This window comes from Drosophila obscura, unplaced genomic scaffold (genome assembly GCF_018151105.1).
Source record: "Drosophila obscura isolate BZ-5 IFL unplaced genomic scaffold, ASM1815110v1 contig_9, whole genome shotgun sequence".
Classification (NCBI taxonomy): Eukaryota; Metazoa; Arthropoda; class Insecta; order Diptera; family Drosophilidae; genus Drosophila; species Drosophila obscura.
Genome location: NW_024542883.1, coordinates 1,097,777 through 1,241,955, shown reverse-complemented (window position 1 = coordinate 1,241,955; position 144,179 = coordinate 1,097,777). Strand labels below are relative to the sequence as shown.

The following is a 144,179-nucleotide window of genomic DNA, read 5'->3' as shown; positions in this document are numbered from 1 at the left end:
CCAATAGATTGCTCGCTGTGCCGAACAATTTTTGTACAGTTACGCAATCGATAGATGAATTGATTGAATGTGTTTTTCCGAACATGACACTGAACATTAATATGCGTATTCACCTACAAAATAATTCAGCTGCCCATGAGTTTTTAAAACAGTAGTTAGAAATTGGTGATGGAAAAATACAAATCGACTGTACCAATAGATTGATCGCTGTGCCGAACAATTTTTGTACAGTTACGCAATCGATAGATGAATTGATTGAATGTGTTTTTCCGAATATTCTTCAGAATTACAGAAATAATGATTGGTTAAGAAAACGCGCAATTTTAGCACCGAAGAACATTCATATCAATGCCATTAATTTTAAAATTCAAGCGAAACTGTCAGGTGTTGTCACGACATATAAATCAATTGACAGTGTGATTGCATTGAACCCGGCTGGTATGCCACCGCATTGCTTGAATCTGAAAATTTGTTTTTTGATTATATTATTGCAAAATATTAATCCACCAAAACTGTGTAATGGCACCAGATTGGTGGTGAACAAATTATTTCCAAATTTTATTGAAGCTACGATCTTGACTGGTAAATCAAAAGGAGAAGTTTGTTTGATACCGCGTATCCCTATGATTTCAACTGATTTGCCATTTGATTTCAATCGATTACAATATCCCGTGCGTTTATCATTTTCGATGTCCATCAACAAGGCCCAAGGGCAAACACTTCACGTTTGTGGTGTGAATTTGGAGGAATAATGTTTTTCACTTTATGTTGCCTGTTCCAGAGTCGGTAACACCAGCCGTTTGATTATTTATGCTCAAAATGGAAAAACAAAAACTATTTGATTAAGCGTAGGGCGTCTCAGGGGGTTCCACTGGTCAGGTCCCAAGATAAAACAATGGAAATTTTTTTTTTTTTAATTCCATTTATTTAGCTTAACTATCTATATACAATGACTTTGTTTGATATGACTATGCGAGCCCAAGAGGTGTGGTACGGCCGCGAAGCAATGCTTCACACAAGTGGTGGCGTCGCTTAGCCTATCTGCTCCCTTCTATGCCGCTCAACAGCTCGCAGTTCTGCCATGATGGTAGCCACGAAATTTCTGGTCGCCTCCCAGTTACCCGGGGACCTGAGCATGTACGGCACCAGGCTATGTTTGGATAACGCCCCGCCCAGGGCGACTTCCAGCTGATGCCGTTGCGCTGTGAACCTGCCGCACGCAAATATAATATGCTCGGCGTCCTCCTCCACGTTGTGTCTGGACCATGAGTACTCTGCTGAGTCCTCGTGCCCGAAGCGGTGCAGATTGCTCCGAAAGCAGCCGTGGCCGCTGAGAAGCTGAGTCAAATATAAGTTGACCTGGCCATGCTTCCCTTCAACCCACGCTTCGACGGATGGGATGAGTTGGTGAGTCCACCGACCCTTAGGGGATGTATCCCATCGGTGTTGCCACTTCCTGAGGCTCTGCTGCTTGCACGCCATGCGCACCTGCCGTTTGTCCGCCGCTTCCATGCCTCTGCCATGCGTATCCCGGTGGTAGGGTGACCGCTCCTTCGATAGGTGCTCGAACGGTGCTATAACCGCTATCACGTGGGCAGCCTCGTTCGAGACTGTTCGGAAGGCACAGGCTATTCGCAGTGAAGAGAGTCGGTGAGTGGCTGCCAGACCTCTGGTGTAGCTCGCTGTCTGGAGGGCCTTTGTCCAGATTGGCGCCGCGTAAAGCATCATTGATCTCGTCACACTCGTTAGTAGCTGGCCCCGCGGTTGCTTGTGTCCTCGGGTATTCAACATAATCCTTGATAGGGCTCTGTTGCTGGCTGCCGCCTTCGAGTTCATGTAGGCCAGATGCTCTCGAAAACAGAGCCGTGTGTCTATCACGACGCCTAGGTACTTTATAGCCCGCTTTGATGACACGAGGGTGCCTGCCACCGTGATGTTGGCCGTCTCAACTTTCTTCCGGGTGGACACCAGAACTGCCTCGGTCTTGTGAGGTGCAAGTTCAAGCCCGACCAGCTCAAGCCACTGTTGAATTAGCGCAATCGTCTGGTTGCAGGTCGTCTCTACTGCTGTCAAGTCTTTGGCCACTACCAGGACAGCCACGTCGTCCGCAAAGCCCACCACATGCACTCCGTGGGGGAGTCTGAGAGATACAAGATACAGCTCCATCTCACCGTGTTGAACGCGTTCCTGATGTCCAGCGTGACCATTAGGCAGTACTCCTTGCAGCCGCCTTTCCACCGGTTGCCGGCGATTGCCCTAGATGCAATGTCTACCACCCTACCAACGGCGTCAGTCGTGGATCTGGCCTTGCGAAAACCGTATTGGTGCGGTGATAGATCGCCAGCATCCGCGATGGCTCGTTCAAGTCGTGAGCATACCACTTTCTCCAGCACTTTGCCAGCTGTGTCGATCAGGCAGATTGGCCTATACGACGACGCTAACCCTGGCGGCTTGCCTGGCTTGGGAATGAGCACCAGCTTCTGCGACTTCCACCTCTTCGGGAAAACTCCTTCGCGAAGGCACTGGTTTAGCAGCTTCACGAAGATTTCCGGGCGCAGGGAAAGGGCGAGTATTAGGGCTCGATTCGGGATAGAATCCGGCCCAGGTGCTTGTTAGGGCTAATGCTCCTGGTTGCGGTTGCTATTTCTTCGAGAGTCACCTCCTCGATCTGGGCCTGATTTGGTGATGGGATTAGGCAGGGGGCTTCCACAAAGTGATCTGCCATGCGCGGAAAAAGCTCCTCCACGATGGATCTGGCTATGTCGGGGTCCGATGGGGGTGCTTGTTTTTTGGAGCACAGCTTTTTCGTCACCAGTTTGTATGCCCTACCCCACGGATCTTGCTCAGCAGAGTCGCGTAGCGTCAGAAAGCACTGGCATTTGCTTTCCTTTATTGCGGCCTTGAGGGCCCTTCTGCATTCTCTAAAGGTAGCCTGCCATTGCGGAAAGGCCGTGCCCCGCGAGCGCTGGTAGCGGCGTCGTGCGTGATTGCTTTCCAGGCGTAACTCGGCAATGCTCTCGTTCCACCAGAACACTGGTTTGATTTGACGCTCGTAATGCCTTCTCTGAGCCATGGTGGCGGTGCATGCTGCAACGATGTTCTCCATGACTTGGTTGGTCATGCACTCCGCATTTCCATCCGTCACAAGGTTGGTCATCATTTCCGAAAACAGCGCCGTGTTGAACCTATCCGCGCGGTAGCATTTCCATCTAGGCGCCTCTGCAACGACGATAGTTGCCTGCTCGCCAATTTTGCAAATAATTGCCATGTGGTCACTTGCTGTGTAGGCGTTGCAGATACTCCAACCCGAAGTGTTGAAGAGTGAGCTGCTGACCAGGGTGAGGTCGACGATCGATCCGGTTTCTGCCCTGGAGAAGGTTGTTGCACGCCCTGATTGAGGAGTGCTATATCCAGGGGTGCGATGATCTCCAGCAAGACCCTACCTCTCGCATTCGTTGAGACGCTTCCCCATTCCTCTGCCCACGCGTTGAAGTCGCCTCCGATAGCCACCGAGTGGTGATCTCTAACATCAGCCGCTAGGTTTTCTAGGATCCCTGTGCATTCGGCTAGTGACAGGCTTGGAGCGAGATAGACACTGTATGTCTAGTATGTCTGTATGTGTCCAACTTTTGCGCGTACGAATCCCACCTCAGAGCTTATGTTGGTGGCCTGCATGGGCGTGGCGCCGCAAAGTCATAGCGCGGCCTTCTTGGTGGAATCCAGTATGAGTCCAGTAGACTCCTTGGGTCGGTATGGCTCTCTGATGATGGCTAGGTCAACCGCCGTTTCCCTCACTGTTTGGCACAGCAGGTCTTGAGGCGCCGCACAGTGATGGAGGTTGAGCTGTAACAACTTCATTATTGGGGCGGCAAGCTGGGCCCACCTTTGGAAGCTGGGCATCGCTTGCTACCCGCGTAGTGATTCTTTTCGTTGCTCTTGTTAGCAGTGCAGTGAAGCAACGAAGATCGCTCTGGCAGGTTGCGGCTTTTTGACCGTTTGCGCCGCACCTGAGGCAGCATCCGGTGCGATCCACCGCGCTCTTGCACCTGATTGCTACGTGTCCGAACTCCAGGCATCTATAGCAGCGTCTTTGGGCTGTCCGTTCCCGGATTCTACAAATCGTCCAGCCGACTTTGAGCTTCCCTGCTTTCAGCAAGACTCTTGCATGCGCCGGGGGCAGGCACACAACTGCCAGGTGTGTATCCTTTTTTTCCTTGCCTTGGGGCCCACCTGATGAGTTGCTTTTTGGCGGCTGGGGTGGCACCAAGGTCCACAGTTCCAGAAGGGGTTTTCTCGCCCTGGTACAGCGTCGGCGGTTCAAGTTGGGTTGGTGCATGCTTCAGTTTTGTGCTCCTGTGTCTCTTTGTAGGCTCAGCAGCCAATTGCGGTGACTCGCGCAGCCTCTTTGTGCCTATGAGAGACGTCTTCGCAGCTGTTTGGGTGCCAATAGTGGCGGCCCCGATTGACCTGTTGTGCAGTTTGTCAAAGCTGTTTAGGACAAGCGCCTGCAGGGCGTTGTAGCCCTTAGCTCAGGGCTAAGTCCTTCATCGGGATGTCCACGTGCCGGTGATCATTGATCCTTTGTACCAGCTCATTAGCCCGAGTACCCAGGGTTTTCAACAGCTCTCGTGGGTTGGAGTGCGGTTGCTCCTTCTCCATGCAGTCAGGTGCAGACTGGAACATGCTCGAGCCATGAGCTTTCGCAAGTGCCGACGGTGGTGGGGATCTAGAAAGGGTGTGCCGCTTTCCAAAAACTGCCAGGGTTTCAAAGAGATGGGGGCGGTGGGGACATTAACCTACGAGCCACCGTAGCGGTGGGGTTGGCAGGAAGTCAGTTCCGCGACCCGTTGTGTACCAGCTGGCCCCAGGGTGCCCCGATGTGGCTTATACGCTGCGTCCATTGTACCTCGTAGTAAAGCCCCTAGATGCATATCTAGAAGCTCAAGGGGACCGTGGCATACTTCTAGGATGGAAGACTTAGCGCCATCTGCCAGGCTGGTGAAGGTGAAGGCTGAATCCTATGGTGCTGCGCCCTCTGTCGGTGGTTGGTGTCCCTGTCGTAACTACATGGCAGCGCCATCTGGCGACGGATAGCTTCTACGCTGTATAATCTGGGCTTAGTATCGCCAATTGTGCAGGAGCCCTGGTTAGCAGCTGATGCTCCGCACTAACTAATAAAAGGTTATAGGAACGCAAAGACGTGCTGCCGTGCTCACCTTAGTTTATTAGCCAGTAGGCCAATTAGATTTTAAAATTCCGATTTGCGCATACGCACCGTGCTGACAAATCCGCTGCCAAGCTCGGCAACTCCGTCGCCAACCATCTTGAGTCGGAGAGAGGATAGAAGAACTCTCCCCGGGAGCTACGTGGGTGCGGCCAGATGTGTGCGTTTGAGTGGGACTCCACACTCCGGTATCCTTGGATTGCAACCTGGATTCCACGGGCCAAGCCGACAGGCAGACGGTCCAGAGCGCTGGGGAGCGCGATCGCTGGGTGAGTGAATTTTCCTTCCACACTTAAGTGAACAGTGAGCAGCCTGAGCTGCTCCGCGACCGACCAGTCCACAATGCACCCCCGGCAGCTTCCGATGAGCCCCGGGACTCGACGCGGAAGCGAAGCGACGGCGGCACGCGTCCGTCTGAAGCTGCAGATCACTCACTCCTCGATGTGTATGTATATTTCAGTATATATGTATAATCGCGTGCAAAGATGCCAGCTGTTTTGCTTATGAGTGTAAAGCGAAGTCAACTCCATGTAAAGTCAGCTGCCGGCGGCTGTCGGCAGCGAAACCGTGAGCGTTAGCGTGGTGAGCATGAGCGCGCGAGAGCCTGTCACCGGGGTGAAAAATGCCCATAAGTGTGAGAGCTAGAGCGAGGGCAACAGCTTGCGTAGCTAGAATGCTAACAGTTGTGTGGCTGGAAGGCCCACAGAGCTGTTGCCCCGCCAGCGCTGTCCCCACTCTGAACATTCTCTCCCCCTTGCAGGATTGCAAAGACCCTCACAGGGCGGCTCACAGGAAGACGAGGGCGCCGATCGGCGCTGAATGCCAAAGATGAAGACGGCGGTGTCGAAGAGGAGCCAGATGGGCGCCGAGACCCGGGAAGGTGGAGTAACGTGTGGTGGTTCCAGTTACACACCTTACACCGATCACCTCTTCGGCAATCCTGGCTGGAGTGTTGGTGAGCCAGGCAATCATCCCCGTTCGTTCTCTTTCGTAGTGACCAGACGTGTTTTTGCTTTGCGCTCCGCATTTTCGTTTTGTTTAACTTTAACAGCCGGTGTTTTTTATCTATAATTTAATTCTCTAACTAACTTACATTAAAATCATACTTTTACCGCGGGTGCATGCCTGATAATTGTGTAAAAACATAACTTATTTAATAAATTTTGTGCGTCGGTTAATCGTGTGTTTGTGTTGTTGCTTTTCGTAAGTACGCTCTCTCATTACATATGGCCGCTCTTTGTCGTAGTTATTGCCGTCTATCACTCTCTCTATCACCTAACTCTCAATAACTGTTCTTTCTCTCTCGCTCTTGTAACTTTTTGTGCAGTAACGCTCTCACTTATAAGCTGTTGCTACAACCACTCTCCTCTCTCATCTTTTACCGAATTCGCTTTAAGCATTGCTCTAAGCATTTGCTCTGCACAATGGTCTGATTGCTATTTGTTTTGAAATTTTTTTTCCGAAGTAAAAAAAAATAAAAGACAAAAAACCTGCAAGATGCAGATCACCCATGACCAGCCCAATATCCCCTGCTGGCTTTGCGAAAGCGTAGTGCACGCAAAATGTGTAGGGATCTCGGGCCGTGTAGGAGACGCCATTTCCAAAAACAACGGCCTACATTATAGTTGTGAGGAATGCCGTGCTGTAGAGAACGACATGCGTTCGTTCATAAGGCAGACGCGGAGTGGCTTCAAAGAGCTGATCGTAGGCTTTAAACAGCAATATGATCGGCTCTTGGCCATGGACACTCAGTTCAGCAGTTTACAGCTGCTGGCTGAGTCTCCGAGGCGCAAGAAGTCTACTCCGAGGGACTTGCAAGTGCCGACTGCCTCATGTCCGCCGGCATCTGAAAAACTTGCTCCGACCACTCCCTTAGTGCAGCAGTTGATTACGTTTGCTACTCCAAGGGCAACGATCGCTGCTGGTGATGCTGATTCGGGAGCCGAATGCGTCACTTCGGAGAGTATGCAGTTAGAAATGTCTGTAGAGTCCGTGTCCATCGAGTCCGCACCCAACCCCTTAACTATCCCCTCAGTTTCGCTCCCACCAGCTAATAGATGTCCAGGACCACTGGATACTGCCATCACAGGTACTAGGCCTGTGGTGCCAAAACCACTGGTGAGAGTCCCACCAAAGCGAAAAATTTTTGTCTCGCGGCTAGCCCCTGACCTCACATCCAATGATGTAACCGCTTTTATACAAAGCAAAATAAAAGCCGTCGGCCCCCATAACTCTTTCTAGTAGTCAGACCAGTGATCCATCTTTACCCTCATCTTCAACCTCAACTTCTACCCATCCAAAAAACTAACTTCCTCTCTTTTAGTTACCTACCAGAATGCTAGAGGCTTGCGTAGTAAGCATAGCCCTCTTTTTCTTCAGAGCCTCGCATTCTCGTCCCATGTTATTGTGTTAACCGAGACCTGGTTGAAAGCCGGACATCCTTAGTTCCGAAGTTTTGGCAGGTCGGTACACAATTTTTAGAAATGACTTTTCGTCTCGACGTGGAGGTGGGGTCCTCATTGCAGTGGACTCAAACTTCACGTCGGAACATTTCATGGTCCAGGTTAAACAAGACCTGGAATTCCTGTGCATAAAACTGATTCTCCCAGGCTTTTCCATTTTCATTACTTGCTCCTATATTCCACCTTCCTCGGCTATCTTACTATACAAGCATCACCTGTCCGCTTTAAAAACTGTTTCTTCCTCGCTATCAGATAAAGACCATATGATAATTCTTGGTGATTTCAATTTACAAGGTACTGTTTGGTCTTCGGTAAACGAGTCTAATAATCTTTGTCACTACATGACTTAATCGACGGCTTGCTAGACCTATCCTTGTCTCAAGGCAACCATGTGAAAAATTCCTTGGGTCGATTGCTCCATCTGTGCTTTGTCTCGGATCCGACCATAGCGTTGCTAGCCCGAGCCCTTCCGCTCACTATACCTGAAGACTTCTACCATCCTACATTCGAAGTGTTGGTCGATATTGGGCCTACTGTATTGGATCGAATGGGTAGGCTATCTGAACGTGTCCGCTGCTTTCGTAAAGCCGAGTTTACGAAACTCACCTCATTAGTGATTTTGATTGGTCCGCTCTGTACAATGAACTTGAGACATTTTTTGATTCTTGTGTCCCACTTTCTTGTCTGGTTAGATGTGGAAAGCCTCCTTGGTTTACCAAAGAGTTATCCAGTCTAAAAAATTTTAAATCAAGACTTTATAAAAAAATTCGAGAAGTTGGTTCTCCCTCTTCTCTTTCTCACTATGTAATAGCTCGGTCAAATTTCTCCGTTCTTAACGCTCAATGCTATAAAAACTACCTATCTCGATGCAGGATACGATTTTCACAGGACCCTAAACAGTTTTACAGCTTCGTAGATAGTAAGCGTAGAACGTCCGCACATCCATCCTCAGCAAACAATGATCAGGCAATTGCCGATCTTTTTGCCAAATTTTTCCAAACAACCTATTCTCATGAAAGCTACTCTGGTCAGCCGTATCCATACAGTTTACCAAGGTCGAATGTCATCTTCAGCCCTTTGTTAAATGAAAGCTCACTGATTCATGATCTTCGACTAGTTAAGCCGGTGTTTTCACCAGGTCCCGACGGAGTTCCCGGCTGTGTACTTAGGTACTGTGCCGACGCTCTGTGTGGACCCTTGCTTAAACTATTCACCCTATCCATTAACTCTTCATGCTTCCCCCCCATCTGGAAGGAATCTTTTATTATTCCGCTTATAGAGGTATATCTAAGTTATCCGCTATTCCTAAAATGTTTGAACAAATTTTAACTCCGCATTTGCAACATCTCTGCAAATCACTTATATCTCCGTCCCAGCACGGATTTATAAGGCGACGATCAACAACCACAAATTGATTAGAGTTTACCTCTTTTATCATTAAATGCTTTCAAGGTAACTTGCAGACGAATATCATTTACACTGATTTCAGTAAAGCATTCGATTCTGTAAACCATTCCCTTTTAGCACAAAAACTTGACCTTTTAGGGTTTCCGCCTAATCTTTTGAGATGGATTTCTAGCTACCTTCGTTCTAGGTCTCAAAGAGTCCTCTTCAAAAACTCCTTCTCTTCACCTGTTAAGGTTACTTCTGGAGTACCACAGGGCAGCCATCTAGGCCCCCTACTATTCACACTCTTTATTAATGATCTGCCTTCAGTATTAACAAACTCTCGAGTACGCATGTATGCGGATGATGTTAAGCTTTGTGTCCAGTTTAAGGACATTTCATTTCACTCTGGCTTGCAATCCCATCTCAATAACTTTCAGTCATGGTGTTGTGCAAATATGTTACACCTAAATGCCTCGAAATGCAAAGTAATGACATTTCATCGCTCCAGCCCCCTTTTGGCTCCTTATAGCCTCTGCGGTGGTTCTCTTAAGAGAATTACCTTGGTTGATGATCTTGGTGTTAAATTAGACCCAAAGTTAAAGTTTTCTGAACACATTTCTACCATGGTAAATAAGGCCATGGGTGTGCTTGGGTTTATAAAGAGGTGGTCAAAGGCATTTGACGACCCCTATGTAACGAAGACTCTCTACATCTCGCTTGTTTGTCCGATTTTAGAGTACAGCTCTTGTGTATGGTTCCCCCAGTACAAAGTACACCAGGACCGTATAGAATCAGTACAGAAAAACTTTTTATGGGGTGCAGGTGTGAGACTGCCATCTTACCCTCCTAGATTGCTTTTAATAAACCTTCCAACCTTAGTTAGTCGTAGAAAAAAGCTTGGTGTGATTTTTATGCACAACCTGATCAAGGGTGACGTAGATAGCCCTGACTTGTTGAGCCGCATAAACTTTACGATTCCTATTAGATCTACTAGAAACTTCATTCATTTGTTCCTTCCGCTTTGTAGATCGAATTATTCCTTGCACGAACCATTTAGGGTCCTTTGCTCGGACTTTAATTCCCTCTACCACATAATATCCACTACTAATTCCCTTCCTCTTCTTAAATCACTACTACTAACATAACTTTCCCGTAATTAGTTCTATTTCTTAGCTATCTTTGTATGTTTAGCTCTTTGACTTGTGTTTAGCTCTAATTTTCCTCGAATTTTAGTCTAACACCTATCTTTCCTGCATGCTCGCTATCGGTTCAGTAACACGCGTCGCGCGTCATGCGGCAGCGCCCCTCGGTCGGTTGGGCGGGAGGAGGGCTGCGTTTCTGCCTGTAACAGGCGTAACAGGCTTCGACTTGGTGTCGCATGGGCCACTTGATGGTGCAGTCATTGCATATCAACGTCCAGACAAAATTTGTGCAGTAGCTGAATTGGAGGACAGCTTGAAACCTCCTTTCGGCATCCAGGCGGAGAAAGTGGCGGCATTTCCGTAAAGAATTTCAGAGCAGACTCGGAACGTCTGCTCTCCACGGTGCGGTCGCAACGGGATCGAGTAGCCATGTCTGTATGTGGAAGGCTAGGGTGAAATGAAAAAGTCGAAGAAGCATTAGAAGTGAGCTTGGAACTGATGACGGGCAAATTTGGGACATTGGAAGCTACTCTGGAAATTTGACAAGAAAAGGATGCAACTTGATGGCTCGCCGTATTGGACACGGGACCAGTGAGCACCCAACCAAAAATGGTTTCTTGGCCGAGAAGACAGCCACATATGTTGGTTTGTAAGCCGCCTGACAATACGGATGGAAGAATACCGGCTCCAATCAGGACATCGATTGGTGAGTTCTCGAAAAACGTCGGATCCGCCAAGAGAAGGCTTGGCAAGTCTTTCAAGAAACTTTGCGAGATCGGATGCAACGGAAGATTCTTTGCCAGTTCCGGAATAACGTAGGCTGCGGCGTTTAATTGTAAACCCGGCTTAGTCGGAGAGCGAATGGAAAACTGACAGAGCTTCTTGGATTGAGCGGATACTGTCTGATTGAGGCTTGAGACCTGTGTCTGGAACATTGGAATGGCAATTGAATCGTGTTGAAAAGACGTTCCGTAATAAACGTTGCTTCGGAGCCCGAGTCGATCAGGGCGCGGGCGCGGAAATTTGTTCCAAGGTGGCAAATACTAATGATTGCTGTGCCTAAAAGGTCAGAACTTGTGCCGGAGGCGAAATACCTCTGAACGTTAGGATGAGTTTCGGAAGCACTTGAATTTTCTGCGGAAGGTACTGATCGATTGACGTCTGGCCAAGCTGAGGAATTGGGTACGGATGTGGAATGTGACTCGCTGGAAGCTGGATTGCCACGATCAGAGGCGTGTGGTGTCGTCCTCCACAAGTGTTGCAATTGTAGGAGCTTTGACATTCTCGAAGCAAATGGCCTTTTGCGACGCAATTTAAGCAGAACTACTTTTGCTTTGTAGGAAATGAGGACATAGTCGGATTGGGTGATTCTCCTTGGAACAGAGATCACACGTGCTCTTGCTCGGATTCACGTTGCTTTGGAACGATGTCCTTGGAACAGGACTGCCTTGGGAACGGAACGGATTGGACTGGCTTCGGGAGGACGGCGGATTCGCCTTTGGCGGGATTCGGAGCGCCTTGGGAAGTGGAAGGATCTCTCTTGATAGCCTCTAGTGTTCGGTATCGCTGAGTGAGGAAGGAGTCGATCTCCTTCCAGGGCGGCACCTCTTTTTTGTCCGTTACGGACACTTCCAACAACGCCCGGCTCAACTTTGACAATTTGGAAGCACAGATGGTCACAAAGAGACTATCCCCATTGTCAGTACAGACAATCCAGACAGCTAGTGCAGGGGGCACATGGATTCTATTGTGGAATTGTGGAATTGTGTCTTGTGTGCTGGCAAAAAGCGCTTAAGGTGCGTCCAGGGTTAATTGAAATGCCCAGAGCAGGCAGGCTCCCAGGATATGTGAGGATATACTCGTATGTATGTGGGGCATTCAAATGGTGGGATTAGTGACCGGGTTAGGGCGTGGCTTGGGATTGGGCCTGGGCCTGTGACCCCTGACCATTGTCACGGGGGTCAAGTTACGCGGGGCAAAAAGAGGAGGATGTTAATCTGGTTGGTAACCAGAAGCCAATTATTCTCAAATCGGCTACGGAGGGCTAACCGTGCGGACTCGAAACCGTCATTGGTGAGGTGGGATTTCTCTACGATGGCCTTTGGATCGCCCCGGGTCTTCTCTGTGAGGTAGTACAATTTCTCGACCGGAGATAATTTAGAATTATTTATCACCGCAGTGAATAAATCCCGGAATGTGGGCCAGCGGACGTAGTCCTCTGAGTAAACCTCAATATTGACGGAAGGCAGTCGACAGCCGCCGGACTGTGGTTGTGGCCAGCTGAGCATTGAGGTCACTGAGGCACTGCTCAAATGTCCAATGGCATTCTTCGTATTCTTCCTGGATGTCAGCCTGGATGGCTAGATCCTCGTCAGCTGACGGGGCTAATGTCGTACGAGCCCTTCGGATCTTTTTGTGTCAGAGCTGGAACCTTGAGGGTCACGGGAGAAGGAAACAGAACCGATTTGGTCCTTGCAGCAGGGCTACTACTTGCTGATCTCGGAGTGAGGGGTGACTTGATTTTTTGTATCGGCGTAGTTCCGGAGGCGGAAGAGGTGCGTAAATGGCTTGAAGAGGTCACAGGCAAAAGCTTGTTGCTGTCCTTGTGACCTGTTGGCATATTACGAACTCACACACGCACAGAAAATCGGTTTTGGAAGTCTTGGAGGGACAAAAGACTGCCCTGAGTAGAATTCAATTTATTGCGGATGGACGGTGGATGGAATGGCATTTATATCCTCGATAGCTGATTGGAATGGGCGATAGTTTGCTCTTTATGTCGGTTTGGATCGACAAAGTGCAGATAAACCTGGTCGCCGTAAGCGTTACCGAAAGCTACAGTCAAGAATATGACTGCGAAGTGGGCGCTGGAAAACTATCGGGAGAAATACCGAAGGAAAACAGAAAAAATCCAAAAAAAAGATGACGAAAATGGTTAAATTAGAAATCGTGGATTGTTCAATTTATTTCTTTTAGTGTCCTTGTGTTTGTTTGGAAATTGTAAACCGATGCGCCGTGCCTTGGTCACTAGTAATTTATTTGGAAACTGGAGAAGGGCTAAGACGATGTGGCAATTGAGAAATGTGGTTCGGTTGCAAGAATGACTCGGAAACACGGAATTTATATTAAATACTAGCGGACCCGGCGAACGTTGTATCGCCCCATTTTAACGCCTTCAGATAAACTCCACGTTGATTAATCTAACAGACTATCAAAGATTGGCTTTGCAATTTATTATATGAATGCAGCTCTCCAGCGATTTGATCTTGAATAATAGAATTCAAGCTATCGACATCCTTTGTCTCGACCCGTCTGCCGATTTTCCGACAGTAAATTAATTTTTCAGCTGCGCCTTTTTATCCGTTTTTATCCAATTGATTTCGAATTGGTATAAATAACTAAAAAATATTTCAGAAAGAAAGTGTTTATTATTGTAATGCTTTATGATAAACAACATTCTTTGTTTTTTCTCTGGCTCATATGAATAGTTTGTTTGGTACTCCGACTCGGGAACAGGCAACATATAACTGGACATGCGAAAAACATTGATTTTCAAGATTAATGCCACAAACAATTAGCGACTGCCCTTGAGATTTATTTATCCACATTGCAAATACTAGCCTCACTGGAAACTGTAACCGTTTAAAGTCGAATGGCATTTCGTTCGAATTCAAAGGAATCCGTGGAATCAAAACGTCTTCTTCTTTATATTTCCCTTTCAAAATTGAGGCTTCGATGACGTTGTTCATTAATTTCTTCACCGCAAGTTACAAAGCAGTGGCTTAGGTGGTAGTCCGGCCAATTCCATCGAATTTAAGCACTCCGCTGGATAGTTGACAACATCATCTTTGTTAGTAACGCAATCAATCGATTTGTATGTTATTAATTCGCCAGCTATATTATTTTGAATTTGGAAATTCATTTCGTTGACATTAACGTTTTTTGCAGCCAATATAACTGTTAGCCAAGATCCTAGCTAATAGAATTTGTTTCCTTCTTTCGGAAACAACAACAACGACACGATGTGGATTAGTTTTAGTATATTTTTCGACTGACTTCATTTATTTTAGCCGCTCCATGTAGTTCTAAGCATATGATCTTTTTCCCATGCAAGCAGTAGTGAGTTTAACAAAGAGAGGGAGAGAAAAAGAGAGAGTGATCTTAGCAGCTCTTCATTTAGCTCTCATTTCTCATTATGTACATTTCTTATTGTAGGTAGTTTAATTTCATGATAATTGACATATATAACACAATGTACGGCCACATTGAAGATATCCAGGCTTCAACTCAGCTTATAGGGAGCGGAGCTAATCGACGAATTGCTCGTTTACAAAATCCATTTTTAGTTGTGATCTCTGCTACTCGCACTTTTCCATCCGATCCTTGAAAAATCTTAGTGACGACGCCTAGGAGCCACGCTTCAGACGGAATGTTGTCCTCGTGAATTATAACGACGGTGCCTTTCTCGAGGTTGTGTTGGTCTTTGGTCCATTTCTGCTTCTGCTGCAGGCTGAGAAGGTATTCTCTTTACCAGCTGGTCCAGAAGCGCTCCTTGATGGCGGACACGAGTCGCCATCTGCTCAAGTAAGAGAGCTTGTCGTCGCTGATGGGTTGCACGGACACGGGTGGCAGCGCACCTAGCATTCGACCAGCTAGTAGATGTGCTGAGGTTACGGCTTGAATGTCGTTCATGTTGGTGGTACCGACCACTATGGGCCTGGTGTTCAGTATGGCTTCCACTTCCACGACGATAGTGTCGAGCTAATCCTTGCTCAACTTGGCGCTGCCGATGGCCCTAATCAAAAGGTGCTTCGCTGAGTTGACTGCGGCCTCCCACAAGCCCCCGAAATGGGGCGCTCGAGGAGGAATAAAAATGAACTATGTCCCGTGCGTTGCCGCATGCTCGGCCAGTGCACCGCTGTGAGCAGCAAACTCCTTGGCGAGGTCTTGAAGTTCTCGCTCTGCACCGACAAAGTTCGTGGCATTGTCGCTGTATAGTCGAGCAACAGGCCCTCGTGGTCCTAGGAACCTGGAGAGACACAGAATAAAAGATTTAGAAGTCAAATCTGCGACAACATCCCAATGGACAGCTTTTGTGACAAAACACACAACGTTCATCGTTCATCGTGCTGTTCCAGCCAATGAAGTACTACTTCAGAGTCAGACCAAAAGAAGATACGCTCCACGGTGAATTCCAAATCGACTCGAACGGTTTGCCACAGCTTTGCCAGTAAATGTGCGGCTCAGAGCTCCCATCTCGGAATGCTTTTGGTTTTCAACGGCGCAACTCTAGACTTGGCAGTGATTAGAGGAACTGACACTCCGTCAGCTGTAAAAACTCTAGCATACAAACAGCGGCCATAAGCCCTTGAAAATGCATCTGCATATCCATGTATCTGTGTAGAAGCCTTTTGAGTAGTCCCAATATGTTTGGGAATCGAAACTTTAACCAGTTCAAGGTAACATGCAGCAGTTTTCCACCTTCGGCGAAGCTCCTCTGGCAGCGGATCATCCCACCCGAGCTTACACAACCACAGTTCTTGGGTGAGTATTTTCGCTCTCGTTGTCACAGGGCTGAGCAATCCAAGAGGGTCTTTCTGAGAAGGACAGAATAGACCTTTTCGTGGGAACTTCAGTTGAATTTATATTTAATAATGTGTATTTCAAGACATCTGTTTTGGGGCTCCATAATAAACCTAATGTTTTAGTGTCGTTTTGGTCTCCCAGCACGACAGCCGTATCTGACGAACTGTCATTTTCCAGAGCAGCATTGGACGACCACTTTGCTAATGACAGGCCTTCTGAGTTCAAAATGTCCACTAGTTAGGTTTTCCCTCCAAACAATCAACTGGAATTGACGCTGATCCTCAATGATCTCAAACTATATATCTATATCTATATCTGCTCACATTGCAGAGGCATGAAAACGAAAGCGGAGAAGTATTGAAAATAGACAGGGTTGAATTGTTGGCCCGACCATAAGCAAGTCGTTTAACGACAGGTGTGTTGACGATTTACTCGACGCGTCAAAGACAACAAGTAATTTTGTTGAGGTACTTTGCGGTCTCAGCACACACTTATATGGTATACAAAAGTGTGGCTCTCTCGGAATTTGATTTTCGGCTATTGTCATATGCCCTAATGCAAGATACTCCTTCATAAAGTCAATGTATAACGAACGAACCACAGGTTGCCTTTAAAGCCTTCGCTCTAACGATAAGTATCTTCGTTTGGCAGTTTCGAATGAGATGCCTAAGCTCGCTGGACTTGATTTGACGGGTAAAGAAACTCTTAGCCGAGCCGAGGGTGGTTGTGTAATGGTTTGATTAAAAAATTTCTCGCAAAGTTGTTGTTCTGGGGTGTATCTTTCGGTGACCGAAACATTATGAATTTCCCCAAACTCCCAGAACTTCTGAACAATAGTATTGAGGGATGGCTCTTCTATAACACTTACAAGACAGCTTGAGTTTTTAGATCGATTATTCAGTGATTTATATCGACTTGACACAACCCAACCAAACGACGTGTTTTGCACGGACAATTGATCCGTGGCGCTTTTAATGTGACCTGCATTCAACAAGTCAAAGAATGCCTCCGCGCCTAAAAGTAAGTCAAGTCTCTGGGGCTTGTAAAACATCGGATCTGCTAAGGCAATGTTATGTGGAATGCCTAAATCTACACCTTGAGTCGAATTTTCCGGTTGATGGAACGAAATGTATGGCAGAATGCTAAACTCTGCCGACATCTGAAAATTACTCGTTCGCGAAGCTATTGTGGCTTGTACACTGTAGTCAGTTGCCGAGTTGGACTTTCCTATTCCTAGCAAGCGGATCGGCTTTCTCACCCGTTGCAGTTTCAAGTTGCTGGCCAAACTGTTGGTTATAAAATTGATTTGGGAGCCTGAATCCAATAATACCCTTGCTGCTTGGTAATCTCCAAGGCGTCCATTTATTCTTACGAGGGCTGTAGCTAAAACCACTTGACCTGTATTTACCGACCGGGCATGGTTAACAAAAAACTCAGAAGGTTGATTTGGGACGTCCGACGTATACGGAATTGGTTGTGGTGTCAAATCCTGCGACGACGTGGAACCATACCGGTGCAGCACACTATTGTGCGGCTTCAAACAAACTTTGCAATGAGCTGACTTACAAGCAGTGACATTGTGTCCCTAGTTTAGGCAATTGATACACAGTCTATAACCCTTCGCGAATTTAACATACACTTGAAAACCTGCGGCTGATCGATTTGAGTTACTGCTAATGGTGTAGTGGTCCCTTTTTTGTGCCTATTATCCCGTGAAACTTTGTTAGATTTTCCCGTGCTTGACGTCGAGTCTTCTACTGACAAATGCTGGTACCGCTTATTAAGCTCCTTTTCGCAGTCTTTCCATGTGGGAATGGTTGTGTATTCAAGTCCTTCTTCCCATCTTGACCGCGTTCCTTCATCTACCTTTAACATTACTATATGAATCAACATCACATTTACAATCTTACTATCGTCACCGACATTGTAGATTAAAGTTCGCAACGCAGAAGCCGACGGACTTGGAATGCTGGGTAAATCAAATAACTTTGAAACACCTTCGAGAAATGTTAGGCACTCATTATCGTACACACTCTTTAATGCATCTAGGGCTTTGCTATAATTACTCTCCGTAACTTGGAAAGCTTTTACTGTGCCTAACGCCTCATTCTCAAGACAGGAAAGCAGATGGTTAAACTTCTCTACATTTGACAATTGGTCATCATCGTGCACTAACATATTGAAAAGTCTCCACTAAACATTGGCAAAGATTTTTTGGCAAAAACACTCGTCTTGGCTGGGATGCACTGTGTAAAGACGTCCTAGTGCATCTGTGGAAAAACTTGTTGGTAATTTGGAACTGGCTGTCCTTGTTTTCGTCGTTGACATTTTTTTAATGATTGATTCCAGGTATAATATCGTGGCATTTCGGAATTGTAAGTGTTCTTGTAAAGTCATTCTGGCACATTTCAAAAAAGCTGGTCAATGTTGTCGATGGTGGCCTCTCAATTCGTTGTAATACGTTTATCGTTGTAAGGTATACCCTTTGACCTTTTTCCAGATGTACGGCCAAATGAACAACAGTGGGGTATCTTTCGTGTATTGGAAATGAAAAAATACGCCACATCGCCTCATTACTACTGACATAGCGTCCCATTTGAAAATTAGTTATCTCATTGTTTGAATTTTCGGCAGCAACTCCGAACACAGCCATGTCACTACCTTTGTTCACGTACTTGCAGATATATTTGATTGATTTTACGGAATGGCAATATTCTACATTTATGTTTGCTTTAAATGTTTTGGAGAGTAACGGCGAAAATGGAACAACCCAACGATTATCAACTTCAATGTCATGCTGATTCACTTTGACTGTTGTTGTCCTTCCATTGTCGTTAGTGGATCGCCTGCGATAAAGTGGGTAACGATCATTTCAACTAATAGTTTCTGCTAATAATTGTCTTGGAAAGCGTTTTGAACATTTTCCACTCACCATACACGGAGAATTTTGATTTAATGTTCCACAGGGTCCATGAATCATATTTTTTGTAACAATCTCATATAACAATGGATCTTCATCATTATTAGGAATTTTCGCAGATATCACATCGTCGATTTTATCCGGTCTTATCCACTCTACCAACCAAATGAGGATGAGTGCATGTGGTAATCCGCGTTTTTGCCATTCGACTGAATACATCCAACATCGCGTTTCGCCGAATCGTGTATTCTTAACATGCTTAACAATGTAATCCATGAGTGATTTCAACTTTCTTTTGAACACCCTTGCGGTAATGTCGTGGCGATCAATGGGTGATTGGCCATGAAATAATTCTTGTCTAATTTCTGTCCACTTTGGATTGCATGTGAACGTTATAAAAAAAATCTGGTGTGCCATAATTACGTACATACGACATAGCATCCTGAGCGTATTCATGCATATGTCGCGGACTTTCGACGTATGTTGCTGGGAGAATAGTTGTTCTACCTACATTCTGTGCATTTCCGTCAGCATTGATAGCATCCCGAAGATGAATGTATTCTTCAGAACGCAGTTTTGCCTGGTTCAACCTGATAAATGTCAACCGCTCCGTTTCAACTTTCACGTACATATCCACAGCATATTGGGGGAATAGACGTAAAGTTTCTAGACCTGTGACTGGATTTATCATCTTCATTGAAAAAAACGAGAAGGAACGTGTGAGTCGCTTCTGGGGACGCGACTCTACTTATACCCGTACTCAGTCAGTATATACCTTTTTGAGCATACGATTTTTTAGAATTTTAGAATTTAAAAAAAAATTTACATCTGACATTTTTTTGCTACATCTGTTATCTACATCTACATATATAATGTAGATTATACATCTAACATGTAGATTATACATGAACTTTTAGATTCTACATCTTCTCCACTAGGGGTTGCTCGCGTACTGAACGCGGCAGAGTGTGCGAGCGAGAAGGAAAATGAGTTGCGTTGTCGTTTGCTGGAGGGGGCAGGGGAAGCAACTGAAAATTAATTTCTTCATTCTGGCTATAATTATGATCCGATCTGATTCAGATTCGGCAGTCTGGTAGATATGGGCATTTTATGGTATCTTTAAAAATGTGCCTGCCACAGATTTTCGTGATATCACATGAGCCTGGAAACCAAAACTTGGTTGCCCTAGCTTTTATAGTCTCTGAGATCTAGGCGCTCAACAAGACAGACAGACAGACATACAGACGGACAGACAGACATGGCTATATCGACTCGGCTATTGATGCTGATCAATAATATATATACTTTATGGGGTCGGAAAAGTTTCCTTCTCTGCGTTACACACATCCACTTTTACCACAAATCTAATATACCCCTTAACTCTTTTTTGAGTACGGGTATAAAAATGGCTAAATTGCTTGAAAATATAAAATACTAGCGGCCGGTACGTGCTTCACTACGTATAAAGTGAAATAATAATGTATTAATTGCTAGCTTTTTTAAAACTTAATCCAAAACATTTGGATAAACAATAGTGTTCAGAGTGGGGACGGCGCTGGCGGGGCAACAGCTCTGTGGGCATTTCAGCCACACCATTTCAGTCACTGACTTTACATGGCGTTGACTTCGCTTTACACCCATAAGCAAAATGGCCAGCTTCTTTGCACGCGATTATACATACATATATACTGAAATAGGCATACATTGAAGAACTTGGATTTGCATTGTTTTATCTTGGGACCTGACCTGTGGAACCCCCTGAGACGCCCTACGCTTAATCATTGGTCCTTCGAGACGGATACTTCGCCTTCCCCATAAGGAATCCAGCCTTCAAGCATCGGCGCATTGACTTCACCACCAGAAGATCATAAGATAAGTACGACTTTCGTGTGCCACAAATCGTTTCCATTCGCGATTTGTGTTTATAATTTCCGCAAAGTCCGAGTTCCGCGATATAGGTACATAAATATATTCATATATATGTACTTATTTCTTCCTTCTCTGCCATCCGTTTTCCATGTCGCTTCTTTCATTTCGACACCGCCATATTATCGGCGATTCCGGCCGTTCTCCGTTCCTTCAACTCTAACTACGGTAGCTCTTCAATTCCGTCTTCCGTCTTTTTTTCTGTACATGAATTGTGAAAGTAATTAAGTGTAAAAAAAAAAGAAAATATATTCAGCAAGTGCATTCCAGCTCACTAGAGCAACTCCGCAGCTGATCTACAGCTGTGCCTGCCACAGATTTTCGTTCTTTGTGGGGACGGAAAGGGGTGGGCAAAATTTTGAAATACACTTGTAGCAGTGTGATATCACATGAGTCTGGAAACCAAATTTGGTTGCCCTAGCTTTTGTAGTCTCTGAGATCCAGGCGTCAAACAAGACGGACAGACGGTCAGACGGACAGACAGACATGGCTCTATCGACTCGGCTATTGATGCTGATCAAGAATATATATATATACTTTATGGGATCGGAAACGTTTCCTTCTCTGCGTTACACACATCCACTTTTACCCCTTAACTTTTTTTTGAGTACGGGAATAATAATACCCAAGTGTTTCGGATACACGCTACAGTTGATTGCTACGCCGCCGAGTTAAAACAATATCTCGGTTTTCTAAAATTTCACCCACGACGACAATAGCGACTTCGTCAATTGTTGGCGCATTAAAACGTCTCGCGTGTTCTCCTACAGGCGTCTTATCAGCTTTGACGACAATTCTGTGGTTATCAGACGGCATGCGGTCCAATGCGGTCGTGAATAATGCAACCAATTCGTTATATTGATGGAAAAACGTTTGGAGTTGTTCCACAATTGGTCTTTTCACTAAATTGTTGTGTGCATAACGCTGATCTAGCCGAATCGCCCATAAAATAAATTTGCAAAAATTTTGGGTCACTATCCGGAGTTGGCAATAATGAACCTGTTATATTTGATATATTTGACCCTGAATCTTGAAAGTTGTCATAAAATTGTTGTGAATAACTTTTGTTGCGCCAAATGATGTCATCTGAAAGCAATTATTATATTGCTGGATATTATTCAAAAAGTGATAAGAATATGGCCCATTTCCTGACCCCAATGAATGTAGTGGCTCTGGTTGCGGTACCAATGGTATCAATTTAACTTGACCGCTCGCGCAACACAGTAGCTTCGTTTTTTAACTTAAATGCCTTGCAGTTTTGGCACACAACGTTCATTTGTCCAATAGCAACGATTTGCTGTAAACTGCAATCTATTACCGCGATATAATTGAATGCAGCTCGATAGGGGTCTAAAGCAACATTTGTTGTTTTTGATGATTTCGATTCCATCGATTCCGTTCAACTTGATTCCTCGCTTCGCGTTGCTTGTCGATTTGACCTGTACGTGTAATTGCTGGCATTTTTAAAAACAAAAATTCCTTTGTAAATTAAAGAAAACTATTGTAACGCATGACCGAAGTGTTTCGTATACAAAGCCATCTTTTCTACTGATAGGTGTCTTTGGCAAAGCTATAAGCATTTGTTCACGTTTTTTGCAGCCAATATATCGGGGATCCTAGACCCTGAAACCATCTCCTGACAATAACCAACACAAAAAAAAAAAATTGCGAAATCGTTCCAGCCGTTCATGTGAGATGCCGGGACCAAGGGAAATAGGGATTCATTTTGATTTACATAGATATGTCACTATGCGCGGAGTATGTTTGCTAGTATGGTGTGTGGTATTTTTTTGCGGGATGTAGTATTTTTTTTGTATGTGCGTTATGTTTATATGTATATAGTTGGCCGCCAACTATGGAAATAAATTTATATGTATATGGATGGAAATAAAACACTTAATTTGGATTCACTTTGCACTCGGAGTGTGCCAAAGTGTATGTTTATTGGGGTGGGTTGTGTATGAAATGCACTTGTGGAATGTGCGTAGGTATGTGCGGAGTTTCTCTAGTGAGCTGGAATGCATTTGCTGAATATATTTTCTTTTTTTTTTACACTTAATTACTTTCACAATTCATGTACAGAAAAAAAGACGGAAGACGGAATTGAAGAGCTACCGTAGTTGGAGTTGAAGGAACGGAGAACGGCCGGAATCGCCGATAATATGGCGGTGTCGAAATGAAAGAAGCGACATGGAAAACGGATGGCAGAGAAGGAAGAAATAAGTACATATATATGAATATATTTATGTACCTATATCGCGGAACTCGGACTTTGCGGAAATTATAAACACAAATCGCGAATGGAAACGATTTGTGGCACACGAAAGTCGTACTTATCTTAGGATCTTCTGGTGGTGAAGTCAATGCGCCGATGCTTGAAGGCTGGATTCCTTATGGGGAAGGCGAAGTATCCGTCTCGAAGGACCAATGATTAAGCGTAGGGCGTCTCAGGGGGTTCCACAGGTCAGGTCCCAAGATAAAACAATGCAAATCCAAGTTCTTCAATGTATGCCTATTTCAGTATATATGTATGTATAATCGCGTGCAAAGAAGCTGGCCATTTTGCTTATGGGTGTAAAGCGAAGTCAACGCCATGTAAAGTCAGTGACTGAAATGGTGTGGCTGAAATGCCCACAGAGCTGTTGCCCCGCCAGCGCCGTCCCCACTCTGAACACTATTGTTTATCCAAATGTTTTGGATTAAGTTTTAAAAAAGCTAGCAATTAATACATTATTATTTCACTTTATACGTAGTGAAGCACGTACCGGCCGCTAGTATTTTATATTTTCAAGCAATTTAGCCATTTTTATACCCGTACTCAAAAAAGAGTTAAGGGGTATATTAGATTTGTGGTAAAAGTGGATGTGTGTAACGCAGAGAAGGAAACTTTTCCGACCCCATAAAGTATATATATTATTGATCAGCATCAATAGCCGAGTCGATATAGCCATGTCTGTCTGTCCGTCTGTATGTCTGTCTGTCTGTCTTGTTGAGCGCCTAGATCTCAGAGACTATAAAAGCTAGGGCAACCAAGTTTTGGTTTCCAGGCTCATGTGATATCACGAAAATCTGTGGCAGGCACATTTTTAAAGATACCATAAAATGCCCATATCTACCAGACTGCCGAATCTGAATCAGATCGGATCATAATTATAGCCAGAATGAAGAAATTAATTTTCAGTTGCTTCCCCTGCCCCCTCCAGCAAACGACAACGCAACTCATTTTCCTTCTCGCTCGCACACTCTGCCGCGTTCAGTACGCGAGCAACCCCTAGTGGAGAAGATGTAGAATCTAAAAGTTCATGTATAATCTACATGTTAGATGTATAATCTACATTATATATGTAGATGTAGATAACAGATGTAACAAAAATATTTCAAATGTAAAATTTTTTTTTAATTCTAAAATTCTAATAATAAAAAATCATATGCTCAAAAATGTAAATACTGACTGAGTACGGGTATAAGTAGAGTCGCGTCTTTAGAAGCGACTCACACGTTCCCTCTCGTTTTATATGTTTCCTTAATATTAACAGCATGGGCGATGGAAATAGATGGCTTTTGGTATCCATTGTACAACAAAACAGCCTTTAAACTTTCCTTACTGCTGTCAACCCCCAACAAATCGTTCAATTGTTCCTGTGGTAGAGGCTTGCAATATTTTTATTCTTAAGGGGCTTAGAGGACTAAAGGAGGAACAGGAAGCGTAAAGACTTGACCAGGTTGTTTCGAGTAACCCGAATGGATCTCCCGCTTCCAGTTATTTTGAGTGAACACAAGAAACATTCAGAGCCGTGAATCTCTGGTTTTCTCCACATCATTGGAGTTAAAGTAACTGTCCACACCTGGACTCGGTAAAATCAAAATTAAGGTCCTTTTTGTTTCCTTCAATCCGATTTTGGCAGTTCGACCAGCAACGTACCGTACGGTGTTTTTCAAGTAAAATGAGTTTTGAGTCGTTTTGAGTCGGCTGCATCTTGGCCGTTTATCCATCGGTTCTTCCAAACGATACCTTAAACGATGCCTATTTAATTAATTAAGTTAAAATTTTGTCGAGTAGTGTAATCATAATCATATGGCTCCTTAGTTTGGTCAGGTATAATGTCACCGACTGGGATACGCCAAGGTCTTTGGCGATGTCTCTATTACGGATATACCATTCAGCACCACAGATCTTTCGGAGGGTCTTGTTCTGAAACACCCTGATCCTGTCAAGGTTCGTTTTCGGTGCGATACCATAGACCTGGATGCCATACCTCCATGCAGGCACAAGAATTACCTTAAGCTTGTTGTTAGGCTTAAGCCAGTAGAGTTTTCTAGCCTTGCTTTCCAAGGCGCTTCTGACCATCCTTGTGTGGCTGGCAAAGCTCAGGTAGGTGTCCAGCGTGATTCCCAGGTACTTATGTTCCTTCCGCTGCTCCAACAGCTCGCCATGAAGAAATACCCCAGGGCACGTTCCTTTCCTAAGGGTGTGTCTCACTACCACACACTTCTCAAGGTTCACACTGATATTCCACCTACATGCCCAGTTCTCAAACCTTTTAAGGTACCGCTGGAGGTTGTCCGTGGCGTCGTAAACGCAGTGGGCCTTGAAGGACTGCCGTGTCTTTGGCAAATGGGGCAAGTTTCACACCGATTGGCTGGGACGTATTGTCAACGCTAGCTTTAGGCATATCGTGCGTGAAAAGGCTGTACAGCGTTGGCCCTAGCACGCTGCCTGCGGGACTCTGGCTTCAATCACCTTCGACTTGGAACGTTCTGTCCTTTTGGAAGCTTCCAATAATCTGGACCAGCTGGGGGTTTATCAGGGGTTTTATCTTTGCAAGTAATCCGTCGAATGGTTGCTGGATGTCCAGGTACGCTGCTACGACGTACTGCTTCTTGTGGAAGCCATCCAGGATATGCTCCACCACCCTATGCAGCTGCTCCGGAGTGCCATGCCTCAGCCTGAACTCAAATTGGTGATTAAGAACAGCTTGATTTACGGATGGGCTGTCCAATAATCCGCCAAAAATGCAGCGCTCCAGGAGCTTCCCAAAAGTGGGGAGCATGCTGATTGGCTTGTAATTGGGATTTGTCGGGTTTATGCAGCATGACAACCTGCGCGGCTTTTTATGCTTTGGGGAAGTGCCCCAACCTCAGCGTTGCATTCAGTATTTGTAACAGGTACAAAAGCGCTCTGAGTGACAGCACTTTTGCCACTCTGTTATTTATATTGTACTTTCCTGGGGCCTTTTTAGCTTTGAACAAACGGATATCCGTCTTTGGTTCCTAGATCGTGATTGGGGCCACCAGAATCTAAATTTGGTGGACTTCATCCAGGTTATCAGCAACTAGGCTTGTTCTCCTCTTTGGAGCCGTCCTGAATGGTCTGAATCTGCACTCCTGCTGAACCCGAACATGAGCCGTCTGCTTTCCTTACTGTGAAGTTAGGGGTAGATTTCCGTTTGTACCGGCTCATGAGCTTCTATCTCGTGTGGTTCGAGTGCACGTCTGCAGTCGTCTCAGATAGAAGTTTGTCGGTGGCTTCGGACTTTAACTTGGCCAGCTTCTTCCTCAGCCTGTTGGCTACTAAAGAGTTTATCCAGCCAGGGGTCATTGGTGCGAGGGAATTCTTTCCTAAGCCTTTTTTTTGTTACAAGCAGTAGTCCTTCTACTTCACTCGAAGTAACGCTTTTGTGTCGATGGAGTGTCTTGGTCACCTTGTGGGCCAGCAGCTGCAGAAGCCTTGCAGACCTTGGCCACAAATGAGTCAATGGCCCCTTCCACTTCCTCGGTGGTCCTCAGCACCGAGTTTAGGTCCAGGGTGCCTTCCAGAATTTCTCTGAACAGGGCAGTGTTTGTTCCAGTCTTAAGTATCCTCATCTTTACAGGATTCATCTGGAGTGTAGCCGTTAGTTTCGCGATTAGTGATAAGTTGTCGGAGCTTAGCTCGTGCTCCTCACGGACTGAGAGCAGTTTGCTGGGGATCGACTTTTAGACGAAAAAGTCCAGGCATGAGGGCGTGGAACGGCGAAAACTTGTGTAAAAGGTGGGGCTACCCGCAGCTAGAACTTGGTCCGCGAAGTTTGTGAGGGCATCGTGCAGTGCCGCTCCTCTGCAGTCTCCTATGTAGCTGCCCGAGATTCTGTGATTAGCATTGAAGTCGCCTTCAATAATGAACCTGCTTCAGCCAAACTGGCTAAGCAAGCTGTCGAACTCCGCACTGGTCCTCTTTATGAGGACGACAGACAGCTCCTCCTCTGGCCGTGTTGCTCGGGTGATCCGCTTTGTATACATCGTAGCCATCCATCGTGTAATGCCTTCCCTCTATCAGCTGAGTCTCTGTGACTTGCATCACGTCGACATTGTGAGCACGCAAGAATAGCGCCAGTTCATTGCAGTTGTGAGCAATGCCGCGAGCGTTCCAGAGTCCGATCCGTAGTTCCGACATCATTGTGAATCTCTGGATGTGTGTAAGGGAAGAGGTGCTTCTGTGCTTCGCAGCTGGTCCAAGCTTTGCAGTATCCCTGCAACTGCTGCTGTGAGATCTGCCACGGATTTTTTAGTACCTGCAGGATAACAGTAATGGTCCCTGCATCTAGGTCGCGACCTGAGGGAGGGCATTGGCCTTTAGAGTGGAAGGACTGTGGGGACTGCCTGCGGTTGCGGTTTCGCTCCTTGGCACCTTTTGCCAATCCACGAAAGCAGGCTGGAAAGTTGGGGGTTTTACAGTCGCCCCGTTCCATGGGGGCAAGGATTGGTTTTGGCTGTGGGAGGCTCCTACTGCTGCATTTTCGTTAGTTGCCGGAGTTTGGTTGACAGTCGTGGCCAAGTGCAATGGGGCTGTGCTCGCAAAAGGTGTATGGGCCAACCCTGTTGTGAATTGCGGAAAGCTGTGTGAAGTTTTCGTTGTCAGAGCTGCAAACGCCCTTGTTGATCGGTTCTTCTATTGACTCCATAGTTCTTGACGATTGCGTCGACAGATGCCATTCTGAGGTCACTCGAGTACTTGTCCAGGTATGGGGAGTGCCATCCGATCGCGTTGGCGGCCTTGGTATTTGTCTGCATCGGAAACGGAATCCAATTCAGAAAATTCATCCATACGCAAAGTTTGAAATATACGAAATTGTTAAAAAATTATTAATTTTTATTTGTTTTTTTTAGAGAAAATTTACATGTCTGCTTCCAATGGCAGTCAGGTAAAAGTGAAGAATTTGGTAAATTATCAACTTTGGACCTAAAAATTGTCTATTAGATTCGTTTGTTCTAACTATCCAAAGCGCTCATACAATTTTTACAATTTTGAATTCTGCCAGCTGATTTAGGCAAAGGCCCCACTGGGATTAGAGTATTTAAATACTTTTATAGGTCTATAAAAATTTTAAATTTAATTAAATCGGATTTATAGAATGTTATTGTAGAGATAATTTTTATTATATAACAAAATTTTGCTTTTTAACATTTCTTTACCTTCACTTTGAATAAAAAAAACCGCAGAAAAATGATAAATTATTTATTTAAAGCTTACTAAGACGGCAAGCCAAAGCTTAAACTAAAAAGCAAAAGAGGAAATTTAATTCCAGATTAAAAAAGTTTGATTTTGTTGCATAGTGCTATTAAGAATTCCATAAGGCTCTTATATTGTATGTGCTAGAGCTTTAAATATCCTGGAGTACTTGAAACTCGTATAAGCGGATTATCACAGATGACATCATTTTGTGTGTACGATCGCGACATTCTGCCAGTCTAGGCGATAAAGAAGTGTATAGTTTGAGTACATGAGATTAATTATAGTAAGGGCATTTTACCTTGGGTGCAATTTTAATGTCCCCAAACAGAAGATCTTGCTTCCTAGCAGTTCGGCCGCGTATTTTGGAAGTCTTATCCGGTAAGCTATCAATAAAAAAAAAAAACAAAAGTGTCATATTTAATATCGCTTTGCATTAGTCTTTAAATACATAAGTCAATTTTGTTACTTTAAAGAAAACCCGGTACTCATAAGTACATATAATTCAAGTAAATGTATTTAACACCTAGAAGGAAACATCGTGCTTTAAGTACTTCTCACACCCCCGTTAATCGCCATATTTATTGACTTTCCCAATATGGAATATGATCCAAAAAGTAAACATGATTGTTTACTTTTTTGACATTTTATTACAAAGCATTCATGATTATCAGACAGGTCTTTCACATTCACTTTGCGGTTTACTTTTCAGCAAAAAGTCATACTTTTCATTTCAAGGCGCTCTGGAATCCACAGTATTACTCCCTGTATCTCTGCTGTTACACCCACGCGATAGTGCCAGCTCATAGAAAAGGCTAAAAGTGGCCGTATGTTTAACAGAGATTTACCGATAGCCAAATCGGGCTGCCACAGCTGTTTGGAGGAATTAACTATTTGTTGTTGCCCAGACCAAATTTTTCAGATCAAATTTTAAGGTTGGTTTATTCAAAAATTATTTATAACGAGAAGGAACTCACACCGCTTCTGGGGACGCGAATCTACTTATAAATAGTGGGTCCCTGGCTGAAGTAGGCGGGGGAACCAACAGAAAATTAATTTCTTCATTCTGGCTATAACTATGATACGATCTGATTCAGATTCGGCATTCTCTACGATACTGCGTTTTTAGTTTTATCGTATCTCTAAAATTGTGCCTGCCACAGATTTTCGTCCTTTGTGGGGGCCGAAGGGGCCGGGGCGAAATTTTGAAATACATTTGTAGCAGTGTGATATCACATGAGTCTGGAAAAGAAATTTGGTGGCCCTAGCTCTTATAGTCTCTGAGATCCAGGCGCTCAAGAAGACGGACAGACAGCCGGACATGGCTATATCGACTCGACTATTGATGCTGATCAAGAATATATATACTTTATGGGGTCGGAAACGTTTCCTTCTCTGCGTTGCACACATCCACTTTTACCACAATTCTAATGTACCCCTTAACTCTTTTTTGAGTACGAGTATTTTTTAGGTTCATTATGTAGTTTTATTGTAAACAATTATCACAGACAATAAAGTACAATCACTAAACGTACTGTTACTGTTAATTAGCAACTTTTGTTAAGGGTCAAGGACAATTTCTATTTACTATCTGCGTATCTTGTTGGTCAGGCTGAGCTTGTTGTTAGGCTTAAGCCAGTAGAGTTTTCTAGCCTTGCTTTCCAAGGCGCTTCTGACCATCCTTGTGTGGCTGGCAAAGCTCAGGTAGGTGTCCAGCGTGATTCCCAGGTACTTATGTTCCTTCCGCTGCTCCAACAGCTCGCCATGAAGAAATACTCCAGGGCACGTTCCTTTCCTAAGGGTATGTGTCACTACCACACACTTCTCAGGGCTCACACTGATATTCCACCTTCATGCCCAGTTCTCAAACCTTTTAAGGTACCGCTGGAGGTTGTCCGTGGCGTCGTAAACGCAGTTGGCCCTTGCAGGACTGCCGAGTCGTCGGCATATGTGGCACGTTTCACATCGATTGGCTGGGACGTATTGTCAACGCTAGCTTTAGGGATCACCTGACTTTTCGTTTTTGTGAGAGTGAAAACGGGAGCCCGACATTTTAATGAGCAATACCTTAAACGACGCCGACTTAGTGCACCTATACACAACAAAATAAAGGACAGGATATATTTTTTCTCGACTTTTATTGAGTTTTCAAAGTCAACATTTTGGAAAAAGACTGAACAAAAACCATAATTTTTGCATTTGAAAGCTAATATTTCTCAGATGGTTAGCTTAAACCACAATATTCTTGAGTACATTTTCTAGCTGCATTAATTAGCTTTTCGGAATGGCAAAATTCTTTGCAACAAGATACTTGAGTTATGTGAATAAAGAAGCGCTACCTCTGAAAAAAGTTTTAAAAAATACCAGTTTTCAAAAATTTTCCAATAAAAGTTCTACCATAAAAAATAAAATCCATAAAGCTTAAAAAAAGGATTGAAAGCTCCCAATCTATAAAAAAATTCGGTTTGGTTCCTTGAGAAAAAAAGTTCGATTTTGTCGAGAGTGTATTACAAGGACACTCAAGAAGTTAAAGGAGTAATACAAATACGATAATTCAGCACGCTAACACTATTAACTTAAGACCCTGTTAGTGCGGTATAATAAATATTATTAAAAATTATATTCTTACGTGTCAATTCCAGAAGGTGATGGGGTTCTATTACTTATTGCTGTTTTTTCTTTATATGTAGAATCTACAAATATATCCTCTTTAGGTATGTCATATGTTCCAGTACTTAATAACGATTTTTGGGAACTGTGACATAGTTTATTTGTATTGCTTTTGAGATTTAAAGAATCAAATACATCAGATATATGCACATTACTGTTTAGCGACAGAAAATGTTGTAGTATCTGATGTTGAATGCTGTTTTCTTGTTGAGAATCTTGTAGGAGTGATTCATTTTCCTGCAAATGGGTCTCCGCTATGGCCAAATTACATGTCAGTATAATGGCACTGTCGGAAAGCTTTTGAAGAATATATTTTGCTTCTTCAACGGTTTTCATATTATCCAAAAAATTCTGTATCTTATATATCCCACTCTGAGCAGAGTCTTTACTGTCTTCGAATTCCATAATTGCTTGTTGTACATGTTCTATAGTTTCTTGTATATACCTAATGTTGGTCTTTAAGCTGTCTAGTTCATTGGAGTCTTCAGATGTCTTATCCAAGTTTTGGCAATTTTGCATTATGTTTAGCTCACGACAAAAATCTTCCCGTTCCAATATTAAGCGATGCAATTCATTTTCTAATTGTGTGATCAGTTGCCTTGTTCTTGCTGCGTGTAATATAAAGCCATACAACTTTTCCCATTGCTGATGGGTGGATCGAGAATTTAGGCTCTCGACTTTCGATATTAAATTGCAAGCCCCTTTTTGGATTAATCGGCCTCTTTGACTTTTGCGGAGGGCAATTACCTCTTCAGTTTTTCGCTTTAAAATTTGATCTTTGGCATTCATTTTTTCTTTTAAAGATAATTGTTACGGCATGAACCTAAATGGCAGCGCGAAAAACCTTTGCGCCTAACAGCACCGAAACCAACATAAGCCGAACAAAGTGTTAAGCCGGGCGAATAGCGACAAAGGGGTTAAGATCGAAAGGTTAAGCAGGGCGAATGGCAGAAAACGAGCAGAGAAGAAAAGGAGAAAAAGGCGTGAAAAAAGCAGCTAAGGTTAAATGAAAAAGCGGTACAAGTTTTTTAGCTCCTCTGTATAGAAAATTCATTATCATTTATAAACTTAAATATTCATAATTATCCACCCGAAACACCTGTGAATAAAGAACATTAAACATTGAACTGAACGATCGACTACAAGAGACTTATTAAACGTACGGCCCAGATTTGGAGACATTGCCCGGCGAGGCAATATTCTAAAAAACTTAACCTGCTTTAGCGGAGTGCAAGTCGAATCATTGCGACCGATTAAAGAAGATCGGCGCGCGACGCAGTCAGCTGCGTCACGAGAAGATTCGACATTGCAGGTGAGATATCCTCATAGAGTTGAACAGAATGGCTAATCTCTTACATTCGAGCGACACGAGGTTCGTGTATAACCAAACTTAAGACCACGCGGCAAAACACATCGAGTACAAATGGATGGAGTTAATGGTCAGCAGTCGAAATCTGGAGGCAGTAACCCGTGTGGACTAAGAGATTTATACGCACCTGAAAAGACGCCTGGTACGGGTCCTGAGACCGAGGGAGGCGAAGGGGAAATGTCTCACTTTAGGGATACGAATATAGACGTGATCTCGGCGGCGGCAAAGGCCGCACCTAACGTGCCCATCGCAGTTCCAGAACGTCATCAAGTACCAGAGCATACCAACGGAGGGGGATGGACTGATCAAGTCTCTTCACCAAGAACGAGTTCCATGTATAACTTAGAAGCATTCGCTCAGCGGAGAGCGGATACTATGGGAAGGCCGACCTATGCCAGTGCTTTCGAAGGAATGCGTCCCATAACGACGTATTCAGGACCGCCCCAAACAGGAGGTCTTATGAGCTCTACGGTCCTCAGCGGAGGTTGGGAAAAAGCAGTTCCCAGCTGTACCGGAGGCGACAATTCAGGAATGACTGCGGTGAATCGGATTGGAATGCCTATGGGGCTGAATCCGAACTAGACAATGCCGAGCGGCGCTATGCCTTATTCAATGGGTGCACCGGCATCGAGCACTTATTTATGTGGGCAAAACCCCTTCATACGCGTGTCGACTGCACAGAATTATCCAAGTACGAAACGAAATATGTCGGACCCGTACGCGTACGTGAATAACCAAGCAGTCGCGGCAGCGGGGATGGAGAGATGCTTGACCCGCGAGCAGATAGCGACTAGACAAGTCATCAATAAGGATTTGCCATGCTTTTCCGGCAACCCCGAGGAATGGCCCATGTTCATTGTAAACATTGAACAATCTACCGAACGTTGCGGGCTTAGCGATCAAGAAAATCTCATGAGGTTGCAAAAGTGCCTGAAAGGTGCCGCTTTGGAAGCAGTACGAGGAAAATTAATGATGCCAGCAACAGTTCGACTAGCCATCGAGACTCTTCGAATGTTATATGGCCGACCAGAGGCTATCTATCACACGCTTCAAACGAAGCTACGAATGGAACCGTCCGTGAAATCGAGCAGCATTGAAAGCCTAGTTCGTCTTGCACTGTCGGTGCAAAACTATCGTGCGACCGTCGATCAAGAGTATGTTCCGTCGATGGATGCTCGAGAAAGCATCATTTTCTCCTTCACAACAGTAACCAGCACAGTACGAAGGTAGGAAACAAGACAAAAGAAGAAGCTAGGGTTCTACACACAATGCAGAACGAAGCTGCGTTGTTTAGATATGTCCCCTTAACATTGCACGGGCCCAGCGGCCAAATGCAAGTGTTCGCATTGATAGATGAAGGATCCGCCTGTACCCTGATCGAGACGGAGATAACGGAAAAGCTGGGTATTGATGGCCCCTCGGACGAGTTATGCTTACGCTGGACGGGAGACATCACACAAAGAGAAGCAGAATCCAAGTGGGTAACCTTAACGATCTCGGCAAAGGACAACGCGGCGCGTAAATTAACGCTCCAAAACGTGAGGACAGTCAAAAACTTGGATCTACCGAAGCAGACGCTTGACAATTCAATCCTAAAATCTTATTCGCACTTGGAAAAGCTACCGATACTCGGCTACAAGGATGTAAGAGCGTCATTGATCATCGGACTGGACAACGTGAAACTTGGAGTTCCACTGAACGTGAAAGAGCGCGAAGATTCAGAGTTCATCGCCGCCAAGTCCAGGTTAGGTTGGTCTGTTTTATGGCCGCAGAAAGAGTGACGGGCCGGCAAGCCCGCGAGTAATGCATGTATGCGAATGTAATAACCACCCACCGCTAGACGATCTCATAAAAGAGAGCTTCTCATTGGACGCGGTAGGCGTAAGTACATCGAAGAACACACTCAGGTCCAAGGAAGATGAAAAAGCCAATTCCATACTGGACAACACCACGAGGTTCCGCAGCGATATGAAGAGATGGGAAACAGGACTTCTCTGGCGGTACGACAACGTGGAACTTCCATCTTCCAGAAATATGGCCATGCGACGACTTCGGTGCCTAGAATCCCGTATGACACGCGACAATGAGCTACGAGAGTTTGTAAACAAACAAATTCAGAGGTACGAAGACATCGGCTACGTCCGGAAACTTGAAACAGATGAAATGGTTGAGGGAAAGCGCTCCTGGTATTTGCCCGTATTTGTAACCAAAAACCCAAACAAAGGCAAATTAAGACTCGTGTGGGACGCAGCAGCCAAAGTGGAAGGCACTGCTCTTAACTCAATGCTACTTAAAGGCCCTGATCAACTGCCGTCGCTCGTAGAAGTAATAACGCGTTTTCGAGAGAAGTCTATCGGCATCAGCGGAGATATCCGCGAAATGTTTCACCAGGTTATGATACGTTCGGAGGACCAAAGCTCACAGCAATTTCTTTGGAGATACGGCGACAACAGTCGAGAACCGGATAGGTACGTAATGAACGTAATGACCTTTGGTGCTTCTTGTTTCCCAGCAGCAGCGACCTACGTGAGAGACAGAAACGCAAAATGATTCATGAAGCAGCAACCAGAGGCAGTAGAGGCCATATTACGCAACACCTTCGTAGACGATTGGCTCCAAAGTTGCGACTCCGAAGACGAAATGGTCCGCTTAGCGCTGGAGGTGCGAAAAATACACAAGGAAGGAGGCTTCGAGATGAGAGGTTGGATATCTAACTCAAATACCGTAATGAGAGCGCTCTCGGGAGAGGGAGACCATCAAGAACGCGCCATAGAGATGACGGATTCGACAAGACGGGAACGCGTGCTTGGGATGTGGTGGGATCCAAGAACTGACTACTTCACCTTCATCAATAAGTTCCAGGATGACATATACGACGAAAAGAAAACGGTGACGAAGCGGCTAATTTTACGCATAGTCATGACCATTTTCGATCCTCTAGGACTACTAGGTTTCTATTAAATACAGGCAAAGATTATACTGCAGGATGTGTGGAGGTCTGCCGTAGGCTGGGACGAAACAGTCGGAGAGAACGAACGCCAACGCTGGTCGTTATGGGCACGGCAACTTCAAAACATCGAAGAATTAAAGGTTCCACGCTATCTTGGTTTTACGAGAGAGACATCTAACATTCAATTACACATCTTTACAGACGCAATCATAAACGCCTTTGCAGCCGTCGCTTACCTGAGGATCGAACAACAAGGAGACGTCCGGTGCAAACTACTCGCTTCCAAAACAAGAGTGGCACCATTCCCAGGATGGAACTTATGGCAGCGATCATAGGCCTACGACTGGCAAAGCTCATTGCTCAGGAGCTTTCCATTGACGTCGAGCGACGTGTTTTCTGGACCGATTCGAAAAACGTGCTGTATTGGATATGTTCAGATGCCCGAAAGTACCATCAGTTCGTGGCGCTACGAATAGGGGAGATTCTGGAAAACTCAAATATATCGGATTGGAGATGGGTACCCTCCGCTCTAAACGTAGCAGACGAAGGAACGAAGTGGACAAAGGAATCGAGCTTTGACCCAGACGCAAGATGGTTTTCCGGTCCACCGTTTCTATTCAAAGAAGAAGAACACTGGCCGATTACTCAGCTAAGCCCTAGTAATCTGGAACGGATACACGTACACAAATTGAAGGAGACACTAACGTCGACGCCGCTATCAAGGCTAAGCAGCATAGTCCCAAATATAAACCGCTTCAGTAAGTGGGAAAAGTTAAGAGGAACCCTAAGATGTGTGATGCGATTTCTGACCAAAATATGCAAAAAGGATCTAGCATCGGAGGAAGCAACACTAGCCACTCACTTTCGCGACATAGAAGACGTCAATAACGTAATCTACCGGATGATCCAAGAAGAGGCTTACTCTGAGGAAACGACCCTCCTACGGCAAGGAAGCATCGTGAGTAAGAAAAGTTCGATCTCTAAATTATCACCATATCTTGATGACGCAGGCGTACTGAGAATACGCGGCCGCATAGATAGATCGATCGGCATATCAAGGAATCTGAAACGGCCAGTAATCCTACCCAGCGGACGTTACATCACTCATCTTCTTATAGATTATTTTCATCGGAAGTTTCAGCATCAACTTACGGAGATCGTGGTCAACGAGATGCGACAGTTATATCACATATCAGGACTGAGGGCAAGAGCTCGCGCCATAGCGAAAACTTGCCAAAAATGTCGCAACAAAAGGACGCTTCCAGAGGCGCCGTAGATGGGAAGCTTACCACCGGAGAGGCTAGCAATCAACGAACTACCGTTCACGAACACAGGCATCGACTACTTTGGCCCACTAGAAGTAAATGTAGGAAGACGGCGAGAGAAACGATGGGGTGTTTTATTCACTTGCCTCACCGTGCGAGCAGTACACATCGAGCTGGCGAATTCCCTGTCTACGGACGCATTCATGCTAATGCTGTCGTGTCGTGTCGGACATCGGGACAAACTTTAGAGGAGCGAGCCGACTACTACAAGAAGAAATCGAAAGAATCTCATCAGACGAGCTGGAAACCAAATACCCGGAAATCGAATGGTCCTTCATACCCCCAGGAGCACCTCATATGGGCGGTGCGTGGGAGAGGATGATCAGATCTGTAAAATCCATATTATCCGAGATATTGGAAGAGAAACATATACAAGAACTAGTGCTGAGAGCGGCACTGGCAAAAATAGAAAATATGCTGAATTCCAGACCCCTGACTTACGTGCCATTGGAGAGTCCGGAAGCTGACGTACTTACACCAAATCACTTCCTGAGAGCAGAGACCAGTTCGATGGCAGCGAATGACGACAGCAGCACGATCGGAGTTTCACTTGGTAAGAGTTTTCGCATTGCAGGTCAGATGGCGGACAGCTTCAGAATACGATGGCTGAAGGAATATCTACCAAGTCTTACTTCAGGAACCAAATGGCATGGCCCTCCAACCAACCCCATCCAAATAGGAGACGTCGTGGTTCTAGCTGACGAAACAAGCACCAAGGCGCAGTGGAGGAAAGGCGTCATCATGGACCTTCGAGTAGCCAAGGACGGGATTGCCCGCAGCGCGGTGATTCGCACTGCATCAGGATTGCTAACTCGGCCAATTGTTAAGCTGGCCAAGTTAGACTTGAAGACGACAAATCAACATGCCGACCAAGACGTAACCAGAAATTTGGCAAACATCACGAAAAACGACGAAGTTTGCGAAGGGGGGAATGTTACGGCATGAACCTAAATGGCAGCGCGAAAAACCTTTGCGCCTAACAGCACCAAAACCAACATAAGCCGAACAAAGTGTTAAGCCGGGCGAATAGCGAAAAAGGGGTTAAGATCGAAAGGTTAAGCAGGGCGAATGGCAGAAAACGAGCAGAGAAGAAAAGGAGAAAAAGGCGTGAAAAAAGCAGCTAAGGTTAAATGAAAAAGCGGTACAAGTTTTTTAGCTCCTCTGTATAGAAAATTCATTATCATTTATAAACTTAAATATTCATAATTATCCACCCGAAACACCTGTGAATAAAGAACATTAAACATTGAACTGAACGATCGACTACAAGAGAATTATTAAACGTACGGCCCAGATTTGGAGACATTGCCCGGCGAGGCAATAATAATAATGCATTTTTTTGGCGACGTTGATCCTCTTGTAATTTTGATATTTTTCTTGATTTCTTAGTGTCCTCTTCTTTATGTCGATTAGATTGTTCTGAAATTGATTTCATCAATTTAACCTGGAAATATGAAGAAGTCACTTATTTTCAATAAACATAATTTTAATCAGGACAATGCAATTGTCTTACTTTAGTGAACTTCAATTTTTCAAGTTCGCTTCGCAAGGTATTTATTCTAGCTCCTTGTGATTTAAGTTCTCTGTGTTGTCGAATATGCTCCGTCAGTGCGTTCTGTAACCTTTTGAGTTCACATTGCATATTTGTTATCTTGCGTTCATATTCTGTTTTCATTTTTTTTAAATTATCTTTTGATTTTACTGATGTGGATGAAACTAAAACATAGACAGTGTTCATTCATTTATAGTTGAAATCTTTTAACGCATTTATACCTACCCTTTTTCGATTGCGCACACCGAGTGACAAGATCACGTCAAGATGCAGCTTTTCGTACGTGGATTTGAAACCATTGAGGCTTTGGAGGTGTCCCAGGATGCCACCATCGCTGGAGTCAAGAACCAGCTCGCCCAGCTGCATGGCTTCAACGCCGAGGAGGTGAGCCTTAACTGCGAGGGCACCACTCTGGCCAACGAGACGCCCGTGACCGCGCTCAGCTCCTTTGAGCTGGACATCAACATTCCGATGCTTGGTGGTAAGGTGCACGGCTCTCTGGCTCGTGCCGGTAAGGTCAAGGGACAGACCCCCAAGGTGAAGAAGCAGGAGAAGAAGAAGACCGGCCGCGCCAAGCGCAGGATCCAGTACAATCGCCGCTTCGTGAACTTTGTCCAGGGCTTCGGCCGTCGTCGTGGCCCCAACGCCAACTCCACGTAAAGTGTGAATCCCGTGTCTCTGGGATGATGAACAAGTCGCTATCGTTTAATGCATAATGATGTTCATAAAGTAATTTTCGAGAATTACCCATATTTTTCAAAAACTCATCTCGTTCCTTTTGAGTATTCAGAATCGCACAATTTTGCACAGTAAGTTTGTCTTCATAGTGTCGACGCATAAGTTCCATTCTTTCCTGTGACAACTCAAGTTGCTCAATTAACTTACTTTTAATTTCGATGTCTGAGTTAATGTCATGCAAGTCTGCTACCACTCCTTCTGCTATGATGAAAATATTAATTTTTATTAATATAAAGAATTTCAAAGATATTTTATATATGACATTACCTTCCGAATCTTTACTGGAAATTTCAGATTCATCAAATCTGTCAGTTTGGTTTTGTGTCCCTGATAAGGAACGTGACATTAATAATTCTTTGTCCCTCTCTAAACCGTTTTTTGCTAAGTTTATAATATTTCCTTGCTCTTCTAGGATACAAAATGTAGAAAGAGTTACAAACGCCATTATTAGAATGAAAACAAAAAGGAGTAGATTCGGGAGTCGAAACTTTTGGGTAAAAGTTACTTTTGCTTACCATTATAGACACTTTTAAGGGGTTGTTGCCATTTTCCAATATAATTTTTCAGTTGGTTTTGCATTTCTTTAGATTCTATTAATTTAGCTTTAAGTTTTTCGATTTCTTTAATATAAAATTCAACAATATTATTTTTATCTAAATCTAAATTTGGGTCGTTTGACCATTTATTTAAATCTTTTTCTAGTTTCAGATGAACATTTCGTTCAGTTAACGTTTTAATTGTTTCTTGCATTGAATTGAGACGTTGCTTTAACCGTTTATTTTCTGATAAGAGCAGGATATTTTCATTAAATGTGTCCGAACGTGTTGCATTTCCGTCGAAGTCCACTACTATTTTACCCTAAAAATAATAGAAAAATTCGCTTTGTGTATTTAGTTAAACCATTTATGTATGTACGGACTATCATTTTCCCTTGCGACTTGTACTTGAACAGTAAACGACTTTTTATACAACACGAATCTTAATTGCAAAAGGAAAAAAAAACCAGAAGGAACGTGAGAGTCGCTTCTGGGGACGCAACTCTACTTTTATACCCGTACTCAGTCAGTATATATATTTGTGAGCTTATGATTTATGTAGAATTTTATAATATTTTAAATTTTAAATTTTTTTTCTACTTCTGTTATCTAAGTACATCTACAATGTCGATTACACATCTAAAATGTAGATTCTACATCTTCTTCGTCGCGCATTTTACAGGACAGGGTGTGTGCGAGCGAGAAAGAGAATGAGTAGCGTCACCAGCGCTGGAGGAGGTGGGGGAAGCAACTCCCTCACCCTCCCTCTTCTATGGATTTAGTCGCTAGTGACTGTTTATTGTTTAAAAACCTGAAAAAATGGCTCGGCGCAAAGAGAAATGAGATCTTCTTTCGAAAAAGACTTGTTCGGAGCAGCAGCCGATAATAGTTCTTCTTAATATCATATAGTCATACATCATCTCTTATACTGCTTATACTTATCGCTCTCTCAGTACGCTCCCGTACACACGCACATATGCCAGTACTGCTTATAGTGCATTGCTTCGCCCTGTTCTCGGTGCAGTCCAAAGATTCGTCGAACGCATCGAGTCGTAGTTCACGGCCACGGCCTCAAACCATTTGTAACCCGTCGTGAAAATAAAAACCATTTGTAAACTTAACCAACGGAGTAAATTATTGTAAATGTGGAGTCAGAGTTGCCGAAAAAGCTCGGCAGCTTCCAACATTTTGGTGACCCCGACGTGATTGCCGTGGACTTACAGTGCGTTAAAAGTGTTTAAACCATTCAATCAATCCAAATTTGAAGGTTTAACGTGACATTTGTGAAAAAGTAGCGAACCAAAAGTCGTTGTGACCGACCTTAGCAGTTCTAGCGGCCCGCTATTCGTTTTCGTATTCTCTTTCACCGTCTGCTTCAGCCTGCGCAACGCACTGTCGAGACTGGCTGCATAGAGTTCTAAGCGTGGTCCGTTAGTTTTCTTCGCCTCCTCTTTGGTCGTTTGCTTCAGCCAGCTCTTGTGAGAGGCTGCAGTAATAACTCTCTGAAATTCGAACTCGAAAGCAGAGTACATCTCTCTTTGCATAATTGTTGGTTTTCCGTCGTCGCTTCGTTGCTTTTACCGGTGCATACCTATCGCATATATAAGTGCCAAAAAAGTGAACGCAAAGGTGTTTGAACTCGTTTTGAACTCGTTTGAACTCGCGCGTTGCGTAATAATATTTAATTGTGATCGACTAGCACCCTCCGCGTCAACCGTTTTCTATAACCAAAACCATGGGCAAGAAAAAGAATAGCAGAAAGAGTGGATCGTTTGCTATGGACAATGAAAGTGATTCTGTGACATTTGGCGCTGCTCCATCGGGCGAAATTTTTATTCGAATGCAGCCAGCACCCAAGTCCCTGTTCCGGTATCTCGTATTTCCTTCATGAGACTGAAGGCTAGAGCTATTTTCGATCGGCTAGAGTCCATACGCACAGAGATGGATAGTGAAAAGTTGCGTCAAATGGATGAATACGACTTGCGAGGGCTGTTGGAATCATTGACGGAGCTTAAGTCAAATTTTGTTGTGGCACACACCAGTTTGGAGGATTTGGATTTCGAGTCAATGTCCAGTGAAATTCCTGCCAAATTCGACTCGTCGATATTGTCGTTGAGGACCATTCTTCAGCGCGAGCTTGGAAGTCGCTCGAGCAATAAGCATTGTTCCACATTCAACGCCAACTCTAGTGAATCGCAGTCAATCGTCATAATGTCTAATCGATCTCGGTTACCTCATCTGGAGCTGCCCAAATTCAGTGGAATTTATACGGAGTGGGCCAATTTCTTCTCAATGTTCACCGCGATTATTGACAAGGAGTCTGAGCTGAGCCCTATCGAAAAGCTGCAGCATCTACGTTCCTGCTTGAGTGGCGCAGCCCTGAATACCATCAGCTCGTTGGAAATAAATGAAGCTAATTATATCATAGCATTAGACATTCTGAAGCGACGCTTTGATAATAAACGTTTTATTTTGCAGGCACACATCAGGGGGATATTTGGGTTGGAGAAGGCTGACGCATCGGTGGGCAGATTGAGGGAATTGACCGACAGACTCGCTTGCAAGCAAGGAAGAAGTGGCGGATTGCATTATCGTGCAGACTGTTCTTCAGAAGCTGGACAAAGCCTCTCAAAATAGATGGGAGGAGTCTTCGTCGAATCAAGAGCTGCCATCTTGGGAGAAACTGTCTGGATTCTTGGAAAAAAGATGTCGCACGCTTGAAAATGTGGATCAAGGACAAGGACAAGATGGTCAGGTTGGCAAGTCCGGAAAAACCGTGAGTACGCATCAAAGAAAGACATTTGTAGCATCGAACGCTCCAGTTTCTTGTGAACTGTGCGAGAGTACTCATCACATGATTGCCAATTGTCAACGGTTTGCAATTCTATCGCCGAATGATCGTCGCCTGGAAGCCAAGAGGCTCTTGCTATGCCTAAATTGCCTACGAAAAGGCCATCAATTGAGAGATTGTAGATCAGGTCCCTGCCGCACTTGCCGATCGAAGCACCACACGCTTTTGCATTTCATTCGTCCAACAGAGGCTGCCCAATCTGTTCCTCCAATTGAAGCCTCACCAGCACAACCAAGTCGTAACGCCATGGTTGCAGTATCGCCCTCCTTGCCTCAAGCCTTTATGTCCCACAGTCCATCTGATGCTGTGCTTTTAGCCACTGCCGTCGTTCTTGTAAAAAACAGCGTTGGAACTTTCGTACCCTGTCGCGCATTTTTGGATTCGGGATCGCAATTGCATTTCATAACTAGTCGTCTAGCTAATCAGCTAAAACTTCGAACAACCAAATCGAATGCTAGCTTCCCAACAGAAGGTATCTCGGTGGATCTCGTTCTGAAATCGCGGATTTCAGAGTTCACCACTAGCATCACTGCCGTAGTTGCCCAGAAGATCACGGACCATCAACCTAGCATCACAGTTAGCACTGCTAGTTGGCCTATACCGTCGAATATCCAGCTTGCTGACCCTTCGTTCCATAAGCCACAGCGGATTGACCTGCTCATCGGAGCCGGACTTTTCTTCGAGTTGCTGTGTGTGGGGCAAATTCAGCTGGCGCCTGGACTACCGTTGCTGCAGAAGACACATCTAGGATGGATTCTTTCTGGTGGCGGGCACTCGGCCCTCAATAACTCGTCGTTCATCGCAACCCAATCTTCGGATGACATCAATCACAGCACTCGGCTCGATGAGTTGGTTCGTCAATTTTGGGAAGTGGAGCACATCTTTGAGCCAATCGTTAGGGCAACAAAGGAGGAGCTGCACTGCGAGGACCACTTTGTCAAACATCACACTCGATTACCCTCAGGAGAATATTCTGTTAGCTTGCCCATGAAGCGAAGTCTGGAGTCCTTGGGCGATTCCTACTTGCAAGCAAAGCGGCGGTTGGAAAATTTGGAGCGCAAGTTCGTGCGTAATCCAGTTTTATATTCGAAATATTCGGCATTTATGAAGGAGTACCTGTCCCTTGATCATATGTCTCTGGTTCCAAATGAAGATATACACAAGTGCAGATATTTCTTGCCGCATCATTGCGTCATTAAAGAGGATAGCTCCACGACAAAGCTGAGAGTCGTATTCGACGGCTCTGCAGTTACCACATCTGGTCTCTCGTTGAATGATCTGCTTATGTCAGGTCCCACCATTCAATCCAAGCTGTTTCACACTCTCCTTCGAGTTCGTACATTTTCCATTGCTCTTACAGGCGATATCGGTAAGATGTATAGGTGCGTGCGTGTCTCAATGCCCGACACCATGCTCCAATGCATCTTGTGGAGGGACTCTGTTGACGACGATATAAAGATCTTCAAGCTAAACACCGTCACCTATGGGACTAAGTCTGCATCGTTCTTAGCTATTCGAGCTATGCATCAGCTGGTCATGGATGAGTCGTCTTCGTATCCATTGGGTTCGGAAACCATTCTACAGGACTTCTACGTAGACGATATGATTTCTGGAGGAAATTCAGTCGAGGAAGTGCTGGATATTATGCGTCAAACCACGGAGCTTCTTGCTTGTGGCAATTTTCAGTTAAGGAAATGGTGTTCAAACTCTCCTGATGTTCTTCGTGAAGTCCCTGAGGCAGAAAGGGAAAGTTTTCTGAAGCTCGATGATGGCAGCGATGTGACCAAGGCGCTTGAACTCATCTGGGAACCCCAGAGGGACAAGTGCCTGTTTACTTTTGCACCTCAAATCGGTGTTGGCAAGCACACTAAGCGTTCGGTGTTGTCAACCATTGCACGGTGCTATGATCCTATGGGATTGATTGGACCCACATTGACCAGAGCGAAAATCATCATGCAGCGCATGTGGAGAGACAAGCTGCATTGGGATGAAAGTCTTCCTCAGCCACTGGAATCGGCTTGGACTGAGTTTTGCAAGGACTTCGCTACTGTGGGTAACGCTACATTTCCGCGTTATATACTTCAACCTAAGGCAAGGTTTGAGTTGCATGCCTTTTGTGATGCCAGCCTCCAGGCCTATGGGGCTATTTGCTTTGCTCGAAGGCTAGAGTTGCACCATTGAAAACCCTCACGGTGCCTAAGCTTGAGCTATGTGCAGCGTTCCTGTTAGCCAATTTACTTCGCGAAATTAGGAAAATCGATACCTTCGACTGCCCGATCCATTGCTGGTCGGATTCAACTGTGGTACTGTCTTGGTTGCGAAAGGAACCATCCAAATTCAACGTGTTTGTGTCTAACAAGATTTCCGCAATACAGCAACTTACGAGGGGCATGGATTGGCGCTATGTACCAACTGAAATGAACCCGGCTGACATTCTTTCAAAGGGAGCAGCGCCTCAGGAGCTTTTGCAGTCTAGGTTGTGGATGAATGGACCTTCTTTCTTGCAAGGCGAAAGAAGTAGCTGGCCTGAACGTTGTTCGCCCGAACTCAGTCTTCCGGAAATTAGGCATCGAGTATTGCTGTCGTCTGAGCGTGTCGACATCTCGCTTTCGTTTAAGCACATTAACTCATTCGGAGTCATGATGCGCATTTTCGGATATGTTCATAAGTTCGTCAGCAAGAAAAGATCACCTGATCTCTCGTCTGAAGACCTTCGCAAAGGATCGCACTTGTTGTGTCGCATCGTTCAACGCGCCCACCTTCATCCCGAGTACCGTGCTCTGCGGAAGGGGAACTGTGTGGAGTCCTCCAGCAGCATTATATCTCTCTCGCCTTTCATAGATGACGTTGGTTTGATTCGTGTTGGTGGTCGCTTGCGGCACTCAACTCTTGGCTTCGATGCACGCCACCCAATAATTTTGCCCAGGGATCATCCATTGACGTTCGCCATCATCATGCACTTTCATCGGAAGCATCACCATGCTGGGCCGCAGTCTCTACTGGGATTGCGGAAATGCATCATCTGCTGCAGGTCCAGACCTCGTCTTGTGGAACACATAATGGCTGACCTACCGAAGGATCGAGTGCAGGATTCGCCTGCATTCAGCGTCACTGCAATCGATTACTGTGGTCCCTTCTATTACAAGCCAGATGGCCGCACTCGAACGCCTACAAAATGCTACATCAGCGTCTTCATCTGTTTTGCAACAAAGGCCGTTTGGTTGGAATTAGTGAAGGACCTCACAACTGCTGGATTTTTGAATGCCCTCAAACGCTTCGTTGCCACGCGCGGCATACCCCGATGCATTTGGTCGGACAATGCCACCAATTTTGTGGGCGCAAGGAACGAGTTGGAGGACCTTCGGCGGCTGTTTATGAGCGAGAAGCATCGTGATGCAGTTCATAATCATTGCATCAACAATGGCTTCAATTGGAAGTTTATCCCGCCTCGCTCACCCCACTTCGGGGGCTTGTGGGAGGCAGCAGTGAAGATGGCCAAGCAGCATTTATATCGCTCCCTGGAATCGTCACTCTTTGGCTTTGACGAGCTGCGGACATTGGTCTGCCAAATCCAGGCTGTAATAAATTCTCGTCCTCTTCTCGCAATTTCAGAAAACCCTGAAGATCTTGGCGTCCTTACACCAGGACATTTTCTAATTGGTCGTCCGCTGATGGAGTTTCCCGAGCCAGATGTTACAAATCTGAACTTTAACAGACTAGATTGCTGGCAAAGAGTCGCCTGTGCTCAGCAGATCTTTTGGAAGCGTTGGAGTGAGGAGTATTTGACTCTGCTACAACAACGTGCCAAATGGCGCACACCGCAGCCATCGATCCAAGTCAACGACATCGTCTGTATAAAGGACGAAAACTTGCCGCCGTTGAAGTGGCCATTAGCACGGGTGATCGACATCATCGCCGGAGCTGATGGCACTGTGCGAGTTGCCGTCCTGAGAACACCGTCTGGAACCACTCGTCGAGCTGTCAACAAGCTGTGCGTCCTACCCGTTGAGGATCCTGTTAAAAGCCCTAGTCTTTCAACGGGGGGGAGTATGTTCGGAGCAGCAGCCGATAATAGTTCTTCTTAATATCATATAGTCATACATCATCTCTTATACTGCTTATACTTATCGCTCTCTCAGTACGCTCCCGTACACACGCACATATGCCAGTACTGCTTATAGTGCATTGCTTCGCCCTGTTCTCGGTGCAGTCCAAAGATTCGTCGAACGCATCGAGTCGTAGTTCACGGCCACGGCCTCAAACCATTTGTAACCCGTCGTGAAAATAAAAACCATTTGTAAACTTAACCAACGGAGTAAATTATTGTAAATGTGGAGTCAGAGTTGCCGAAAAAGCTCGGCAGCTTCCAACAAGACTATTTTGAGGACTTCGTTAAATACTTTTTTTTCGAATGGATAGAAAAAATGGAGAAATACTGACATACCCTGGCACAATTAAGGCACTATCCAAACATGACTTTTTAACTTATTTCTAATTTCTTTACAGAGAGATCTCCAATGCGTAAGCTTTCTGTCTCCCACAACCTTTGGCATTTTAGTCGAAGTAGTAGTAGAGCAGCGGCAGAAAATCAGAAGCATTATGCTTAGAGACACTTATAAGTGTTTACATTTTTTATTTTATGTAATATTCATCGTTTTCTCATGCTATCTCTGTTTGTCACTTTATAACTGACTTGAAATCTATTGGGTTGTTAATGGGAATAGTTGTGGTTTGTTTAAAAATTACCTGTTTATATTCTAGTAATTCCAATTGTAAAGCTGAAACATCTCTTCTCAATTGTAAAATTGTTCGAGAACTTTGATCTTTGTTTATTTGAACTTTATTCCTTATATTTCTCGCTCGGTTTGCATACTTTAATGTATTTAATGTTTCCATAAAGTCTCTATCGCTTGGCGATACGCATGCAATCATTAAAGTCCGACTGTTACCACCTAATGAGTCTTGAAGAAGCCGTGTTAGCTTTGAGTCGCGATAAGGGACATGTAAAGCTCTTTTGGACTTATCACCAAGCGCTGAAATACAATTTCCTAAAGATAAAAGTCCACAATTGATAGAGATGCCTTCACGTGCACGTTCTCCCGTAGCCAAAGTCCGTTTAAGACGTTCAGAACCTGCCAAATCGACAAAATGAAACTTCGAAGTCAAAGTTTCTAGGTCGTTATCTAAAACATCGTTTGTAGGCGTAAGTAAACGCTGCCTACGGACAAATATTGTAAACAATGCATGTGATCGTGATGACTGATCGTTCATTTTCGTTGATGCAGTAGTTCGTGCTAAAGCACCTTGCTGAAGGAATCTGTAACGAAAATTAAAGGACAAGTTTAATATTAAAAACAAGAATGGAATGTTTTATCAGTAATTTACAAAAGTTTTTTTTTTCTCTGCTCTGACTTTTGCCAATTAAGCCGAAAAATCAAATATGACTTTTCTGACTCTGTTGCTTGTTGTGCTTAGCATTATAATTATAATTATTCGAACCAAAAAAAAAAACAAGCATTGTGCTATTTTTTCAATAGAAAAAGAAAACGAGAAGGAACGTGTGAGTCGCTTCTAGGGACGCGACTCTTCTTATACCCGTACTTAGTCAGTATATACATTTTTGAGCTTATCTACTATGTATATTATACATCTAACCTGTAGATTACACATATACCATTTTCTACATCACCTCCGCTGGAGGGCGCTCGCGTACATAACGAGGCAGAGTGTGCGAGCGAGAAAAAGAATGAGTATCGGGTCGCTGGCAGAAGGAAATGAATTTCTTCATTCTGGCTATAATTATGATCTGGTGGATATGGTCATTCTCTACGATACTGCGTTTTCAGTTTTATCGTATCTTTAAAAATGTGCCTGCCACAGATTTTCCTCCTTTGTGGGGGCGGAAGGGGGCGGGGCGAAATTTTGATATACATTAGTAGCAGTGTGATATCACATGAGTCTGGAAACCAAATTTGGTTGCCCTAGCTCTTATAGTCTCCGAGATCCAGCCGACAAACAAGACGGACAGATGGACAGACAGACATGGCTCTATCGACTCGGCTATTGATGCTGATCAAGAATATATATACTTTATAGGGTCGGAAACGTTTCCTTCTCTGCGTTACACACATCCACTTTTACCACAATTCTAATGTACCCCTTAACTCTTTTTTGAGTACGAGTATTTTTTAGGTTCATTATGTAGTTTTATTGTAAACAATTATCACAGACAATAAAGTACAATCACTAAACGTACTGTTACTGTTAATTAGCAACTTTTGTTAAGGGTCAAGGACAATTTCTATTTACTATCTGCGTATCTTGTTGGTCAGGCTGAGCTTGTTGTTAGGCTTAAGCCAGTAGAGTTTTCTAGCCTTGCTTTCCAAGGCGCTTTTGACCATCCTTGTGTGGCTGGCAAAGCTCAGGTAGGTGTCCAGCGTGATTCCCAGGTACTTATGTTCCTTCCGCTGCTCCAACAGCTCGCCATGAAGAAATACCCCAGGGCACGTTCCTTTCCTAAGTGTGTGTCTCACTACCACACACTTCTCAAGGTTCACACTGATATTCCACCTACATGCCCAGTTCTCAAACCTTTTAAGGTACCGCTGGAGGTTGTCCGTGGCGTCGTAAACGCAGTGGGCCTTGAAGGACTGCCGTGTCTTTGGCAAATGGGGCAAGTTTCACACCGATTGGCTGGGACGTATTGTCAACGCTAGCTTTAGGCATATCGTGCGTGAAAAGGCTGTACAGCGTTGGCCCTAGCACGCTGCCTGCGGGACTCTGGCTTCAATCACCTTCGACTTGGAACATTCTGTCCTTTTGGAAGCTTCCAATAATCTGGACCAGCTGGGGGTTTATCAGGGGTTTTATCTTTGTTTAGGGCAGCAGCGCGGTTAACAGCGCTCTGTTAGCTCGCGCGCTCTCCCATGCCCTTCGCTCTCGCGCGGCGTGGACGCGATCCACTCGGCGCTCCATCACGGGCGCTAGCCGTAGGCCGAGCGGGAGAGAACAGTCTCTCGACACCTACGCGCCTACCTACAACCAGCCCTCAGCTTTGTGCACGCCAAATACACCAGAATTATAGTTGACGCCCCCGCCTTTTTATTTATTTGGGAATCCGAACTGTGGGAACGACCAACATCCACCCTCCTACAAAACATTGGTCCTTCGAGCCGGATCTTCGCCTTCCCTATAAGGAGGAGTCCAACCTGCAAGCATCGGTGGATTACATCGCTACGTTCCGAAGATAAGTACGATTTCGTCTTCCCAAATCGCTTCCTAGTGCGTTTTTTGATTTATTCCCCACCACGTCCGAGTTCCGCGATATATGTATATATATTCTTATATACATATCTGTGCATACAGTGCTATCCTTCTCTGTGCTTCCTTCTCTTTCGCCAACGCCATATTATCGGCGATTCCGGCCGTTCTCCGTTCCGTCGCCTCCAACTACCAGTGCTACGGTCGTTCTTCCATTTCGTTTTGTCTGGGCATGATTTGTGAAAAATTAAATATATTCGACAAAATCCAACTGCACCCCAGTTCACTAAAACATATGTGCATTCCAATTCACAAGAGCGGCTCCGCATCTCCAAAATAACATACCAATATATATATATACATCCATAAATACATACACATACATACATACATCCAAGTGCTAACATATTAAAAACCCACTCAACAATTATTAATTGTTTTTATTCCGACATCTATATACACATATTATTTCCATAGTTGGCTGCAATAGATCGATCTATATCTATATCGATGGAGCCATACATATGTATATAAAAATAACATAACGCACATACAAAAATACCACACTCCGTATTTAAATACCGCGTCCCACACATACATTCCGCTCATATCCACATACATTTAACAATAAAAATCTGCGATTCCGAGCAGTTTACGCGTTCCAGCAATAACTTTGGTCGCCACAATACGTGATATTATCTCCAATTCCGTAACAAATTATCCTCCACCCAGGCACAGCGCATTTCCGCCGCGATTTCGCATTTTTTTGGTGCCAATTGTCGAATTGTATGTCCGTGGGAAATTAGAGATGACAAAATTTATGAAAAACTATCGGTATCACAAACACCAAATTGAAGACAAGAAATAAATTCAAGCTGCCGAATTACCCAAAATACATAGTCCCACGTTTGTTCCGCTTCCACTAACAGACGACTGTATAAGGAATTATTATTTTTTTTTTGCATATTCCTTCCGATAGTCTCTGCCACACCAGTAGCAGTTAATTTCTTGGCTCCGATCCTCGTGCTCGTGTATCCTATCGGCCCTACCACCTCCACGGTATAACAAGGGGAGCAAGAAATCGACCAATTCCGTCCACAATCCATCCGCACTAGATAAGGAAGATTAGTTGCCCACTGCAAGGGTCCGTCAAAAGGGTAAACGGAGGAAAGCCGCACTAACAATATTTTTTTTTTCAAATATTGCCACAGCCAGTGTGACCGTTCCTCTCCTCGGCGTGTATCAATTTGATCCACTCATTGTTTGGGAACCTCGATCCAGAGCGGCCACAAATAATTCGAGTTGGTATTAAAAATTGTTGTCCAACATCGCGCGAGGCTCTTTCCTTTCCATTCCTCCAGCAGTGGGTTCCTTTTTGTGTGTTGAAGGGATTTAGTGCCTTCTCGTGTGGTGCCCAGCCCAGGATTAGTTTTTTTTTTTCTGTTCTTTCGCCAATCCGCGGATTCCGCATCCGACTTCGCATCCAACCTCTGCGTGTGCGAGTAGTATGCCAACGGGAGACAAGGACAGCAAAGGGTTCTTGGCTGCGACATCTCCACGTCGGCTACGCACCTCTTCCGCCTCAGGAACTACCCCCACTCAAAAGATCAAGTCGCCAGTCACTCCCAGAGCAGCCAGTAGCAGCCCAGCTGCGAGGACCAAGTCGGTTCTCTTCCCGTCTCCCGTCACTCTCAAGGTGCCAGCTCGGATCCAAGGCGATCCAACCAGCTCCTTCGGTAATAGTCCCGTCAGCTCGAGACCTTCCATCACAATGGCTCAACCCGCCACCACTACTGCACGAGCAAAATTAGCCGCCGCCATTGGCCGGCTGGCTCATTTGGAAGCGCGCATCACTTCCGCTCCATCCGCATCTCTTTCCGAGGTTCGCCGAGGACAAATACTGAGTATGTGGGCGGATGTCGAGGCGGAATATAAAGCTTGCTCCGCAGTGATGGTTGACGAGGACCCAAAGGTCCAAGAAGACATCCGAGAGAAGTACGGCGAGTGCTATGGGGTATTTGAGCAGTGCCTCGCCGACCTCAATGCTCAGCTGGTCCAAACAGCAGTCCATCCGTCTGCACCGCAAACCTACCAGGGCGGCTGCCGACTGCCTCCCTGCGACATCGAGGTCTTCGCAGGAGATTACGTCCGTTGGCCTACTTTTCGAGATTTATTTACTGCAATTTACATAAATAATTCTAGGCTGTCTCCGGTAGAGAAGTTGTACCATCTCACCGCGAAGACAAGTGGCGATCCGAAGGCCATAGTCGAGAAGTCCCCGCTCACAAACGATGGTTTCGAGTCGGCATGGTCGGCCCTCCGAAACCGTTATGAAAATAATCGGCTCCTGGTGACCAACCAGATAAATATTTTGCTCTTTTTGCCTCGCGTCGAGTCCGAGACCAGTCCAGCTTTAAAAGAGATTCAAAGCACGATGCAAGGGGTCCTCACCGCCCTTGCTCACTCCAAGGTCTGCACCGACAACTGGGATAGCCTCCTCGTTACTATTTGTGCCTCCAAGTTGCCGAAGTTGACCCGGTCTTTGTGGGAAGCGTCCGTCACAGGCAAGAAGGAGGTGCCTCCATGGACGGAAATCGATGCCTTCCTCACTCAGCGCTATTTGACGCTAGAGGCCATGGAGAGCGACCCGTCCACTTCCAAAGGCAATCCGACCCCACCATCGTCCAAAGGTTCCTTGAATCCGCAATCCTCCGGAAGCAACTCCAATCCGTTCCGGTCTCATGGTAGTCCCGTGCCAAGGAAGTTTCACTCCTTCCAGACACAAGTGAGTCCGAAGAGAAGAACGTGTGATCTCTGTTACAAAGAGAACCATCCGATCCGACTGTGTCCGCACTTCCTACAAATGACTGTGGATGCACGAGCCAGCTGCATTAAAAAAAGGCAGCTGTGCTTGAACTGTTTCGCTAGAGGTCATCAGCTCCGTGAATGCCAAAGCGCCCACAGTTGCTTCACTTGTGGAGCCCGCCACCACACGCTCCTGCATCGGGGGACTCCAGCTCCCAGCGAGCTGACTTCCACAACAGCGGAGGATCCCGCTTCTTCCGTCGCTCCGCCCAACGTTCAGAACTATTTTGCTTCGGGAACAAGAGCTGTGCTTCTCGGTACGGCAATAATCAACATCTGCCACCGGGGGACAAATTTCCGTGCCCGCGCTCTGATCGACTCGGGCTCCGAGGCGACGTTCATTACGGAACGTCTCTTTAATATCATCCAGTTGCCATTCCGCCTTATTCAGGCCCAGGTTTCAGGCCTAAATCAGACTGTAGCAGCTCAATCCAAGAAGCTCTGTGATTTGTCCATTCGCTCCCTGATGACGCCGAGCGTACAGTTAAACGCCACGGCCTACGTCCTGCCCGACATAGCCGGCAATCTCCCTTCATATCCGATCCCGCAGAGCGCGTTGCGAGACTTGCCGAACCTGCCTTTAGCAGACCCTAAATTTTATGAGAGCTCACACATAGACGTTCTGATCGGAGCCGACATCCTTCCGTCCATACTGTTAAGCGGCTCACAGACCGACATCTGTGGTTCCCTCCTCGGACAGCAAACCATCTTTGGATGGGTGCTTACCGGTCCAGTGCCAAGTGCTGTTCCAGACCAGATTGCATCTTTCTCCACCCAAATTTCCCACGTCCGCGATGCTCCATTGGACAAACTTCTCACAAAGTTTTGGGAGGTGGAGGATCTACCTATCAAGGTAGCAGGAGAGTCGGACTCCTATTGCGAAAGAAATTTTCTGCGAACCACGTCAAGAACGTCAAGTGGAAAGTACGTGGTAACACTGCCGTTTCGTGACCCTGATCATTGTGGATCAGGCCTGGGGCATTCAAGGTCCATTGCCCTAGCTCAGTTTCTCCGAAATGAGAATCGGCTAAAGAGAAACGTTCCATTTCAAGAACAGTATAACTCTGTGATCCAGGAATACTTAGATCTCGATCATATGACAGAGGTTCCGTCCACTAACGAGTCCGCCAACTATTATCTTCCGCACCATGCGGTAATCAAGCCGGAGAGCACTACCACGAAAGTCCGCGTGGTATTCAACGCGTCCAGCCCTTCTGCGAACGGCACGAGCTTAAATGATCTTCTTCATGCTGGTCCGGTCCTCCAATCCGATTTAACCCTCCAAATCCTGAAGTGGCGCTACTTCCGATACGTCTTCAACGCCGACATTACAAAGATGTACCGCCAAATTTGGGTACATCCAACGTGCACACCCTTCCAGCGAATATTATTTCGAAACCCGGAGGGTGAGATTCGGGATTATGAGCTGAAAACCGTGACCTTTGGTGTCAATTGCGCTCCGTTTCTAGCCATCCGGGTACTGCAACAGCTTGCCGACGACATCCAGTCGCGATTTCCAAAGGCAAGCCACATTGTACGGCATTTCATGTACGTCGACGACGTCCTAGCCGGGGCAGACTCCATCAAGGAGGCTCAGCTGGCTATCCACGAATTGCAGGCCGCCCTCAGCTCTGCAGGTTTTCCACTGCGCAAATGGACGTCCAACCAAAAGGAGATTTTGGCCGAGCTTCCGAGTGACCACCTCCTGCACACCGATTTTCTGGAAATCGATGCCGAGAGCACGACAAAGACCCTCGGAGTGCGCTGGAAGGCGGCGTCAGACGAGTTCTTCTTTGTTTCTCCCGTGTTCACGCTTGAGTTATCCTACACCAAGCGAGAAGTTCTTTCCCAAATTGCGAAGCTGTTTGACCCCGCGGGGTGGCTAGCCCCATTCATCGTCCGGTCCAAGATTTTTATGCAGGAGATCTGGTTGCAAGATTTGGGATGGGACGAACCTCTTCCAAGTTCGTTGTACCAACGCTGGCTGGACTTTCTGCAAAGTTACGCATCACTACCCGAGATCAAGATTCCAAGATGGGTATGTTACCAGCCATCGGTAAAGATCGAACATCACGGTTTCTGCGATGCCTCCGAAAAGGCGTACGGTGCAGCGCTCTACGTGCGCGTCGAGTGTGACCAGCATATCACGGTGCATCTACTGTCGGCGAAAACACGAGTCGCTCCCGTGAAAACCGTTTCGCTTCCTCGACTAGAGCTGTGCGGTGCAGTGCTCCTTTCCGAAATGGCGACGGCTATCCTGCCAAGCATGCCGACGGGAAGTCATCAATGCTACTACTGGACCGATTCTACTATTGTACTGGCCTGGTTGAGCAAGCCCGCTTGCCATTGGACTACCTTTGTGGCCAATCGAGTGACGAAAATAGCTCAGACTACCGAAACCAGTCATTGGGCTCATGTTCGTTCCGAACATAACCCCGCTGACTTAGCCAGTCGAGGCGTAGCTTTACCAGAACTGGTGGGTAGCCAACTCTGGTGGCATGGACCAGCGTGGTTGCAATCTCCACGTGATCAATGGCCAGCCCAAGCCGCCGAAACTCCAGTTCAAACCCTAGAGCAGCGGGCCGTGAAGGTCCATCTCGTTTCCAGCCCACCCGAAGATTTCCTGGAGCGATTCTCCCAGCTTGAGAAGGCTCTTCGAGTGCGGGCATATGTTCTACGTTTTATTCAGTGTTGCCGGAAAGTACCACTCGCATGTAGGGACCACCTCACTAGTGGGGAAATTAACGAAGCGGAGCGAACTCTTATCCTAGAGGCTCAGCGCCGGGACTTCCCCCAAGAATCTCACTGCCTGAGTGGTAAACGTCCCGTGCCAAGTTCAAGCTCTATTTTGAATATGAACCCCTTTCTAGACCGACAGGGGATCATGAGAGCCTGTGGCCGGATCACAGCTTCACAAGATCTGAAGTATGATGAGCGCCATCCAATCATCCTGTCCTATAGTTGCCGCCTGTCTCGCCTGCTCGTTCACTTCACGCACAGGATCACTCTCCATGGCGGCAATCAACTGATGACGCGCCTCATTCGCTGCAAATATTGGATCCCGAGAATCCGGAACCTGATGAAGGGCGTGGTGAACTCCTGCAAGGTCTGCATCATCCATAAGAAGAAGCTACAGACCCAACTGATGGGTGATCTCCCGACAGACCGAACTTCTTTCTCCAGACCGTTTACCCATACCGGTATTGACTATGCAGGTCCTTTCGACATAAGGAACTATACCGGGAGAGCGTGCCTGATCACCAAGGGTTATGTGTGCGTATTTGTATGTTTTGCCACGAAGGCCATTCACTTGGAGGCTACTTCCGACCTGACCACCGAGAAGTTTCTAGCAGCTTTCGCTCGCTTCGTCGCTAGACGAGGTTGTCCGCAGCGTATCCATTCCGACAATGGAAAAACTTTCGTGGGAGCAGCAACTGTACTTTCTCGGGACTTTCTAGAGGCGTTCCAGGATTCGGTGACTGAGGCATACAGCCATCAACGGGTTGCATGGCGTTTCATCCCGCCAGGAGCTCCACATATGGGGGGCCTTTGGGAAGCCGGCGTAATGAGTTTTAAAACGCTCTTCTACAAGGCCTCGTCCACCCGGAAATATACCTTTGAGGAGCTCTCGACGCTGCTCGCTAAGATTGAAGCATGCCTAAATTCCAGGCCACTCTCACCTATGTCCGAAAGTCCGACAGAGTTGCTGGCCCTCACTCCAGGGCACTTCCTTATCGGAGGACCGTTAATGGCGACCGCAGAGCCCGAAATTAAAGAGAACCTCCAGTCGATCATTAATCGGTGGCAGCATTTGAAGGCCCTCAACCAGCAGTTCTGCCAGAGGTGGAAGGATGAGTACCTCAAGGAACTCCACAAGCGCAACAAGTGGCAGACGGATATGCCCAATCTTCAGATCGGCGATATGGTTATCGTGAAAGAAGATAACCTGCCTTCTAACGACTGGCGACTCGGAAGAGTACAGTCCGTGTATCCCGGCGCCGATAACAGGGTTCGGGTGGTAGACATTCTTACTGCCCGCGGTGTGCTCAAACGCCCGGTCGCAAAAGTCGTTCTCCTTCCGGGGGAACTCCCTCGTTCCGTACAACAATAACGGAAGGCGTCCTGTGCCTAGCCCGTTTAGTAATGCCTCTCCGTGTCTACTATTCCATCCAAGTTTCTTTTCGCCTCCAAAAAAACCCTCGTTTGTTCTTCCAACAGTACTTAGAGAAGTGCCTGTCACCTGTTCCTAGCACGTTACTAATGCTTCTCCGATTCTTTTTTTCCGAACCAGTTCATTTTGCATCCAGATCCTGATGGCTCCACAACCCCGTGTCAATCACACCTCAGGGAGCAGACGCTCCCGAGTACAAGCTACCTACCGCTGCCGAGTCTGCTCCGGAAGCCATCCACTCCGAGACTGCCGTAGCTTCCTCAAGCTGAGCGTGGCGAAGAGGCTCCGAGCCGTGCTCGTGAACAAATACTGCCGGAACTGCCTGGCTCATCAGCACTCTGGCAAGGATTGCCGAAGTGGTGGCCGGTGCAAGGTGTGCCACAAGGACCATCACACGCTGCTCCACATGCGACCGTCCCAGCGCCCAGCCCGCTCGGAGTCGCCAGCTCCGTCTCCAGCTCCGTCTCCAGCGCCGGTGTCCCGAGCCGATCGCCGCCCCCGTTCTCCGGAAAGAAGCCCCAAGCCGGGGCCCTCCCGCGGCCAGCCCGCTCAAAGTCGTCGGCCGCGACTCCAGGTCCGTCTCCAGCTCCGGTGTACCGAGCCGATCGCCGCCAACGGGTTCCCGCAAGACGCCCAAAGACGTGGTCCTCTCAGCGCCCAGCCCGCTCGGAGTCGTCAGCCGTGACTCCAGGTCCGTCTCCAGCTCCAGTGTCCCGAGCCGATCGCCGACCCATCGTGGGTCATCCGGCGCATCGGAGCGGAGAAGGTGGCCACAGCCATTATCCGCGCCAGGACCGGCGATGTCCAATTGGACGTGGTCCTCAAACTGGCGCCCCGCTTACGCGTCCGCACTCCGCTGCGACCCTTGAGCGAGGCGACTCGGGTCAGGTTCAACGACATCAGCCTTGCCAATGAGCATTTCCATCGCCCGGCCACCGTCTCTCTAGTATTGGGAGCGGATGTCTACCAGAAGGTGATCAAACCCGGGTTCCTTGCTCGAGGAGACGGCCTTCCAGTGGCCCAAAGCACCGTTTTCGGATGGATTGTGTCCGGGGCCTGTACGCAGCCATAGGAGGTGATGTTGCAGTCCTGCAAGGGGGGGGAGGATGTTTAGGGCAGCAGCGCGGTTAACAGCGCTCTGTTAGCTCGCGCGCTCTCCCATGCCCTTCGCTCTCGCGCGGCGTGGACGCGATCCACTCGGCGCTCCATCACGGGCGCTAGCCGTAGGCCGAGCGGGAGAGAACAGTCTCTCGACACCTACGCGCCTACCTACAACCAGCCCTCAGCTTTGTGCACGCCAAATACGCCAGAATTATAGGTGAACGCCCCGCCTTCCTTTATTTATTTGGGAATCCGAACTGTGGGAACGACCAACATCCACCCTCCTACAAAACACAAGTAATCCGTCGAATGGTTGCTGGATGTCCAGGTACGCTGCTACGACGTACTGCTTCTTGTGGAAGCCATCCAGGATATGCTCCACCACCCTATGCAGCTGCTCCGGATTGCCATGCCTCAGCCTGAACTCAAATTGGTGATTAAGAACAGCTCGATTTACGGATGGGCTGTCCAATAATCCGCCAAAAATGCAGCGCTCCAGGAGCTTCCCAAAAGTGGGGAGCATGCTGATTGGCTTGTAATTGGGATTTGTCGGGTTTATGCAGCATGACAACCTGCGCTGCTTTTTATGCTTTGGGAAGTGCCCCAACCTCAGCGTTGCATTCAGTATTTGTAACAGGTACAAAAGCGCTCTGAGTGACAGCACTTTTGCCACTCTGTTATTTATATTGTACTTTCCTGGGGCCTTTTTAGCTTTGAACAAACGGATATCCGTCTTTGGTTCCTAGATCGTGATTGGGGCCACCAGAATCTAAATTTGGTGGACTTCATCCAGGTTATCAGCAACTAGGCTTGTTCTCCTCTTTGGAGCCGTCCTGAATGGTCTGAATCTGCACTCCTGCTGAACCCGAACATGAGCCGTCTGCTTTCCTTACTGTGAAGTTAGGGGTAGATTTCCGTTTGTACCGGCTCATGAGCTTCTATCTCGTGTGGTTCGAGTGCACGTCTGCAGTCGTCTCAGATAGAAGTTTGTCGGTGGCTTCGGACTTTAACTTAGCCAGCTTCTTCCTCAGCCTGTTGGCTACTAAAGAGTTTATCCAGCCAGGGGTCATTGGTGCGAAGGAATTCTTTCCTAAGCCTTTTTTTTGTTACAAGCAGTAGTCCTTCTACTTCACTCGACGTAACGCTTTTGTGTCGATTGAAGGCCCTCAACCAGCAGTTCTGCCAGAGGTGGAAGGATGAGTACCTCAAGGAACTCCACAAGCGCAACAAGTGGCAGACGGATATGCCCAATCTTCAGATCGGCGATATGGTTATCGTGAAAGAAGATAACCTGCCTTCTAACGACTGGCGACTCGGAAGAGTACAGTCCGTGTATCCCGGCGCCGATAACAGGGTTCGGGTGGTAGACATTCTTACTGCCCGCGGTGTGCTCAAACGCCCGGTCGCAAAAGTCGTTCTCCTTCCGGGGGAACTCCCTCGTTCCGTACAACAATAACGGAAGGCGTCCTGTGCCTAGCCCGTTTAGTAATGCCTCTCCGTGTCTACTATTCCATCCAAGTTTCTTTTCGCCTCCAAAAAAACCCTCGTTTGTTCTTCCAACAGTACTTAGAGAAGTGCCTGTCACCTGTTCCTAGCACGTTACTAATGCTTCTCCGATTCTTTTTTTCCGAACCAGTTCATTTTGCATCCAGATCCTGATGGCTCCACAACCCCGTGTCAATCACACCTCAGGGAGCAGACGCTCCCGAGTACAAGCTACCTACCGCTGCCGAGTCTGCTCCGGAAGCCATCCACTCCGAGACTGCCGTAGCTTCCTCAAGCTGAGCGTGGCGAAGAGGCTCCGAGCCGTGCTGGTCAACAAATACTGCCGGAACTGCCTGGCTCATCAGCACTCTGGCAAGGATTGCCGAAGTGGTGGCCGGTGCAAGGTGTGCCACAAGGACCATCACACGCTGCTCCACATGCGACCGTCCCAGCGCCCAGCCCGCTCGGAGTCGCCAGCTCCGTCTCCAGCGCCGGTGTCCCGAGCCGATCGCCGCCCCCGTTCTCCGGAAAGAAGCCCCAAGCCGGGGCCCTCCCGGCGGCCAGCCCGCTCAAAGTCGTCGGCCGCGACTCCAGGTCCGTCTCCAGCTCCGGTGTACCGAGCCGATCGCCGCCAACGGGTTCCCGCAAGACGCCCAAAGACGTGGTCCTCTCAGCGCCCAGCCCGCTCGGAGTCGTCAGCCGTGACTCCAGGTCCGTCTCCAGCTCCAGTGTCCCGAGCCGATCGCCGACCCATCGTGGGTCATCCGGCGCATCGGAGCGGAGAAGGTGGCCACAGCCATTATCCGCGCCAGGACCAGCGATGTCCAATTGGACGTGGTCCTCAAACTGGCGCCCCGCTTACGCGTCCGCACTCCGCTGCGACCCTTGAGCGAGGCGACTCGGGTCAGGTTCAACGACATCAGCCTTGCCAATGAGCATTTCCATCGCCCGGCCACCGTCTCTCTAGTATTGGGAGCGGATGTCTACCAGAAGGTGATCAAACCCGGGTTCCTTGCTCGAGGAGACGGCCTTCCAGTGGCCCAAAGCACCGTTTTCGGATGGATTGTGTCCGGGGCCTGTACGCAGCCATAGGAGGTGATGTTGCAGTCCTGCAAGGGGGGGGAGGATGTTTAGGGCAGCAGCGCGGTTAACAGCGCTCTGTTAGCTCGCGCGCTCTCCCATGCCCTTCGCTCTCGCGCGGCGTGGACGCGATCCACTCGGCGCTCCATCACGGGCGCTAGCCGTAGGCCGAGCGGGAGAGAACAGTCTCTCGACACCTACGCGCCTACCTACAACCAGCCCTCAGCTTTGTGCACGCCAAATACGCCAGAATTATAGTTGACGCCCCCGCCTTTTTATTTATTTGGGAATCCGAACTGTGGGAACGACCAACATCCACCCTCCTACAAAACACAAGTAATCCGTCGAATGGTTGCTGGATGTCCAGGTACGCTGCTACGACGTACTGCTTCTTGTGGAAGCCATCCAGGATATGCTCCACCACCCTATGCAGCTGCTCCGGATTGCCATGCCTCAGCCTGAACTCAAATTGGTGATTAAGAACAGCTCGATTTACGGATGGGCTGTCCAATAATCCGCCAAAAATGCAGCGCTCCAGGAGCTTCCCAAAAGTGGGGAGCATGCTGATTGGCTTGTAATTGGGATTTGTCGGGTTTATGCAGCATGACAACCTGCGCTGCTTTTTATGCTTTGGGGAAGTGCCCCAACCTCAGCGTTGCATTCAGTATTTGTAACAGGTACAAAAGCGCTCTGAGTGACAGCACTTTTGCCACTCTGTTATTTATATTGTACTTTCCTGGGGCCTTTTTAGCTTTGAACAAACGGATATCCGTCTTTGGTTCCTAGATCGTGATTGGGGCCACCAGAATCTAAATTTGGTGGACTTCATCCAGGTTATCAGCAACTAGGCTTGTTCTCCTCTTTGGAGCCGTCCTGAATGGTCTGAATCTGCACTCCTGCTGAACCCGAACATGAGCCGTCTGCTTTCCTTACTGTGAAGTTAGGGGTAGATTTCCGTTTGTACCGGCTCATGAGCTTCTATCTCGTGTGGTTCGAGTGCACGTCTGCAGTCGTCTCAGATAGAAGTTTGTCGGTGGCTTCGGACTTTAACTTAGCCAGCTTCTTCCTCAGCCTGTTGGCTACTAAAGAGTTTATCCAGCCAGGGGTCATTGGTGCGAAGGAATTCTTTCCTAAGCCTTTTTTTTGTTACAAGCAGTAGTCCTTCTACTTCACTCGACGTAACGCTTTTGTGTCGATGGAGTGTCTTGGTCACCTTGTGGGCCAGCAGCTGCAGCAGCCTTGCAGACCTTGGCCACAAATGAGTCAATGGCCCCTTCCACTTCCTCGGTGGTCCTCAGCTCCGAGTTTAGGTCCAGGGTGCCTTCCAGAATTTCTCTGAACAGGGCAGTGTTTGTTCCAGTCTTGAGTATCCTCATCTTTACAGGATTCATCTGGAGTGTAGCCGTTAGTTTCGCGATTAGTGATAAGTTGTCGGAGCTTAGCTCGTGCTCCTCACGGACTGAGAGCAGTTTGCTGGGGATCGACTTTTAGACGAAAAAGTCCAGGCATGAGGGCGTGGAACGGCGAAAACTTGTGTAAAAGGTGGGGCTACCCGCAGCTAGAACTTGGTCCGCGAAGTTTGTGAGGGCATCGTGCAGTGCCGCTCCTCTGCAGTCTCCTATGTAGCTGCCCGAGATTCTGTGATTAGCATTGAAGTCGCCTTCAATAATGAACCTGCTTCCAAACTGGCTAAGCAAGCTGTCGAACTCCGCACTGGTCCTCTTTATGAGGACGACAGACAGCTCCTCCTCTGGCCGTGTTGCTCGGGTGATCCGCTTTGTATACATCGTAGCCATCCATCGTGTAATGCCTTCCCTCTATCAGCTGAGTCTCTGTGACTTGCATCACGTCGACATTGTGAGCACGCAAGAATAGCGCCAGTTCATTGCAGTTGTGAGCAATGCCGCGAGCGTTCCAGAGTCCGATCCGTAGTTCCGACATCATTGTGAATCTCTGGATGTGTGTAAGGGAAGAGGTGCTTCTGTGCTTCGCAGCTGGTCCAAGCTTTGCAGTATCCCTGCAACTGCTGCTGTGAGATCTGCCACGGATTTTTTTAGTACCTGCAGGATAACAGTAATGGTCCCTGCATCTAGGTCGCGACCTGAGGGAGGGCATTGGCCTTTAGAGTGGAAGGACTGTGGGGACTGCCTGCGGTTGCGGTTTCGCTCCTTGGCACCTTTTCCCAATCCACGAAAGCAGGCTGGAAAGTTGGGGGTTTTACAGTCGCCCCGTTCCATGGGGGCAAGGATTGGTTTTGGCTGTGGGAGGCTCCTACTGCTGCATTTTCGTTAGTTGCCGGAGTTTGGTTGACAGTCGTGGCCAAGTGCAATGGGGCTGTGCTCGCAAAAGGTGTATGGGCCAACCCTGTTGTGAATTGCGGGAAGCTGTGTGAAGTTTTCGTTGTCAGAGCTGCAAACGCCCTTGTTGATCGGTTCTTCTATTGACTCCATAGTTCTTGACGATTGCGTCGACAGATGCCATTCTGAGGTCACTCGAGTACTTGTCCAGGTATGGGGAGTGCCATCCGATCGCGTTGGTTTTTGAGCGGCCTTGGTATTTTTCTGCATCGGAAACGGAATCCAATTCAGAAAATTCATCCATACGCAAAGTTTGAAATATACGAAATTGTTTAAAAATTATTAATTTTTATTTGTTTTTTTTTAGAGAAAATTTACATGTCTGCTTCCAATGGCAGTCAGGTAAAAGTGAAGAATTTGGTAAATTATCAACTTTGGACCTAAAAATTGTCTATTAGATTCGTTTGTTCGAACTATCCAAAGCGCTCATACAATTTTTACAATGTTGAATTCTTCCAGCTGATTTTGGCAAAGGCCCCACTGGGATTAGAGTATTTAAATACTTTTATAGGTCTATAAAAATTTTAAATTTAATTAAATCGGATTTATAGAATGTTATTGTAGAAATAATTTTTATTATATGACAAAATTTTGCTTTTTAACATTTCTTTACCTTCACTTTGAATAAAAAAAACCGCAGAAAAATGATAAATTACACTACTCAACACGATTTTTCCTCAAGGAACAAAACCAACTTTTAATTAAAGATTTGGGGCGTAGAAATGGTTTGATGATATTTTTTTTTTTTTTATATGGCAGAACTTTTTTTTGCAGAATTTTTTAAATCTGGTATTTTTTTTTTAGCTTTTTTCAGAGGTAGCGATAGTTTTTTTCACATAACTTTAGTATCTTACGTCTGGTTGTAAAGAACTTTGCTATTTTGAAAAGATAATTAAAACAGCTAGAAGTTAAGCCCAAACACTTTGTGATTACAGCTTACCGTCTGGGAAATATAAAGCATTGAAATGCAAAAATGATGATTTTTGTGCGGTATTTTTTACGAAATTTTGACTTTGAAAACTCAGGAAAAGCACATGCAAATGATCGGCCAGAGGTATCCATGACAATTGATTTTAATTAATTGCAAGATGTTTTGGTAAACACACGATCGTATTCTGAGGGAAGTCAAAACTACACTAAGGCACAGACATTATAGGCACAGAGTTATATATCCATGACTATGATTGGTAGAAGCGACAAACGTCTAATTTGTGTAAAAATAAAGGTCAACATTTGACCTGAACAGGTACCCATACCTCAGATTGGGCACAACGAAAGAAAGATCCAATTTTTGTGGACCTGCACTTGTGAGAATATAAAGGAAATATTTGACCTGAATAGGTATCCAGGTAACCATATTTTAGGTTTGGTTAACGAATTTTAGCTCCAAAGTCTCTCCATAGATTTTAATGAGCGATACCTTAAACGACGCCAAATTAACGCACCTGTACACAAAAAAATAGAGGACACAAGATATAATTTTTTTTCGACTTTTCCTGAGTTTTCAAAGTCAAAATTTCGTAAAAAATACCGCACAAAAATCATCATTTTTGCATTTCAATGCTTTATATTTCCCAGACGGTAAGCTAAAATCATCAAGTGTTTGGGCTTACCTTGTAGCTGTTTTAATTATCTTTTCAAAATAACAAAGTTCTTTACAAACAGACGTAAGATATTAGAGTTATGTGAAAAAAACTATCGCTACCTCTGAAAAAAGCTAAAAAAAAAAATACCAGACTTCAAAAATTCTTCAAAAAAAAGTTCTGCCATAGAAAAAAAACCATAATTCTTTAAAAAATTTTAAATCCCCATATCTATCAGAAAAAGTCGGTTTGGATCCTTGAGGAAAAAAAAAGTTCGATTTTGTCGAGTAGTGTTATTTATTTAAAGCTTACTAAGACGGCAAGCCAAAGCTTAAACTAAAAAGCAAAAGAGGAAATTTAATTCCAGATTAAAAAAGTTTGATTTTGTTGCATAGTGCTATTAAGAATTCCATAAGGCTCTTATATTGTATGTGCTAGAGCTTTAAATATCCTGGAGTACTTGAAACTCGTATAAGCGGATTATCACAGATGACATCATTTTGTGTGTACGATCGCGACATTCTGCCAGTCTAGGCGATAAAGAAGTGTATAGCTTGAGTACATGAGATTAGTTATAGTAAGGGCATTTTACCTTGGGTGCAATTTTAATGTCCCCAAACAGAAGATCTTGCTTCCTAGCAGTTCGGCGGCGTATTTTGGAAGTCTTATCCGGTAAGCTACCAATAAAAAAAAAAAAACAAAAGTGTCATATTTAATATCGCTTTGCATTAGTCTTTAAATACATAAGTCAATTTTGTTACTTTAAAGAAAACCCGGTACTCATAAGTACATATAATTCAAGTAAATGTATTTAACACCTAGAAGGAAACATCGTGCTTTAGGTACTTCTCACACCCCCGTTAATCGCAATATTTATTGACTTTCCCAATATGGAATATGATCCAAAAAGTAAACATGATTGTTTACATTTTGACATTTTATTACAAAGCATTCATGATTATCAGACAGGTCTTTCACATTCACTTTGCGGTTTACTTTTCAGCAAAAAGTCATACTTTTCATTTCAAGACGCTCTGGAATCCACAGTATTACTCCCTGTATTTCTGCTGTTACACCCACGCGTTAGTGCCAGCTCATAGAAAAGGCTAACAGAGGCCTTATGCTTAACAGAGATTTACCGATAGCCAAATCGGGCTGCCACAGCTGTTTGGAGGAATTAACTATTTGTTGTTGCCCAGACCAAATTTTTCAGATCAAATTTTAAGGTTGGTTTATTCAAAAATTATTTATAACGAGAAGGAACTCACACCGCTTCTGGGGACGCGAATCTACTTATGAATAGTGGGTCTCTGGCTGAAGTAGGCGGGGGAACCAACAGAAAATTAATTTCTTCATTCTGGCTATAATTATGATCCGATCTGATTCAGATTCGGCATTCTCTACGATACTGCGTTTTTAGTTTTATCGTATCTCTAAAATTGTGCCTGCCACAGATTTTCGTCCTTTGTGGGGGCCGAAGGGGCCGGGGCGAAATTTTGAAATACATTTGTAGCAGTGTGATATCACATGAGTCTGGAAAAGAAATTTGGTTGCCCTAGCTCTTATAGTCTCTGAGATCCAGGCGCTCAAGAAGACGGACAGACAGCCGGACATAGCTATATCGACTCGACTATTGATGCTGATCAAGAATATATATACTTTATGGGGTCGGAAACGTTTCCTTCTCTGCGTTGCACACATCCACTTTTACCACAATTCTAATGTACCCCTTAACTCTTTTTTGAGTACGAGTATTTTTTAGGTTCATTATGTAGTTTTATTGTAAACAATTATCACAGACAACAAAGTACAATCACTAAACGTTCTGTTACTGTTAATTAGCAACTTTTGTTAAGGGTCAAGGACAATTTCTATTTACTATCTGCGTATCTTGTTGGTCAGGCTGAGCTTGTTGTTAGGCTTAAGCCAGTAGAGTTTTCTAGCCTTGCTTTCCAAGGCGCTTCTGACCATCCTTGTGTGGCTGGCAAAGCTCAGGTAGGTGTCCAGCGTGATTCCCAGGTACTTATGTTCCTTCCGCTGCTACAACAGCTCGCCATGAAGAAATACCCCAGGGCACGTTCCTTTCCTAAGGGTGTGTGTCACTACCACACACTTCTCAGGGTTCACACTGATATTCCACCTTCATGCCCAGTTCTCAAACCTTTTAAGGTACCGCTGGAGGTTGTCCGTGGCGTCGTAAACGCAGTTGGCCCTTGCCGGACTGCCGAGTCGTCGGCATATGTGGCACGTTTCACATCGATTGGCTGGGACGTATTGTCAACGCTAGCTTTAGGGATCACCTGACTTTTCGTTTTTGTGAGAGTGAAAACGGGAGCCCGACTTTTTAATGAGCAATACCTTAAACGACGCCGACTTAGTGCACCTATACACAACAAAATAAAGGACAGGATATATTTTTTCTCGACTTTTCTTGAGTTTTCAAAGTCAAAATTTTGGAAAAAGACAACAAAAACCATAATTTTTGCATTTGAAAGCTAATATTTCTCAGATGGTTAGCTAAAACCACAATATTCTTGAGTACATTTTCTAGCTGCATTAAATAGCTTTTCGGAATGGCAAAGTTCTTTGCAACAAGATACTTGAGTTATGTGAATAAAGAAGCGCTACCTCTGAAAAAAGTTTTAAAAAATACCAGTTTTCAAAAATTTTCCAATAAAAGTTCTACCATAAAAAATAAAATCCATAAAGCTTAAAAAAAGGATTGAAAGCTCCCAATCTATAAAAAAATTCGGTTTGGTTCCTTGAGAAAAAAGTTCGATTTTGTCGAGAGTGTATTACAAGGACACTCAAGAAGTTAAAGGAGTAATACAAATACGATAATTCAGCACGCTAACACTATTAACTTAAGACCCTGTTAGTGCGGTATAATAAATATTATTAAAAATTATATTCTTACGTGTCAATTCCAGAAGGTGATGGGGTTCTATTACTTATTGCTGTTTTTTCGTTATATGTAGAATCTACAAATATATCCTCTTTAGGTATGTCATATGTTCCAGTACTTAATAACGATTTTTGGGAACTGTGACATAGTTTATTTGTATTGCTTTTGAGATTTAAAGAAACAAATACATCAGATATATGCACATTACTGTTTAGCGACAGAAAATGTTGTAGTATCTGATGTTGAATGCTGTTTTCTTGTTGAGCATCTTGTAGGAGTGATTCATTTTCCTGCAAATGGGTCTCCGCTATGGCCAAATTACATGTCAGTATAATGGCACTGTCGGAAAGCTTTTGAAGAATATATTTTGCTTCTTCAACGGTTTTCATATTATCCAAAAAATTCTGTATCTTATATATCCCACTCTGAGCAGAGTCTTTACTGTCTTCGAATTCCATAATTGCTTGTTGTACATGTTCTATAGTTTCTTGTATATACCTAATGTTGGTCTTTAAGCTGTCTAGTTCATTGAAGTCTTCAGATGTCTTATCCAAGTTTTGGCAATTTTGCATTATGTTTAGCTCACGACAAAGATCTTCCCGTTCCAATATTAAGCGATGCAATTCATTTTCTAATTGTGTGATCAGTTGCCTTGTTCTTGCTGCGTGTAATATAAAGCCATACAACTTTTCCCATTGCTGATGGGTGGATCGAGAATTTAGGCTCTCGACTTTCGATATTAAATTGCAAGCCCCTTTTTGGATTAATCGGCCTCTTTGACTTTTGCGGAGGGCAATTACCTCTTCAGTTTTTCGCTTTAAAATTTGATCTTTGGCATTCATTTTTTCTTTTAAAGATAATAATGCATTTTTTTGGCGACGTTGATCCTCTTGTAATTTTGATATTTTTCTTGATTTCTTAGTGTCCTCTTCTTTATGTCGATTAGATTGTTCTGAAATTGATTTCATCAATTTAACCTGGAAATATGAAGAAGTCACTTATTTTCAATAAACATAATTTTAATCAGGACAATGCAATTGTCTTACTTTAGTGAACTTCAATTTTTCAAGTTCGCTTCGCAAGGTATTTATTCTAGCTCCTTGTGATTTAAGTTCTCTGTGTTGTCGAATATGCTCCGTCTGTGCGTTCTGTAACCTTTTGAGTTCACATTGCATATTTGTTATCTTGCGTTCATATTCTGTTTTCATTTTTTTTAAATTATCTTTTGATTTTACTGATGTGGATGAAACTAAAACATAGACAGTGTTCATTCATTTATAGTTGAAATCTTTTAACGCATTTATACCTACCCATATTTTTCAAAAACTCATCTCGTTCCTTTTGAGTATTCAGAATCGCACAATTTAGCACAGTAAGTTTGTCTTCATAGTGTCGACGCATAAGTTCCATTCTTTCCTGTGACAACTCAAGTTGCTCAATTAACTTACTTTTAATTTCGATGTCTGAGTTAATGTCATGCAAGTCTGCTACCACTCCTTCTGCTATGATGAAAATATTAATTTTTATTAATATAAAGAATTTCAAAGATATTTTATATATGACATTACCTTCCGAATCGCTACTGGAAATTTCAGATTCATCAAATCTGTCATTTTGGTTTTGTGTCCCTGATAAGGAACGTGACATTAATAATTCTTTGTCCCTCTCTAAACCTTTTTTTGCTAAGTTTATAATATTTCCTTGCTCTTCTAGGATACAAAATGTAGAAAGAGTTACAAACGCCATTATTAGAATGAAAACAAAAAGGAGTAGATTCGGGAGTCGAAACTTTTGGGTAAAAGTTACTTTTGCTTACCATTATAGACACTTTTAAGGGGTTGTTGCCATTTTCCAATATAATTTTTCAGTTGGTTTTGCATTTCTTTAGATTCTATTAATTTAGCTTTAAGTTTTTCGATTTCTTTAATATAAAATTCAACAATATTATTTTTATCTAAATCTAAATTTGGGTCGTTTGACCATTTATTTAAATCTTTTTCTAGTTTCAGATGAACATTTCGTTCAGTTAACGTTTTAATTGTTTCTTGCATTGAATTGAGACGTTGCTTTAACCGTTTATTTTCTGATAAGAGCAGGATATTTTCATTAAATGTGTCCGAACGTGTTGCATTTCCGTCGAAGTCCACTACTATTTTACCCTAAAAATAATAGAAAAATTCGCTTTGTGTATTTAGTTAAACCATTTATGTATGTACGGACTATCATTTTCCCTTGCGACTTGTACGAGTATGGACATCATAACGCCGAAATGAACAGTAAACGACTTTTTATACAACAACACGAATCTTAATTGCAAAAGGAAAAAAAACCAGAAGGAACGTGAGAGTCGCTTCTGGGGACGCAACTCTACTTTTATACCCGTACTCAGTCAGTATATATATTTGTGAGCTTATGATTTATGTAGAATTTTATAATATTTTAAATTTTAAATTTTTTTTCTACTTCTGTTATCTACATCTACAATGTCGATTACACATCTAAAATGTAGATTCTACATCTTCTTCGTCGCGCATTTTACAGGACAGGGTGTGTGCGAGCGAGAAAGAGGATAGAAAATATGGAGAAATACTGACATACCCTGCCACAATTAAGGCACTATCCAACATGACTTTTTAACTTATTTCTAATTTCTTTACAGAGAGATCTCCAATGCGTAAGCTTTCTGTCTCCCACAACACTTATAAGTGTTTACATTTTTTATTTTATGTAATATTCATCGTTTTCTCATGCTATCTCTGTTTGTCACTTTATAACTGACTTGAAATCTATTGGGTTGCTAATGGGAATAGTTGTGGTTTGTTTAAAAATTACCTGTTTATATTCTAGTAATTCCAATTGTAAAGCTGAAACATCTCTTCTCAATTGTAAAATTGTTCGAGAACTTTGATCTTTGTTTATTTGAACTTTATTCCTTATATTTCTCGCTCGGTTTGCATACTTTAATGTATTTAATGTTTCCATAAAGTCTCTATCGCTTGGCGATACGCATGCAATCATTAAAGTCCGACTGTTACCACCTAATGAGTCTTGAAGAAGCCGTGTTAGCTTTGAGTCGCGATAAGGGACATGTAAAGCTCTTTTGGACTTATCACCAAGCGCTGAAATACAATTTCCTAAAGATAAAAGTCCACAATTGATAGAGATGCCTTCACGTGCACGTTCTCCCGTAGCCAAAGTCCGTTTAAGACGTTCAGAACCTGCCAAATCGACAAAATGAAACTTCGAAGTCAAAGTTTCTAGGTCGTTATCTAAAACATCGTTTGTAGGCGTAAGTAAACGCTGCCTACGGACAAATATTGTAAACAATGCATGTGATCGTGATGACTGATCGTTCATTTTCGTTGATGCAGTAGTTCGTGCTAAAGCACCTTGCTGAAGGAATCTGTAACGAAAATTAAAGGACAAGTTTAATATTAAAAACAAGAATGGAATGTTTTATCAGTAATTTACAAAAGTTTTTTTTTTCTCTGCTCTGACTTTTGCCAATTAAGCCGAAAAATCAAATATGACTTTTCTGACTCTGTTGCTTGTTGTGCTTAGCATTATAATTATAATTATTCGAACCAAAAAAAAAAACAAGCATTGTGCTATTTTTTCAATAGAAAAAGAAAACGAGAAGGAACGTGTGAGTCGCTTCTAGGGACGCGACTCTTCTTATACCCGTACTTAGTCAGTATATACATTTTTGAGCTTATCTACTATGTATATTATACATCTAACCTGTAGATTACACATATACCATTTTCTACATCACCTCCGCTGGAGGGCGCTCGCGTACATAACGAGGCAGAGTGTGCGAGCGAGAAAAAGAATGAGTATCGGGTCGATGGCAGAAGGAAATGAATTTCTTCATTCTGGCTATAATTATGATCTGGTAGATATGGTCATTCTCTACGATACTGCGTTTTCAGTTTTATCGTATCTTTAAAAATGTGCCTGCCACAGAATTTCCTCCTTTGTGGGGGCGGAAGGGGGCGGGGCGAAATTTTGATATACATTAGTAGCAGTGTGATATCACATGAGTCTGGAAACCAAATTTGGTTGCCCTAGCTCTTATAGTCTCCGAGATCCAGCCGACAAACAAGACGGACTGATGGACAGACGGTCAGACGGACAGACAGACATGGCTCTATCGACTCGGCTATTGATGCTGATCAAGAATATATATACTTTATAGGGTCGGAAACGTTTCCTTCTCTGCGTTACACACATCCACTTTTACCACAAATCGAATATACCCTTTAACTCTTTTTTGAGTACGGGTATAAAAACGAAAAGAAACTTGTGAGTCGGTTCTGTGGACGCGACTTTACTTTTATACCTGAACTTAGTCAGTATATAAATTTGTCAGCTTATGATTTATGTAGTACGATCATTTAATGTTTAGGAATTCAACAAATTTTTCAGAAAACAATTTTTCATACAAAAAGGTTCTGTTGAATGAGTGACACAAAATTCGGGCCAGCGGCTATTTAAGCGTATATTTTATTAATATTTCTTAATATTAAATGTAGCTGTACCTATTTGTATAAGAGTATCGTAACAGAGCTGCTGCGCTCTCCCTGTTAAAGGGCGCTCTGCACCTGCCGCTTCGACTCTTGATTTGATGCTAATCTCTCGCCGCATAGGTTGCATAACGAACCCCCTCTTGTGCACATTTATCTGGCCAGGCAAACGAGCGAGCAATTGGCTTCAGCTTGCCGCCGGTATAAATAAATATTGTAAAGTTGTAAGTCGAAAGTCTTTTAACTGATTTTGGAAAGATATAGGTGGCAAAAAAGCTTGGCATCTCAAACACTGGTGACCCCGACGTGACTTAACTACAATTTTAATCGCGTTTCGTTTAAAAACTGTAAAAATCGAATAAGATATTCGTTGCTGTGCGGTTTAACGACCAACAAATACATTTTGTGCAAATAAAAATATTCGGATTTTATAGCCATGTTCAATTCGGTCATCGAAGGGGATGCAGATCTCAGTGAAATCGAGAGTTCCAACATCTTCGCTCATGTCTCTCGGATGCGGCCCTGGATTCGGTTCGATCGTTGGAGCTCTTCAGTGCCAATTATCGTGTGGCTCTGAACATACTTAGCAAACGTTTTAATAATAAACGACTTGTTTTGTAGTCACACATCAAGGAGATTCTTGGGCTCAAGAAGGTAGATTCGCCTTCTGCTCAAAGGCTTCGGGAGTTTTCGGACGCAGTCAACTTGCATACGCGCGCCCTGCAGACATAAGGAAGTGCTGAGGAGATATCGGGATGCATGATAGTCCACAGGCTGCTGCAAAAACTAGATGCGAAGACCCAAACCAAATGGGAAGAGACTGTGTAAGCGGACAGGATACCTACAGCTGGGGAGCTCGACGATTTCCTGGAGAAGCGATCCCAGAGAACTTGCAGTACGCTATTGCGACACACGCTGGTAGCGCTCAGATGGGAAAAAGCCAGTCTACACATCTAAAGAAAACCTTTGTTGCCTCTAACTCTTCCGCCGACCCGTCTGGATGCTCTTTCTGCCATTCAACGGGCCACGGAATAAACTCGTGCAACATCTTCACAAATTTATCTCCATTTCTGCGTTACAAGGAAGTGAAGAAGCTGTCACTGTGTTTTAACTGCTTAAAATCGGGTCATCGGACTCGTGCATGCACAGGTGGCCAGTGTAGAGTTTGCGGAAGGAGGCATCATACCTTGTTGCACTTCGACTCATCTATAGCGCAAAGCTCCCCAGCTGGTTCTCCTCCAGAACAAGCAGTACAACCAGGAGCTATTACGCCGGTTCAGGATTCTGCCAGCAGTGTGCCGTCTCATGCGTCTACCTCTCTTGCTGCCCAAGGTCTCCACTCCGATATTGTGCTGCTGGCCACAGCTGTTGTTTTGGTGAAGAATCGATCTGGCGTTTTGGTTCCTTGTCCCGCTATTCTAGATTCAGGATCTCAGCTTCATCTCGTTACCTCCAGGTTCGCCCAGCAGCTTCAGCTTAGGAGAACTCAATCGTCTGCCCTTGTTTCTGGTCTGGGCGATACTAGCGTGTGAGGGATCCACCGTCAGCATTTGCATGCAGTCTCGCACTTCGGACTATTCGACCACACTCACTGCTCTCATCGCACCCACAATCATAGATAGCCAACCAAGTCTGGCAGTTAATGTAGCCGATTGGAATATTCCCTCCAACATTCACCTTGCCGATCCTGCATTCTTTAATCCTCAGCGAGTAGATCTCCTCATTGGCGCGAGCATATTCTATGACCTTCTCTGCTTAGGGCAAATCAAGCTCATAGATGGATTGCCTCTTCTGCAGAAGACCCGGCTTGGGTGGATCGTATCTGGTGGTGGACAGAGGGTATCAAGCTCGTCGCTTTTGGCAACCCAAAATTCTCCGGATTCGGAGGATAGAATGAATGCAAGGTTGGATCGAACTCTTCGTATGTTTTGGGAAGTTGAGAATTGTGCGGAGGCTAGCTTGAGTACAAAGGAAGAAGTGGATTGTGAGGCGCATTTCGTAAGCCACTTTTCACGGTTGCCATCAGGGGAGTACTCTGTTCTACTGCCTTTAAAGCATGATGCTGATCACTTGGGAGAGTCCTATACTCAGGCGTATCGACGATTTCTCAGCTTGGAGCGAAAACTGGATCGTAATCCCGCGCTCAAGGAGCGTTACTCAGCTTTTATGAAGGAGTATACTGATTTAAAGCATATGTCCAAAGTCCATCCTGACTCACGTAGCCTCTGCAAGTATTTTCTGCCTCATCACTGCGTTTTAAAGGAGGACAGTACCACGACAAAACTCCTTGTCGTTTTCGATGGCTCTGCAGCTACATCAACTGGATGCTCGTTAAAAGATGTGATGATGACGGTTCTGTTATTCAGCCTGCATTGTTTAACATACTGATTCGGTTCCGCACATATCCCGTCGCTCTCACTGGTGACATTTTTAAAATGTACCGCTGCGTAAAGGTATCTCCACCAGACAGTACGAGGGCTGCATCGTTTTTAGCTGTCCGTGCAATGCACCACCTGGCCATCGACGAGGGTAATCCCTACCCTATTGGCTCAGCTGCTCTGCAACAGGAGTTCTATGTTGATGATCTGGCGGCAACTCGGTCGCGGAGGTCATGGAAAAGATGCGCCAAACTTCAAGTCTACTGTCTTGCGGTAACTTCAAGCTTAGAAAATGGTGCTCGAGTAACCAGGAGGTGCTTGATGGAATTCCAGAAGACGACGTGGAGAAATTTCTACGGTTTCATGATGGAAGCGACATTACCAAATGTCTTGGGGTAGCTTGGGACCTTGCGTCGGATCAGCTTCTGTTTGCCTTGTCCGCGCTGGACACGAATTCAAGGCCCTCCAAGCTACGACTTCTTGGATTGATTAATCCTGTTATTGTCAGGTGCAAGATTTTCCTTCAGCAGCTTTGGAGAGAACATTTGGACTGGGATGAAAGCCTACCGACAGCGCAGCACTCAACTTGGATTGACTTAAGAAACAGTTTGGCAAGCATTTCTTTTCCTCGCATCATTCCAGCACAATTGTAGAGGTTCATGGATTTTTTGATGCCAGCATGGAAGCATATGGTGCTTGCATATATGTCGTGTCCTGGCCAGGGGAGTCGTCAAGCAATGTTTTGTGCTCAAAGTCACGAGTGGCGCCACTAAAATCATTGTCGATTCGAAAAGCTGGAATTCAGTGGAGCCCATTGGCTTGCGAAGGTTATGCGAAACTTTAAGGAGACGGGAATCTTCCCAGGTCAGTTTTACTGCTGGTCGGATTCGTCTACGGCGTTATCTTGGATACGGGATGAGCCAGCCAAATTTCAGGTTTTCGTGGCAAATCGAGTGGCAACAATTCAGGAGTTGACGCAAGGCATGGAATGGCGCTATGTTCACACATCGTTGAATCCCGCTGATATCCTCTCGAGAGGCTCGCTTCCCAGCCACCTCATCCAGTCAGAGCTGTGGTTTCACGGCCCCTCGTTTTTGTTAGGCTCTTAGGATGAGTGACCTGTATCTCCCGTTTCTGAAACTCCAACCATTGAGCTTCGCAAACGTGTATTGCTGATCGCGTCTTCACATGCCGATCTCACGTCCGGATGCAAATTTTCAAACTATTTCTTTGGCATGCAGCGCACATTCGCCTAAATGCATAAATTCGTTCATCGTCTTAGGCATCCTGGACTCACGGTTACTGACATTCAGCAAGGAACGCATCTTCTTGTTCGACACGTTCAGCTGGCAAGTTTGTGGTCGAACATAAAGGAGATTAGACGCAATGGGCAAGTCAGGAAGGCTAGCTCCATCAGGTCGCTATCTCCGTTCATCGATCCGGCTGGTTTACTTTGAGTTGGAGGTCGTCTCAACAACTCATCGCTCCCGCTTAATGCTCAGCACCCGCTTATTTTGCCCAAGGGACATCCCGTAACGTGTCTTGCTAAAATTCGATTAGAATATTGGCCTATTGGAGAAAACAAAGCCGTCTCGAAAGTGGTTAGCAAGTGTGTGAGATGCTTCAGGACGAGGCCGCGCATGGTTGAGCACATTGTTTATTTTAATTTTATTATGTTTATGTTTATTTGCTTCACATTTAAGATCTGACCACCGCATCGTTCCTAGGCGCATTGAAGCGTTACATGAATGCGCTTCTGGAGCTGAAGAAGCTTTTCCTGAGCGACTCGCACATGAATGATGTCCATGAATCCTGCTCGGCTGACACAATCGACTGGCATTTCATCCCACCGCGCTCTCCGCACTTTGGCGGAATGGGGGAAGTCGCCGTGAAGACCGCAAAGTATCACTTGTACCGCTCAGTTGGGCCATCCGTCCTTAGCTTCGACGAGCTGCGTACCTTGATCTACCAGATTATGGCAATTGTTAATTCTCGCCCTTTGCTCTCGCTTTCAGAAAATCCTGATGACTTGGATGTGTTGACGCCTGCTCATCTGCTTTTGGGAGGCCCGCATGAAACAATTCTCGAGCCTGACCTAATGAAGCTCAATTACAATCGTCTGGATGGTTGACAGCGGGTCACTCAACTACAGCAGACATTCTGGAAGCGTTGGTGCGAAGAGTATCTGACTCTTTTGTAAGAGCACTCGAAGTGGCGTACGCCAGCGCAAAAACTCTGCGTCAACGATGTCGTCTTGGTGAAGGACGAGAATCTTCCTCCAATGCGTTGGCCACTGGCTAGAATGGTCGATGTCGTCAAAGGCAAGGATGGAATATGCCGCGTGGCTGATTTGAAGACGGCTTCAGGAACCATCATGAGGGCCGTTACTTGGCTGTGTTTGCTGCTCCTTGAGAAGTCAGTTTAAAGGGCGCTCTGCACCTGCCGCTTCGGCTCTTGCTTTGATCGGCCGTCGTGGCCTAAGTCAGTTCTATGCTAATCTCTCGCCGCATAGGTTGCATACCGAACCCCCTCTTGTGCACATTTATCTGGCCAGGCAAAATAGCGAGCAATTGGCTTCAGCTAGCCGCCAGTATAAATAAATATTATAACGTTATAAATCCAAAGTCTTTTAACTGATTTTGAAAAGATATAGGTGCCAAAAAAGCTTGGCATCTGAAACACATTTTTTTTTTACCAAATTTGAGTTTTTTTTTGATTATTTTTTTAATTTCTAGGAACCGATTTATAGAAAAGTAAAAACTTTTGTATAGAAACAATGCCACATACTCTGGCTATCATTTAAAAAAAAACTGCATGCAATTTGGTCCACGCGTTGCGGAGATAGCCGCTTACACACAGATTTTGTATCTACAAATCTTCTATATATCTATAAAAATCTCGTGTCACGGTGTTTGTGGTTGAACTCCTCCCAAACGGCACGACCGATTACATTTACGCTGTGGCCCAAAAGGACTTTTTCTGTTAGATTTCGAGGTTTAAAAATTTTAAACGAATTATTGTTTTATTTTTATGGTTTAGTTTTTTTTTAAGAATTTTTAAAAATATGTTTTTTTTTTTATGTTTTTTTCATAGGTAGTGCTTTTATTTTTAACATAACTTAAGTATCTTATATCTGGTTGCAATTATAAAAACCTGACAAATGCAGCTATAAGTCCGACCTACACTTTTTGTAGCTGCAGCTTAACTCCCAGAAAATATTAAGCTTTCAAATTCAAATTTCATCATTTTTTTGGGTTTTTTTTTTCCCGTAATTTTAACTAAAACGAGAAGGAACGTGCGAGTCGCTTCTGGGGACGCGACTCTACTTATACCCGTACTCAATCAGTATATACATTTTTGAGCATATGATTTTTTAGAATTTTAGAATTACAAAAAAAATTTTACATTTTACATTTTTTTGCTACATCTGTTATCTACATCTACAATGTATATTCTACATCTAACATGTAGATTATACATGTACCATTTAGATTCTACATCTCCTCCGCTAGAGGTTGCTCGCGCACTGAACGCGGTAAAGTGTGCGAGCGAGAAGGAAAATGAGTTGCGTTGTCGTTGGCAGGGGGAGGCAGAGGAAGCGAAGGGGCGAAATTTTGAAATACACTTGTAGCAGTGTGATATCACATGAGTCTGGAAACCAAATTTGGTTGCTCTAGCTTTTATAGTCTCTGAGATCCAGGCGCTCATCAAGACGGACAGACGGACATGGCTATATCGACTCGGCTATTGATGCTGATCAAGAATATATATACTTTATGGGGTCGGAAACGTTTCCTTCTCTGCGTTGCACACATCCACTTTTACCACAAATCTAATATACTCTTTAACTCTTTTTGAGTACGGGTATAAAAATTAATTTCAGTTGCTTCCCCCGCCTCCTCCTGCAAGAGACACGCTACTCATTCTCATTTTTTTTTTAATTCTAAAATTCTAAAAAATCATAAGCTCACAAATGTATATGCTGACTGAGTACGGGTATAAGTAGAGTCGCGTCGCTAGAAGCGACTCACACGTTCCTTCTCGTTTTATTCTGGCTATAATTATGATCCGATCTGATTCAGATTCGGCAATCTGGTCGATATGGTCATTCTCTACGATTCTCTACGATGCGTTTTGAGTTTTAACGTATCTTTAAAATTGTGGCTGCCACAGATGTTCGTCCTTTGTATGGGAGGGGCGAAATTTTGAAATACACTTGTAGCAGTGTGAGATCCAGCCGACATGCAAGACGGACAGACAGACATGGCTCGGCTATTGATGCTGATCAAGAATATATATACTTTATGGGGTCGGAAACGATTCCTTCTTTGCGTTACACATCCACTTTTACCACAAATACAATATAACCCAACTTAACTTCGAGTACTGGTATAGAAACAAATGTCAATGTATAAGAGCACAAGTGCTCAGTGCCCATCCCCTGATTCTTACGGGCTTACCAATGATTTTCTAATAACAACAACTAGTACAATATCCTCGCTCAAAACTATGTCTTCGATCACAACATCGACAACAACCACAACAACAACCACTGCAATTGCTCCGCGCCTGGTGGGTCGACACCACTGCGAAAAGCCCCACCTCTACCAAACGATAAGTTCGAAAAGCGCTAACGGAGCGTTAATTCAGACTGGACTCGATCGCTATGTGCAAATCAAAAGAAACGAGAAGGAACGTGCGAGTCGCTTCTGGGGACGCGACTCTACTTATATCCGTACTCAGTCAGTATATACATTTTTCAGCTTATGATTTTTTAGAATTTTAGAATTAAGCAAAAAAAATTTTATCGTATTTTTAAAAATGTGCCTGCCACAGATTTTCGTCCTTTGTGTGGGCGGAAGGGGGCGGGGCGAAATTTTGAAATACACTTGTAGCAGTGTGATATCACATGAGTCTGGAAACCAAATTTGGTTTCTCTAGCTCTTATAGTCTCTGAGATACAGGCGCTCATCAAGACGGACAGACAGACAGACAGACGACGAGACAGACATGGCTATATCGACTCGGCTATTGATGCTGATCAAGAATATATATACTTTATGGGGTCGGAAACGTTTCCTTCTCTGCGTTACACACATCCACTTTTACCACAAATCTAATATACCCCTTGACTATTTTTTGAGTACGGGTATAAAAAGCGCCCACAAACTGCGAAGAACAACAATGCAGCTAAAATAACCGAGAACACTGTGCCACACAAGGCACGAGCAAACAATAGATTTGCGATATTTAGTATCCCAAATGAAGATGAGATCGCCCAAACACCCAAGGCCAACAAATTAAGACCGCCACCTATTTATGTTCGACAGGCAAATTGTGCTGAACTGGTCCAAAAAAATAGCTGATAAAATTGGAGCACGTCCATAAAAAGGGGTAACATAAATGAAACAAAAATACAAGTCAATGACGAACAAAACTATCAATCAGTTGCGAACTACCTTCAAAATGAAGAAATGAATTACTACATCTACCAACTTAAAAGGAGCAAACAATTACAAGTGGTTATCAACGGAATCGAACAAACAGTCCCAATCAATGTGATAATAGATGGACTTAACGATAAGGGCATCGAAGACAAATTGGCTATGAACATAATAAATAGAAATAAAATTCCCCAGCCAATGTTCAAAGTAGAACTGACACCTGAAAGTACGCATATAAGTAAAAATGAAGTTCACCCAATATACAAGCTTTCAATATCTACTGCACCGTAGGATAACCGTTAAGGAACCACACAAACGAAATGGACCCGTCCAATGCACAAATTTCCAGGAATATGGACACACGAAAAGTTGCACTCTACAGGCAGTCTGCGTTGCCTGTGGTGATGTTCATCTCACTGAGGTCTGCCCCGTAAATAAGGAGGACCGATCTTATGCGCAACCAAAATCTCCTCCTGAAGCTCCTAATCAAACAGTAATCTGTTTAAATGGCCTGTCTAAATATATGTTTCTGGAATGCAAATGGCATTTCACAGCACAAATGCGAGCTCTTACAGTTCCTCGCTCAACACGACATTGAAGCCATGCTCATATCAGAGACTCACCTAACAAATAAAAACTATTTTCACCTCGATGGCTATAACTTCTATGCGACAAATCATCCCGATGGTAAGGCACATGGAGGTACTGGCGTTCTGATCAAGAATCGCATTAAGAATTATACATTGCCTTCATTTTCTACACCTTATCTACAGGCAACAGCAATTCATATTGAAATTCAGAGCCGCTACCTAGCCGCAGTATACTGCCCACCACGCTTCTGCATTTCCGAAACAGAATTTGTAAAATTCGTCGACCAACTAGGTGACTGATTTATAGCAGCTGGTGACTACAATGCCAATCACACCAATTGGGGATCTCGACTTACCAATCCGAAAGGAAGACAACTATATAACGCTATAATAACGCCACGAAACAAGCTAAACTTGATCTCTACGGGCAAGCCTATATATTGGCCCACAGATCCAAACAAGCAACCCGACTTGATTGATTTGGCAGTTACACAAAGGGTGCTGCAAGCTCAGATTAATGTAGATCACTTAACAGATCTATCATCGGATCACCCAATTCCCAACTGCAGCCCGCACCCGCTGCAATGCAGTCACAGCAAAACACTTCCTCAACTCCACTGACCCATAGCCAATTGTCAACGAAGCAACAAGATTCGAGCCGCTTACCACGCCCCAAAATTATTGTCACCCAATAATCATAAGTTAGCAATAATTAATTATTTCCGGGTCAAAGACAGACCGTGGAAACTCACGGTCATAGGTACGATCGCCAGTTGCTTAAAAAGCCCAAGCTCTGCCGAAGAATTAGGCAGACCATCAGCCCGAACCAAAGACACTGCACTATGCAGTCCATCAGCCCGAACTCAAGACACTGCACTAGGCAGTCCATTAGCCCGAACGTAAGACACTGCACTAGGCAGTACATCAGCCCGAACCCAAGAGGTGAGCAGTCTACCACCCCGCAGCACAAGTAGCAAGACAAGCAGGTTCAAATTCTAAACAAACCAAGACAATAAAAGCATTAAAAATAATAAAAAAAACGACAGAAGTTATCAGGTCATCAAATTTCCCACCTTGCCTACCACTCTTTCGGTCATTCTAGGCCAGCCCCGAATCTTAAGTTGCAGCAGATCTACAAATTTCTTGTAGAGGACCCTGGACGGGCTGATGCATATCCCTGCCTGAAATAAGGTATCTTAGAACAAGTACAAAAAAAGTATATTAATAGGGTACTAGCCAAAATCATTGTAGTACAGATTTGAAGACAGAAAAGAGAAAAATATAAAATAGCTCAGACATTTTGGACTGACAAAATAAAAAAGTTGAGCCGGTACTTACTTTAATGCATCTTGAGGATGGCTAATTGGCTTTATAGAAGCGCCAGTAATTTCGATTTGTCCATTAGTAGCTTCATGAATTTTGAAACTTGTGTTTTTATTGAATGGGTCCAAGAGATCGAAAATATCCTCATTATACAACTCTATGTACTGAACAGCAAGACTGAACTGTGGACTTCCAATGGCAGATGTCATTTGACTGGAGGTAGTTTCAAAATCTTCGATACCAGCAAATATGTGTTGAATCGCTCTAGGTATAATCCCAAGTTGAATGTCATCAGATTCACGGTCAAACCCAGTCCCCATTGTATATGTTTTCCCTGACCCCGTTTGTCCGTATGCAAGTACTGTAGCATTATAGCCTTGTAGGGTACTCTCAACCAATGGCTCCACGCTTTCATTATATATTTGACCCTGAGAAAAAGGTTTGAATTTGTATTTACACAATGTTTGAAAATGAACTACAACCAAACTACCTGATTTGAAGAACTATCATACACATAGTCAAAAGTGAAAGCTTTGTCCGATCCAAGAAGAATTTGAGGCTCTCCAATTGCGACTGTTGTACAAATACGGCACATATCGATAAGCTCTCTTGAATTTTGAGGTCGGATTCTGAAATACCAAAAGAAAAAACTTAGTTTTTTAGTAAAAAAAAACGAGAAGGAACGTGTGAATCGCTTCTGGGGACGCGACTCTACTTATACCCGTACTCAGTCAGTATATACATTTTTGAGCTAATGATTTTTTAGAATTTTAAAATTAAAAAAAAAAAAATTTTACATTTTACATTTTTTTGCTACATCTGTTATCTACATTTAAATCTACAATGTATTTTTTACATCTAACATGTAGATTATAGACGTACCATTCATATTCTACATCTCCTCCGCTAGGGGTTGTTCGCGCACTGAACGCGGCAGAGTGTGCGAGCGAGAAAGAGAATGAGTCTCTGGCAGGGGGAGGCGGAGGAAGCAACTGAAAATTAATTTCTTCATTTTGGCTATAATTATGATCCGATCTGATTTAGATTCGGCAGTCTGGTAGATATGGTCATTCTCTACGATACTGCGTTTTTAGTTTTATCGTATCTTTAAAAATGTGCCTGCCACAGATTTTCGTCCTTTGTGGGGGCGGAAGGGGGCGGGCGAAATTTTGAAATACACTTGTAGCAGTGTGATATCACATGAGGCTGGAAACCAAATTTGGTTTCTCTGGCTCTTATAGTCTCTGAGATCCAGGCGCTCATCGAGACGGACAGACGGACATGGCTATATCGACTCGGCTATTGATGCTGATCAAGAATATATATACTTTATGGGGTCGGAAACGTTTCCTTCTCTGCGTTGCACACATCCACTTTTACCACAAATCTAATATACCCCTTAACTCTTTTTTGAGTACGGGTATAATAATATAGTTTATACTGTACTCTTACGACATAAAGTAAATTTGTGCTCGCACTTGTCATGAGAAAAACAAAGAAAGATATAAAGGAACCACGACTTTTTATGTTGCAATATTAATTCTTGCGCGTTTTTCCATCTACCAAACGACCTCTTTTATTTTAATTGTAAAATATTTTATCTACATACAGAAAGATGTAGCGTAATATAAACGAAAAGGAACGTGTGAGTAGCTTCTGATGACGCGACTCTACTTATACACTTATACAATCAGTATATACATTTTTGAGTTTATGATATTTTAGAATTTCAGAATTTAAAAAAAAATTTTACATTTTACATCTTTTTGCTACATCGGTTATCTACATCTGTTCAGGCAACAGACCGAACAGGGCAGCAGCGCTGTTAACAAGACAGCGTAACAGTCATAGCCGCTCCCGTGGACAGCTCTGTTAGCGCTCTCCGACATCCGCACGGCTCCCGAGCGGGCTTAACATATAAGCTAGCATATGTGACGCTTTGGACTACCGGTCAAACTAGTCTCCTTCTACCCCCCGAACGGCTTCGTCTTTCCAAATCGATTCCGAGTGCGATTTGGTTTATTCCCCGCCAAGTCCGAGATATATGTATTCTTATGTATTCTTATATACATATCTGTTCATACAGTGCTATCCAGTTTCTGTTTTACTTATCGGCGATTCCGGCCGTTCTCCGTTCCTTCACCTCCAACTATATGTGTTACGGTAGTGCATCCATTCCGCTTTGTCTGTGCTTACGCTTGTGAAGTTAAATATACAAATATTCACCCAAATCCAGCCGCACAAAAAAGACAACAAAACATCCAGTTAACAAGAACGGCTGATCTACATAAGTGCATAAATACACGCCCATACATATATTGCCATACTCCAAGTGCAATCCACCCCCATAATAAATACGCGCTCTCAACATTTCTTAAGTGTTTTACATAGTTACATACTTAAATACATTTCACACAGCAAATTGGGTTTATCAGGGGTGCCACAGAAATCACTTCAGCTGGAAAATCACCTCAATTCCCTTTCGCGGTGCCACACACCGATTTTTCAGCGGAATCAAAATCGCTCACAATTTATCCAGCGATTTGATTAAATACACCCATAAACACACACCTAAAGCGATTCGAATCTTGCTTTCCCATAAAGGTTGTTTAATTGGTGATTAACCCTCATCCAAATAGTTCAACATTATACATGTTAAAGGCCTGCCTCCAGCACCGCGGAAAATTGCGGCAAGGAATTTGCTAGTTATTCCGTGAGGGTGTGGAACATAGCTAAAACAGGGTTGATGAATCAGCTGTGTTTTGTAAACAGAGGCAACTGTAAAATTCTGCTAAAATTAAAAAAGGAAAAAAATGCACTCTGATGATGAAGTGATTGTGTTGGTGGCGGCATATATTGTTGCAAAACAAAAAAAAATAATTTTCATCTCTCTTTTTGGTTTTGCGGACAGTTTTTGCAAGCATCTCGTACCCCTGTTCGGCTAAGTGCAGACCCATGACAGCACAAATAGAAGCATACCGATCATTATACCAAAAACTGGTAATTGTAATTAGCAGTAGTTTGAGCAGACAATCACAAAAACCACATACGTATCGTCTGAACGCGAAAACAAGTCCCATGCGCATTTGAGAAGCCTGCGCTGCAAGGTTTTTATTCTAATATGTTGCCTCCGTAGCTCTTCGATGGCCAACAGTCTCGGTAAAAGCATTTTAATTAAATGTACCGTAAAATTCAAATGTCTCTTTTTTTTAACAGCTGATTGCTGCCATGCACGGAGAGTTGCCAAATACATTTTTTTGTTTGACTCGCACGATAACTGATGTTTTTTTGCTTTGAAATTATAAAAGTACAGCATTGAAAAATACATTATTTTATATCATAAAAGAAAAAAATAAATACCAATTGTTTTTTTGTCTGGACGTTGATATGCAATTACTTCACCATCAAGTGGCCCATGGGACACCAAGCCGATGCCTGTTACACGAGGAACCCAGGCAGAAACGCAGCCCCTCCTCCCGCCCAAGCGACCTAGGGGCGCAGCCGCATGACGTGCGACGCGTGTTACCGAATCGATCACGAGCATGCAGGAAAGATAGGTGTTTGACTAAAATTCGAGGAAAATTAGAGCTAAGCACAACTCAAAGAGCCAAACAAGCAAAGATAGCTAAGAAATAGTACTAATTACGGGAAAGGTATGTTAGTATTAGTGATTTAAGAAGAGGAATGCAATTAGTAGTGGATATTATATGGTAGAGGGAATTGAAGTCCGAGCATAGGACCCTAAATGATTCGTGCAAGGAATAATTCGATCTACAAAGCGGAAGGAACAAAGGAATAAAGTTCTTAGTAGATCTAACAGGAATCGTAAAGCTTATGCGGCTCAACAAGTCAGGGCTATCTACGTCACCCTTCATCAGGTTGTGCATAAAAAACACACCAAGCATTTTTCTACGACTAACTAAGGTTGGAAGGTTTATTAAAAGCAATCTACGAGGATAAGATGGCAGTCTCACACCTGCATCCCAGTTAAGGCCACGCAGAGCAAAAAGTAAAAAGTTTTTCTGGACTGATTCTATACGGTCCTGGTGTCCTTTGTACTGGGGGCACCATACACAAGAGCCGTACTCTAAAATCGGACGAACAAGCGAGATGTAGAGAGTCTTCGTTATATAGGGGTCGTCAAATTCCTTTAACCACCTCTTTATTAACCCAAGCACGCCCATGGCCTTATTTACCATGGTAGAAGTGTGTTCAGAACACTTTAACTTGGGGTCTAGTTTAACACCAAGATCATCAACCAAGGTAATTCTCTTAAAAGAGGCTATAAGGAGCCAAAAGGGGGCTGGAGCGATGAAATGTCATTACTTTTCATTTCGAGGCATTTAGGTGTAACATATTTTCACAACACCATGACTGAAAGTTATTGAGATCGTATTGCAAGCGAGAGTGAAATTAAATGTCCTTATACTGGACACAGAGTTTAACATCATCCGCATACATGAGTACTCGAGAGTTTGTTAATACTGAAGGCAGAACATTAATAAAGAGTGTGAATAGTAGGGGACCTAGATGGCTGCCCTGTGGTACTCCAGAAGTAACCTTAACAGGTGAAGAGAAGGAGTTTTTGAAGAGGACTCTTTGAGACCTAGAACGAAGGTAATTAGAAATCCAACTCAAAAGATTAGGTTGAAACCCTAAAAGGTCAAGTTTTTGTGCTAGGAGGGAATGGTTTACAGAATAGAATGCTTTGCTGAAATCAGTGTAAATGACATCGTTGCAAGTTACCTTGGAAGCCTTTAATGATAAAAGAGGTAAACTCTAATAAATTTTTGGTTGTTGATCGTCGCCTTATAAATCCGTGCTGGGACGATGTGATTTGCAGAGATGTTGCAAATACAGAGTTAAAATTGTTTCAAACATTTTAGGAATAGCGGATAACTTAGATATACCTCTATAATTATTTGCATCAGACTTGCTACCTTTCTTATGAAGCGGAATAATAAAAGATTCCTTCAAGATGGGGGGGGGGAAGCGTAAAGAGTTAATGGATAGGGTGAATAGTTTAAGCAGGGGTCCACAGAGAGCGTCGGCACAGTACCTGAGTACACAGCCGGGAACTCCGTCGAGACCTGGTGAAAACACCGGCTTAACTAGTCGAAGATTATGAAGCAGTGAGCTTTCATTCAACAAGGGGCTGAAGATGGCCTTCGACCTTGGTAAACTGTATGGATACGGCTGACCAGAGTAGCTTTCATGAGAATATGTTGTTTGGAAAAATTTGACAAAAGGGCAATTGCCTGATCATTGTTTTCTGACATATCGAGAATTGATAGCGAGGATGGATGTGCGGACGTTCTACGCTTACTATTTACGAAGCTGTAAAACTGCTTAGGGTCCTGTGAAAATCGTATTCTGCATCGAGATTGGTAGTTTTTATAGCATTGAGCGTTAAGAACGGAGAAATTTGACCGATCTATTACATAGTGAGAAAGAGAAGAGGGAGAACCAACTTCTCGAAATTTTTTATAAAGTCTTGATTTTAAATTTTTTAGACTGGATACCTCTTTGGTAAACCAAGGAGGCTTTCCAGATCTAACCGAAAAAAAAGAGAGTGGGACACAAGAATCAAAAAATGTGTCAAGTACATTGTAAAAAATGTTTGTGCCTTTCATAACGTCAGTGCACAAGTACAGAGCGGACCAATCAAAATCCCTAATAAGGTTATTAAGCTTTGTAAGCTCGGCTTTACGAAAGCAGCGGATACGTTCAGATGGCCCACCCATTCGATCCACTACAGTAGGGCCAATATCGACTGACACTTCGAATGTAGGATGGTAGGAGTCTTCAGGTATAGTGAGCGGAAGGGCTCGGGCTAACAACGCTATAGTCGGATCCGAGACAAAGCACAGATCAAGCAATCGACCCAAGGAATTTTTCACATGGTTGACTTGAGACAGGGATAGGTCTAGCAAGCCGTCGATAAAGTCATGTCGTGACATGGGCACAAGGTTATTAGACTCGATTACCGAAGACCAAACAGTACCTGGCAAATTGAAATCACCAAGAACTATCATATGGTCTTTATCTGATAGCGAGGAAGAAACAGTTTGTAAAGCGGACAGGTGATGCTCGTATATTAAGATATCTCAGGAAGGTGGAATATACGAGCAACTAATGAAAATGGAAAAGCCTGGGTGAATCAGTTTTACGCACAGGAATTCCAGGTCTTGTTGAACCTGGACCATGAAATGTTCCCACGTGAAGTTTGAGTCCACTGCAATGAGGACTCCACCTCCACCTCCACGTCGAGACGAACGGGCATTTCTAAAAATTGTGTACCGACCTGGCAAAACTTCGGAGCTAAGGATGTCCGGCTTTAACCAGGTCTCGGTAAATACAATAACATGGGACGAGAATGCGAGACTCTCCGGAAAAAGAGTGCTGAGCTTACTACGCAAGCATATAGCATTCTGGTAGGTAACTAAAAGAGAGGAAGTTACTTTTTTTGGATGGGTAAAAGTAGAGGGGGAATATGAGAGTGGAAATGGAGCACTGTTTTGACTACTAGGAAGAGTTATGGGGGGCCTATTCTTCTTAGCCTTGTACTCTTTCACAACCAATTGCTCCGGCCAGAGCCGGATGTTGCAGATGTTGCTACATCTGTTATCTTCATCTACATTTACTATGTATATTATACATCTAACATGTAGATAACACATGTACCATTTAGATTCTACATCACCTCCGTTAGTGGTTGCTCGCGCACTGAATGCGGCAGAGTGTGCGAGCGAGAAAGAGAATCAGTGGCTCTAGCCATGGCTCGTCACAAGCAGCGGAGTGGCAGCAGATCTACGCTGTGCGGAAATAAACTCACCTACTGCATCAAACAAACAACGCACACAATTTCTACAAGTAAGAACTATCGATCAGCAACTCTATCAATTATTGTCCAAACAGCCAAATAAAAACACACCTTTTGCGACATTTCGCAATCGAAGACCTACATAAGAAATACCATTTACGTTATTTTCCAAAAACGTCAAGCTAGCATAAAATTCTCGATTCCCCATTTCCCCTTACACTGTAATTTAAGCAACGCACCCAATTACTAAAATTAAGAACTCTCGATCAACAACTACCCATTCTTTTCCCCACACCAACTTAAAACAACAACACCTCCTCTGGCATTACTTCTCAATCCGCAAAGACGGCACTAAATTGTCGATCACCCATTTCTTTGCGATGTTTCGCAATCACTCAAAATATTTACCCAAATTCAGTTAGCACCTTCCGCGTTGCGGAGTTAGCAAAACCAATCCTAGATCCAATTCCCAACTGCAGCCCGCACCTGCGGCGATGCAGTCACAGCAAAACACTTCAACACTACTGACCCACTAACAAATTGTCAACGAAGCACCAAGCTTCGAACCACTCCCCACGACCCACAATTATTGTCACTTAATAATCATAAGTTAGCAATAAGTAATTATTTCCTGGTCAAAGACAGGTGCGATCGCCACCTGCTTAAAAAGCCCAAGCTCGGCCAAAGAAGGGGGCAGTCCACCAGCCCACGGCACAACTAGCAAGACAAGCAGGTCTCAAAATGTAAACAAGTAAAACGAATAAAGGCATTAATAATAAACAAAACAACAGAAGTATCGAGTCATCAATTTTCCCACCTTGCCTACTGCTCTTTCGGTCACTTCCAGGCCAGCCCCGAACCTTAAGCTCCAATTTTGAAATACACTTGTAGCAGTGTGATATCACATAAGTCTGGAAACCAAATTTGGTTGCCCTAGCTCTTATAGTCTCTGAGATCCAGCCGACAAACAAGACGGACAGACAGACATGGCTCTATCGACTCGGCTATTGATGCTGATTAAGAATATATATACTTTATGGGGTCGGAAACGTTTCCTTCTCTGCGTTACACACATCCACTTTTACCACAAATCTAATATACCCCTTAACACTGTTTTGAGTACGGGTATAAAAAGGCAATGGCAGCTTTGGTATTCTGCAAGACCACAAGCAGACTCGAACGTGATACGGTTAAAGCGCTAAACCAGATCAGCGCGCACTTAATCACACTCACGTGGGTTCCGGGTCATACCGACATAGCGGGCAACGAGAGTGCGGACGAGTGCGCCAGAGCTGGATCGGCCAAGCCAATGGCGGACGCAGTCAGCGACATACGGAGGCCACTACGAGACATCATCTCGCAGATGATGGGCAGAGCAAGAACGAGACGAAACGTTTCCTTCTCTGCGTTACACAAATCTACTTTTACCAAAAATCTAAAATACCCCTTAACTCTTTTAGGGTATAAAAACATAAAACTTTACATCTGTCTGTTGTGGAATAAAAAACAGTTGTGGAAAAATGGACAGAGATAAAACATTCTAAAATTCTGACAATACGAGAAGAAACGTGTGAGTCGCTTCTGTGCACGAGACTCTACCTTTAACCTTCTTGAGCTCTCCACTTTCGTAACTGCGGGTTTTGTTATGGTTTTATGTTTTATGATGATCATCAAGGAGAGGAAATCGAGGAACGCATATGAGATTTAAGGGCACCAGACAAGATTATCTGGGCCATTAAATCATTCAGTCCCTACAAGTCACCGGGACCGGATGACATCCGACCAGCCATGCTGCAAGTAGCGTGCCTGCACCTACTACCATGGCTGAAGAAAATTTTCAAAGGATGCCTCCTCACTGAGTACGTCCCCCGTGGGTGGGGGGAGGTGTGAGTGGTCTTCCTCCTCAAGGCAGGGAAGATAAACCACATCTCTCCAAAGGACTACAGACCCATCAGTCTGTCCTCATATTTACTAAAAACGATGGAGCGACTAAGGGATCTATATATTAGAACCAAGCTAGACAAACAAGTGTTCAGTGGAGCTCAGCACGCCTACCTCAAAGGTAGATCAGTTGAGACCGCACTACACGAAGTTGTTGGGCATATCGAAAAGACTCTAAGCTATAAGGAATATGCCTTGGCGGCCTTCCTAGATATAGAGGGGGCCTTCAACAACGTCAGGATCGAGTCAATAACGGCCGCACTGGCCAAGATTGGCACACACGCGACGGTAACCAGATGGCTAGACAGCGTTCTCAGGAGCAGAACGATAAGCGCCAACCTAAGGCTCCTCCTCGCCAAGAAAGACGGTTACACGAGGCAAGGAGGAGTTATAACCCCTCTCCTGAGGAACCTGGTCCGCAACGACCTTCTTCTTCAGCTGGGGAGAAGCGGGTATAAGGTCACGTCCTATGCGGATGATCTAGTAGTACTGGTAACGGGTAAATTTCTGCCCATAATCAGTAACCTTGTGGAATCTGCACTGGGCACTACCGCCAGCTGGGCACGCCAGAACGGTTTGGGGGTCAATCCTTAAAAAACCAGAACTGGTGCTGTTCGCTCGAAGATATAAAATACCGGGATTCAAACTACCAGCAATTGGTGGAACGAAACTCGAGCTATCGAGCGAAGCCAAGTATCTTGGTGTCATCCTTGACACGGAAAAGGAAGAACGAGAAGGAACGCTTCTGCGGACGCGACTCTAGTTATACCCGTACTCAGTCAGTCTATACATTTTTAAGATTATGATTTCTTAGAATTTTATAATTAAAAAAAAAAATTTTACATTTTGTTGCTACATCTGTTATCTTCATCTACATTTACTATGTATATTATACATCTAACATGTAGATTACACATGTACCATTTAGATTCTACATCACCTCCGTTAGTGGTTGCTCGCGCACTGAATGCGGCAGAGTGTGCGAGCGAGAAAGAGAATCAGTGGCTCTAGCCATGGCTCGTCACAAGCAGCGGAGTGGCAGCAGATCTACGCTGTGCGGAAATAAACTCACCTACTGCATCAAACAAACAACGCACACAATTTCTACAAGTAAGAACTATCGATCAGCAACTCTATCAATTATTGTCCAAACAGCCAAATAAAAACACACCTTTTGCGACATTTCGCAATCGAAGACCTACATAAGAAATACCATTTACGTTATTTTCCAAAAACGTCAAGCTAGCATAAAATTCTCGATTCCCCATTTCCCCTTACACTGTAATTTAAGCAACGCACCCAATTACTAAAATTAAGAACTCTCGATCAACAACTACCCATTCTTTTCCCCACACCAACTTAAAACAACAACACCTCCTCTGGCATTACTTCTCAATCCGCAAAGACGGCACTAAATTGTCGATCACCCATTTCTTTGCGATGTTTCGCAATCACTCAAAATATTGACCCAAATTCAGTTAGCACCTTCCGCGTTGCGGAGTTAGCAAAACCAATCCTAAATCCAATTCCCAACTGCAGCCCGCACCTGCGGCGATGCAGTCACAGCAAAACACTTCAACACTACTGACCCACTAACAAATTGTCAACGAAGCACCAAGCTTCGAACCACTCCCCACGACCCACAATTATTGTCACTTAATAATCATAAGTTAGCAATAAGTAATTATTTCCTGGTCAAAGACAGGTGCGATCGCCACCTGCTTAAAAAGCCCAAGCTCGGCCAAAGAAGGGGGCAGTCCACCAGCCCACGGCACAACTAGCAAGACAAGCAGGTCTCAAAATGTAAACAAGTAAAACGAATAAAGGCATTAATAATAAACAAAACAACAGAAGTATCGAGTCATCAATTTTCCCACCTTGCCTACTGCTCTTTCGGTCACTTCCAGGCCAGCCCCGAACCTTAAGCTCCAATTTTGAAATACACTTGTAGCAGTGTGATATCACATAAGTCTGGAAACCAAATTTGGTTGCCCTAGCTCTTATAGTCTCTGAGATCCAGCCGACAAACAAGACGGACAGACAGACATGGCTCTATCGACTCGGCTATTGATGCTGATTAAGAATATACATATATACTTTATGGGGTCGGAAACGTTTCCTTCTCTGCGTTACACACATCCACTTTTACCACAAATCTAATATACCCCTTAACACTGTTTTGAGTACGGGTATAAAAAGGCAATGGCAGCTTTGGTATTCTGCAAGACCACAAGCAGACTCGAACGTGATACGGTTAAAGCGCTAAACCAGATCAGCGCGCACTTAATCACACTCACGTGGGTTCCGGGTCATACCGACATAGCGGGCAACGAGAGTGCGGACGAGTGTGCCAGAGCTGGATCGGCCAAGCCAATGGCGGACGCAGTCAGCGACATACGGAGGCCACTACGAGACATCATCTCGCAGATGATGGGCAGAGCAAGAACGAGACGAAACGTTTCCTTCTCTGCGTTACACAAATCTACTTTTACCAAAAATCTAAAATACCCCTTAACTCTTTTAGGGTATAAAAACATAAAACTTTACATCTGTCTGTTGTGGAATAAAAAACAGTTGCGGAAAAATGGACAGAGATAAAACATTCTAAAATTCTAACAATATGAGAAGAAACGTGTGAGTCGCTTCTGTGCACGCGACTCTACCTTTAACCTTCTTGAGTTCTCCACTTTCGTAACTGCGGGTTTTGTTAAGCAATGCCAAACCGATGTAATTTATACCGACTTTAGTAAAGCTTTTGACTCAGTTAATCATAATCTCCTTATCCACAAACTATTACTCCTCGTGTTTCCGAATAAACTTATTTTCTGGATTAATGCCTACCTCAGCAACCGTTCTCATCGTGTCTGCTTTACTACCTGTCTGTCGAACCCCATTTATGTGTCGTCTGGTGTACCTCAAGAAAGCCATCTTGGTCCCCTTTTGTTTAATTTATTTATTAATGATCTTCCTCAAGTTCTAACTCATTCTCGAGTCATAATGTATGCTGATGATGTGAAGTTATGTTTTTCCTATAGTAATCCCGTATCGCCGTTATTCCTCCGAACCGATTTGGACGCCCCCAATAATTGGTGCTTTATAAACACTCTTCCGCTTAACATTTCTAAATGTAACGTCATAATATTTTAGCGCAGCAAGCCTTACCTTTTCGACTATACTATCCGTAACATTTCCTACAACGCCTGTTCAAAGTTACTGAATTGGGCGTTATCTTTGTACCTAATCTGTGTTATAACGTTTATATATCTGTGATTTCGAACAAAGCCAGAGGAGTCCTTGGTTTCATTAAAAGATGGTCTCAGGAAATCACTGACCCTTACACAACTAAACTGCTTTATGTTTCCTTTGCCCGGCCAATTTGAGAATATGGTTCCTGTGTCTGGTCTCCTCATTACCAAAAATATACGGATATGCTCGAGTCCGTTCAAAAACAATTCCTCATCTTTGCATTTCGTGGACTTAATTTGGATCCTTCTAGACATCTTCCCTCTTAATAGAGTAGGATGCGTCTCATCGATATCCATTCTTTTGAAAGTAGACGGATTTGCCATAGAGTTCTTTTTCTCCACAAACTACTCTCAGGTGAGGTCGATTCCACTGCCCTCAGAAGCCTTATTAGCAGTGCTGTTCCGTCCGCCTGACTAGGCATTATTTTCCTCTCCATTTACAACTCTTTCTTACTAATTACTCTGACTATGAATCTTTCCGTAGCCTTTGCCGTAACTATAATACATATTTTCATCTGTTTTCCTTTGACACTAGTACCACTAAGCTGAAATCCTTGTTAACCAATAATCTAATTTAATTAAATCTTAACTTTATACGCTATCGGTTATTCTCTGACCACAATTTGGCTGTGAGTTGGACCATAGCGGCAGCTTGAGCCAATAAATCAATCCCATCGGGTCAGGGTAATAGCCATAGTCAATGTTCTCTACGCAATGGAAGTGCATGGCAAGCACTCTCCAAAAGCTGTCAAGATGGGAAGATAATTGAGGGCTAGTGTTCAGTCGCATATTTATGCATTAAATAAGTCCAACTGGTTCAAGTTCTAGTTGCGACGACAAATTTGTAAACGGTTTATGTACCGTATGCATACCAAATCACACACACACATTAACACATTAATTTGGTGACCCCGACGCAGGAAAACCTGCAGATCACACTGAAGAAGTCACCAGGACTTTTCAACACAAACTGGCAGCAAGCCACATACTCACGGTAGAATCTTCTACCAATAAGTATAACAATTTGGCAGATCTGTCACTTTCAAATCATCAGCCAACAAGATCAACGATTAATAATATCCCAAGTGCGTTTCACCAGCACAAAACCGCCATCCAGTACGTCGTCTGTACTTTTACTTTGACCAACATCGGTTGCGAATAGGAGCGTATCCAGCTGCAAAGCGAATAAAATACTCCCAACGGGTCAAAATATAAGTAGGAGGCGAAATGGATTCCCCAAGGAGGAACACGCTGCCGCCACAGAGGCATTAAATGAGCAGCAAGAAATTGGAGATAAAATTTCGAAGATAATGGGGAACTTCAAAAAAGACTCTCCAGAAAGGAACATAATATAACGTACTTCCAAACAAAAAAGGCGGAATCGACACCAAGATATCAAAGGCATATAAAACCGACCATTACGTTAAATTTCGTGAGGACTTGCGTAAAACACTAAAAACGTACGTTGCGATGTTTACTGAAAGCATGGACAAGCTAAATCAGGCATCAAGTGCTCATGTGGGTCAGGTCAAAATGTCGAACCACAATCGAATGATCGGAGCCAGCAACCAACGGAGGCTTACAGCAAATTGCCTTCACTATGTCGCCGACAAAAGGCCATAGTAGAGTCCATTCTCAGAGGCGGGAGGACGTACATCAAGTGATTTGATAAAATCACTATGGACTCAAGCACAAGAAGTCCATTTTACTATCCACGAGAAATATGATAACCCAGAAGAAGGAGAAGCCTACCTGACCCTGGAAAAAGAGGTACAAAGAGCATTGGCAAAACCAGCCACATCAAACAATAATGACGTGCAGCTTCCACGCATTCCCAAGTTGGATGGGGACATACTAAAACGGTCCCAGTTCTATGACCTGTTCTCATGTACGATACATGAAACAAACATGCCCACAGTGCGGAAGATGTGGTATCGAAAAACAACCGTAACTGGAGAGGCAGAAAGATTGATCCGACATATCGATCTTAAGGAAGAAAATTATTTGAGCGCCTGGGAAATTCTGATTGATACATACAACAATCCCAGAGACGTCGCTAGCACGGTATTGAACCGCTTCCTAAATTATAACACAGTTAATGACGACTCCAAGTCATTAAAAGAGTTGTACGTTACAACTATCGAATCCCTGGCATCACTAAAGGGATTGGGCATCAATATATCCACCTGGGATCCAATATTGATTGCCGTCATAAAAAATAAGCTGGATGTCACTAACAGAGCCTCGAACGAGCAATCATTGAGAAGCTCAAAGGAAATACAGGCCTTGGACACAATGCTTCAGTTCCTAGAACAAAGAGTTCGAGTTCTAGGAACAGGCAAAAAGACACAAATGTCAAGGAAAGAGCCAAAAGGCACAACAAGTGCAACAGTAAACACTGGAAAATCGAAGACGCCTCTCTGCTCATTCTGCAAGAAGGCAAGCCATTGGCTCTACGGATGCGATGAGATTCGCTGCAAATCACCATCAGAACGACTAAATTGGGTACAAAAGCAGAAATTGTGTGTCAACTGTTTTAAAACAAGCCACAAAACAAATGCATGCCCAGGTCGGACATGTTTCAAGTGCGACAAAAAACAAAATACACTGCTGCACTTGGACATACCATCGGGCGTAAGTACAGAACCAAGAACACCGACGGTTGGCGCAGCAAGTAACAATAATTACAACCTGTTAGCTACAGCAAAAGTAGCAGTACAAGCAAACAATGGACAGAATGCCAATTTCAGAGCCTTGCTGGATTCAGGATCACAGATCAACCTGATCTCTGAACGAATGGCATCAATGTTGTCAGTAAAACTTAATGATACAACATTACGCATCCAAGGAATTGGAGGTCAGTCAAAGACCAGCAGAGCACGAGTAAATGTTCTAATAAAATCCCCTCACGGCAGATTTACGCAAAGAATTGAAGCATTCGTACTACCTCAGATAAAATATTGCTGATCAACCAGCGCAGGCACTCGATGAATTGAACTTGCCCACTGGCAGATCCGGATTTCTATAAACCGGGAAAAGTCGACATGCTCATCGGAGCAGAGCACTATTATTCGCTACTACTCCCATATCAAAAACAGCCAAATTCAGGAGGCCCGTTGCTGAAAAATACAAAATTGGGATGGATTGTGGCAGGAAAAATCAGGTCTGCACACAACTCCTCATCCATTTGTGCAATTGGACTCAACGAGCTAATGGAAATATTCTGGACTCTGGACAACTTAGAGACGGAAGAAAAACCACGCACGCCAATCGAAGCACATTGCGAAGCTCACTTTATAGAGAACTTACAAACAGCATCGGATGGCAGGTTGAGCAGGGTGGGTGGCAGGGGGGGTCTTTGGAAACTGCAAAGAAAAGATTCCTGACATTAGAGCGACGGATCTCACCAGACACCTGGAAAGGCTATGTGGAATTCATGAATGAATATGAAGGACTTGGACACATGAAGATGGTCCCAGCAACTCAAGTGCCGGAGAGACACTACTTCATACCACACCACTGTGTACTCAAACCCGAGAGCACCAGCACAAAGTTACGGATCGTTTTTGATGCATCATGTAAATCAACAAGCGGAAAGTCTCTAAACGACATTCTGCATGCCGGACCCACAGTTCAGAGTGAACCTATGTCCATTCTACTACGTTTTCGTATACATATGTAAGTACGTATTCACAGCGGACATCGAGAAAATGTACCGACAAGTGTGGATAAATCCCGAGGATCAATTTCATCAGATGATAGTCTGGAGAAACAATCCATCTGAAGATATGGGACCACATCTGCTCCATTCCTGGCAACGAAATGTCTGGATCATTTGGCAACTCGGAGCCAAAACGGATTACCTATTGGATCTGCTGCATTGAAGAACGATTTCTATGTGGACGACTGTCTCACTGGCGCGGATACCATTCAGGAAGCGATACAAGTTCAACAAGAACTTAATAAAATATTGCTACCGTTCGGCCTTAAACTTCGCAAATGGTGCTCCAACAACGACCAGCTCTTGCAAGGAATCCCTAAAGAGGACGTTGTCAACGACGTCATACTAGGTCAAACTAGAGCAATACAGCGTGAACACGCTGGGTCTCATTTGGATGCCAAAACAAGACCAACTGCGAGGACGAACCACAAAAAGCCAAGCAACACGCATCACCAAAAGGGTCGTGTGCTCAGAATTGGCCCAAACCTTTGACCCACTGGGTCTCTTTGCCCCAGTGATAGTCAAGGCAAAAATATTTATGCAACGGCTGTGGGAGATTAAACTCGATTGGGACGATGAACTACCATTACAACTCCAAAACGAATGGAAGGAGTACCGGGAGGACCTACAATCATTAAACTCAATGGAGATTCCCCGGCACGTATATGATGGAAAAGTGCCAGTCACCCAGGATCTACATACCTTTGTAGACGCATCGGAACGAGCCTATGGCGCGGCAGTGTACGTACGAGCCACCTACAAAAACAATCAGGTCTCTGTACGACTATTATGCTCAAAGTCTCGAGTAGCACCCACCGCCAAACAATCCCTACCACGTCTAGAACTGTGCGAGGCAGTTTTAGGTGCCGAACTCACCAATCGAGTTAGAGGGAATCTCCATATGAATCTTGACACAGTATCAGGAAGCTTCTGGACTGATTCCACGGTTGTACTGTCCTGGATTAACGCATCGGCGTCCACATACCACACCTTCGAGGCAAATCGAAACGCCAAAATCCAGGCATTGACTAACCAATTACAATGGCGTCATGTTTCATCAGCCAACAACGCATCAGATGTCCTTTCAAGAGGAATCCTAGCAAGCAAGCTAAGGGATCATAGTCTATGGCTATACGGACCATTATTCTTGCACGGATCAGGAGATAAATGGACAAGCCCACCCATCATTGAGCCCAGCAATCTCGAGAGAAAGGCTAAGCATGTCCGCATCTAGCTCTCTCAGAGAAGAAATATACACATGCAGACATAGCAACTCGTTCAACAAACTACAACGTATTGTAGCGTACATGTTTCGCTTCTGCTTCTGCACCTACAACGACACTTAACGAACGATTCAACAAGTTGAATTCACAGCGGATTTCAAACAGTTAAAACGCTATAAAACAGTGGATAAAAAGAGTTTGATCATTTCGTTATCTCCCTTACTAGGAGATGATGAGCTCATCCGAGTTGGCGGAAGACTCGAAGAAGCTCAAATTCCGTTCAACGCAAAACATCCAATCCTGCTACCGTACAACGACCCAATAGTCAAAATGATTATGCGAGAGCTTATCGCAAGACAACAATATTGGATTATCAACGACAAGACGATGGCTAGAAGCATCATACGTAGCTGTATTAGATGCACCAGACCCAGACCAAAGCTGATGCACCAGATCATGGGCAATATTCCAGCACAAAGAGTCACGCAAGCACGCCCATTCCTTAATGCAGGCGTTGACTACTGTGGACCAATTATGATCCACCATAAAATCCGAGGAAAACGGCCAGATAAGGCATACATTGCTGTATAATGCTGCTTCTCCACAAAGGCTGTACATCTGGAGTTAGTAAGTGACTTAACCACAGATGCATACTTGGCAGAACTCCGGCGATTCCTTAGCAGACGCGGGAAGTGTCAGACTATTCATTGCGACAACGCAACAAATTTCGTCGGAGGAGCTGAACACAGTCATAACCGAAATTGAAGCAATTCTCAACTCCCGACCCATAATTCCAATGTCAAATGATCCAACGGATACAAGTGCGCTTACTCCAGGGCGTTTCCTGATCGGTGAACCTTTGACCGCAGCACCTGACGTCAACACTGATCGTCAAGAGAAAACTCTGGTTAAGCGCTGGGAATTGGTTTCACGCTTAAAACATGCATTTTGGAAACAATGGTCTACGGAATAGTGGTTGAAGTCAAAACATCGTCCGGTGTATACAAAAGCTCCATCAGTCGTCTCGCCCCATTATTCTCAGAGGAGGTAGCAACAAAACGCTCCAAAAATGCTATTCAAGACATTGCGGAAACAGAGGAGCCACCAACACAGCGAAAAAGGTTATCATTACCTCCCACACTAACATCCACATTGTTAGTGTTACTTCTCATGCTGCCATTAGCATTTTCACAATCAATAAATGAGACGCAATTTACAAACAAGCCTGGAATATTCTATGAGAAACTTGGAACCTCAAGAATGACCACTTCCGATTGGACCATGATTATATACTACGACTTGGATCCATATTGGAAGGATATGTCCGAACTAAGACACATGTGCCCTGAACTAAAAAATGTTCCAGCGTGCAACTCCATATTTCAACACTTTCAACATTTGTACAAAGAACTACAAACAGGAAATATGCTAATGAAGGCCTCTCGACAACGCAGATCACCGCTGGATATAGTAGGAAACGTGGCACACCAGCTTTTCGGTGTACTTGACTCTACATATGCTGAGAAAATGGCCAAAGTAATCGAAAAGGTACAAACCAACGAAAACTTTCTGTTACATCTACTACGAAATCAAACGTCAATTGTCGACTCCACAATGAACGTGATCAGGAAGGATAAGTCAGCCATGGCCAACCGCCTCAAGGTATTGGAACAACAAGTGGCAACCATCAGCCGAGAAAGAGGAACATATCACGGCGATCATCTAATTCAGTCATACCTAGGGCTCACAGCACAACTAACTCTGCTGACGAGTCTTCAACGTATGCAGTCTGACATATCTGATGTATTAATCGGCATTCACCATCGGACAATAAGCCCAACGCTTGTATCTCCTGAGCAATTAAGAGAGCAACTAGACCAAATCCTGGATCACTTGCCAACTGATCAAATGCTGCCTGTCACAACACAAAATGTGATACAATTATACAGGCTCATGCGAGCCGAAGGAATACTGACTGCCACACACGTCATTTTCAAGGTGACACTACCGTTAGTTTCAACAGTTCAGCTCGAAGTTTTCAGTATCATGCCGATTCCGGTCTGGGACTCAACAATTTGGAGCTTGTTCAATCTAAAAACGACCATAATCACTGTGAACACTCACCGAGATCAATTCATGGGATTTACTCCAGAAGAATTTCAACGCTGCTTTAAACTACTCAACGCAGAATACATCTGCTTTGATCATCAAACAGTCTTCAATGTCGACAATCGCTGTGAGTTTCAGTTGTTTAACAATAAAACAGCACCTTTATGTGAAGTGACCCACACGAAGGCGGACATGGTGTGGTCCAAAACTCAGCAAGCAAATAAATGGATTTTTGCAACACACTCTACAATGAGACTTCAGGCAGTTTGCAACGGGTCTTCGTCAACCATACAACTGGAAGGAACTGGCTTACTCTCACTATCACCTGGATGCACTGCTCGCAATACAGAAATAAGCATCAGTACCTTCAGCACAACAATCAGTGAAATCAAATCAACCTACACTCGATTTGGGGACATACGCTTACCAACGACACCCCCTTCGCCAGCAACTGTACAATTGGAGAACCAGACATCAGACTATCTTCAAGAATTGGAAGATTTACGCCTGCAATTAGTGGCAATCAATCAACAAAGGCTGCCACACCATCTCAACACAGTGCAGCATCATCGAATCGCTACTTATGCTGCCCTAGCAATAACAATGCTATTGATTATTCCGTTCATTTGCCGGAAGAAGTATCAATCATGGAACCCAAGGCCGTCAACAATCAACCAAGCCGAGCCACGCGGATCATCCCCCCTAACCCCATTCCACGCCGCTTTTTAGTCGACTTGGGCGATGGTTGAACACCAGTTCAACGGCCGGGAGGATGTTCAGTCGCAGATTTATGCAGTAATTAATATTACATAATATACACTTATGGAATAAGTCAGGTCGACCCATGTAACGGGAGACATAATAACAAACGACAAATCATTTTAGCTGAGTCAACAATAACCGCTTCTGCAGCAATTTCTGCCAACGATGCGATCGCTCTTCACAGGGCAAAAACACTGGTGAAATTGCTGACTATCACAATTGCCCAATAACACAATATCATATTAAATCCAAATTAATTCAATATTAATTCCAATTCCCTTTTACCATATTCTTACTAGACTCAGTACTTTCTGTACCTTTTAATACCTATAAATATAATTAAAGTTTTTTGAATAAAATCAGTATCAGAAACAGTACCATCACTGCCTGTTCACTCATTCTCTACAACTGCAATCAACAGAGGCTGTCGCCGTGTCTTCAGACCCTCATTTGCTCGACGTAGGAAATCCTCTCCGCAGTCCAACTGGTTCAAGTTCTAGTTGCGACGACAAATTTGTAAACGGTTTATGTACCGTATGCATACCAAATCACACACACACATTAACACATTAATTTGGTGACCCCGACGCAGGAAAACCTGCAGATCACACTGAAGAAGTCACCAGGACTTTTCAACACAAACTGGCAGCAAGCCACATACTTACGGTAGAATCTTCTACCAATAAGTAGAACAATTTGGCAGATCTGTCACTTTCAAATCATCAGCCAACAAGATCAACGATTAATAATATCCCAAGTGCGTTTCACCAGCACAAAACCGCCATCCAGTACGTCGTCTGTACTTTTACTTTGACCAACATCGGTTGCGAATAGGAGCCAGCTGCAAAGCGAATAAAATACTCCCAACGGGTCAAAATATAAGTAGGAGGCGAAATGGATTCCCACAAGGAGGAACACGCTGCCGCCACAGAGGCATTAAATGAGCAGCAAGAATTTGGAGATGAAATTTCGAAGATAATTAGGAACTTCAAAAAAGACTCTCCAGAAAGGAAGCAAAATATAACGGACTTCCAAACAAAAAAGGCGGCTCTCGAGGAAGCATGGAATAGATTTAACGAAATCGACACCAAGATATCAAAGGCATATAAAACCGACCATTACGTTAAATTTCGTGAGGACTTGCGTAAAACACTAAAAACGTACGTTGCGATGTTTACTGAAAGCATGGACAAGCTCAATCAGGCATCAAGTGCTCATGTGGGTCAGGTCAAAATGTCGAACCACAATCGAATGATCGGAGCCAGCAACCAACGGAGGCTTACAGCAAATTGCCTTCACTATGTCGCCGACAAAAGGCCATAGTAGAGTCCATAAAACGCATTCTGAGACAATTCTCAGGGGCGGGAGGACGTACATCAAGTGATTTGATAAAATCACTATGGACTCAAGCACAAGAAGTCCATTTTACTATCCACGAGAAATATGATAACCCAGGAGAAGCCTACCTGACCCTGGAAAAAGAGGTACAAAGAGCATTGGCAAAACCAGCCACATCAAACAATAATGACGTGCAGCTTCCACGCATTCCCAAGTTGGATGGGGACATACTAAAACGGTCCCAGTTCTATGACCTGTTCTCATGTACGATACATGAAACAAACATGCCCACAGTGCGGAAGATGTGGTATCGAAAAACAACCGTAACTGGAGAGGCAGAAAGATTGATCCGACATATCGATCTTAAGGAAGAAAATTATTTGAGCGCCTGGGAAATTCTGATTGATACATACAACAATCCCAGAGACGTCGCTAGCACGGTATTGAACCGCTTCCTAAATTATAACACAGTTAATGACGACTCCAAGTCATTAAAAGAGTTGTACGTTACAACTATCGAATCCCTGGCATCACTAAAGGGATTGGGCATCAATATATCCACCTGGGATCCAATATTGATTGCCGTCATAAAAAATAAGCTGGATGTCACTAACAGAGCCTCGAACGAGCATTCATTGAGAAGCTCAAAGGAAATACAGGCCTTGGACACAATGCTTCAGTTCCTAGAACAAAGAGTTTGAGTTCTAGGAACAGGCAAAAAGACACAAATGTCAAGTAAAGAGCCAAAAGGCACAACAAGTGCAACAGTAAACACTGGAAAATCGAAGACGCCTCTCTGCTCATTCTGCAAGAAGGCAAGCCATTGGCTCTACGGATGCGATGAGATTCGCTGCAAATCACCATCAGAACGACTAAATTGGGTACAAAAGCAGAAATTGTGTGTCAACTGTTTTAAAACAAGCCACAAAACAAATGCATGCCCAGGTCGGACATGTTTCAAGTGCGACAAAAAACAAAATACACTGCTGCACTTGGACATACCATCGGGCGTAAGTACAGAACCAAGAACACCGACGGTTGGCGCAGCAAGTAACAATAATTACAACCTGTTAGCTACAGCAAAAGTAGCAGTACAAGCAAACAATGGACAGAATGCCAATTTCAGAGCCTTGCTGGATTCAGGATCACAGATCAACCTGATCTCTGAACGAATGGCATCAATGTTGTCAGTAAAACTTAATGATACAACATTACGCATCCAAGGAATTGGAGGTCAGTCAAAGACCAGCAGAGCACGAGTAAATGTTCTAATAAAATCCCCTCACGGCGGATTTACGCAAAGAATTGAAGCATTCGTACTACCTCAGATAAAATATTGCTGATCAACCAGCGCAGGCACTCGATGAATTGAACTTGAACATACCAAACAATTGCCCACTGGCAGATCCGGATTTCTATAAACCGGGAAAAGTCGACATGCTCATCGGAGCAGAGCACTATTATTCGCTACTACTCCCATATCAAAAACAGCCAAATTCAGGAGGCCCGTTGCTGCAAAATACAAAATTGGGATGGATTGTGGCAGGAAAAATCAGGTCTGCACACAACTCCTCATCCATTTGTGCAATTGGACTCAACGAGCTAATGGAAATATTCTGGACTCTGGACAACTTAGAGACGGAAGAAAAACCACGCACGCCAATCGAAGCACATTGCGAAGCTCACTTTATAGAGAACTTACAAACAGCATCGGATGGCAGGTTGAGCAGGGTGGGTGGCAGGGGGGGTCTTTGGAAACTGCAACGAAAAGATTCCTGACATTAGAGCGACGGATCTCACCAGACACCTGGAAAGGCTATGTGGAATTCATGAATGAATATGAAGGACTTGGACACATGAAGATGGTCCCAGCAACTCAAGTGCCGGAGAGACACTACTTCATACCACACCACTGTGTACTCAAACCCGAGAGCACCAGCACAAAGTTACGGATCGTTTTTGATGCATCATGTAAATCAACAAGCGGAAAGTCTCTAAACGACATTCTGCATGCCGGACCCACAGTTCAGAGTGAACCTATGTCCATTCTACTACGTTTTCGTATACATATGTAAGTACGTATTCACAGCGGACATCGAGAAAATGTACCGACAAGTGTGGATAAATCCCGAGGATCAATTTCATCAGATGATAGTCTGGAGAAACAATCCATCTGAAGATATGGGACCACATCTGCTCCATTCCTGGCAACGAAATGTCTGGATCATTTGGCAACTCGGAGCCAAAATGGATTACCTATTGGATCTGCTGCATTGAAGAACGATTTCTATGTGGACGACTGTCTCACTGGCGCGGATACCATTCAGGAAGCGATACAAGTTCAACAAGAACTTAAAAATATTGCTACCGTTCGGCCTTAAACTTCGCAAATGGTGCTCCAACAACGACCAGCTCTTGCAAGGAATCCCTAAAGAGGACGTTGTCAACGACGTCAAACTAGGTGAAACATTAGAGCAATACAGCGTGAACACGCTGGGTCTCATTTGGATGCCAAAACAAGACCAACTGCGAGGACAAACCACAAAAAGCCAAGCAACACGCATCACCAAAAGGGTCGTGTGCTCAGAATTGGCCCAAATCTTTGACCCACTGGGTCTCTTTGCCCCAGTGATAGTCAAGGCAAAAATATTTATGCAACGGCTGTGGGAGATTAAACTCGATTGGGACGATGAACTACCATTACAACTCCAAAACGAATGGAAGGAGTACCGGGAGGACCTACAATCATTAAACTCAATGGAGATTCCCCGGCACGTATATGATGGAAAAGTGCCAGTCACCCAGGATCTACATACCTTTGTAGACGCATCGGAACGAGCCTATGGCGCGGCAGTGTACGTACGAGCCACCTACAAAAACAATCAGGTCTCTGTACGACTATTATGCCTAAAGTCTCGAGTAGCACCCACCGCCAAACAATCCCTACCACGTCTAGAACTGTGCGAGGCAGTTTTAGGTGCCGAACTCACCAATCGAGTTAGAGGGAATCTCCATATGAATCTTGACACAGTATCAGGAAGCTTCTGGACTGATTCCACGGTTGTACTGTCCTGGATTAACGCATCGGCGTCCACATACCACACCTTCGAGGCAAATCGAAACGCCAAAATCCAGGCATTGACTAACCAATTACAATGGCGTCATGTTTCATCAGCCAACAACGCATCAGATGTCCTTTCAAGAGGAATCCTAGCAAGCAAGCTAAGGGATCATAGTCTATGGCTATACGGACCATTATTCTTGCACGGATCAGGAGATAAATGGACAAGCCCACCCATCATTGAGCCCAGCAATCTCGAGAGAAAGGCTAAGCATGTCCGCATCTAGCTCTCTCAGAGAAGAAATATACACATGCAGACATAGCAACTCGTTCAACAAACTACAACGTATTGTAGCGTACATGTTTCGCTTCTGCTTCTGCACCTACAACGACACTTAACGAACGATTCAACAAGTTGAATTCACAGCGGATTTCAAACAGTTAAAACGCTATAAAACAGTGGATAAAAAGAGTTTGATCATTTCGTTATCTCCCTTACTAGGAGATGATGAGCTCATCCGAGTTGGCGGAAGACTCGAAGAAGCTCAAATTCCGTTCAACGCAAAACATCCAATCCTGCTACCGTACAACGACCCAATAGTCAAAATGATTATGCGAGAGCTTATCGCAAGACAACAATATTGGATTATCAACGACAAGACGATGGCTAGAAGCATCATACGTAGCTGTATTAGATGCACCAGACCCAGACCAAAGCTGATGCACCAGATCATGGGCAATATTCCAGCACAAAGAGTCCGCAAGCACGCCCATTCCTTAATGCAGACGTTGACTACTGTGGACCAATTATGATCCACCATAAAATCCGAGGAAAACGGCCAGATAAGGCATACATTGCTGTATAATGCTGCTTCTCCACAAAGGCTGTACATCTGGAGTTAGTAAGTGACTTAACCACAGATGCATTCTTGGCAGAACTCCGGCGATTCCTTAGCAGACGCGGGAAGTGTCAGACTATTCATTGCGACAACGCAACAAATTTCGGCGCAAATAACAAGCTAAAGGAATTGAAAGAAGCAATATTTAGCGAAAAGGCATATGCTCTGATCCCAAATCATTGCAACAAAAAACAAGTGGATTTTAAATTCATTCCACCTCGGGTCCCATCGTTTGGCGGCCTGTGGGAAGCTGCGGTAAAATCAGCGAAAAGGCTGTTAATTACAAGCACAGAAACAGCATCCTTGACGTTTGAGGAGCTGAACACAGTCATAACCGAAATTGAAGCAATTCTCAACTCCCGACCCATAACTCCAATGTCAAATGATCCAACGGATACAAGTGCGCTTACTCCAGGGCGTTTCCTGATCGGTGAACCTTTGACCGCAGCACCTGACGTCAACACTGATCGTCAAGAGAAAACTCTGGTTAAGCGCTGGGAATTGGTTTCACGCTTAAAACATGCATTTTTTAAACAATGGTCTACGGAATAGTGGTTGAAGTCAAAACATCGTCCGGTGTATACAAAAGCTCCATCAGTCCATCAGATCTCAGAGGAGGTAGCAACAAAACGCTCCAAAAATGCTATTCAAGACATTGCGGAAACAGAGGAGCCACCAACACAGCGAAAAAGGTTATCATTACTTCCCACACTAACATCCACATTGTTAGTGTTACTTCTCATGCTGCCATTAGCATTTTCACAATCAATAAATGAGACGCAATTTACAAACAAGCCTGGAATATTCTATGAGAAACTTGGAACCTCAAGAATGACCACTTCCGATTGGACCATGATTATATACTACGACTTGGATCCATATTGGAAGGATATGTCCGAACTAAGACACATGTGCCCTGAACTAAAAAATGTTCCAGCGTGCAACTCCATATTTCAACACTTTCAACATTTGTACAAAGAACTACAAACAGGAAATATGCTAATGAAGGCCTCTCGACAACGCAGATCACCGCTGGATATAGTAGGAAACGTGGCACACCAGCTTTTCGGTGTACTTGACTCTACATATGCTGAGAAAATGGCCAAAGTAATCGAAAAGGTACAAACCAACGAAAACTTTCTGTTACATCTACTACGAAATCAAACGTCAATTGTCGACTCCACAATGAACGTGATCAGGAAGGATAAGTCAGCCATGGCCAACCGCCTCAAGGTATTGGAACAACAAGTGGCAACCATCAGCCGAGAAAGAGGAACATATCACGGCGATCATCTAATTCAGTCATACCTAGGGCTCACAGCACAACTAACTCTGCTGACAACGAGTCTTCAACGTATGCAGTCTGACATATCTGATGTATTAATCGGCATTCACCATCGGACAATAAGCCCAACGCTTGTATCTCCTGAGCAATTAAGAGAGCAACTAGACCAAATCCTGGATCACTTGCCAACTGATCAAATGCTGCCTGTCACAACACAAAATGTGATACAATTATACAGGCTCATGCGAGCCGAAGGAATACTGACTGCCACACACGTCATTTTCAAGGTGACACTACCGTTAGTTTCAACAGTTCAGCTCGAAGTTTTCAGTATCATGCCGATTCCGGTCTGGGACTCAACAATTTGGAGCTTGTTCAATCTAAAAACGACCATAATCACTGTGAACACTCACCGAGATCAATTCATGGGATTTACTCCAGAAGAATTTCAACGCTGCTTTAAACTACTCAACGCAGAATACATCTGCTTTGATCATCAAACAGTCTTCAATGTCGACAATCGCTGTGAGTTTCAGTTGTTTAACAATAAAACAGCACCTTTATGTGAAGTGACCCACACGAAGGCGGACATGGTGTGGTCCAAAACTCAGCAAGCAAATAAATGGATTTTTGCAACACACTCTACAATGAGACTTCAGGCAGTTTGCAACGGGTCTCCGTCAACCATACAACTGGAAGGAACTGGCTTACTCTCACTATCACCTGGATGCACTGCTCGCAATACAGAATACAACAATCAGTGAAATCAAATCAACCTACACTCGATTTGGGGACATACGCTTACCAACGACACCCCCTTCGCCAGCAACTGTACAATTGGAGAACCAGACATCAGACTATCTTCAAGAATTGGAAGATTTACGCCTGCAATTAGTGGCAATCAATCAACAAAGGCTGCCACACCATCTCAACACAGTGCAGCATCATCAAATCGCTACTTATGCTGCCCTAGCAATATGCAATGCTATTGATTATTCCGTTCATTTGCCGGAAGAAGTATCAATCATGGAACCCTAGGCCGACAACAATCAACCAAGCCGAGCCACGCGGATCATCCCCCCTAACCCCATTCCACGCCGCTTTTTAGTCGACTTGGGCGATGGTTGAACACCAGTTCAACGGCCGGGAGGATGTTCAGTCGCAGATTTATGCAGTAATTAATATTACATAATATACACTTATGGAATAAGTCAGGTCGACCCATGTAACGGGAGACATAATAACAAACGACAAATCATTGTAGCTGAGTCAACAATAACCGCTTCTGCAGCAATTTCTGCCAACGATGCGATCGCTCTTCAGAGGGCAAAAACACTGGTGAAATTGCTGACTATCACAATTGCCCAATAACACAATATCATATTAAATCCAAATTAATTCAATATTAATTCCAATTCCCTTTTACCATATTCTTACTAGACTCAGTACTTTCTGTACCTTTTAATACCTATAAATATAATTAAAGTTTTTTGAATAAAATCAGTATCAGAAACAGTACCATCACTGCCTGTTCACTCATTCTCTACAACTGCAATCAACAGAGGCTGTCGCCGTGTCTTCAGACCCTCATTTGCTCGACGTAGGAAATCCTCTCCGCAGTCCAACTGGTTCAAGTTCTAGTTGCGACGACAAATTTGTAAACGGTTTATGTACCGTATGCATACCAAATCACATACACACAGAAACACACATTAACAGCTAGGTTTTACCTTAGTAAGAAAACGCAACTAGTGCTCTTGACTAGGAAGTACACTGGCTACCCCAAAACTCGGTGGGGAGACGCTAGATTTTAGTAACAACGTTCAGTATCTTGGTCTGATCATCGACAGAAAGCTCTACTGCAAATTGGCTACTATCACGTTTTTCCCCGCAGAGAAGGACCGGGTATAATTTTCTTTGGTTATTTTAAAATGAAATTTCAAGCGATCGACATGCAAGCAGGAGATTTGAGCAAACCCTCACCAAGAAATACTTGTCCGAGCTATGCAGACTCACAAGAGTGGTTATCTGAAGTTACTAGAGCCATTTCGGGAAACTGGCAGATTAGCATACACACCTCCAGAACCCAGAGCCTCATAATGACGTCTGCAGAAGTTGTGGGACGAGGTAAAGGGGGAGTCGGTTCCCCACTTATTTCGCAACTGCCTGGCCTTTGGAATTCCGTAGACTTTTGTTTTTCGGAACCCCATTTCTTACGGACAGGCCCGTCCCCTTTCCGAACTATCGCGTTAAATTTTTTGAACATAGCGACAGAGAGACAGAGCGACAAGAGACAGATGTAGCGGAATTAAAAACAGAAGCCGAAAAATGGAAACAAATATAAAATTTTAATCAAATAGATAATTATGTGAAAAGGCGATAAGCGGAGGGCATGAATTAACACTATAGCCTAACTAGCGGTCGTGGTTCCCCGCATTAACCAACAATTCAATTCGTCACTTCAATCTTAGATTTTTCCTCCAAAGATAGAATTGTTCTTCATCCCATATTAATCGATAACGCAGAAACATTGTGTCTGTGTAATAGACTTGACACACAATGATGTTTTTCAGCAGAACACAGACACCAGCAAAATTTTATCCGCAAAGTTAAATTTTCGATAAATTCTGCCGCAGCGCTGGACAGCCAACATGACGCATATAGTTCTCTCGCTCTGACTACAGGCATTTCCCAAAAGGCCTTCTTTATTTTCCAACTAGTCAGTTAGAAAAGTCTAATGTCATATGGCATATATCATATCATATCATATCAACAGTGGCACTCAAAAATGTATATAACTGAGCTTCCTAAATTAAACAATGACCCAAAATGCAGGAATTTTCTAAAAATAAAAAATAATAACAAAGAATGTATCACAGCTCTTCTTTTAGACTTTTTTCAGAGCGAGCATTAATGTGTATCACAAAAACAAAATAAACGAGAAGGAACGTGTGAGTCGCTTCTGGGGACGCGACTACTTATACCCGTACTCAGTCAGTATATAAATTTTTGAGCTTATGATTTTTTAGAATTTTGGAAATAAAAAAACAAAATTACATTTTACATTTTTTTTGCTACATCTTTTTTAAATACACATACATATCACATGAGTCTGGAAACCAAATTTGGTTTCTCTAGCTCTTATGGTCTCTGAGATCTAGGCGCTCATCAAGACGGACAGACGGGCGGACGGACGGACATAGCTCTATCGACTCGGCTATTGATGCTGATCAAGAATATATGTAGGGGTTACAAATTATGTGTTTTTATTTTTGGGTAATGTCGCAAGTTTGTTTAACAGATAGGTTACATAGTATATAGTACATAGTTTCGTAATTAATATTATACGGTTTGCATTCACGGCACAAAACTTGACTCTTCTCGTTCGACGATCCGCAGCAATTCTTTCTTTTTTATAACATCGAGGCAAAACGTGCGAGAGAGAGAGTGATATCGAGAATGCGGCCCTGCGTCTTTGGCCTATGTCCCTCACCCATCCGTGCACATAACTTGCCATCAGCTGGGCTCTGCCATTCCCTCATATGCCCCATTCCCACATATATATACTTTATGGGGTCGGAAACGTTTCCTTATCTGCGTTACACACATCCACTTTTACCACAAATCTAACATACCCCTTAACTCTTTTTGAGTACGGGTATAAAAACCGCAGCAAATAACGCCCTTACGATCAATCCTGCAAGAAGGGCAGACCGCACTGTGGTGCATGGGTCCTTAGAAAATACGTAAATTAGATGGGGTGTTTTCACTTGGAAGTGACCGCTTTAACCTTACCTAACAAAAATCTTTTTTCAAAATACGCCACAAGAACCATTTTAGATTTACAGGATACTTTTTTAGAGTTATTGTTACATGTTCACGCTCACCTTACAGCAACACGTACTGAACTATCCTTATTTATGGTGGCTCCTTCGGAAATCATAGTTAAATTTAACCTAAAAATACATGTTTATTAATTGGGCGCATTAAAAAGTGTGGAAAATAAGAAACAAATCCACAATAACCCCACCGAACGCGAGTATTGCTTGGTATAGGCTATACTCAGTGAACACAACAACTGAAGATGGTGCAAATTCGCCAACGGCGGGAACGGCACACGACTGAAATGTCTGTGAGGCTGAAATTCGATGATGGTGGTAACGGGAACGGAGTAGTGCATGTTTGGGTGTTGGCAAAATAAAAAATAGGGCATACCCAGGGTCAGCTGCCCCAAACTTAGTGTGGCTCGTCTCGGCTGCCGCACTAAAACCCCTGGTGTGAACGATCGCTAAAACAAGCACCACAATATAATTGGAAAAAAAACTGGTCACACTAATGTTTTAGTGCGTTTGTGTGCGAAGACAACAGCCTATTAATGAGTGCATTAGTTACGAGATTGCTAAGAGTGGGAGACCACCAGCAAACGAAGAGAGCAGCGAGTGATCGGACTGGAGTCAATTTGGCTATGTTTGTAATATGGAACGGTTGCGTGCAGAGACGAAATAATAAAAACAAATATAAATTGATTACCTAACTATCGGAATTTTACTAATGGCCGTCTATACAGTAGGCATTACAACTATAAGGCCTGTCTCCAGCACTGCGGAAAATTGCGGCAAGGAATTTTCTGGTTATTCCGTGACGGTGTGTGGAACATAGCTAAAAAAGGGTTGATGAATCAGCTGTGTTTTGTAAACAGAGGCAACTGTAAAATTCTGCTAAAACTAAAAAAGGAAAAAAATGCACTCTGATGAAGTGATTGTGTTGGTGGCGGCATATATTGTTTCAAAACAAAAAAGAATAATTCTCATCTCCCTTTTTGGTTTTGCGGACAGTTTTTGCCTACATCTTGCACCATTCACTTCAGGAAGAATTGTAAAGTATATATTCCTGAGCTGGGTATCAGCTGTTCTCTCAGTCCACACACGGTCCCGATAGGCAACTATCGATATAAATCTGTGGATTTCGCTCAGGTTGCTGGATACACACTCCAGGAATACGTAAGCGAAACATTCCTGTCACAGTGTTTTTTACATGAAGTTTGACAGGAATTTTTCTATTCCGCAGTGCTGGGTACTATGCTATAAGCCCAGAATGACCCAGAAGAATTGAATCATTTTTATAGTTACCAGGCATAAAACAATTCTCTATCATGTTTTGACTAATTTGATGGAAATAGTACATACAATGTATGTATATAAAGTGAGTCCTGAATATCTTATTGTCGACGCTTGTTTACTATTAAGAGCTAATGGAAAAACTATTATAACAGACATTATTATTATTTTATATGAATAAAACGGCTATTAATTGGACCTGATCACTTTTGTAGGCGCTATTGATGCTGATCAAGAAAATATATACTTTATGGGGTCGGAAACGCTGTCTTCTGGCTATTACATACTATAAATTATTTTTTTTGAGTACATGGTATAAAAACTATATAAACTATCGAATCGTTTTTCAAATAGATTCTCAGATCTGGAGCCACGAAAGAGTATATCTGAAGACCAAATTTCTGTGAACAAAAAATATATATTTTATTACCTAGTGTTATCTCTATACATGAACAATAGCATTTGCAGATAAATACACCTTTAAAAGTTATTTACTGAAACGAGATTCCATATAAATGTATATATGTACATGTGTACACTTTTCAAAGTTTAAATTCTGTCTGCATTTTGAAGAAAGACTGCACGTACATATGTTTCTATGCATGCAGGCTGAACACGGAAATATGTATGTATATATGAATGTACATATGTATGCATCCCTTTGTATGCAATATCTTAGCAGTTAAATGTAAGAACAGATGCAAATTTAATTCGTGTTTGGAAAATACGTTTACATACCTGCGGAACTTATATTTATATTTTAAGGTATTAAATAAGCGAATGTAATAAAGGTTGTGGGCTGACTTCGATACCACGCATAAACACATTAGAGCTGGGAAAAAATCGATTCAAACATCGATATAATTGATTCTTTGGTTTTGGTGTAAACATCGATTCTTGTTTTGGAAATCGATGTTTGTTTGCGACCACTCGAAAAAAATTCCATCTCCAATTTACCACAATTTAACGCGAGCTTGAGTGAAGCAAAATGGTAAAAATAAAATGTAACTTTTAAAGCATATTTATACAATATTTTTGTATTCCAGCATGTTCAACGAAGTCTGAGAGGATGTTCAGCTGAGCTGGAATACTCATATCAGATAGACGAGCCTCCTTAAAGGCTAGCAACGTAAACAAATTGTTATTTGCAGGCAGGAACCAGTGGGTTCTGGATCAAAAAAAAAAAACAATGGATCTAAAACAAAAAATGTGTTTATATTCGACTTAATCGATTAAATCGATGTTTTTGTCTAAAAGATCGAAAAAAATCGATTCTGCGAAAATCGATTTTTTTCCCAGCTCTAAAACACATGTACATATGTACGTTCCAAAACAAGAATCGATGTTTACACCAAAACCAAGGAATCGATTATATCGATGTTTGAATCGATTTTTTTCCAGCTTTAATGTATCGATTTACCATTATATAACGATAGCGATCGATACATATAAGGTAATCAAGTGCTTACGGTTTTGTTTAATCTAGTACTCAGTTCCAAAAAATGTTTGCCATATATTTTCTATATATATTTCTAGCGGCCGAGTGTAACCAGGTGGGCAAGGTACCATGGCGGGATAAAGACAAATTCTATATTTTTCGAGCGGCTAGCAAAATACCATCGAACACCATCAGCTGTTTTTCTAGTAATAATCGGAATTTTTTTGTGTGAACTGTGAACCGTAGAGACTCTAGAAAACAGATTGTGTTCGGAACTGAGTGAGTATAAATCACAGTACAAAGCAAAATATTTTGGCGACCGAACCATGGATGATATTCGTATAGAAACGATGAGAAATCATAACTGTCTTTTGATCAGCCTAGTACTCACAGGCGATAAATTTTCCGTCGACTGAGTCATGGATGATATTCGTATAGAAATGATTAAAATCGGTCGACCGAAAATTTAGCAGCAGTCGCTTCGCCGACCCGTCATCAGTTTCGAAAAAAAAACAAGTCGATAGGTACTAGAAAAGCAACCGATGGTACTTTCACATCTCGAGCGGAACATAGAAATATTCTATCTTTCGTCGTCCAGAAGGCACATTTTTGCCATAGAAATGTGTCTGGCTATCAGCCGTAGCAGATGGCGACGCCTCCCGTGCAACCTCCGCCGACTATCGTGCAAAAACATGTTTTGAAAACACAATTTTTTTTTATATTCATAAATTCATTATAATATCCATATGATTCTCCTTCCTGCTGCAACATTGTCGAAGGTAAAGGTGAATGAAGACAAATAGAATCTAATTAATGCTGCATTATATGAAGCACAACTATATAGATATTATAATATATTATTTTTTTTAATTTTCATGAATATAAAACAAATATTGTTTTCAAAATATATTGTCTTCACGGTGGTCGGCATGGGAGGCGTCAGAGCAGCAGATGGGCTGCTGCTGATAGTCAGACACATTTCCTTGCCAAAAAATATTGGGAAGCCCATGATATGCCTGAGGAAGAGCGACCCCAGCCGAAGAAGTGCAGTTTATTAAAGCCTAGTACTCAGATCCAAAAACTGTTTGTAATGTGTCTGACTATCAGCAGCAGCATATGGCGACGCATCCCGTGCCAAGCATAGTGCCAAACGCTTTAAACATCGCGAGAAAATTAAATTAATTAATTAATTAAATTTAAATTAAATGTGTTCATTTTTGGTCTCGGTGAACGTTGTCGACGTATATGGCCACACTAAAATATCGATTCACTAATATCGGATTTTAAGATGTTTTCCTTAAAACGAATGTGTGATTTCGATATTGACATCGTTCTTTTTTTTTTTTTGCAACTTACATATATTAATCATAATCAATAACATCTTTATTCCATATTTTCAAATTCTGTACAAAATGGACACAGTAGAACCTGATGCACATTTATTGGCTTTAAAAGGTAAAAAGCACAAGAAGTAAACATTAAAAGTAGTGAAATTCATGAATTATTTAATAAAGTTTTTTTGATATAAAATGTATTACAGTTATGCGTTTGATGCGACCGACATTAGTTGAACTTGGGCCACTTGTAAGTTGTGAACACAAAGATTTGGTTCAACGCTTTTCTTTTAAACCTCATAGTGATGTTCTTTCTGGGATCATTACTGAAACACTGTCGGCAGGTCAAGTGTTGTTGTTGCCACAGTCATTTGGAAACATATATCTTGGTGAAACATTTTCTAGTTATATTTGTGTTCACAATTGTTCTCCCCAATCTGTTGAATGTATTAACGTTAAAACGGACCTGCAGTCAAACACTACACGTATAAACTTATCCTTGCATGAAAATAGTAAGTCTGCTATAATTTTGGCACCTGGAGACACTATTGATGATGTTATACGATATGAAGTAAAAGAGATTGGAACACATATGTATGTACATTTTTATTGAGTACATTATGTCTAAATTAATGTCAAATTCATGTTTTTAGACTTGTTTGCGAGGTGAATTATATGAGTCCATCGGGATACGCTCAATCCTTAAGAAAATTTTTTAAGTTTCAAGTCTTAAAACCACTTGACGTAAAAACGAAATTTTATAATGCCGAAATTGAAGAAATATACTTGGAGGCTCAAATACAAAATGTTACCACCAGTCCCTTCTGTCTCGAGAAAGTAGAATTGGATAGCTCTGAAGACTATACAGTAACACCTTTAAATACATTGCCTAATGGAGAGTCTGTTTTTAATACAAAGAACATGTTACAACCTAACAATAGTTGTCAGTTTCTTTATTGCATAAAAGTAAGTAGTAAAAAGAAATATTATAATCATCTTTAAATATAAAAATGTATGTATATTGCCCACAGCCAAAAGTAGAGTCAGCTACAGACACACATATTCTTCGTCAGTTAAGCAATGTAGGCAAACTTGATATCGTTTGGAGGTCAAATCTCGGGGAAAAAGGCCGATTGCAAACTAGTCAATTGCAGCGTTTGGTATGGTCTTCAACTAAGATTTAGGAAGCATTTTGATATTTTAATATACAAATAATTTTTTTACAGCCCTATGAGTGTAAGGATCTACGATTAGAAGTCCTTAATGCTATCAATACAGTAAAAATTGGAACAATATTTACCTTTAACTGTAGAGTAACAAATACATCCGAACAGACAATGAAATTGCATGTTCGACTAGTTACTAAGCTATCGCCGGAATGTCAATATACGGGGTGTGCTGATTTCATTCTGGGTGAACTAAACACAGGAGAAAATGCCGAGTTTTCCTTATCGGTTTCCCCAACAAAGTTGGGTCTTATTAAAATTGCCCACTTATTACTGATTGACACTGAAAAAAATGAACATTACACAATAGAAAAGGTAGTAGAAGTCTTTGTGGTAGATGCGGACTACAGCAAAGATCATAAAACCTTTCAGAATAGATTAATTCGTTATGAAAAGCCAAAGGATCTTATAATACAGTCTCCGGTTCAATTACAGGTGGTATAAGGTGTAGGCCAAATATACACTTTTCGTACAGTGCATATGGGCGGAAACCCGTTTTTTTGGCAGTAACCTTCCCGGTAAAGCTAGAAAGTTGAAACTTGGGATATGGGCTGTTCATATTATTAGTGAGTTTCGAATTAATTTTCTGACCGATTCAAACACGCTTTCTCCGCGTCCAAAATTAAAAATTTGCACTAAATCAAAGTTTTTAATTTTTTTAAAGTAAAAATAGTTATATTTATTTATTATTGTTACTTAACAAATAAAATGTATCCACAGGATAATTTTATGGCAAGAATTTTCATTACGTAGAAGAAATACAATTTTTAATTATTTTCATGGGGTAATGCTCGTTTTTCACATAACTGAAATATCTTACAACATGTTGTAATGAACTTAATCATTCTAAAAAGCTTTTAAGTATAGCTATAAATTGAAACAGAATTTTTTGTAGGTGTAGCTTACCGTCTGGAAAATATTATCAAATGATAATGATCATGATCAAATATCGACCCTGTCTGAATATATTAAATTAGTTCGCAATTGCGCAAATATGCGCTTAAGTTGTTAACTCTGTTTAAATATACATACAATAACACACACTACAACATAGACAATATGACCAACCCCTCGCAATCTTACTACTTCTACTCCAACAAAGATTACTATTTTGAGGTTAGGTTAGAAATAAAACATCTGCCAATAAAAGCATTAAAATAAGAACAAAACAACACAGCATCTAACTAAAGCATTCTAAACTACATTCTTAATACATTGATACATTGTAAAATGTTGTTTGGTTGCTTTAAGCATAGTAACCAGCACAGCAATTTCTTTAAACACTTCATTCAAATAAAAGTAAATATATTTATTTTACCCAGTTTTCTAGATTTTTCATTGATTTAATTATTTTTAATTATCTGTAGGGCCTTCCTTAACCGACTCGATCGGGTTAATAAGCACCAATGCTTCTGAAATTATAAAAAAAAATAAAATATTTAGCCACGGTAGGTAATATTTTCTGAACTAACTTCTGAGTTATGTTCTGATTTTTATAAAGCAATACACATATGCAATTTGATTGACCTTTGAGGCATTTTAAACTGTTACTCCTGGACTACTTTTTCGTCCAGCACATTTTTAAGGCAATGGGTCCATCTCCAGCAACTTCAGAAATGTTTTGATCTGTAAATAAATAAGTCAATTTGCTCACATATATTTATACCCGTACTCAAAAAAGAGTTAAGGGGTATATTAGATTTGTGGTAAAAGTGGATGTGTGTAACGCAGAGAAGGAAACGTTTCCGACCCCATAAAGTATATATATTCTTGATCATCAATAGCCGAGTCGATATAGCCATAACTGTCTGTCCGTCTGTCTGTCCGTCTTGTTGAGCGCCTAGATCTCAGAGACTATAAGAGCTAGGGTAACCAAATTTGGTTTCCAGACTCATGTGATATCACACTGCTACAAGTGTATTTCAAAATTTAGCCCCGCCCCCTTCTGTCCACACAAAGAACGAAAATCTGTGGTAGGCACATACGATAAAACTAAAAACGCAGTATCGCAGAGAATGCCCATATCTACCAGACTGCCGAATCTGAATTTGATCGGATCATAATTATAGACAGAATGAAGAAATTAATTTTCAGTTGCTTCCCCTGCCCCCTCCTGGCAACTACCGTGCAACTCATTTTCCTTCTCGCTCGCACACTCTACCGCGTTCAGTGCGCGAGCAACCCCTAGCGGAGGAGATGTAGAATCTAAATGGTACATGTATAATCTACATGTTAGATGTAGAATATACATAATATATGTAGATGTAGATAGCAGATGTAGCAAAAAAATGTAAAATGTAAAATTTTTTTTTAATTTTAAAATTCTAAAAAATCATATGGTCAAAAATGTATATACTGACTGAGTACGGGTATAAGTAGAGTCGCGTCCCCAGAAGCGACTCGCACGTTCCTTCTCGTTTTTAATTAAAAATGCTGTATTTGCAGTTACATGGGTTTCCTCGAGCAAAAACAAACACGCGCAGCGACGCACATGGCTAACGGGACCACACCGCTTGAATGTTCTAGAATCTAAACATATTTGTTCTTGCGAAACCCATGTACAAATTTAATTTAACTAACAACGCGCACTGTAATCACTGAATCCACTTACCTGACTTTAAAAACACTAAAAAAAAACACTTTTAAAAGGAATAAACATGTATATAGACGCTCAACTCAAAAAAATCACAGCCGCTCGCAACAAAAGATTGCACAAAATAATCGGTTTTTCTCCCCTCATCCCTTTGAGGAGACGAAATGCGCGAGAGTAGAAGAGTTAGGGTCAAATGCAGGTAGAGAAAACTAAAAATATGAGAGAGAGGGAAATCTATGGATATCTGCTTCTCTTTCTTACGAGTCAGCTTCGATCTGCAGCAGTTGAAGCTGGTCAGAATTTCATGCTGACGTCGACGTCGAGCCCGAACAATTTTTCCTATGACACTTTCATGCCGTGACAGCCAGAACTGCAGGGTTCCGTTATGTGCATCAGAAGGTGATACCTCGCAAACAGCGGGTATACCATTTTTCGGAGAGTTTTTGACACTTTTAACTATTTTTCACAAAAAAAATATTTTTTTTTATATATTTTGAAAAAGAAAATAAGTGAACACGCTATTTACTGCAAATTCCCTTCCAACATTCGACAAAAAAAAAAAAATATATATATATAATTCCAAATATACAATATACAAATATACAAAGGAAATTGTTTGTTTTTTGTTTTTATTTTTTCTAGCTGACCCGGCAAACTTCGTACCGCCTAACAGTCAATGTCGTGTTACTTTTTAGCTGAACTAATTGAGGCTTTGATGAACGTAAAACAATGATACAAAATAATATATTTATATAGATAGAAACAAAAAAGTATTTTATTATGATGAATGATGATGAAAAAATACATACAGAATGAGAATAAAAATAAAAAAAAATAAAAAATAATAATTAAGTACTTCAAACTCTTGTCAGAAAAAAATGATTGAAAACTATGTTGTGCAAATTGGGGGAAAAAAAATAAAACTCGGATTAATTCATTAATAGGATTTTCATTCAAGCACTTTGTGGTAAACGAAATTCTTTGTTTTTTGGTCAGGCGCAAGAACAAATAAAGCGGATGGTTTGCCGACACGTGAGCATGCCACGTACAATTGACCATGAGAAAAACATGCATTTTCTAGATTGAGGCCACAAATAGTCAAGGATTGGCCCTGTGATTTGTTGATCGTCATGGCGAAGGCAAGACGAATCGGGAATTGAATTCGTTTAAACTCAAGGGCATATCCGTTGGGATCATCGGAATCCTTGGAATAAGAACTTCCTCATCTTTAAATTTTCCTTTAAGTATCGACGCGTTAATCACATTGCTCATCAGTTTTCTTATCACCAAACGCGTTCCATTACACAGTTTTGGTTGGTTTAAATTTCTAAGCATGATGACTACCGAGCCAACTTTAAGTTTTAAATTGTGCGGTGGTAAGCCAGGCACATCCAAGGAGTTTAAAAATTCAGTTGGATAATTAGTGGCTTCTTCTTCGTTTGTTACACAGTCGATAGATTTGAATGAATACAGAGTACCTACGATTTGATTTTGAATTATAATATTGAAGTCATCTACATCTTTATTTTTAGCGGCCAAAATTGCTCGCTCACTTAACCATTTAGTATTTTTGTGGTTAGCAATGATATCCGGGAATACTTTGTTGATAAGCTCGTCTTTTGATGATACGAAATTGCAAAAATTGTCAACAGGAACACGGCCATTACCGATAGTCAGCAATTGCTTCGAGAAATCATCAGAAGATAGATCGTTCAACAATGCAACTCTCATATTTACAGACAGTTGAAGTTTCTTTACATATCGCCACAGATTTGATGCTTTGAGGCAAGCGTTTATTTCGTCGGCAGCAGTAGATCTTGGAATAACTGGTAGTGTTTGTCGGAAATCGCCAGATAATAAAATCATTGCACCACCAAAACATCTCGAGTCATTGCGCTGTTCTCGTGCAATTTCTCGTTCTCCATCAGATAATTGACTCGCGATATTCCGTTGCCTAATTACATTACGGATCCGCTGGGAAATATTAGATCTTCTAGGACGCGGCATTGTTATTAAAATGTGCACTCGCATAAAACAACCAAACTGATTTTTTATTCCCTAAATTCCGTTCACATCCGATGATTTTATGTTTTTACTATAGAATAAATCCTAGGTATTATTTTCGGGAATTAAAAATAAAATAATTAATAAATAATTTTCGAAAATTAATGTCTAAAACAAACAAATATAACAGTACCTGAACTTTGTAGACATTTAAAAAAAAATAAATTTCTGAACGCACACATGATGTCTTCAGAAAAAAATAAAGTTGTGGCTTAAAGGTCTCAGCAACCAGGCCATAAGCTCCAAAAAAAAAAAATAGTTGTTACACTTTTTGACAGGATTGGACAACAAATGTCTGACATGTAATAAACAAATCAGCATCTATTGAAATGATTAAGTATTCATTACACATATCTAGTTTTTATTGTGTTGAGCTACTGAGCTTCTTCAGTAGCGTTGTTTTGCCAGATTATTTAAGAGACGACGATTGTTCAGTTAATATATTCACAGTTTATTGTACTTAAGTTAATATATATGTTTTATCCAAAACTAGCAAAAGGTGTGCGGATTTGATAACGAGAGTTAACGATGGGTCGATTGAAGACGCGGGGGCCGGTTCAAGACTGTTGAAGTTGTTAGGTTTATGTAAGGTTTAGTTTAGAACTCTGTGGCAGGCAGGTCACTGTGCCAGACAGCAAAACGTTTAACTACGGTGATGATCGAATCTGAAGTCTCTTCTGCTTTCTCTGACGAGCCTCCCCCACAGCGGCTGTCGAACGCCGACAGAGAGCAAAGCACCAGATAGAGCATAAGCAAAGCAAACAAACCGGTAATAAAGAGAGACGTTTCATTTAAGAGATGTTACATATGGTCTCATTGCTCATTGTGCTGCCATGGGCCGGCGCTTAGCCGAACACATTGTTTTTAAGATGTATTCTGCTATTCGGGACGGAAACAAATCCAACAAATCAAAAACCATGGCAATCGGTCCAGCCGTTCTCGAGTTATAAGTGTTGTAACAAACACGACTTTCTTTTATATATATAGATTTGAATTGTGCTGTAGCATTGCACAAATTTTCCACAAACGGTCAGTGTTCCATTCCATCGTTCCAACATTTCGTAAATAAAAACAAAGTAATATATATTTACATTTACGGGGGTGCCAAGTCGAATCGATCGACCACCTGAAGCAATCATTTCCGTTCCGTCGTTCCCCTCTCCTACACAGCTCTTGGAGAGTTTATTATGTCCAGTTATCATGACGCTAAGAAACGTCTAACAGTTCCAAGCTCTCGACCGTCGCCGAGTCCAAAAACTCCAGCGTCATCCGTCGCAAAGGTCCCTTCAGGTTCGACAAAGAAAGAAACCAAGCCTCTTCCGTCCTCTTCAAAATCTCAAGATAACCCACAGTCGCGCGTTACTCGCAACGTAGGACAAAAAATGACTGAGTCCAAGAAAACAGCGTTAGGCGATTTTATCGCGGCATCGGACCGTCTCAGCGAATTCGGGGCCCGAATCAATGCTCCATCCTCCGTGCAGGTTTCTCTGTTTTCGCTAAAGATCCGTCTGGACGAGGTGAAAACATTATGGGAAAAGGTGCGGCTGGAGTGTGAACTCTGCACCAAGGTTCTTAACCACGCTGAGCCCGACAGTGAAGCGAAGCAAAATACGAGCATTGCTATTCGGTGTACTAGAGACGCGCAACAAACTTACAAGAGCAAATCGAAAACGCATCGACTCCCATTCCTGTGGCTACTTCTAGCTCTCAGCAAGGTGGTTTCAGTCGTCTCCCCCCAATCGAAGTCGAATCATTCAATGGCGATTATCTAAAATGGCCCACGTTCCGGGATCTATTTTCCGCCATCTATACCAATAATTCAAGGCTGACTAAAGTGGAGAAATTGTATTACCTCTGCCACATGACTCGCGGGGAGGCCAAGGACATCGTGGAAAAGGCTCCGCTCACAAATGAAGGTTTCGATTCCGCTTGGAACTCCTTAAAAGAGCAGTTCGAGAATAAGAGAACTCTTGTTAATATCCAACTTAGGATCCTGTTCAGTTTTTCCCCTATCCAAAATGAATCCGGAGCTGCTTTAAAGGAGCTCCAAAATGCTATTCAGGGCTACCTCACGGCCTTTGAACACTCCGAAGTTCCCATTGATAACGGCTTCGCTGATGGAGTGCTGGCATTCCTGGTGTCCTCAAAACTGCCTCAAGTGACCTTGTCGCTTTGGGAGCAATCTCTTCCCAGCAAATGCGAAATTCCGTCATGGCCAGCCATGAATAAATTCCTCAGTGAGCGATACTTGTCACTCGAAGCGATGGAGAACGCGAATACCTCCGCGAATACCTCCAAAGGTCAGCGTCAAAACGCGCACATGCAACCTTTGCGCGAAAGAAAATCATCCTGTGCGTTATTGTCCACGCTTTCTCAAAATGTCTGCTCATGATAGAGCTAGTTATATAAAGCAACAAAGGTTGTGTATGAACTGTTTCGCTAGAGGGCACCAAATCAAAGATTGCACTAGTGAACATAATTGTTTTACGTGCAAACGACGCCACCACACGCTTCTGCACCGTGGTACTCCCAATCAAGAGCCCTCTGCAACAGTTCCTTCCATTCCAAACCCAATTCAAGAGATACAGTCCGCTTCATCATCCAATGTCCAAAGCTACTACACAGCGAACACACAGGGTGTTCTGCTAGGCACGGCTATGATAAACGCACGTGCATTGATCGATTCTGGATCGGAAGCAACGTTCATCTCCGAACGTCTGTTCAAAATCATCAAGCTTCCTTTCCAACCAGTTCGGTTTCAAGTAACGGGCTTGAACCAAGCAATTTCAGCCAAGCCTCAGAAGATATGCCACTTCCAAATAGGCTCACCATCGAAACCGAGGATCCACATAGAAACCTCGGCCTACGTACTCCCAAATGTGGCAGGCACCTTACCCTCTTACCCAGTTCCTCAAAGTTTTCTAAAGGACTTGCCAAACATTCCTCTTGCTGACCCTTCTTTCTATAAGAGCTCGCAGATAGATGTGCTCTTAGGTGTAGATATCCTTCCATCTATTTTGCTCGGCGGCTCTCAACCCAACATTTGAGGCTCGATACTCGGTCAGGAGACCATATTTGAATGGATCCTCACAGGACCAGTAGCTGAGTCAACTCGCCCCTCACTTTCTTCGTTTACTACGAGGGTAAAGGTCAGCACAGAGCAGCGCTTGGAAAAACTTCTAACTAAGTTTTGGGAGGGGAAGGATCATCCAGCCGTGATGGCAGAAGAGTCTTCTGATTCCGTCTGTGAAGACAATTCATTCAAACTACCCGTAGAGATTCCAGTGGAAGATATATGTTGTCATTACCCTTTCGTAATCCTGAATGTGTCGACTTGGGCCATTCAAGATCAATCGCGCTGGCTCAGTTCCCCAACAATGAAGGCCGGTTAAAACGGAACCCACCTTTAAAAGATCAGTACGACAGTGTCCTCCAGGAGTATATAGACTTAGGTCACATGCGACGAGTACCTCCAATCAATGACTCTGACAACTTCTATCTGCCCCATGATTCTGTCCTTAAACAAGACAGCACCACTACAAAGTTACGGGTAGTATTTAACGCCTCCAGTCCATCTTCAAATGGCAAGAGTCTTAACGACATCCTACATCCAGGACCGGTTCTCCAATCAGATCTGACCATTCAGATACTGAAATGGCGTTTCTTCCAATTCGTTTTTAATGCTGACTTCACAAAGATGTCCAACGCAAACAAAGTTCCAAAGAATCCTTTTTCGGAACAAAGATGGCTCTGTGACTATGAGCTTACAACCGTCACTTTCGCTGTGAATTACGCGCCATTCATAGCTATTCGCGTGCTCAAAAAACTTGCTCAGGATGTGCGGCAGATATACCCACTGGCCAGCGACATCATATCCGATTCCATGTATGTTGACGATGTGCTTGCTGGCGCGCACACTAAACAGATGGCCATTGCAGCGATCAAAGAGCTCTAGACAGTGCCGGGTTTCCGTTGAGGAAGTGGACTTCTAACACGAAGCAAGTCCTTCAGGACATTCCTACGGACCATTTACTGTGCGCCGATTTCCTTGAAATGGGAAACTCCAGCTCCGCAAAGACATTGGGTATCCGGTGGCAGGCTCAGAGTGACGAATTCTTTTTTAAACCGTCCGAGGTAGACCTAGGTTCCTCATCCACGAAAAGGGAGGTCCTATCCCAAATATCGAAGTTATTTGACCCAGCGGGATGGCTGGCTCCATTTGTAGTCCGAGCAAAAATCTTTATGCAGGAAATCTGGCTTAAAGAGCTCGGATGGGATGATTCTCTGCCAACAAACCTTCAGCAAAGATGGCGAGACTTTCTTCTCAGCTATCCCGCTCTACGCGAGATTCAGATACCAAGGTGGGTGCAGTATCACCCCAGAGCAAAATTGCAGTTCCACGGGTTCTGTGATGCATCCCAAAGTGCTTTTGGTGCCGCAATCTACGTTCGTGTAGAAAGTAACCAAGAGGTCTCTCTCCATCTACTCACGGCGAAAACCCGGGTAGCTCCTGTGAAGACCGTGTCCTTGCCTCGTTTGGAACTATGTGGGGCAGTTCTTCTTGCTGAGCTGTCCTCGTCTTTCCTTCCTCAACTGTCCATTGATAGCTACGAGTGCTTTTATTGGACAGACGAGCTCAGTAGCAACGAGCTATCCGAGACACAAGAGCGTATGATCATCCATACTCAGCGTCTAGAATATGCCAACGAATTCCGGCACTTGCTAAACAAGCAACCTCTTCCTACGTCTAGCTGCATCCTTAACTTGAATCCATTTATCGACCAACACGGGGTCATAAGAGCTTGCGGTCGTGTGAGAACATCGGAGTCCCTAAGCTATGATGAGAAGCACCCGATTATTCTCCCGTATTCAAGCGCATTTACACGTTTCCTCGTTCAGTTCATTCATCGCATCGCACTGCATGGGGGGAACCAATTATTGATGCGGCTCATCCGATCCAAATATTGTGTTCCGAAAATACGGACCTTAGTAAAAACAACGATAAACTCATCTAAGGTCTGTGTGGTCCATCGGAGAAAGTTGCAAACCCAGCTTATGGGGGACTTTCCCGAAGAGAGGACAACGTTCTCTCGTCCATTTACGCATACAGGCGTCGACTTCGCTGGACCCTTCGAGATCAAGACGTATGCAGGTCGAGCCTGCCGAATCACCAAAGGATATGTGTGTGTCTTCGTGTGCTTCAGCATGAAGGCGATCCATTTGGAAGCAACCTCTGATTTCACAACCGAAAAGTTTCTCGCAGCTTTTAATCGGCTCGTAGCAAGGCGAGGTTGCCCTCAGCAGATGTATTCGGATAATGGGAAGACGTTTGTCGGAGCTGAAAAAGCCCTATCTCACGATTTCCTGGCGGCCACCAGAGCAAGTGTTCTCGTTTTAACCCTCCAAGCGCACCTCACTTGAGCGGCTTGTGGGAAGCGGGGGTGAAAAGTTTCAAGACGTTTTTCTACAAGTCTACCTCAACGAGGAAGTATACTTTCGAAGAACTGTCGACCCTCCTTTCCAAAATCGAAGCGTGCTTGAATTCGTGGCCCATTTCCCCTATGTCAGAAGATCCAACTGACCTTCTAGCCCTAAGTCCAGGCCACTTTTTGATTGGCGGTCCGCTGCTGTCAATTGCGGAACCAGAAATCAAAGAGAACGCAGAGTCCATCCTTAACCGATGGCAACGTCTTAAGGCCCGTTGTTTTGTAGGAGGGTGGATGTTGGTGGTTCCCACAGCCCGGATTCCCAATAAATAATAGTCGGGGGCGTCAAATATAATTGGCGTGTATTTGCTGGTACAAAGCTGAGGGTTGATGTGACGGTTGTGTAAAGGTGCGTAGGTGTCGAGGGACTGTTCTCTACAGCTCGGCCTACGGCTAGCGCCCGTGATGGAGCGCCGAGTGGATCGCGTCCACGCTGCGCGAGAGCGAAGGGCAAACGGAATAAGTGGCAATTTCCAACACGAAACCTCAAAACAGGCGATATGGTTGTCGTAAAGGAAGATAACCTGCAGCTAAGTGAATGGCGCCTGGGAAGGATTAAGCGAACCTATCCCGGGGTCGATGGCATGGTCCGCGTGGTCGATGTTTTAACTGTCCGTGGGACCATTGAGCGGCCAGTAGCAAAGCTCATCCTTCTTCCTATAGAGAGCAATGTCCACGTCCAAGTATCCAATTAGCTAATGTGTTGTTTGTTGTTCGGTGCATAAGACCCAACCACTAATCTTCCACGTCTTTTCTTTCCAAGCATGGCTCCTCGTCGTCCAGTAACGATCAACCAGTCCAGAGGATCGGACAGTTTCCGCTGTCGGGTCTGCCGTGGAGTCCACGCTCTGAGCAAATGCCAGCGGTTCCTCACTCTAAGCGCCGAAAAGCGTCTACGGGCAGTACTCATTAATATGTACTGCCACAATTGCCTGGCCCACCAACACTCTGGGAGCTCATGCAGAAGCGGCGACACGTGCCGGGTTTGCGGGAAGAACCAAACACTCTCCTCCACCTGGGAGGATCACAGCGGTCGCCACGTTCCAAGGCCCGCTCGACGGGGCCGAAGGCAAGCTCGCCCCCAGCGAGATCGCGCTACAGATCCGCTGCTCCTCCAATGACGCTGACATCGCCCCTTCAGTCTAGGAGCACCAGCGTCCTCCCAACCGCCGTGGTCGTGATCGACACGGGCATCAAGACGTTCGAGGTGGGCGCCCTAATTGATCCGTGCAGTCCGGTCAGCCGCATCAACGCATCCTTGGCAACGGCCTTCGGGCTTTCCATCACTCGTGTTGGTGCGGAACCTGCGGACCTGGCGGATGCTCAATTCCATCGGCCATTTACCATTTCCCTGGTACTAGGAGCTGATGTTTACCCAAGGGTGATTCTGCCAGGAGTGGTCCCAAGCACAGACGGCTTTCCAGTCGCGCAGAACACGGGCTTCGGGTGGACTCTCTCCGGCACCTGCAACACCGTGTGAGCAGAAAAAAAAGGTGGCCCTTCCCCGTTTCCATGGTCCTTTTGCAACTATATTGCAAGGGGGGGAGGATGTCTAAGCCGCAAAGTAGGCAGCGATGCAGCCCATGGGCTGCCATGCTCTCGCAGCACGAAAGCTTGTGGAGCGGCCCCTTAACATCAAGGGAAATTCTGCCTCGTAGTTCTAAGCTTAATTATATGTAAATCAGTTGAAATAAACCTCGTGAAGAACCAACGACGCGCACGCGCAGTATTTTACACCGTTTTTTCGCTACTTTTGTTTTTGGGCACAGAAACCCAGAAAACTAAGCAGGCAAGGATCTCCCACTACGAACAATATGCAAGTCAAACTGTCCAACTTGAGGGCACAGACAATTTACATTCGGAACATACGACGTTATGATTTTAGAGAGGACATAAATTACATCAATAAGGAGACACAAAAGGGAAGTTCGATCAACGCATTAACGCCGTTCTTGGATCAGGATGGTATCTTGCGAGTCTGGAAGCGGCAAATATTTCATTTGACGCCAAACACGCAATGCTCCTACCTATAATGATCTAATCGTTAGCAAGATACACAAAGAAACATGCATGCGGACAGCATCGCGGCATCAATTCTGGATACTGAGCGAAAAGAACATGACTAGAAGCCTTGTGCAGAACTGTGAAAAGTGCAGAAGAGCACTAACCATGCAGTATATATATGTACCAGTTCATACACCGAACGTGTTGCAGCTGAGTTTTCTGTCCCAGGTCCCCAGGTCTTCGGCTGCTGGACCTGAGACGTTCGGGTCGTGGACCTGAGACGTTCGGGTGTGAACCAGAGACGTTCGGCTGTGAACCTGAGCCGTTCGGCATTTTTTCGATTCATGACGAGAGGGGAAAGCAAGCCGAGAATTGCAAATGTATGTGTACACAGACACGACAAAAATATTTATCAATTCTTTTTCCGAAACCGTTTTGAGTTTCGTTGCCAGGCTACGTAAATGTGTGTGTGCCATGTATTCACACATACTGTGCTTTTCTGGCTTTTAGAATTGGCTTATATAACACAAGGGAACAAGAGTTTTGTTTATTAAGAACTGAATGTTGTTTTTTAAGGCAATCGGGGATGCTGAATCCAACCCTGTACTTGGTTTTTTCCTATCAGATCGAGTTTTCGCGATATACCGTTATATCCAAAATTAAGGCACTTCCCCTACATATAGTGCAATCCAAAGCTCGCCAACAATACTGTCTTTAAGCCGTGCCTACATTGGTTTTGAATTTGCCCAACAGATTCAGTGATATCGGTGCAGTTTTGAAAAAAAAAAAACCAAAAAATTAACAAAACAACAAATATTTTCTTGTATATAAATTAATAGAAAAAAAACAGCCACAAAAATCACCGTTTTGGTCTTAAAACATTTAGTTAAACATATATTAAATGAGATAAAATTTATTTCATTCCAATCGGTAGTCCAAAAAGAAAGTTATAGGTATTATTGTTACTACTTGTTACTAATCAAACAATTTTCTTATATAAGATTTTTGTTTGGTTACGCAGCCAAATAGTGGACAAATGCATAGATTATAGCCAGTGGTGCAGCAGTAGAGTAAATCCTTATTATTGTTCGTTGTTTGCACTGCCCACTGTACTAAATTTTCATTTGCCTACAAACGCATGCACGCATTCATGCTCCCGCACGGCAGCAGCCTATGCAGCCGTTCTCTTTCGCCTCTTCATCCCGCGGCTTTCTTTCTTTCCTTTGCTTTGCTATCACTCTCTCGCTCGCATTAGGGCACGGGCAATTCGGCCGCCTGCCCTTTGATTCAGTCTGGACCTAGCAACCACTGCACATCGTCTTGGAATCGAGTTATTCAATCCGACACCCTCTTGTACCGACCCCCGCGTCTACAATCTGACCTCGTCTTGAATCCAGCTAACTCTCCAACCGACTCGTCATCAACCTAACTCGAACCTTTCGCTATCCCTTTGATTCTGTATCGCCTTCTATACTGTTTACAACAATAAACCATATTTAATCTGAACAACCATCGTCTCGTTAATAAACATATCGCAAAACTACGCTAGTGAAAAAGCTCGCTAGCTCAACAATTTTCTTAAATTATAATTATTTTGTTTAGAGATTAAAGATTAAAGCTACTTTAATATGATTTTTCATAAAGCTAATAAAAGCACAACTGCCTCTCAGCCAATAAACTTGACGAACATAAAAATTTTTAAACAACCATTACAGAGCCATGTTTCCTAAAACGTGACATTAAGAAGTGTGAATGTGTTGCAGATGAATTTTGGGCTTGAGAGACATTTTATTACGTTGATTGATTGTTAAAGGCTGTGAGTGAGTAGCTATGTGTGCGTATTCCATTAGTAAAGTTTCGTTTTGAATTTGTATGTTATCCGTGAAGAGGGTGCAGTTCCAGTTATGTTTTCTGCAAACATGTAGGTGCTTGCATTTTGTGGTCGAAAGCATGGCGCCTGAGTAATCGGCCCAGTCTGATATGGTAGTGATGATGGGGTTTAGGTTTATGTTAATATTTTTCATGTTTTTTTGTTTTAGGATTACATTGTAGTCATCCGCATATGCGCTTGGCTAATGTTCGGTAAGTTTGTTGAACCACAGAAAGTGGTTCTTGGAGGATGCCGTTTTGAAGTGGTGTAAAGGAGGAGAAGTCGGAGTTAATGCGCACAAATATTTTTCTGTTTTTAATAATATTTTTTATGCAATTTTTTATTTTGATCCAGTTTTCTAAATAGAGAGTTGGTCCAGGATAGAGTCGATTCCGATTCTGTCGAAGGCCGTTGCGAAATCTAGGGATATGATGGAGACGTGGTTTCTTCTTGGGATAGCTATTGCTAATAAATGGTATAACAGTTTCACTGTTTTGGATTAGTTTGTCATTTAATACAAACCTCCACAGTCATTTTGCAATTATTTTCTGCAGTATTTTTGATAGCATGAGTTAAGTGAAATAGGTCGGTATGACTTCAGCACAGTTTTTTCTGGGTTTGGTTCTATAATTAGTATTATTAGACTATTTTTGTAGGATTTTGGGATTTAGCTGTATAGTATTGTGTTTTGAAGGTTTATAATTCTATTTTTTATCATTGCGTAGTACTCTGTCCAGTCCGGTGTATTGCTGTGAATTCTATTGGTGTTATTGTATTCGGCTAAGCGCCGGCCCATGGCAGCACAAAGAGTAGTTGATCATCTCTTAATCTAATGTCTCTCTTTATAACCGTTTGTTTGCTTGTACTTATGCTCTTGCTGGTGCTTTGCTCTTTCTCGGCGTTAGTCAGCCGCTCATCAGAAAAAGCAGATCATACTTCAAATTCGATCATCACCGTAGTAAAACGTTTGGCTGTCTGGCACAGTGACCTGCCTGCCACAGAGTTCTAAACTAAACCTAACATAAACATATCAACTTCAACAGTCTTGAACCGGCCCCCGCGTCTTCAATCGACCCATCGTTAACTCTCGTTATTAAATTCGCACACCTTTCGCTAGTTTTGGATAATACATATATATTAACTTAAGTAAAATAAATTGTGAATATATTAACTGAACAATCATCGTCTCTTAAATAATCTTGCAAAACAACGCTACTGAAGAAGCTCAGTAGCTCAATATTTGGTGAGCCCGACGTGATATAAACATAAACTCTTTAAATTTTATCACAAAAAACATTTTCGTTGGATAAATTCGCTTTGAACCACGGTGTTTCGGTTCATCGTTTGTGCACAAGCAACAGAAACGGTTCTCGCGGCATCTGCTTTGCGGTCTGCTTGCTTGCTGTTGTTTCGTTTCGGTTTCGTGCTCTCAGTGTGCATGCCTTTGTTGTTGTCGGATGCACAAGTGCAGTGCGTTTCAAACTGTTAGCTCTCGTTGCTGATCTGTAAAACTGCAAGACTGTGTGTTTTGAACGCTGCGATCGATTGTACAGTTCGTGTAAAACTGTTCGAGGTTATTCACCGGCTGTTAACCTCTACACTTTCTCAGTGACTTTAAACTCAGCTTTTCTACTGAACATATACGATGGCTTCTAATAGCACCCCATCAATCTTGCCCCCCTCACTATTGTTCGTCGATTCGGAAGCTGCATTCTACAAGCGCAAGGTGCAATCCATTCTAGGGGCGGCACGGAGAATCGAAACGGCCGTCGGCAAGGAGAGGATTGGCGAGCTCAGTGAGGAGGAGCTGAACGTGAGGCTGAAGCTGCTAGCGGATCTTGTAGCTTCATTCAACGAGCACCATAATGCCCTGGAGAAGATTGATCTCGATGAGATCGGTAGTCCCTTGAGGGATGAGTTTGACGAGTGCGTGGTCATGCTGGAGATTCGCATGAAGCGAGAGTTAAACAAGCGGCAGCCCACAATGCTACCATGTTCAACAATGCGGGCGGACCATGTAGGAGAGGCCCCAACTACGGTCGTCGTGCAAAGTCGGCCACGCCTGCCGGAGTTGAAGCTTCCTGAGTTCGGTGGGGGCTACGCTCAGTATTCCTCGTTTTGGGGCATGTTCTCCTCCATTATAGATAAGGACCCTGACCTTACGAATGTCGAGAAGCTGCAGCATTTACGATCATGCCTAAAGGGACCAGCGCTGGACACGATCTCGTCGCTGGAATTTATCCACGCCAGCTATCCTATTGCTCTAGATTTACTCAGCAAACGATTTAATAACAAGCGTCTCATCTTTCAGGCACATGTCACAGACATTCTGAGCTTGCAGCGTGTCGAGGCCTCATCTGTTTCCCAACTACGGTCCCTTTCGGATACAGTTAATGCCAATCTGCGAGCTTTACAAAGTATGGGGACAAAGGAGCAGATTGCTGACTGCATCTTAATACATAGCCTGCTACAGAAGGTGGACAGCGCCACACAAACCAAGTGGGAGGAATGCTCGTCGTTGGATAGCATACCCTCCAGCCAGCAATTCGCCACGTTTCTGGAGCAGAGATGCCAGAGGTTGGAAACCCAAGAGCACGCAAATGATATGTACACCCAGAGCAGTCGGAAACACTGTCTAATCGCAACCAGCTCCAAGGTCTGTACATTCTGCGGTGATCCAGGACACTCCAATAATGTGTGTTCACAATTTGGGAATCTTTCCGCTCAACTTCGGCTTCAGGAAACTAAGAAGCTGTCACTGTGCACCAACTGTCTCCGAGCAGGCCACGCGCAGGGTGCATGTCATTCTCGATCCTGCCGAATATGTGGTGCCAGACATCACACTCTACTTCACTTCGAGTCCCCGTCTTACGGTTCTCAATCCATTCTGCCATCACTGTCACATTCTACATCAGCTCCGCAATTGCCCGCGGGACCCTCTGGCGTTGTACATACTGCAACAGCGTCAGCCACATCGCTTTTGGCCCAGAGTCACAGGCAGGACATCGTACTTCTTGCCACTGCCATAATCAGCGTAAGGAATCGCTCTGGTACACTCATTCCATGCCGTGCCGTTGCCGTTGCTTGATTCTGGATCGCAGGTGCATCTCATTACTTCTCGCCTGGCTCAGCAGTTGCAGCTTCAATGGAAAGAGTCGGATGTTTTGGTGTCTGGTCTCGGCGAGTCGCGTGCCACATCGGAAGGATGCTGCGTAGATATCAACCTGGAATCACGCACATCAAGTTATGCCACGACCATTTCGGCAGTAGTTGCTCCCACCATTACGTCCAGTCAACCTAACTGCAATATCGACCTAAACAGCTGGAACATTCCCTGCAACACACTGTTAGCGGATCCCAAGTTCTACAAGTCTCAACCTGTGGACATTCTTATTGGAGCGGGACTGTTCTTTGAGCTTCTCTGCATTGGCCAAATCCAATTGGGAGCTGGTCTGCCACGTCTTCAGGAAACCCGGCTAGGATGGATAGTTGCAGGAGAGGTGTCTCAGTCTCGCGCATCAGATCCACTTTCTCCTGTGTTATTTTCAGTTAACCAGTCTGAAGTGCCCCCTCGCACGAGTATTGGACCCCCTCGTCGAGTCAGGCATGGTTTCCGGAGTGGCTATACTAAAGACGCCACCTGGATCAACAAAGGAAATGTGGCTGCCAAAGAAGGATGTTAAAGACCCGTGCTCTTCAACGGGGGGAGTATGTTCGGCTAAGCGCCGGCCCATGGCAGCACAAAGAGTAGTTGATCATCTCTTAATCTAATGTCTCTCTTTATAACCGTTTGTTTGCTTGTACTTATGCTCTTGCTGGTGCTTTGCTCTTTCTCGGCGTTAGTCAGCCTCTCATCAGAAAAAGCAGATCACACTTCAAATTCGATCATCACCGTAGTAAAACGTTTGGCTGGGTGGCACAGTGACCTGCCTGCCACAGAGTTCTAAACTAAACCTAACATAAACATATCAACTTCAACAGTCTTGAACCGGCCCCCGCGTCTTCAATCGAACCATCGTTAACTCTCGTTATTAAATTCGCACACCTTTCGCAAGTTTTGGATAATACATATATATTAACTTAAGTAAAATAAATTGTGAATATATTAACTGAACAATCATCGTCTCTTAAATAATCTTGCAAAACAACGCTACTGAAGAAGCTCAGTAGCTCAACATTTGGTGACCCCGACGTGATATAAACATAAACTCTTTAAATTTTATCACAAAAAACATTTTCGTTGGATAAATTCGCTTTGAACCACGGTGTTTCGGTTCATCGTTTGTGCACAAGCAACAGAAACGGTTCTCGCGTCATCAGCTTTGCGGTCTGCTTGCTTGCTGTTGTTTCGTTTCGGTTTCGTGCTCTCAGTGTGCATGCCTTTGTTGTTGTCGGATGCACAAGTGCAGTGCGTTTCAAACTGTTAGCTCTCGTCGCTGATCTGTAAAAATGCAAGACTGTGTGTTTTGAACGCTGCGATCGATTGTACAGTTCGTGTAAAACTGTTCGAGGTTATTCACCGGCTGTTAACCTCTACACTTTCTCAGTGACTTTAAACTCAGCTTTTCTACTGAACATATACGATGGCTTCTAATAGCACCCCATCAATCTTGCCCCCCTCACTATTGTTCGTCGATTCGGAAGTTGCATTCTAGAAGCGCAAGGTGCAATCCATGGTAGGGGCAGCACGGAGAATGGAAACTGCCGTTGGCAAGGAGAGGATGGGCGAACTCAGTGAGGAGGAGTTGAATGTGCGACAAAAGTTGCTAGCGGATCTGGTCGTTTCGTTCAACGAGCACCATAATGCCCTGGAGAAGATTGATCTCGATGAGATCGGCAGTCCCTTGAGGGAGGAGTTTGACGAATGCATGGTCATGCTGGAGATTAGCATGAAGCGGGAGTTGAACAAGCGACAGCCCACAAGTGCAGAGTCGGCCTCGCCTGCCGGAATTAAAGCCTGCCGAATTCAGTGGGGGTTACGCGCAATATGCCGCGTTTTGGGGCATGTTTGCCTCCATAATTGACAAGGATTCTGACCTTACCAATGTGGAGAAGCTGCAGCACCTACGATCCTGCCTGAAAGGACCAGCTCTAGACACTATCTCTTCGCTAGAATTCAGCCACGCCAGCTATCCCATCGCCCTAGACTTTCTTAACAAACGATTCAATAACAAGCGTTTAATATTTCAGGCACATGTCACCGACATTTTGGGTGTGCAGCGTATTGAGACCTCGTCTGTGTCCCAGCTCCGGTCATTGTCAGATACTGTAAATGCCAATCTGCGGGCCTTGCAGAGTGTGGGGACAAAGGACCAGATTGCTGACTGCATTCTGATACATAGCCTGCCACAGAAAGTGGACAGCGCCACACAAGCCAAGTGGGAGGAATGCTCGTCAATGGATAGCATACCCACAAGCCAGCCATTTACCGCTTTTCTGGAGCAAAGATGCCAAAGAGGTTAGAGACTCAGGAGCACGCTAAGGACATGTACACTAATAGCAATCGGAAACACTGCCTAGTTGCAACTACCTTCAAGGCGATTGCCTGCGCGCTCTGCGGCGATACCGGACATTCGATGTATCGATGTTCTCAGTTCAGCAACCTTTCGACTTCGGCTCCAGGAAGCTAAGAAGCTATCGCTATGCACCAACTGCCTCCGATCAGGCCATTAGCAAGGTGAATGTCGTTCACGATCCTGCCTAGTATGTGGTGCTAAGCATCACACACTTCTTCATTTCGAGTCTCAGTCCTACACTTCTCAAGCCATTCTGCCTCAACTCTTCAAATCAACATCGACTCCACGAATTCACGCATACCCTCTGTCGGTGAACATGCCGTAACATCGTCAGCCTCGTCGCTTTTAGCCCAGAGTCATCGACGGGACGCCGTGATTTTGCCCACTGCCATAATCAGCGTGAGGAGTCGCTCTGGGATGTTGATTCCTAGCCGTGCCCTGCTCGATTCTGGATCGCAGGTGCATTTCGTCACTTCTCGTCTGGCTCAACAGTTGCAGCTACAGAAGAAAGACTCGGAAGTTTCCGTTTCTGGTCTAGGCGAGTCGTGTGCCATATCCGAAGGATGCTGCGTTGATATCCAACTGGAATCACACGCGTCCAACTATGCTGCGACCATTACGGCACTTATTGCTCCAACTATTACGGGTAACCAACCCAACGGTATCCTCGACATTAATCGCTGGAACATGCCCTTCAACATACCTCTGGCGGATCAGAAGTTTTACCAGCCCCAGCCAGTTGATATTCTGATTGGAGCGGCTCTGTTCTTCGAGCTTCTATGCGCTGGCAATATCAAGTATCAATATCACGTCTTCAGGAGACCAGACTGGGATGGATAGTTGCAGGAGAGGTTTCTCCGTCTCTCAAGGCAGCTACACTTTCTGCTTCTCTATTTTCAGTTAGCTCATCTGAAGTGGCTCTCGCTCGACCCAGCATAGGGTCAGACATAAAGTCCAGAGTAGCGGTCCTGAAGACGGTGCTGAAGACAACAACAGTGCTGCCAAAGAAGGATGTTAAAAACCAGTGCTCTTCAACGGGGGGAGTATGTTCGGCTAAGCGCTGGCCCATGGCAGCACAATGAGCAGTTGACCATATGTAACATCTATTAGTGTAAAGTCTCTCTTTATTACCGTTTTGTTTGCTTTGCTTATGCTCTATCTGGTGCTTTGCTCTCTGTCGGCGTTCGTCAGCCGCTGTGGGGGAGGCTCGTCAGAGAAAGCAGAAGACACTTCAAATTCGATCATCACCGTAGTTAAACTAAACCTAACATAAACATATCAACTTCAACAGTCTTGAACCGGCCCCCGCGTCTTCAATCGACCCATCGTTAACTCTCGATATCAAATCCGCACACCTTTCTCTAGTTTTGGATAATACATATATATTAAATTAAGTACAATAAATTGTGAATATATTCACTGAACAATCATCGTCTCTTAAATAATCTTGCAAAACAACGCTACTGAAGAAGCTCAGTAGCTTGTTCTATTTCTATTGCTCTTTTGCTGGGAATATATGAGATGTCAGTATTATTTAGTGATGTTTGCTTTGAGCTTACGAAGGTGGGTGTTTGGTTTGTGATTGGGTTGAATATGAAGTGTATTTGTTTTTGGGGGTTGAGTCCGCAGAAGCGTCGGATGTTACTCTAAATTATTTTTTGAGGGCTGCCGGCTGAAATTTTGGTGGTGAAATTGTTGATGCTTAGTCTTTTAGCTTGTTTTAGTGTAAGTCTAAATAGTGCATTTGCTTTTTTGTACTGCAGGATGTTTTTTGTAGATATGAAACTTTTTAGCTCATTCCATCTTTTCCTTTTTGGTCGTCTCTCAATTGCTTAAGATTGTTGTTCCCCCATGGTATAATACGTGGTTTTCTCGTCATATCTGTTTGAGGTATTGCCTTGTGAGTGCTGGAGTGCTTGTGTATTGTTGCCGTTTCTTGGTTTATGTTTGTGCTTGGTTGTCGTTGTGCGAAGTATTCTTCTGATAGTTTCGAAAATTTGTGCCAGTTTGCTTTCTCGGTTATGAAAATAGGCTTACGTCGAATGAGTTGTAAATTCGTTGTGTTGGAGGTGAAGCGGTTTATTATTATGGGGAAGTGGTCGCTGCCAACAAGATTATCTTCTGTGTGCTGTCGATATGAAGTCTTCGGCTGCTGAAATTTAGGTCAATGTTTGTTAGTGTATTATGCTGAAGTGTGTTGTTTACATATTGTTTAGTAGGATGTTGTTCGATTGTTTTATAAATTTCTCCAGTATCTTGCCTCTAGAATTGTAACCATACAAGCCAACAGTGAGCCAGTGAAGATGAAAAAAAATCATACGAAGACAGACAGACTAGGAAAACTAGAAAAAAGAAAGACTAGAAAAGGACACAGCCTAATAAATTGTCCCTAGGTTAGGTTAGGTTAGGGCCGTAGTTGGAGAGAGGGGTAAATCCCCTCACCCCAACTCACTTGGTCCTGCTACAGGATCGTTGTGATGCCGCATGGGCCGTGGTGTAGTGGCTTGTATTTGGCCAATATCCCTGGTCTGATTTCGGACAGGTCCGAAATGTCGCTGAGGAAAGGACCCCCAAGAAACCGTAGCCTACGGCTTCCCAGGGCCGGACAGTGACAGAAGAAGTGGGGGACCGACACCTCCTCCTCCTCGTCCATGCAGCTTCTACAGAAGTCGTTATGAGGGATTGACAGTCTGGCAGCGTGTGTGCCGATCTGCCAGTGTGATGGCTCGGATGACGGTAGAGACTCTGCTGAGTATGTAGAGCCTTTCCGAGCGTTTCTTCGATCGACTTGGCCAGATCGATCTGGAAGTTTTACAGGTGATGATTTGCTGCCATCGTCTGTCGGCAATAAGCTCGAAGGCTACGTGCGTTAGTAGCCTACACGTAGCCAAAGGCATCGCTACTTGCTTCTTCTCCGGTAGGAGAGGTGTGGTAGTACCTTGCCTGGCTAGTTCGTCGGCATCATTCCAGTGGATATATCTGTGTCAAGGAACCCATATTAGGGAGAGATCTAAATGCTCTGCGGTCTCATTAAGAGACCTGCGGCATATGTTGACAATCGTTGAGTTCGACGATATTGAGCCAAGTGCTCTGAGAGCAGCTTGGCTGTCTGAGAAGACGCACACTGAGTGTCTGTCTAAAGAAAGTTTGGAGACGATAGAAATGGCCTCTTTTATTGCTTCAACCTCCGCTTGGAACACACTACAGTGATCCGGGGGTCTGAAACAATGACTAATGTTGAGGTCGTTACAGTAGACGCCACCACCCACACGGCCGTCTAACTTTGAGCCATCAGTGTATATGTGGATCGCATTTGCGGGTCCAGGTTTTCCCTTCTCCCTGTCCTCCCTGACTGGGATTATTACCTGGAAGGGCGTCGAGAGCTTGTATACAGTTATCTATCCCCTCCGATAGTTGCGGGAGTCTCGTCAAGATTCCCGAGTGTACAAATGTTTGGGTTCAAAAGTTTGGGTTCTCTCATTCTGAGAGCGGAAAGAGTTGCCACCTTTTTCTCGATGAGTTCTACAGGGAGAAGGTACAACATGGTATCGAGGGCTTCGCTCGGGGTTGTGCGTAGTCCGCCCGTTATACAAGTTTTCTTGTCCAGTGCTAGCCACCACACAACCACTCCATACATTAGGATTGGTCGTATGATGGAGGTATATAGCCGCACTATATACGGGGTCATTCCCCATTTTAGTCCGATGGTTTTTCTGCACGTATAGAGGGCCACAGTGGCCCTATCCTCTATGCTCAGTTTCCAATCGAGTTTCCTATCGAGGATCAGACCAAGATACTTGGCATTATTGCTAAAAACTAGCGCTTCCCCACAGAGTTTTGGGTCAGTCACTGTCAGTCAGAGTCAGTGTCGGAATCTTGAACTTCCTGGTGAAGGGTACTAGTTCTGTTTTAGACGGGTTAACACCTAGCCCGCATTTGTCTGCCCACTGGGACAGTTTTATGAGAGTGCTTGTCATGCACTCGCATAGGGTCTGTGTCCCTCTATAGGAGGGGCGAGAGGACTCCGCCCTGCGGCGTACCTTTTGCTGACAAACCTGGTGGAAGTTGACGCCCCCAGTGACGCCCCCCTCAACGGTCCTGTATTGAAGCATCTGATCGATGGGACTCACCGTCCGGGAATCAGTCCCCAGGTCCGTCAGTGCACCCGTGATGGCGGTCGGGATGATGTAAGTCAAAGCGCCTTCTATGTTAAGGAAGGCCAGCAATGTGTATTCCTTACAGTTAAGGGACGTTTCAATGATCGATGTGATCGCGTGTAGGGCCGTCTCGGTGGATCTTCCTTTCCGATAGGCGTACTGAGAATCAGAGATTAGATTGTGTGGAATACTCGCCATGAGATGCAGCCCTAAAAGCCGTTCCATCGTCTTTAAAATTAAGGACGAAAGACTTATTGGTATGAAATCTTTGGGGGCAGTGTGCGAGGGTTTACCTGCCTTGGGTATGAAAACACTTTGGTCTGAAGCCGTGTGTCTGGGATTTGTCTGTGAGAGAAAATTCCCTCGTAAATCTGTTTGAGCCAGTTTATGGCCCTTTGTCCGGCGTGAATCAGTTGGGCTGGGATGATAGCATGTATTCCAGACCTTAGGACTTAAAGCTTTTAATTGCACCGGATATGTTCTCCTGACCTAGTAGGTTTGGAATGGATCCTGAGGCAACAGAAGGAGTAGTTTGTAGTTTGGTCTGTTTACAACGCAGCCTGGGAAGTTTGTGTTGAGGTGAAGGTTTAGCGATTCATTGCTGGACGTCGTCCATGACTTCAGCAAACGATCTGTTCGCCGGGTTGGTTTTCGCCCGCTTGGCTTGCTGGGCTTGGCCTGCCTGTATAGCGGTATCCTCCGCTGAGCGTTGGGATCCGGGATTATCGAGCTGGCCCATAGCCTCTGCTCCAACCCTTTTTCCGTGGACTTGAAATCCGTGTCGTCGTTCGACAGGCTGAAAGCAGCGCGCCTCCTGTCTTGGTAGGACGGCTTCTTTCCCTGCGGTGCAGAACCTCCGCCTGCCGAGGTTGACGGGGGTTCCCCGGTCACAGGGCGCTTTCCAGCCGCTACTACGCTCTGCTTGGCAGACACCCCGATAATCGGTTTGCCCCCGGTGCCCCCTGACGTGGATGGCCCCGATTGGAGCCCTCCTCGCATCGGTAGCTGCTAGAAGACGGCGGACCGACTGAGTCTCCTTCCCCGTCTTCTTAAGATCTGGTTTCCCAGGCGTTGATATAGAGGGATTGGCTTGTCCTTCCGGTACTTTAGGAGGAGTACCGAGCTCCTTTATGTTATTTGGCTTAATATTTGTAATTGAAATGTTTGTTCCCACGAGTAGGCGGGAAGGGGATAGTCACCCGAGGCATATCCCGCTTGCCCCGGGAAGCCTAATTTAAACTGAAGGTCGGCCGGTATCCAGAGTTCGCATATAGAGCACCGAGCTCCCCCTCGGCCACGCATCCATTAGCATATCCTGTTTCACCGTGGATTGGGGTAATTTCACTACGAGAGTTTTCCTCTTCGCCCGACTACAATTAGCCAGCATCCGAGGCAGAGACTTGACCGTACCAGGACCTGTTTCAGGCCGCCCCCACGAGGAGAGTATAGTCGCACTTCCACCGGTGTGTACAGTACAGATCCCCCCGTATGCTAGGACCAGGAGCAAGGCCGCATCGGATCAGGGCAAGCCCTAGACCGAGGCACCTTTACCCCCAGTTCTAGTGTACAGCTATGGCAAGACAGCGCTTCATCCGCTAGTCCCCTTGTATCACCTGAATGTCTGACGGCCATTACGAGTATCTAAGGATGGAAGGTTTATTAAAAGCAATCTACTAGGGTAAGGTGTAATTTGCACAACACCATGACTGAAAGCTATTGAGATCGGATTGCATACATTATTACTCGAGGGTTTGTTAATAATGAAAGCAGGTCATTAATAAAGAGTGTGAAAAGTAGGGGGCCTAGATGGCTGTCTGTGGTACTCCAGAAGTAACCTTAATAGGTGAAGAGAAGGAGTTTTTGAAGAGGACTCTTTGAGACCTAGAACGAAGGCAGCTAGAAATCTATCTCAAATAATATAAGGCCCTAAAAGGTCAAGTTTTTGAAGGGAATGGCTTACAGAGTTGAATGCTTTACTGAAATCAGTGTAAATAACATCCGTTAAAAGATAAAAGAGGCAAAATATTTTAAATTTTTAGTTTTTGATCGTCGCTTTATAAATCCGTGTTGAGCTGGAGATATAAGTGATTTGCAGAGATGTTGCAAGTGCGGTGTTAAAATTTTTTCAAACATTTTAGGAATAGCGGATAACTTAGATATACTTCTATAATTATTTTCATCAAACTTGCTACCTTTTTTTATGGAGCGGAATAATAAAAGATTCCTTCCAGATTGGGGGAAGCATGAAGAATTAATGGATATGGGGAATAGTTTAAGCAGGGGTCCACACAGAGCGTCGGTACAGTACCAGTGTACACAGCCGGGAACTCCGTCAGGACCTGGTGAAAACAACGGCTTAACTAGTCGAAGATCATGAAGTAGTGAGCTTTCATTAAATACGGGGCTGAAAATGCTGTCCGATTTTGGTAGACTGTATGGTTACGGCTGACCAGAGTAGCTTTAATGAGAATGGGTTGTTTGGAAAAATTTGGCAAAAAGATCGGCAATTGCCTGATCATTGTTTGCTGACATATTGAGAAAAGATAACGAGGATGGATGTACGGACGTTCTACGCTTACTATTTACGAAGCTGTAAAACTGTTTAGGGTCCTGTGAAAGCGTGTCCTGTATCCATATATCTCATTTTTATAGTATTGAGCGTTAAGAACGGAGAAATTTGACCGAGCTATTACATAGCAAGAAAGAGAAGAAGGAGAACCAACCTCTTCCAATTTGTTATAAAGTCTTCAATTTAATTTTTTTAGACTGGACAACTCTTTGTTAAACCAAGAAGTCTTCCCAGATCTAATCGGACAAGAAAGTGAGACTCAAGAATCACAAAGTGTGTCACATTGTGATATGTTTGCGCCTTTCATACGTCAGTGCACAAGTAGGGCCAATAAGCTCCGTAACTTTGGCTGTACGAAATCAGCAGACACGTTCAAAACGCCTATCTGCTCAATCCGATACAGTAGGTCCAATATCTACTAACACTTTGAATGTAGGATGGTAGGACTCCTCAGATATAACACTAGTAAACACTAGAATTAGGCTTCGGCCCAAAATATAGATTCTTATAGATCTCGGGGTTTAAAAATGTTTAACGAATTATGGTTTTTTTTTTTTGGTGTAGTTTTTTTTTAAAGAATTTTTTAAAATCTGGTATTTTTGTTGTTGTTTTTATTCAGAGGTAGTGCTTCTATTTTTCTCATAACTTAAGTATCTGGTGCATAGAACTTTGCAGTTCTGAAAAGCTGACAAACGCAGCTATAAATCCGACCCAGACCCTTTGTATCTGCAGCTTAACGCCTGGAAGATATTAAGCTTTCAAATTCAAATTTTTTTATTTTCTGTGGTATTTTTTTTTCGAAATTTTAACACCTATCCCGCCCATTGGGACAGTTTCATGAGAGTGCTTGTCATGCACTCGCATAGGGTCTGTGGAAATTTCTCAGAGAATGCTATGGCAACATCATCAGCGTACGCCACCACGTGACAAGCACCAGCTCTATTTCCGCAGCAGTTCTTTTACTGCTACGTTCTATAGGAGGGGCGAGAGGACTCCGCCCTGCGGCGGATAAATAAACATAAACCAGCTTGGATCAAAACCGGATATATACTTCGAGAGTGTAGGAACCAGCTTGCGACAACCGATTGGACTACTATTACTACTACATTGTCTACTATAACTTAAAGCATTACTGGATAGACATGAACACATTAACCATGGGGACTACAAAAATCGGGCACTTATGTACACAGCTTACACA

The 144,179-nt window shown here is 43.9% G+C and overlaps 5 protein-coding genes, 1 long non-coding RNA gene and 1 pseudogene across 11 annotated transcripts; 5 read left to right on the top strand and 2 right to left on the bottom strand.

Annotated features, from left to right (window-relative positions):
• Nucleotides 1-28,129: 28,129 nt before the first annotated feature.
• On the bottom strand, nt 28,130-30,947 carry LOC121405370. The gene is made up of 3 exons (XR_005968540.1): nt 30,768-30,947; nt 28,440-28,524; nt 28,130-28,377 (listed from the first exon to the last, which is right to left on the bottom strand). It is a non-coding gene; the product is annotated as an uncharacterized LOC121405370 (long non-coding RNA).
• A 3,783-nt stretch (nt 30,948-34,730) lies between these two features.
• LOC111081455 lies at nt 34,731-36,403 on the top strand. The gene is made up of 3 exons (XM_041596010.1): nt 34,731-35,066; nt 35,145-35,283; nt 36,246-36,403. The coding sequence occupies exons 1-3, from the start codon at nt 34,731-34,733 to the stop codon at nt 36,401-36,403; spliced, it is 633 nt and encodes a 210-aa protein (XP_041451944.1).
• A 1,844-nt stretch (nt 36,404-38,247) lies between these two features.
• Nucleotides 38,248-38,750, top strand: LOC121405369. Its single transcript, XM_041596044.1, has one exon. The coding sequence runs from the start codon at nt 38,272-38,274 to the stop codon at nt 38,662-38,664; it is 393 nt and encodes a 130-aa protein (XP_041451978.1). The 5' UTR covers nt 38,248-38,271; the 3' UTR covers nt 38,665-38,750.
• Nucleotides 38,751-42,001: 3,251 nt separating this feature from the next.
• Nucleotides 42,002-46,214, top strand: LOC121405342. The gene is made up of 3 exons (XM_041596009.1): nt 42,002-42,054; nt 42,540-44,178; nt 44,256-46,214. The coding sequence occupies exons 1-3, from the start codon at nt 42,002-42,004 to the stop codon at nt 46,212-46,214; spliced, it is 3,651 nt and encodes a 1,216-aa protein (XP_041451943.1).
• Nucleotides 46,215-50,896: 4,682 nt separating this feature from the next.
• Nucleotides 50,897-56,310, top strand: LOC121405341 (annotated as a pseudogene).
• A 7,974-nt stretch (nt 56,311-64,284) lies between these two features.
• On the bottom strand, nt 64,285-113,559 carry LOC111078934 (kinesin-like protein KIF21A). Of its 5 annotated transcripts, none has more exons than XM_041596039.1 (12): nt 113,460-113,559; nt 111,492-111,560; nt 81,688-81,826; nt 81,213-81,625; nt 69,769-70,339; nt 68,753-69,095; nt 68,505-68,645; nt 68,247-68,435; nt 67,983-68,185; nt 66,949-67,913; nt 64,624-64,708; nt 64,285-64,561 (listed from the first exon to the last, which is right to left on the bottom strand). In XM_041596039.1, the coding sequence occupies exons 1-12, from the start codon at nt 113,546-113,548 to the stop codon at nt 64,466-64,468; spliced, it is 3,303 nt and encodes a 1,100-aa protein (XP_041451973.1). In that variant the 5' UTR covers nt 113,549-113,559; the 3' UTR covers nt 64,285-64,465. The 5 variants fall into 5 exon arrangements, with proteins under 5 accessions (XP_041451973.1, XP_041451974.1, XP_041451975.1 ...); XM_041596040.1 differs by having other exon boundaries at nt 68,247-68,438; nt 68,505-68,642; XM_041596038.1 differs by having other exon boundaries at nt 64,286-64,561; nt 68,247-68,438.
• Nucleotides 113,560-115,504: 1,945 nt separating this feature from the next.
• LOC111080244 (probable trafficking protein particle complex subunit 13 homolog) lies at nt 115,505-118,040 on the top strand. Of its 2 annotated transcripts, none has more exons than XM_022375728.1 (5): nt 115,505-115,614; nt 115,700-116,087; nt 116,147-116,459; nt 116,525-116,653; nt 116,720-118,040. In XM_022375728.1, the coding sequence occupies exons 1-5, from the start codon at nt 115,572-115,574 to the stop codon at nt 117,161-117,163; spliced, it is 1,317 nt and encodes a 438-aa protein (XP_022231420.1). In that variant the 5' UTR covers nt 115,505-115,571; the 3' UTR covers nt 117,164-118,040. The 2 variants fall into 2 exon arrangements, with proteins under 2 accessions (XP_022231420.1, XP_022231421.1); XM_022375729.2 differs by having other exon boundaries at nt 115,547-115,614; nt 115,674-116,087.
• Nucleotides 118,041-144,179: the final 26,139 nt, after the last annotated feature.

Excerpts from the sequence above, each read along its gene's own strand:
- LOC111081455 (XM_041596010.1), top strand. The coding sequence starts at position 34,731 with ATGAAGCAGCAACCAGAGGCAGTAGAGGCCATATTACGCAACACCTTC. Across the intron at positions 35,067-35,144 it reads TATACGACGAAAAGAAAACG|GCAAAGATTATACTGCAGGA; the intron begins GTGACGAAGCGG and ends TATTAAATACAG. Across the intron at positions 35,284-36,245 it reads AAAGGTTCCACGCTATCTTG|ATTATTTTCATCGGAAGTTT; the intron begins GTTTTACGAGAG and ends ATCTTCTTATAG.
- LOC121405369 (XM_041596044.1), top strand. The coding sequence starts at position 38,272 with ATGCAGCTTTTCGTACGTGGATTTGAAACCATTGAGGCTTTGGAGGTG.
- LOC121405342 (XM_041596009.1), top strand. The coding sequence starts at position 42,002 with ATGTGGATCAAGGACAAGGACAAGATGGTCAGGTTGGCAAGTCCGGAA. Across the intron at positions 42,055-42,539 it reads TTGGCAAGTCCGGAAAAACC|TCGTCTAGCTAATCAGCTAA; the intron begins GTGAGTACGCAT and ends TTTCATAACTAG. Across the intron at positions 44,179-44,255 it reads TTTGCAAGGACTTCGCTACT|CCTCCAGGCCTATGGGGCTA; the intron begins GTGGGTAACGCT and ends TTGTGATGCCAG.
- LOC111078934 (XM_041596038.1), bottom strand. The coding sequence starts at position 113,548 with ATGTGTTTATGCGTGGTATCGAAGTCAGCCCACAACCTTTATTACATT. Across the intron at positions 69,096-69,768 it reads AATTACTAGAATATAAACAG|GGTAAAATAGTAGTGGACTT; the intron begins GTAATTTTTAAA and ends TATTATTTTTAG. Across the intron at positions 68,646-68,752 it reads CCTTAAAAGTGTCTATAATG|AAGAGCAAGGAAATATTATA; the intron begins GTAAGCAAAAGT and ends TTTGTATCCTAG.
- LOC111080244 (XM_022375728.1), top strand. The coding sequence starts at position 115,572 with ATGGACACAGTAGAACCTGATGCACATTTATTGGCTTTAAAAG. Across the intron at positions 116,088-116,146 it reads AAAGAGATTGGAACACATAT|ACTTGTTTGCGAGGTGAATT; the intron begins GTATGTACATTT and ends TCATGTTTTTAG. Across the intron at positions 116,654-116,719 it reads CTAGTCAATTGCAGCGTTTG|CCCTATGAGTGTAAGGATCT; the intron begins GTATGGTCTTCA and ends ATTTTTTTACAG.